Source organism: Oncorhynchus keta, chromosome 10, assembly GCF_023373465.1.
Source record: "Oncorhynchus keta strain PuntledgeMale-10-30-2019 chromosome 10, Oket_V2, whole genome shotgun sequence".
Lineage (NCBI taxonomy): Eukaryota > Metazoa > Chordata > Actinopteri > Salmoniformes > Salmonidae > Oncorhynchus > Oncorhynchus keta.
The window spans coordinates 62,790,369-62,906,041 of NC_068430.1; the positions used below are offsets into that span (position 1 = coordinate 62,790,369).

Sequence of the window (115,673 nt, forward strand, 5' to 3'; positions counted from 1 at the left end):
AAATACAATGCTATTTCTCTGTAAACAAATTAACAACAGACTTTCAGTATGCTTATAGACAAGGGCACTCAACATGTACTACACTGACACAAATGACTGATGATTGGTGGAAGGAAGTTGATAAAAAGAAGATTGTGAGAGGTGTACTGTTAGATTTCAGTGCAGCCTTTGATATTATTGACCATAACCTGTTGTTGAAAAAACTTAAGTGCTATGGCTTTTCAACCTCTGCCATATCATGGATTCAAAGCTATCTATCTAATAGAACTCAAAGGGTTTCCTTTAATGGAAGTGTCTCTAATGTCAAACATGTAAAGTGTGGTGTACCGCAGGGCAGCTCTCTAGGCCCTTTACTCTTTTCTATTTTTACCAATGATCTGCCACTGGCATTAAACAAAGCATGTGTGTCCATGTCTGCTGATGATTCAACCATATACGCATCAGAAACCACAGCTAATGAAGTCACTGAAGCCATTAACAAAGAGTTGCAGTCTGTTTTGGAATGGGTGGCCAGTAATAAACTAGTCCTGAACATCTCTAAAACTAAGAGCATTGTATTTGGTACAAATAATTCCTTAAGTTCTTGACCTCAGCTGAATCTGGTAATGAATGGTGTGGCTGTTGAGCAAGTTGAGGAGACTAAATTACTCGACGTTACCTTAGATTGTAAACTGTCATGGTCAAAACATATAGATTCAATGGTTGCAAAGAGTAGGAGAGTTCTAGCCGTAATAAAGAGATGCTCTGCTTTTTTGACACCACACTCCAAAAAGCAAGTCCTGCAGGCTCTAGTTTTGTCTAATCTTGATTATTGTCCAGTCGTGTGGTCCAGTGCTGCAAGGAAAGACTTAGTTAAGCTGCAGCTGGCCCAGAACAGAGTGGCACGTTTTGCTCTTAATTGTAATATGAGGGCTAATATTAATACTATGCATGGCAGTCTCTGTTAGCTAAGAGTTGAGGAGAGACTGACTGCATCACTTCTTCTTTTTTATAAGAAACATTAATGTGTTGAAAATCCCAAATTGTTTGCATAGTCAACTTACACACAGCTTTGACACACACACTTATCCCACCAGACATGCCCCCAGGGGTCTTTTTATAGTCCCCAAATCCAGAACAAATTCAAGAAAACGTACAGTATTATATAGAGCCCTTATTGCATGGAACTTCCTTCCATCTCATATTGCTAAAATAAACAGCAAACCTGGTTTCAAAAAACATATAAAGCAACACATAGCGGCACAACACCTCTCCCTTATTTGACCTAGATAGTTTGTGTGTATTCATTGATATGTAGGCTAAATGTGCCTTCTTAAAAATGTATGTAGTTCTGTCCTTGAGCTGTTCTTGTCTAATGATTTTCTGTATTATATCATTCTGTATTATGTTTCCTGTTTTTTGTGGACCCCAGTAAGAGTAGCTGCTGCTTTTGCAACAGCTAATGTGGATCGTAATAAAATATCAAAATGCCAAAACCGGTGCACCTGGCACCTACTACCATACCCTGTTCAAAGGCACTTAAATATTTAGTCTTGCCTATTCACCCTTTGAATGGCACACATACGCAATCCATGTCTCAATTGTCTCAAGGCTTAAAAACCCTTCTTTAACCTCTCTGAACCACCCATACCGGATCCGGGATAATTGTCATCAGCAACGCTGAATAGCATAGCGCCACAGTCAAATAATATTACTAGAAAATATTCATATTCATGAAATCACAAGTGCAATATTGCAAAACACAGCTTAGTCTTTTGTTAATCCACCTGTCGTCTCAGATTTTGAAATTATGCTTTACAGCGAAAGCAATACAAGCTTTTGTATAAGTTTATCGATCGCTCGACAAATCAATAAGTACACTTAGCATCAGGCAACTTGGTCACGAAAATCAGAAAAGCAATCAAATGAGTCATTTACCTTTGATGATCTTCAGATGTTTTCACTCACGAGACTCCCAGTTAGACAACAAATGTTCCTTTTGTTCCATAAAGATATTTTTTATATCCAAATACCTCCGTTAGTTTGGTGCGTTATGCCCAGGAATCCACCGGAAAGAGTGGTCATGACAACGCAGACAAAAATTCCAAATTATATCCATAATGTCCACATAAACATGTCAAATGTTTTTTATAATCAATCGTCAGGTTCTCTTTCAAATATCTATTCGATAATATATCAACCGGGACAGTTGGCTTTTCATTAGGACCGGGAGTAACAATGGCCGCCTTTCTCTTTTGCGCACAACTCACTCTGAGAGCCCCCACCGATCCACTTACGCAATGTGGTCGTTCACGCTCATTCTTCAAAATAAAAGCCTTAAACTATGTCTGAAGACTGTTGACACCTTGAGGAAGCCATAGGAAAAGGAATATGGTTGATACCCCTTTAAATGGAGCAATGGGAGGCTATGGAACATGGAGTTTTCAAAATAGAAGCCACTTCCTGGTTTGATTTTTCTCAGGGTTTCGCCTGCAATATCAGTTCTGTTATACTCACAGTCAATATCTTGACAGTTTTGGAAACTTTAGAGTGTTGTCTATCCCAAGCTGTCAATTATATGCATATTCTAGCATCTGGTCCTGAGAAATAGGCCGTTTACTTTGGGAACATTATTTTCCCAAACATAAAAATAGTGTCCCCTAGCTTCAAGAGGCACTTGGCACCTACTACCATACCCTGTTCAAAGGCACTTAAAAATATTTAGTCTTGCCCGTTCACCCTTTGAATGGCACACATACTCAATCCATGTCTCAATTGTCTCAAGGCTTAAAAACCCTTATTTAACCTGCCTCCTCACCTTCATCTACACTGATTAAAGTTCATTTAAAAAGTGATCATATCCTTCATCTGAATTCCCCTGGTCAGTCTGTCATGGAAAGAGCAGGTGTTCCTAATATTTTGTACACTCGATGTATATACCCAATGTATGTCCATGTATTTACAAAATTAACACTAGATGGCACAACTTACTCAGTGTGGGTCTGCCATCTGGGTTCACACATGGAGCCCATGAATCATGTACTTACTGTATGTGCATTTCATTGCACCTCAACAGATCCTGTTCAGTCCAAGAAATGTGACCACGCCATGTGCCAAAACTTTTGGGGTTATAACAATTAAGGGTTGGTTTCTATTGGAAAAGCACACCAATCAGGCATTGCACAGATATATGGACACAGGATAGATAGACAAACAGACAAATCTTTAATCTTACTTGCCCTCTCCACTATTCACTCTTGTAATGATCTTATTTGATACACTAACACTATAACTGCTACCCACGCCCACCCTTTTTCTCCTCACATCACATTGTCTATGGCCTCTGGTCCCACAGTGACCTGGAAACCAGCCGTGTCATCTTTGCCACGCTCAGAGAAAGTATCCGATTACACTAGCACCTGGCTGGTAGAGAGAGATGGAAAGATAAGGAGAAAGAGGAGGGACGTAGAAGAGAAAAAAAAGAAAGAAAAAAAGATTGAGAGAGCTGTGAAAAAACATATGGATGAAAAGAGATATTAGTGAGATATTCCCAACATTTGACCTTATATGGCATATATAGCCCTTTGGTTCTTTATCAAATAAAATTGAATACATTTTCTGAGAATTCTGTAAATACTATCATTGTACATGTAGTGATGATATTGCTGTCATAGGTTGTGATGCTTTTACTGTTATTGCTAGGTAATAGGAATACTGTGTATTCCACTTACTGCATTGCTTGACACATTTCATAATGCAAATGCCTACAGACTGCCTTGTTCTTGTCTGGTAAAATGTAGTATTGGGAACATTATTGTAACCTTCCTACCCAACAATGAAATGAGTGATAGAGGGAAAACAAAAGGTATTGGAAATACAGGTACAGATAATCAAACCTAAGTCTTCTTCAGTTCAAGTACGATACAGAGACTTATTCACACACCACAGCCAACCATGACTCAGCTATCATCAGCTACATATTAAAGCTCCAACCCACACACACACCCGTATGGAAAGGTTATTGAGAGGGCAGGCATTGATTCATTGGCAATGACAATGCAGAAACCGACGCTTGCGCTTATGTATTGTCTCAGCTTGTCATATCCCACCCCTATTCACTCAACTGTTTCATTTGAGAGTGGACTGCAGTGGTGAATTCACTTATTTCACCTCATTTTACATATGCTGTCATTATATACATGTACAGCTATTATCTATGTACTCAAGCACAAGCATAACGTATTTATCCTGGTTTCTCTCTCTCCCTTTCTCTCTCTCTCTCAAATGCACACATATGCACACATATGCACACACACGTGCACAAGCACACACACACACACACACACACACACACACACACACACACACACACACACACACACACACACACACACACACACACACACACACACACACACACACACACACACACACACACACACACACACACACACACACACACACACACACACACACACACACACACACAGCAGAGTATTACTATAATTGTGAAGACTTTTTGGGGACCAACCAACAGTTGAGTTCCATTCCAAATTCAACTTTTCCTTTACCCTTTACCCTAACCTTTACCCTAACCCTGAACATTTACCCTAACCCTAGCTCCTTACCCTAAACATAACCCCTAACACTAAACCAAATTTTTACCCCAATTCTAATCCTAACCCTAAACCTAACCCCTAAGCCTAAAATAACCTTTTTCCCAAATGCGTCTTCCAAGTTTGTGGTATTTAAAACATTATGTAAACATATCAGTGTTCATGGTTACAGTCTCCATGACTGCATAACAACAGCTTACAGGTCAGGCATACAATCATTTAGTGGTTTGGAAATGTAATATTTGCCAGTATTAGGACAGCATTCGCTGCACCCTATGCTCCTACTGAACTCTTAAGAACCAAATGCAGTGCTGTTGCTATGTTGATGTGTGTTTCATTGCTGAAGGAAAAAAATGGCCCTCAGGTTTTCGGCAGTATGGTGAGAAGAGCTCTTTGAAAATGTGGGACAAATTCCAGATATTGAAGCAGGAATACATCTGTGCAAAGACAAGCAAGCAAGAGTGAAGAAGACCTACCATTTTCCCCCAATGAAATGCAGAGGCAAACCAAGAAATTGTGAACTAAGAGGTTATTTAAAAGTCACTGTATGGAGGAGTCCTGTCTTGCAGAAGAGGGATTATTTGAGTATTTCTCTCTCTCTCTCTCTCTCTCTCTCTCTCTCTCTCTCTCTCTCTCTCTCTCTCTCTCTCTCTCTCTCTCTCTCTCTCTCTCTCTCTCTCTCTCTCTCTCTCTCTCTCTCTCTCTCTCTCTCTCTCACACACAACACACACACACACACACACACACACACACACACACACACACACACACACACACACACACACACACAGATTTTCTAGGGGTTAAGGTTAGGTTTAGGGATAGCGTTAGCGTTAGGGTGAGGTGTTAGGGAAATTGGATTTGGAAAGTGACTGAACTGTGTGTCCCCACAAGGTTAGTTGTACAAGACTGTGTGTGTGCGTGTGTGCGTGTGCGTGTGCGTGCAGTGTGGTATTTCCAGTAGACTAGGCTACAACTACAAGGCCCATGGTACGTTTCGACGCGTCTCATGACGTAACTTCATGTGAGCACGAGCAGACTGGAGCAAAGACGCGATTGTAAAGATTACTCACTCTAGTATTGTCCTACACCGAGTCCGTTTACCAGCACATTAGAGCGAAAATAGTTGGACAGCATATAACAACGTTATAAACATTAATATATTAGCAGGTGAATGTAAAAATGACTCGACAATTCGGTGTTTAGGTCAGCACGGACAGAATCGCTTTCCTTTCATCCTTCCTTTTTTTCAACTGGAGCATTCAAATTGGATTTCGAGCGAATATCGGGAAAGTCCAGATGATGCTGTCGGATTATCATTAGGTAAGGCGAGTTTGAAACACATACAATGTGATTTATTTTATGTAGCTGACGTGTTGTTTTACTGCAATTTGCTTGGCTACCCAGGGGAAAGTTATTGTCATCATCAGCACAATATAAAATTGTAGCCTAACGTTAATTGTTGCACACCTTTTACACGTTTTTTTCTGTTGTCGACTATTAACGTTACCAGTAGTAGGCCTAGCCTACAACGTATCACTTTTTACTTTCAAGTTAGTCTATTCATGGCACAGAAACCAAACAATGACAACATTTTCCAGCAGTAAGAAAACCCTAAAATGAGGTTGGTTTATAGCCCATTGTCATCATTCACACATGGAAAACCAAGTAGCCTACCTAACGTTACCCATTTAACTATTAAGAGATAGGTAGGGTATGTGTAATGAAATGTCTACGGCACTTTTGAAGTATGTATATTACGTTGGTTGTGCACAATGAAGGGTCTCTCTTTCCCTCGTGTGGTTGACAAGCAGGTTTGGCCCGCACAGAGAAAGCCCAGCTGGGGGCTATTGTTCCCACAACATAAACTGATTTGCATGCATCATCTTGCTCGAGCATCTGGCCTCGTGATTCCCTCTTTTGTTCCCCCAAATTCGGGCTCGTTTGCTCAACTGTCCAGTCATATTCATTGCTGTCCCTATCATAATAGAGCTGTGTTTGTGTGTAGCATATACTGTCTTTACTTCGGAATACCCTTTGACCCTTCTCTATATAAGGTTAGGCTTATTTGAAGAGAAACTGGCTTCGATTCAAACTGTCATCTGAGTATGGTAGGGCTGTTAGTAGCCAACTGTCTATACTTTGACATTCCATTTGCCCCTCCAGTCTATTATAAGCACAGTTGATTCATGATTGTGCTGTCTTAGAAAACTGGCTTTGCATCATCATACTGTCGTCTGACTATATTCCTCAGTAGTGGACTACATCATCTGTGGATGCTTGGGAGAGTTTAAAAATAACACCATCATATCACTCTCACCAGAGTTTCCATTCCTGAAATGGGCTGGATCCGTTTCCTTTATTTAATCAGGCCTGTCTCCCTACTCGACTCCAACCTCCCAGATAAGATGCTTTTCCGACTCACCCCTGGTATGTCAACAGGTTGTGCTGGGATCAGTTAGGCAAGTCCATTTGTTTGGGGCGAAAAGCCCTAAGGATGGGTGTGTGTTTCATGCCTTGATTCGGGAAGAAAAACAAACGTGGGGTCACCGAAGGTTGCTGAGGCTGAACATGGATGGAGCGTTCAGAGCCTGCCGTTTGTGAGGATCACGTTTGGTTCTGTGACTCGGAAGTCGCTAAAGGGTAGAGAAACACAATTAGTTAACATCAACCCTGGGGCACATACTAAAAACATGTAACTTATGGTTTATTACACATAGCCACAAAGTTACTAAGTAATTCATAGGCTGTATCATGTTAACAACAGCAACATTGGGTGTGCCATGACCAACATTTAGGCCTATGTTTGTGTAGTGTTGTGCAAGCATGGCTTATAACTGTATTTTAGCCTACATTCCCTGTCAATGGCCCTTACATGCTCACCATTCTCATGACATTGGTTCATGTTTAGGTTGGAACTTGTGTGACTGATCTATTTTGAACAGAGAGTGAATGAATAGACAAAACATTAAACAACTCGCCACCTAGCCTGTAAATCTTTCTAACTTAGAGATCTGCCTCTGTGGTAAAGTCAATTAATGAAAGTACTTAGAGATCTGCCTCTGTGGTAAAGTCAATTAATGAAAGTACTTGGAGATCTGCCTCTGTGGTAAAGTCAATTAATGAAAGTACTTAGAGATCTGCCTCTGTGGTAAAGTCAATTAATGAAAGTACTTGGAGATCTGCCTCTGTGGTAAAGTCAATTAATGAAAGTACTTGGAGATCTGCCTCTGTGGTAAAGTCAATTAATGAAAGTACTTGGAGATCTGCCTCTGTGGTAAAGTCAATTAATGAAAGTACTTGGAGATCTGCCTCTGTGGTAAAGTCAATTAATGAAAGTAATTCCTGGAAAGATCCCTTTCTTCCCTTTTTCTTGACTGGACAGAAAGACATAAAGGCTATTTTAATTGGTCCTATCCAGTCCTCTCCTCTCCACATTCCTTTTTCTGCTTACGCCCCTCCTTCATTCCTCTCCTGTTATCAAGATCGACTTGATGTGTTTGAAAGGTCCAATCATGGGCACCTACAAGCCACCGCCTCTTATCTCTCGCAGGATTGCATCCAAAAGGGCACTCTATTCCCTATGTAGTGCACCACTTTTGATCTGTGTCCAAAATGGCACCCTATTCCCTATGTAGTGCACTACTTTTGACCTGGGGCCCATTAGTGCAGGTCAAAAGTAGTACACTATATAGCGAATAGGATGCCATTTGGGATGCATATTAATTTTCTTGTTCTCCATGAACTTGGAAAATGGACAGGTTGCCTACCTGGCTGATTTTGCTTCAACGCTGTAGGGGAAACACATTTGCTTGGGAACTTTTGTTTTGCCCATGATTACCTCCCTACTTAATATCATGTTTACATACCCTACATTACTCATCTCATATGTATATGTATATACTGTACTCTATATCATCTACTGCATCTTTATGTAATACATGTATCACTAGCCACTTTAAACTATGCCACTTTGTTTACATACCCTACATTACTCATCTCATATGTATATACTGTACTCGATACCATCTACTGCATCTTGCCTATGCCGTTCTGTACCATCACTCATTCATATATCTTTATGTACATATTCTTTATCCCTTTACACTTGTGTGTATAAGGTAGTAGTTTTGGAATTGTTATGTTAGATTACTCGTTGGTTATTACTGCATTGTCGGAACTAGAAGCACAAGCATTTCGCTACACTCGCATTAACATCTGCTAACCATGTGTATGTGACAAATACATTTGATTTGATTAGATTTTTCACCATTCTTCTGACTGATGGTTGGAGAATGGGGAAAAACAAATAAAAGTGATAACTTTCTGTCCTGAATTTGTATGATAGTATAATGACATGTGTTCTCTGTGGCATTGCTGCTCATAAACAAATGGACGTTATCCTTACCTATAGCTAAATCGGTACCTTGTATGAGGATGACACCAGTAGTTGACAGATGTAGCCTAGCTTTTTTAGTTTGAATTTCAGAAGACCATCTTCACTCTCTGAGGAAGATGCATTCTAGGCACAACACGGTATACTTATTTTTTTTTAAACAATTATTTATTTGCCTTTCAGGGTAGTCTGTGTTTTACTTCAATGAATAATTCAGTGTTTGAAATGTAAACTGCCACCCTACATCTGCTACCTCAAAAGTCATACTCCTGAGGTTATGTCGCCGTTGGACTCCATTTTAAACTGACATGATGACATCTCCCTTACCCCCCATTGTTAATGACGTTAATAAAGAAGAATAAACTTTGACTGTATTCAATTATTTGGAAATTCTCTCTCTCTCTCTCTCTCTCTCTCTCTCTCTCTCTCTCTCTCTCTCTCTCTCTCTCTCTCTCTCTCTCTCTCTCTCTCTCTCTCTCTCTCTCCTTCTCTCTCTATCTAAGCCAGCCATAAGCTTATTAGCCTGCAGTCTAACCCTTTTTATGAGGTGCCATGTTTGGATCAGACTTTGTCCTTCCCTTGATAATCTCCTTATAGAGATGGGTGCCTATGAAATGGCCACCTACAGCCAAAAGCAACCCTCTTTATTGGATTGTGGAAAATGTCACCTATGACCTCTGTAAACAGGGTTACGTTAAAGTCCTAAAAGTCTTGTTAGGCTGACACAGTATGTACTAGGTATTTTGTAATCAAACATCATAACAATGACAAAAATAGGACAAAATACATTAAATGTAAGTACCTGACGATAGACACGGAAGCACAGGACAACATGTGCAGAACAACAGTATGTTGATGGCTGTAGTTTCGTGATTCGTCTGTTAGCATGGAAATAACTCTGAATTAGCAGGAGGCTAATGCGAGCGTTACATCTCGCCTGCTAGAAAACTTTTATATATATATACTAGAGGTCGACCGATTATGATTTTCCGATACCGATTATTGGAGGACCAAACAAAGCCGATGCCGATTAATCAGCCCATTATTATATATATATTTGTAATAATGACAATTACAACAATACTGAATGAACTTTTATTTTAACTTAATATAATACATCAATAAAATCTATTTAGTCTCAAGTAAATAATGAAACATGTTCGATTTGGTTTAAATAATGCAAAAACAAAGTGTTGGAGAAGAAAGTAAAAGTGCAATATGTGCTATGTAAAAAAGCTAATGTTTAAGTTCCTTGCTCAGAACAAGAGAACATATGAAAGCTGGTGGTTCCTTTTAACATGAGTCTTCAATATTCCAAGGTAAGAAGTTTTAGGTTGTAGTTATTATAGCACTGTTTCTCTATATAACATTTGTATTTCATATACCTTTGACTATTGGATGTTCTAATAGGTACTTTAGTATTGCCAGCCTAATCTCGGGAGTTGATAGGCTTGAAGTCATAAACAGCGCAAGAGCTACTGGCAAACGCAGTAAAGTGCTGTTTGAATGAAAGCTTACGAGCCTGCTGCTGCCTACCACCACCCAGTCAGACTGCTCTCTCAAATCATAGACTTAATTATAGTATAATAACACACAGAAATGCGAGCCGTAGGTCATTAATATGGTCAAATCCGGAAACTATCATTTAGAAAACAAAACATTTATTCTTTCAGTGAAATACGGAACCGTTCGGTATTTTATCGAATGGGTGGCATCCATAAGTCTAAATATTTCTGTCACATTGCACAACCTTAAATGCTATGTCATAATTAAAATTCTGGCAAATTAGTTCGCAACGAGCCAGGCGGCCCAAACTGTTGCATATACCCTGACGCTGCGTGTGATGAACGCAAGAGAAGTGACACAATTTCCCTTGTTTAATATTGCCTGCTAACATGAATTTCTTTTAACTAAATATGCAGGTTAAAAAAATATACTTCTGTGTATTGATTTTAAGAAAGGCATTGATTTTTATGGTTAGGTACATTCGTGCAACGATTGTGCTTTTTTCGCAAATGCGCTTTTGTTAAATCATCCCCCGTTTGGCGAAGTTGTCTGTCTTTGTTAGGAAGAAATGGTCTTCACACAGTTCGCAACGAGCCAGGCGGCCCAAACTGCTGCATATACCCTGACTCTGTTGCACAGAACGCAAGAGAAGTGACACAATTTCCCTAGTTAAAAGGAATTCATGTTAGCTGGCGATATTAAACTAGGGAAATTGTGTCACTTCTCTTGCGTGACACTAAATATGCAGGTTTAAAAATATATACTTGTGTATTGATTTTAAGAAAGGCGTAGATGTTTATGGTTAGGTACACATTGGTGCAACGACAGTGCTTTTTTCGCAAAAGCACTTGTTAAATCACCCATTTGGCGAAGTAGGCTGTGATTCAATGATAAATTAGCAGGCACCGCATCAATTATATGCAACGCAGGACAGCGAGATGAACTAGTAATATCATCAACCATGTGTAGTTAACTACTGATTATGTTAAGATTGATTGTTTTTTATAAGATACGTTTAATGCTAGCTAGCACCTTACCTTGGCTCCTTGCTGCACTCGCATAACAGGTAGTCAGCCTGCCACACAGTCTCCTTGTGGAGTGCAATGTAATCGGCCATGATCGGTGTCCAAAAATGCGGATTACCGATTGTTATGAAAACTTGAAATCGGCCCTAATTAATCGGCCATTCTGGTTAATCGGTCGACCACTAAAATATATACATTGTAAATATGAAAATAGAATATAGTAGAATTTAATTCACGATCTCCCGCTATCTGCAAGCATGACCAATGGCATATAATCTTATTGTTATGTAAATTAAACCAACCAATAGGAATACATAAACATTGAATGCATATACCGTATTACATTTGCTACAATAAGGAAATCATTAACAATTTCCAACGTTTTTTCTTAACAGACCATATTTTATTTAGTGTGGTATTAGTCATCTATTTAACATCAACATTATTGAACAATTGTGCATTGTTTTAACAACACACCTAAAATCTACAAATAAGCACGTTAGCTAGGGCTGTGATGTAGTGGTCCTTCTGTGGCTCAGTTGGTAGAGCATGGCGCTTGTAATGCCAGGGTAGTGGGTTCGATTCCCGGGACCACCCATACGTAGAATGTATGCACACATGACTGTAAGTCGCTTTGGATAAAAGCGTCAGCTAAATGGCATATATTATTATTATATTATTATGCCTATGGTATTTTGAGTAAGGATGAATACTCATGCAAATGGCCACGGTTATTTCAGAATTGTGATTTTTGTATGAACAAAATTGAGCTTGTAATGCATCATAATGCGTCTTTGGAAATGAGCTACGACATCTAATAAATACTACACAGCTTTGGTGACACCCCTGTCTCAAAAAGGAATGGTTTTCACCACTTGGAAGTGGAAGTGAAGCTTCTCCCCATGACCGTGCTGTTCTGCTCGTAAAATGATCACCAACTTAGCCTAAGTCATGTAAAGAAAAATGCTATTGGGTAAACTATATCTACTTGAATATAAAGTTGAATTGCCCTTCTCCTAAAATTAATGTATTAGGCTGATTATCACAATTCTTTTTATGAGTTCACTGTTGTCCATAATTGTTGGTTGCACGATTACACAATAATTGTGCCAGCTCTAACGTTAGCTGGGTTTAAACTCCTGTCTTTACTCCTTTAACCTCCCTGCTTCTCCTGGGTGAAAAGCACAATACAGTACTGATTACATCATTCGGTTTCTCAAAGCTAATCAAGGCTTCGCAGAATTAGCTACAGCACTTGTTGATGTGCAGTTAGTATTCTTTATTGTCATATAATGCCTCACTCTATGTACTACCACCAAGCACAGAAGCTGTTTCGCGTTTTCTCTGTGTGAAGCCAGTCTGACACCAAATCGTGCCCCCCGACTCCCTGTCGTGCGGTTAAAAACGATTCACCGCCCAGTCAGACCGGAGGCTGTTACTTCTGTCACCAGAGGAATGAAAGGGGTGCAACAACAGTGTCCTTGTTACTGCAGAGGAGTGAAATCACTTTAAAAGTCGTCCTCCTTGTCTTGGGAGAGGGTGGTTCTCTGTGCTATTGCTGCAAAGCTCCTCCATTATCTAGTTACAGGCCAGTGAATGGGCCTCTGTCCTCTGCAGTTAACTGGCTTTATTCATGGAATATAGAAATGTGACTGAATTGCAGGGTGTTTCTTCTCAAGAAGACTTGGCATCAGCTCTCATTTATCTGCTAACCTGTTGGGACCTTAAGAATACATCTTGTCAGAGATGTGTGTGTTCTCCGTCTTTCAAAATGATATCGAAAACCTACTCTAATGGAGTCTTTGTAGGGTGCAAAGGTGTGTGAATGTTCCCAGTTCCGGCTGACTAAGAGTAGTATAGTCGCTGCAACACACAATTTGTAGGCTGATGTGATCTACCTACAGAGCCAGCTGAGCTATGCCTCATTGCCTTGGTGGTAGATACATTATATAGAATTAATTAAAATGTATGTTTTTGCGGGATATTCAAAATGCCTATACCGCAAGAATCAAGGTTTTGTTATTTAAAAAAATGTTATATGTGTTTATGTCCGCTGGTTCTCATGTATTTTTGGTCTCCTTCGCTCCTCTGTTCTGTGTGCACCTTCCCATTTAAACCAGAGATTTGTATATAATGAGGAGATGCACGTCTCCACCCTTAAAATGGGAGTTGTTGTTCCAAAGGTGGGAAGGCAGTCGACAAGCTTAGGTCCAAAATAAGACCAAAGAAACTAGAGGTCGACCGATTATGATTTTTCATCGCCGATACCGATACCAATTATTGGAGAACCAAAAAAAGCTGATACCAATTTATCGGCCAATTTAAAAAAAAAACGTATTTGCAATAATGACAATTACAACAATACTGAATGATTGTTCCCAGTTCCGGCTGGAACTATAAAATCTATTTAGCCTCAAATAAATAATGAAACATGTTCAATTTGGTTTAAATAATGCAAAAACAAAGTGTTGGAGAAGAAAGTAAAAGTGCAATATGTGCCATGTAAGAAAGCTAATGTTTAAGTTCCTTGCTCAGAACATGTGAAAGCTGGTGGTTCCTTTTAACATGAGTCTTCAATATTCCCAGGTAAGAAGTTTTAGGTTGTAGTTATTATAGGAATATTTCTCTCTATACCATTTGTATTTCATTAACCTTTGACTATTGGATGTTCTTATAGGCACTTTAGTATTGCCAGTGTAACAGTATAGCTTCTGTCCCTCTCCTCACTCCTACCTGGGCTCGAACCAGGAACACAATGACAACAGCCACCCTCAAAGCAGCGTTACCCATGCAGAGCAAGGTAAACAACCACTCCAAGTCTCAGAGCGAGTGACATTTGAAACGCTATTAGCACGTACCCCGCTAACTAGCTAGCCATTTCACATCGGTTACACCAGCCTAATCTCGGGAGTTGATAGGCTTGAAGTCATAAACAGCGCAATGCTTGACGCACAATGAAGAGCTGCTGGCAAAACACACGAAAGTGCTGTTTGAATGAATGTTTACACACCTGCTACTGCCTACCACCGCTCAGTCAGATACTTAGATACTTGTATGCTTGTATGCTCAGTCAGATTATATGCAACGCAGGACACACTAGATAATATCTAGTAACATCATCAACCATAACTCGTGATTATGAGGGGCGGCAGGGTAGCCTAGTGGTTAGAGTGTTGGACTAGTAACCGGAAGGTTGTGAGTTCAAACCCCTGATCTGTCGTTCTGCCCCTGAACAGGAAATTAATCCACTGTTCCTAAGCCATCATTGAAAATAAGAATTTGTTCTTAACTGACTTGCCTGGTTAAGTAAAAATGATTGATTGTTTTTTTATAAGATAAGTTTAATGCAAGCTAGCAATTTACCTTGGCTTACTGCATTTGCGTAACAGGCAGTCTCCTTGTGGAGTGCAACGAGAGAGAGGCAGGTCGTTATTGCGTTGGACTAGTTAACTGTAAGGTTGCAAGATTGGATCCTCCGAGCTGACAAGGTGACAAGTCGTTCTGGCCCTGAACGAGGCAGTTAACCCACCGTTCCTAGGCCGTCATTGAAAATAAGAATGTGTTCTTAACTGACTTGCCTATTTAAATAAAGGTATACATTATGTTCTTTTTTTCTTTCTTTTTAAATCGGCAAATCGGCGCCCAAAAATATTGATTTCCAATTGTTATGAAAACTTGAAATCGGCCCTAATTAATCGGCCATTAATGAAATGTCTAAGTGGAAATTACAAACTTTAGAAGTGTCACGACTTCCGCCAAAGTCGGTTACTCTCCTTGTTCGGGCGGCGTACGGCGGTCGACGTCACCGGTCTTCTAGCCATCGCCGATCCACCTTTCATTTTCCATTTGTTTTGTCTTGTTTTCCCACACACCTGGTTTACATTCCCTCATTACTTGTCATGTATTTAACCCTCGGTTCCCCCCATGTCTGTGTGTGAAATTGTTTGTTGTAAAGTGTTTGTGCACTCTGACTGGTTCGCGACGGGTTATTTTGTACCCATATTTTGTTGTTCTGGGTGCCGTTGGTTTTGCATATTAAACTGCTCTGGTTATTACCCAGTTTCTGCTCTCCTGCGCATGACTTCCCTGCAGCCAGTCACGCACCTCTTACAGAATTTCACACCCGAATATGGAGTCGGCAGGACCATGTGCCCCTGTTATAGGGGTCGAGGAGCGCGTCCGGGAGCACGCGGCGATGCTCCACCATCTCGGCGCCGCCATGGACCGCGTCGTCCAAACCATGGACCACCGTGAGAGACAGGGAGTTCCTCCAGCGCCTTCAACAGCACAGCCGGGGTCTCCACTACTCGGCCCCCCTGCACCCATTCCCAGTGGGATTCGTTTCGCCCTTCCCCAGGAGTACGATGGGACGGCTGCACGCCGCCAGGGTTTCCTGTTGCAGCTGGATCTCTACCTGGAAACCGTCCACCCGGCTCCTTCAGGCCATGAGAAGGTGTCCGCCCTCATCTCGTGCCTCTCGGGGAAAGCCCTGGAGTGGGCCAATGCCGTGTGTGGAGAGGGAGATGGCACTCTTCGACCACTCGCCCGAGGGTAGAGCGTGGCAGCTGGACGCGGACATTGAGCAGGCGTTAGGTGCAGAGCCTGCTCCCCTCCAGTGTCCCGCTGGGCGTCTGTACCTTCCGTCTGCTGTCCGTTACCGACTGATCTATTGGGCCCACACATCACCCTCCTCTGGTCATCCAGGCATTGGTCGGACTGTGCTCTGTCTCAGTGGGAAGTACTGGTGGCCCATTTTGGCTGCGGACGTGAGGGTTTATGTTTCCTCCTGCTCGGTGTGCACCCAGTGTAAGGCTCCTAGGCACCTGCCCAGAGGTAAGCTACACCCCTTACCCGTTCCACAATGGCCTTGGTCGCACCTGTCACTTTTAGGGTCTGGAGGGCGTTCATGGAACGTCTGGGGGTCTCGATCAGCCTTACCTTGGGTTTTCACCCCTAGAGTAACAGGCAGGTGGAGAGAGTTAACCAGGATGTGGGTAGGTTTCTAAAGTCTTATTGTCTGCTTTTTTGATGAAATTGAGAGATAGCTAATCGTGGGCACAGGATTGGCGGTTTATGACTTATAATTGGGACGGGTTAGGTGGGCGTGGCTGAGGGAGTGGCAGTTGGTACGATGGGCTGCATTTTACAACAAAATCTGCTAAATTAATTGTTTGGGAATTTTAAATTCTCCCTGACAAACAAGTGCTCACCCAGAGGCAGCGTTTCTGGTGGGTGGAGACTTTAACTTGGGGAGACTTAAAACCGTCCTACTTCACTTCTACCAACAAGTCTCCTGCGCCACTAGGCTCAATAACTCTAGACCACTTTTGTTCTACCTACAGAAATGCATACAAGGCCCTCCCTCGTCCTCTCTTTGGCAAATGTAACCATGACTCAATTCTCCTGCTTCCTGTTTACTAACAAAAGCTCAAACAGGAAGTACCAATGATGTGCTCAATACGGAAATGGTTGGATGAAGCAGACGAGAGGGTACAAGACTGCAGACAATAATGGATCGCAAAGGGAAACCCAGCCATGAATTGCCCAGTGATGCAGAACTCCCGAACGGGTTAAATGCCTTTTATGCTCCAATTTGCATACCACCCCAACAGGTCCTCAAATGACGCAATCTTAATTGCACTTCACACTGCCCTCTCCCACCTGGACAAGAGGGGAAATAACTATGTGAAAATGCTGTTTATAGACTACAGCTCAGCGTTCAACACCATAGTCCCCTCCAAGCTCATCAACAAGCTAGGGACCCTGGGTCTAAAAAAAACCTCCCTCTGCAACTGGATCCTGGACTTCCTGGTGGGCCGGCCCCAGATGGTGAGGGTATGCAACAACATCTCCGCAATGCTGACCCTTAATACGGGGGTCCCTCTGGGCTGTGTGCTTAGTCCCCTCCTGTACTCCTTGTTCACCCACAACTGCATGGCCATGCATGACTCCTACACCATCATCAAGTTTGCTGATGACACAAAGCTGGTAGGCATGATCACCGATGTTGATGAGTCAAGTTCCTTGACTTTCAAGTTCCTTGGTGTCCACATCACTAAGGACCTAACATGGTCCACACACACCCACACAGTTGTGAAGAGGGCATGGCAGTGCCTCTTCCCCCACAGCAGGCTGAAAAGATTTGGCATGGGCCCTCGGAGCCTCAAAATTTTATACAGCTGCACCATCCTTGTTTTTGAAAGAAAAGCACATTTCTTGTCCCTTAAAATAACATCACAATGATCAGAAATAGAGTGTAGACCCTGTTAATGTTGTAAATTATTATTGTAGCTGGAAACGGCTGATTTTTTATGGAATAAAGAGGCCCATTACCAGAAAGTATCACTCCTGTGTTACAGTGGCACATGTTAGCTATTCCAAGTTTATGATTTTAAAAGGCTAATTGATCACTAGAAAACCATTTTGCAATTATGTTCGCACAGCTGAAAACTGTTGTCCTAATTAAATCTGCAATAACACTGTCCTTCTGTAGATTTTAGACTTTAGATTCTTGTTCTGAGAAACTGAAGATCTCATACAACGCTGTGTGCTACTCCCTTCACAGAAAAGTGCAAACTGGCTCTAACAAGAATAGAAAGAGAAGTGGAAGTCCCCGGTGCATAACTGAGCAAGAGGACAAGTACATTAGAGTGTCTAGTTTGAAAAACAGATGCCTCACAAGTGGAGGTCGACCGATTAATTCGGGCCGATTTCAAGTTTTCATAACAATCGGAAATTGGTATTTTTGAACACCGATTTGGCAGATTTCATCTTTATTTAACTAGGCAAGTCAGTTAAGAACACATTCTTATTTTCAATGACGGCCTAGGAACGGTGGGTTAACTGCCTCATTCAGGTGCAGAACAACAGATTTTTACCTTGTCAGTTCGGGGGACTCAATCTTGCAACCTTACAGTTAACTAGTCCAACACTCTAACCACCTGCCTCTCATTGCACTCCAAGAGGAGACTGCCTGTTATGCGAATGCAGTAAGCCAAGGTAAGTTGCTAGCTAGCATTAAACTTCTCTTATGAAAAACAATTAAACTTCTCTTATGAAAAACAATCAATCAATCATAATCACTAGTTAACTACACATGGTTGATGATATTACTAGTTTATCTAGCGTGTCCTGCATTGCATGTAATCGATGCGGTGCGTATCGTTGCTCCAAGGTGTACCTAACCATAAACATCAATGCCTTTCTTAAAATCAATACACAGAAGTATATATTTTTAAACCTGCATATTTAGCTAAAAGAAATCCAGGTAAACAGGCAATATTAACCAGGTGAAATTGTGTCACTTCTCTTGCGTTCATTGCATGCAGAGTCAGGGTATATGCAACAGTTTTGGCCACCTAATTTGCCAGAATTTTGCGTAATTATGACATAACATTGAAGGTTGTGCAATGTAACAGGAATATTTAGACTTAGGGATGCCACCCGTTAGATAAAATACGGAACGGTTCTGTATTTCACTGAAAGAATAAACGTTTTGTTATCGAAATGATAGTTTCCGGATTCGACCATATTAGTTATAATTAAGTCTATGATTTTATATTTGATAGAGCAGTCTGACTGAGCGATGGTAGGCAGCAGCAGGCTCGTAAGCATTCATTCAAACATCACTTTCGTGCGTTTTGCCAACAGCTCTTCCCTGTGCTTCAAGCATTGCGCTGTTTATGACTTCAAGCCTATCAACTCCTGAGATTAGGCTGGTGTAACCGATGTGAAATGGCTAGCTAGTTAGCGTGGTGCACGCTAATAGCGTTTCAAACGTCACTCGCTCTGAGACTTGGAGTAGTTGTTCCCCTTGCTCTGCGTGGGTAATGCTGCTTTGAGGGTGGCTGTTGTCGATGTGTTCCTGGTTCGAGCCCAGGTAGGGGCGAGGAAAGGGACAGAAGCTATACTGTTACACTGGCAATACTAAAGTGCCTATAAGAACATCCAATAGTCAAAGGTATATGAAATACAAATGGAATAGAGAGAAATAGTCCTATAAATACTATAACTACAACCTAAAACCTCTTACCTTGGAATATTGAAGTCTCATGTTAAGATTTCATATGTTCTCATGTTCTGAGCAAGGAACTTAAACGTTAGCTTTTTTACATGGCACATATTGCACTTTTACTTTCTCCTCCAACACTTTGTTTTTGCATTATTTAAACCAAATTGAACATACTTCATTATTTATTTGAGGCTAAATTGATTTTTATTGATGTATTATATTAGGTTAAAATAAGTGTTCATTCAGTATTGTTATAATTGTCATTTTTACAACTAAAAAAATCGAAGGAGACTGCATTATGCCTGGGAAGAAAACACTTCAAACTTTCCATTGGCTAAACCATTGGCTCAAACATTTTTTTTAAATGTTTAATTTATTTACATTTTACCCCCTTTTTCTCCCCAATTTCATAGTATCCAATTATTAGTAGTTACTACCTTGTCTCATCGCTACAACTCCCGTACGGGCTCGGGAGAGACGAAGGTCAAAAGTCATGCGTCCTATGAAACACAACCGCACTGCTTCTTAACACAGTGCGCATCCAAACCGGAAGCCAGCCGCACCAATGTGTCGAGGAAACACCGTGCACCTAGCGACCTGGTTAGCACGCACTGCACCCGGCCCACCACAGGAGTCACTAGTGCGCAATGAGACGAGGATAACCCTACCGGCCAAACCCTCCCTAATCCGGATGACGCTAGGCCAATTGTGCGTCGCCCCACGGACCTCCCAGTTACATCCGGCTGCGACAGAGCCTGGGTGCAAATCCAGAGTCTCTGGTGGCACAGCTAGTGCTGCAATGCAGTGCCCTAGACCACTGCGCCACCTGGGAGGCCCTTGGCTCACACATTTTGACTATATTAGCCCACACAGCTACAAGGATGCTCTTTCATGCTAAGGACCTCATATTGAGGCTTGTAGAGACCTCAACTGATGCATATAACAATCTTAAAAGTATCTACTTTGGTTAAAGTTAAATGGAACCTTTATTTAACTGGGCAAGTCAGTTACGAACCTATTCTTATTTACAATGACAGCCTACCCTGGCCAAACCCAGACGACACAGGGCAAATTGTGTGCTGCCCTATGGGACTCCCAATCACGGCCAAATATGATACTGCCTGGAATTGAACCAGGGGCTGTAATGACAACTCTTGCACTGAGATACAGTACCTTAGACCTCTGCGCTACTCGGGAGCCCATGAGGCTTGTTTAGATACAGTTGAAGTCGGAAGTTTACATACACCTTAGCCAAATACATTTAAACTTAGTATTTCACAATTCCTGACAATTAATCTTAGTAAGAAATCCCAGTTTTAGGGCAGTTAGGATCACCACTTTATTTTAAGAATGTGAAATGTCAGAATAATAGTAGAGAGAATTATTTATTTCAGCTTTTATTTCTTTATTGTAGTAATGAGTACTAGTGTGTTTTAGCTGTGGAGTGATTGTGTGTGTTTGTGTACATATATGTCCCTGTGGTCCACCGCTACTGAGAGCTGAGTGGATTGGACATGGGGGCTGTGGGAGTGTATGGTCAGGGTCAGCGTGTCGAGTAAGGGTCAGAAGACTATCAACACTGTCGGGGGGAGCCGTCAAGCTCAGATCAGTCCCTGGAGCAGAAACTGACCTACTCTCTATCCGTACGCCTCATGTACAAAAGGTTACCAAAGGTTGAGAGCATCAACTAACATAAGGGACGACAGTCAACTCTGATAACTGATAAATGTAATGGCTTGGGACAGTTGTGGCAGTTTGCACTAAACCGGAACACGCAGTTAGTTATCAGAGGCAATTAAAAATTATGCAATTGAATTGGGACTAGGAGCTATATTGCACTTTTTAAACAATTGATCTAATGTGCACTTATCAGGAGTTGACTGTGGTGCGGGATGACACCATTGAATTTTCCATTTCGAATTTGTGAGTTAATTTTCAGCTAAAGTTGTTGGATGTCAGACGTATAAACAAATTGTGTGACTCCACTCTTGCTTATAAGATGCTTACAAGATAAGCTCCTGCTATGCCATGCACACAGCATAAAGAGAGCCAGCCAAGGTCAACATTGATAACTATGGCCCGCGGTAGTCGGCTGAAAATTGAAGGGTGTGACATATGTCTGGTCTCATTAGCTTTGTTTGCACCCCACTAAGTCCCCTGTCGTTGCGATGCTAAGAGCCTGCTCTCTGAACCCTCCCTGCAGTAGCAGCAAAGCTGCAGATTAGTGCCGAGCCTGTCTAGCTGTGGGGAGTTGAGCTTTTTACTCGCCGCCTGATGGATTTGTGTGACCGGTCACTTTAGAGTTCTGCTGCACTATGTAACTGAAGCTAACATGCTTTCTGAAGTATTACTATTATTGTATTAGTCTGTTTCTTCAGCTGCAAGCCTTAGGAAAGTTACTAGCAAGCAAAGCCAGGATAGCAGTTTACCTGTTGCGTTCGATATGCGCCACAGGTCACAGAGTGAGTAATCAATGTGGTTTATCATTGGAGACTCATCAATCTTGGTTGTTGCCTCTGTTTGTTTGTTTAGTCTATCTCTCTCTCTCTCTCTTACTGACTATTATCCACCTGTGGTACCTGTAATACGCCCTTCGATAATCTCAAAGTGAGTGTGAGTAATCTACGTGTTGTGGTGTATCATATGCTTTGGAGAGACAGCAATCTCGGTTGTTGCGTCTGTTGATTGTTTAGTCTCGCTCACAGTCTCGTATTGACTAATATACGTCTGCTGTTCTAGACGCACCTGGGATGTCTGTTGTGTCTGCTCTGACTCACTGTTTGATCCTGACTAAATGTCTCGTCTGCTGTTTTTTTTATTTGTCTGCAGGTTGAGTGTGGTGTAGTGAGAGGCGGGATGACCAGACACTGAGGAAAAAGGAGCAGACACTGAGGAAAAAGGAGACAGAGGAGTGAGTGTTCACCGTGGGAGAGCTCCTCATCACTCTCCCCCCCTGACAGCTGCACCAATGTTTTCTCCCGACCAGGAAAACATCTCCACCACCCCAGCCTCCACCAAAGTGCCAGTCAAATACGGAGAGCTCATTGTTCTGGGGTAAGAGGAGGCTTAATTGCATTTTGTTGCTTATGTACAGTAGGGTTATCCTATTCTGATATTAGTGGGGGGGTGGGCAGGCAAGTGCAAGTGTTGGTTCAGGGATGTATTTATTATTTTTTGGGTGGTGGGGGTTGAGGTGAGAGGTTATTATTTATGATACTCTTTGAAGAGGTAGGATTTCAGGTGCTTTCGGGAAGATGTGCAGGGACTCTGCTGTCCTAGCTTCAAGGTGAAGCTGGTTCCACCATTGGGGTGCCAGGACAGGAGTGGGAGGGCCAAGAGACCAAAGTAGGCAGAACTGAGTGCTTGGTTGGGGTGTAGGGTATGATCATAGCCTGAAGGTATGGAGGGGCAGTTCCTCTTGCTGCTCCATAGGCAAGTACCATGATCTAGTATTGCAAGTACCATGGTCATTGGCCTTGTTATCACAGGTGCAGCGTAATGCTTGGGTTTCTATCTCCAACAGTGAAGTACTAATGCCTACATAACAATGCAAAACATTACAAAAGTAAAAAATTAAGAAATTAAGAAATCAATGGAACGGAGTCAAATGTGGTTTCCATATGTGTGATGTGTTTGGTACCGTTCCATTGATTCCATTCCAGCTATTACAATGAGCATGTCCTCCTATATCTCCTCCCACCAGCCTCCACTATATATATACTGTATATACACAGTGCATTCGGAAAGTATTCAGACCCCTTTCCTTTTTCCACATTTTGTTACGTTACAGCGTTATTCTAAAATAGATTAAATATATTTTTTCTCATCAATCGCATTCAGACCCTTTGCTATTAGACTCAAAATTGAGCTCAGTTCCATCCTGTTTCCATTGATCATCCTTGAGATGTTTCTAAAACTTGATTGTAGTAAATTTAATTGATTGGAAATTATTCGGAAAGGCTGTCTATATAAGGTCCCACAGCTGACAGTGCATGCCAGAGCAAAAACAAAACCATGAGGTTGAAGGAATTGTCCGTCGATCTCCGAGATAGGATTGTGTCGAGGCACAGATCTGGGGAAGGGTACCAAAAAATGTCAGCAGCATTGACGTTCCCCAAGAACACGGTGGCCATCATTCTTAAATGGAAGAAGTTTGGAACAACCAAGACTCTTCCTAGAGCTGGCCACCTGGCCGAACTGAGCAATCGGGGGAGAATGGCCTTGGTCAGGGAGGTGACCAAGAAACAGTTTCTCTGTGGAGATGGGAGAACCTTTCAGAGGGACAGTGGTAGAGTGGCCAGACGGGAAAAAATCCTTGATGAAAACTTGCTCCAGAGCACTCAGACTGGGGGCGAAGGTTCACCTTCCAGCAGGACAATGACCCTAAGCACACAAGGGGTTAGAAAACTTTCCAAATGCACTGTGTGTGTATATATATATTAACCCTTTCACACGTACCATCACACGGGTGTGATCGTTCTACAGTGGTCCCTGAAGCGTACGATCACACCCGTGTGTTTAGAACACTCATTTAGAATGCTCGTTTAGAACGGCAGTTTCGAATGACGCAACAATCAGCGTTTGAGCTGGCCACACTTTTTTTCAGAAACTATTTACACAAACACAGTCCTTACAAAGTTATGTCCAGAATGTCAGCAGTTTATTTTTGGATGCATTGTTCAGATATTCACAGAAGTAAATATAGCATAACACAATCATCCTAACCGGAAAAATGTAGGCTACATTTGTCCTAGCGCTGAGGAAAGATTGACCCAGCACAAGCAGTCATATTTTCTAACTCTCGGCTGACGTAAACTACCATATGAATTAGCTAATAGCAATTACTGTATATAATTAATCACATCACGGGTGAGCGAGCTCACCATTGATCGAAATGACTCTAGGTAAAACACTTTATAGAAATCGAAAGTAATCCGACGATTAGTTTCAGCCCGCAGCCATGCATTTTTTTCCTCGCAGAAACCGAAGATAATAAGAGAAGAGGAGATGAGTTTGGTCTGTTTGTAGTATGCATGTTGAAAGGGTGTGTCATCTACCGTCGTTCACATCCCACCATTAATTTCCGGAAGTCCTCAAAAAATTAGTGAACTCTTACTCACCTCATTTTGTTATAACATCTTTGGTCAAACAGACATGAATCCCAGAATGCATTGTATGTCAACAAACATGGCTACACAGCTGGAATTAGCTTAGCTCATCATAATCAGTACAACCTTCAAAAAGGTATTTTACACACATAATATGTGCCCATTACAATCTGTGCAAGAATCGGAATGCATGATTTGTCACCTAGAATTGAAAACATGTGAATAAAATCGTAAATACACAAATAATTACCACACAAAACATTTTCTGATAGTGATTTATTGATACAAGTAGCGCGTGCCGGCAGTCAACCACGTAACCTCCCACTCTGCGCCATTCAGTGTTCTTGCAGCCATGATACTATGCCTTAGAGATGGGGGTGGAAATGCAGTTGTTGTTCAGTCACTGCATGGATATTAAATATGGGTTATGCATATTCAGTTTTTTGTCCTCTAGTAAAACAAGTTGTTGAACCAACTACCAGTACGGCAATAAAAAAGATTAATATTACATATTGGCATATGTGTTTTCTTGCTGTGTTTTCATCCAGTACAACTGTTAAGGAGTGTACGTTAGCATACAAAAGCTGTCCTCATTTTTCAGCTCCAAAGATGTCCAGCTCCAGTTATGATATTGGCAAATAATGTTTCTGGTTTCTGAAAGTACAGAATAAAGAGGAATTATTCATTAGAATACAATATAAGGATATAGCAATAAAACAATACTACAAAGAAGTAACATAATAAACACTGCTATAAAAAAATAGTTTATTGCATTGACAAAATCACAGATTTGAGTTATAACAGTAAGAAACTAACTTTTGAGCTCCACAAGGGGGCAAAGGCAGGGCAGAACAGAGCTATGCTGAATAGACCAAATAAACAAACCATGGTCATATTTTTTATTTATTTAACTAGGCAAGTAATTTAAGAACAAATTATTATTTACAATGATGGCCTACACCGGCCAAACTCGGACAACGCTGGGCCAATTGTGCACTGCACTATGGGACTCCCAATCACAGCCAGTTGTGATACAGCCTGGATTTGAACCAGGGTGTCTGTAGTGCCATAGACCGCTGCGCCACTTGGAAGTCATAAGGCCAGGGTAGCTTCAAAATACAACACAAGCTAATAGTTTTCTGACGCAACTAGCATCGTTTTACAGAGCTAATAGAATAATGTAGCTAGGTAAGCATGATTGACAATAACACCATAAAGGTTATAACATGTGTAACGTTACCTCACGTGTCCGCAGTTATAAGGAATATATTGTGATCTACAGCTACAGCAGAAACGGCATAGGGAAACTATTATTATAACTATTATAACGTAATAAGGCACTTACTTTGATGGAAACGCAGCCTGGATTTGAACCAGGGAGTCTGTAGTGACACCTCTAGTACGGATGTGCTGTGCCTTTGACCGCTGCACCACTTGAGAGTCATAAGGCCATGGTAGCTTCAAAATGCAACACAAGATAATACTTCTCTGACGCATTTAGCTAGGTAAGCACGATTGATTATAACACCATAAAGGTTATAAAATGAGTAACGTTACCTCACGTGTCCGCGGTGATAAAGAATATACAGAAATATATTATGCTCCATACATACAGTACGCTACAATAGAAATGTGGAATAGAAAATGTGAACACGTGTGCAGATCCTGTTCTGACGGGAGATGAGCAAATGTCTGCAGACGTGAACTGCACAAACAATTGGGAAGTGCTTGGGGAATTTTGTCCGTTTCAGAAATGTCCCAAAAATGTAATCATCCGCAAAAGTAAAAATGACTATTTTTATGTGAATGAATGAGGAGGCGGAACACACCTAAATTCAAACTGTTTTTAGAAAATAAAAACTTGTTTGAAAATCATTTGAAATTGAAGTTAAAACAACCTATTAATATAAACAGGCTGCGTGCTTTAGCTTGAGGGCAGCGCGGATCAAATGTACTGTTACGTATCAATCACATTCTGGAATGGAGAGAACATTCTTACATCACGTGCATAAAAAAAATCACGCTGGGGCGACCGTTAGAGATATTTGGAACTCACGCATGAAAGGGTTAAATATATTTATTTAAAAAATATAAATAAACTTTCAAATGTCTCTCCTGTGAAGACTTGCGACATACACCTAGTTTCCTGAAATGAGTCACATATGGGGAAACTCCTTCAAGACTGTTGGAAAAGCATTCCTCGTGAAGCTGGTTGAGAGAATGCCAAGAGTGTGCAAAGCTGTCATCAAGGCAAAGGGTGGCTACTTTGAAGAATCGCAAATATAAAATATATGATTCCACATGTGTTATTTCATCGTTTTGATGTCTTCACTATTATTCTACAATGTAGAAAATAGTAAAAATAAATAAAAACCCAGGTACTGTATGTATATATATATATATATAGGCCCTAGTTAGCAGCCTATTTTTCTGTTGTTCCTTGTGATTTTTGACTCGTTAATATCGTATCTCACCCCGCTATATTAGGTTTCCCTTCTTCATTGGATAATCAGACCTAGATGTGCGCCTCCGAAAGATCTGACTATCCCCTTCTAAGCGTATTTAGACAGGCGGCCTATATTAATATAATCATGTCTCTGACCTCTCTCATAATTCTATTATTATATTTCGCCTTCCAATTTACGTTTTTCTGCCTACGTCTTCTGACCCTATTATACGTTTTAGGTCTCACCATTAGCTAGTTTAAATTGGCAGTGGCAACAGATGCCCAGGGTCATTATGGACCCTGCTTCATTGTTGAATTTACAACTAATTCCTGTCTTCCATTTGCATAGAATACTTGGTTCCCTTTAAACCATTTTTCTCCACACAAAATTCTAAAGACAGATCACCAGATATAAACTCCTTCAGATATTTTAGCATCTAACACCCAGAAATCATTAAAATAATTTAATGCAATCATACAGATATTATCCCCTATATCCGTGAATATAAAAATATTTTTTGCAGCTGAAGTTTCAATGTTGGTAGGATCTCGTCACCGTTTCTGTCGCATACTAGTTCGCCACCGGCCTGTAAAGAACCCTCTGAATGGGGCCAGGTCTTTAATCTATTGATATTTCATTTGCCAGTGCACGGTTTCGGTGTCTCCATGGAACGACAGAAAAAGTTATTGAGATCCGGCTTCCGAAAGGACCAAACTATCAAGAGAATTTTCAATCCCAATGATAATAACTAACAATACATAAGCTTTGACCAATTCCCGAGATTTGTAAGACCCTGGGTTTAATAAAAATTAGGCAAAGACTCAGCTTATGCAAAAGGTTCGTACAGTTAATTCATGAGAGCGCTCTGAAGTCCATAATACAAAGACATCCATTGTAATACTCCGGGTGTCGTGGGTGTGGAGTCAAACGCAGGAGACAGAGAGTACAATGCTGTGCTCTTTAATTGCACCAACGCACCACAGGGTGCTCACAATAATAACGGCCCCAAAACACAGGGAATGAAAAATGACTACTGAAAAATGCACGACCAGGAACTAACAGGTTCCTCTACTACAGAGCCGAAGGTTACAATGAATAATCCCGCACAACAACAAGGCGGGCCGGGCCGGCTGTCTAATAAAGACAAACTAATCATCACAAACAGGTGATACCAATAAACATACAAGGAGGGGGAGGAAAAACAATCAGTGGCAGCTAATAGGCCGGTGACGACGGCCGCCGAGCGCCACCCGACCGGGAAGGGAAACCACCCTCGGTCGGACTCGTGACATCCATTTTATAACTCATACGCACATACATACACACGAACAGTAGATGAGTTGTATCTTTCCCCATAGTTCTCACCACTGTTTATCACTACCAAGCCGACAGTTCCATTCCCCCGAGATTAGACGAACCTTGAAAGGACTCCCTGTCCTATCGTAAGTTTCTCCGAGTTCTAGTCAGGTCAGGTCATACACAGTTGAATTGTTCTCGGTATCTCCTCAGTCACACACATTCACACGTCTCTACCGAACCTTATTGGACTTACGTTTAGTACTTTAATTATTCATTATGCATTCTACATAAACTAATAATCACTAATAGTTAAGTCTCAGGGTGGAATTCTTTAATCATTACCTTTAAGCATATAAATTCCCTTATCAAGCCGTCATACCGCTCAGGAAGGAGAAGCCTTCTGTCTCCTAGAGATGAAGATACTTTGTTGTGAAAAGTACAAATCAATCCCAGAACAACAGCCTTGTGAAGATGCTGCAGGAAACAGGTACAAAAGTATCTATATCCACAGTAAAACGAGTCCTATGTTGACATAACCTGAAAGGCCGCTCAGCAAGGAAGAAGCCACTGCTCCAAAACCGCCATAAAAAAGCCAGACTACAGTTTGCAACTGCACATGGGGACAAAGATCGTACTTTGTGGAGAAATGTCCTCTGGTCTGATGAAACAAAAAAAAATAACTGTTTGGCATTATGACCATCTTTATGTTTGGAGGAAAAAGGTGGAGGCTTGCAAGCTGAAGAACACCATCCCAACTGTGAAGCACGGGTTGGCATCATCATGTTGTGGGGGTGCTTTGCTGCAGGAGGGACTGGTGCACTTCACAGAATACATGGCATCATGAGGCAGGACAATTATGTGAATATATTGAAGCAACACCTCAAGACACAAGTCAGGAAGTTAAAGCTTGGTCGCAAATGGGTTTTGCAAATATACATTGGCCCTAAGCATACTTCCAACGTTGTGGCAAAATGACTTAAGGACAACAAAGTCAAGGTATTAAAGCTCTGACTTCAATCCTATAGAAAATTTGTGGGCAGAACTGAAAAACCGTGTGCGAGCAAGGAGGCCTACAAACCTGACTCAGTTACACTAGCTCTGTCAAGAGGAATGGGCCAAATTTCACCCAACTTATTGTGGAAGCTTGTGGAAGGCTACCCGAAACATTTGACTAAAGATAAACAATTTAAAGGCAATGCTACCAAATACTAATTGAGTGTATTTAAACTTCTGACCCACTGGGAATGTGATGTAAGAAATAAAAGCTGAACTAAATAATTCTCTGTACTATTATTCTGACATTTCACATTCTTAAAATAAAGTGGTGATCCTAACTGACCTAAGACAGGGCATTTTTACTAGGATTAAATGTCAGAAATGGTGAAAAACTGAGTTTAAAGGTGTTTGGATATTGTATGTAAACTTCCGACTTCAACTGTACCAAGAGAGTTTTCATCTGTATTTTTTATACCACCAAAGAACGATGCTGGTACTAAGACCACACTCAATGAGCTGTATACCACCATAAGCAAACAGGACCATGTACATCCAGAGATGCTCCTCCTAGTGGCCGGGGACTTTAATGCAGGGAAACTTAAAACCGTTTTACCTAATTTCCACCAGCATGTTAAATGTGCAACCAGAGGGAAAAAAACTCTAGACCACCTTTACTCCACACACAGAGATGCGTACAAAGCTCTCCCTCGCCCTCCATTTGGCAAATCTGACCATAATTATATCCTCCTGATTCCTACTTACAAGCAGAAATTGAAGCAGGAAGCACCAGTGACTCGGTCAATCAAAAACTGGTCAGATGAAGCAGATGCTAAACTACAGGACAGTTATGCTAACACAGACTGGAATATGTTCCGGGATTCTTCCGATGGCATTGAGGAGTACACCACATCAGTCACTGGCTTCATCAATAAGTGCTTCGATGACGTCGTCCCCACAGTGACTGTGCATACATACCCCAACCAGAAGCCATGGATTACAGGCAACATCTGCACTGAGCTAAAGGGCAGTGTTGCCGCTTTCATGGAGTGGGTCTCTAACCCGGAAGCATATAAGGCAAATGGACAATACAGGACTAAGATCAAATTGTACTACTCCGGCTCCGATGCTTGTCAGATGTGGCAGGGCTTGCAAACTATTACAGACTACAAAGGGAAGCACAGCCAAGAGCTGCCCAGTGACACGAGCCTACCAGACAAGCTAAATTAATTCTATGCTCGCTTCGAGGCAAGTAACACTGAAACATGCATGAGAGCATCAGCTGTTCCGGACGACTGTGTGATCACGCTCTCCTCAGCCGATGTGTGTAAGACCTTTAAATAGGTCAACATTCACAGACGGATTACCAGGACGTGTACTCCGACCATGCGCTGACCAACTGGCAAGTGTCTTCACTGATATTTTCAACATCTCCCTGTCTGAGTCTGTAATACCAACATGTTTCAAGCAAACCACCATAGTTCCTGTGCCCAAGAACACTAAGGTAACCTGCCTAAATCACTACCGACCCGTGGCACTCACGTAAGGTAGCCATGAAGTGCTTTGAAAGGCTGGTCGTGGCACACATCAACACAATTATCCCAGAAACCCTGACCCACTCCAATTTTCATACCGCTGCAACAGATCCTCAGATGATGCAATCTCTATTGCATTCCACACTGCCCTTTCCCACCTGGACAAAAGGAACACCTATGTGAGAATGCTATTCATTGACTACAGCTCAGCGTTCAACACCATAGTGCCCTCAAAGCACACCCCTAAGCTAAGGACCCTGGGACTAAACACCTCCATCTGCAACTGGATCCTGGACTTCCTGACGTGCCACCCCCAGGTTGTAAGGGTTGGTAACAACACATCCACACGCTGCTCCTCAACACAGGGCCCCTCAGGGGTGTGCGCTCAGTCCCCTCCTGTACTCCCTGTTCAGTCATGACTGCACGGCAGCAATGAGACAGCCTATAGGGAGGAGGTCATACCTGGCTGTGTGGTGCCAGGACAACAACCTCTCCCTCAATGTGATCAAGACTAAAGACATGATTGTGGACTACAGGAAAAGGAGGACCGATCACGCCCCCATTCTCATTGACCGGGCTGTAGTGGAGCAGGTTGAGAGCTTCAAGTTCCTTTGTGTCCACATCACCAATAAACTAACATGGTCCAAGCAAAATAAATGGGATGGTGTATCGCTGCAGAATGCTGTGGTAGCCATGCTGGTTAAGTGTGTCTTGAATTCTAAATAAATCACAGACAGTGTCACCAGCAAAGTACCCCCAGACCATCACACCTCCTCCTCCGAGCTTCACAGTGGGAACCACACATGCGGAGATCATCCGTTCCCCTAATCTTTGTCTCACAAAGACACAGTGGTTGTAACCAAAAATCGCACATTTGGACTCATCAGACCAAATTACAGATTTCCACCGGTCTAATGTCCATTGCTCGTGTTTCTTGTTCCAAGCAAGTCTCTTCTTATTATTGGTGTTCTTTGGTAGCGGTTTCTTTGCAGCATTTTGACCATTAAGGCCTGGTTCATGCAGTCTCCTCTGAACAGTTGATGTTGAGATGTGTCTTGAACTCTGTGAAGCACAGGTCACTGACCATCTCGAATCCCACCGTACCTTCTCCACTGTGCAATCTGGTTTCCGAGCCGGTCATGGGTGCACCTCAGCCACGCTCAAGGTACTAACCGATATCATCGACCTTGCCAAGGCTTTCGACTCTGTCAATCACCATATTCTTATCGGCAGACTCAGTAGCCTCGGTTTTTCTGATGACTGCCATGCCTGGTTCACCAACTACTTTGCAGACAGAGTTCAGTGTGTCAAATCGGAGGGCATGCTGTCCGGTCCTCTGGCAGTCTCTATGGGGGTGCCACAGGGTTCAATTCTCGGGCCGACTCTTTTCTCTGTATATATCAATGATGTTGCTCTTGCTGGGCGATTCCCTGATCCACCTCTACGCAGACGACACCATTCTATATACTTCTGGCCCGTCCTTGGACACTGTGCTATCTAACCTCCAAACGAGCTTCAATGCCATACAACACTCCTTCCGTGGCCTCCAACTGCTCTTAAACGCTAGTAAAACCAAATGCATGCTTTTCAACCGTTCGCTGCCTGCACCCGCACGCTTGACTAGCATCACCACCCTGGATGGTTCCTACCTTGAATATGTCAACATCTATAAGTACCTAGGTGTCTGGCTAGACTGTAACTCATATCAAACATCTCCAATCGAAAATCAAATCTAGAGTCGGCTTTCTATTCCGCAACAAAGCCTCCTTCACTCACGCCGCCAAACTTACCCTAGTAAAACATACTATCCTACCGATCCTTGACTTTGGCGATGTCATCTACAAAATAGCTTCCAACACTCTACTCAGCAAACTGGATGCAGTTTATCACAGTGCCATCCGTTTTGTCACTAAAGCACCTTATACCACCCACCACTGCGACTTGTATGCTCTAGTCGGCTGGCCCTCGCTACATATTCGTCGCCAGACCCACTGGCTCCAGGTCATCTACAAGTACATGCTAGGTAAAGCTCCGCCTTATCTCAGTTCACTGGTCACGATGGCAACACCCACCCGTAGCACGCGCTCCAGCAGGTGTATCTCACTGATCATCCCTAAAGCCAACACCTAATTTGGCCGCCTTTCGTTCCAGTTCTCTGCTGCCTGTGACTGGAACGAATTGCAAAAATCTCTGAAGTTGGAGACTTTCATCCCCTTCACCAACTTCAAACATCTGCTATCTGAGCAGCTAACTGATCGCTGCAGCTGTACATAGTCTATTGGTAAATAGCCCACCCATTTTTACCTACCTCATCCCCATACTGTTTTTATTTATTTACTTTTCTGCTCTTTTGCACACCAATATCTCTACCTGTACATGACCATCTGATCATTTATCACTCCAGTGTTAATCTGCAAAATTGTAATTATTCGCCGACCTCCTCATGCCTTTTGCACACAATGTATATAGACTCTCTTTTTTTCCTACTGTGTTATTGACTTGTTAATTGTTTACTCCATGTGTAACTCTGTGTTGTCTGTTCACACTGCTATGCTTTATCTTGGCCAGGTCGCAGTTGCAAATGAGAACTTGTTCTCAACTAGCCTACCTGGTTAAATAAAGGTGAAATAAAAATACAAATAAAATACATTTATTTGGGCTGCAATCTGAGGTGCAGTTAACTCTAATTAACTTATCCTCTGCAACAGAGCAAACTCTGGGTCTTCCTTTCCTGTGGCGGACTTCTTTGTGTGGTCCTTCTGTGGCTCAGTTGGTAGAGCATGGCGCTTGTAACGCCAGGGTAGTGGGTTCGATCCCCGGGACCACCCATACGTAGAATGTATGCACACATGACTGTAAGTCGCTTTGGATAAAAGCGTCTGCTAAATGGCATATATTATTATTCATGAGATCCAGTTTCATCATTGATGGTTTTTGCGACTGCACTTGAAGAAACTTTACATTTTCCGGATTGACTGACCTTCATGTCTTAAAGTAGTGATGGACTGTCGTTTCTCTTTGCTTATTTGAGCTGTTCTTGCCATAATATGGACTTGGTCTTTTTCCAGATAGGTACTCTCTTTTGTATACCTTGTCACAACACAACTGATTGGCTCAAACGCATTAAGAAGGAAAGAAATTCCACATTAACTTTAAACAAGGCACACCTGTTAATTTAAATGCATTCCAGGTGACTACCTCATGGAACTGTTTGAGATAATACCAAGAGTGTGCAACGCTGTCATCAAGGCAAAGGGTGGCTACTTTGAAGAATCTCAAACATAAAATATATTTTGATTTGTTTAAACACTTTTTTGGTTACCACATGATTGCAAATGTGTTTTTTCATAGTTTTGGTGTTAGGTGTTATTTCAGAGTTTTTACAAAAAAACTCTTGACTGTTAACTCTAATGAACTTTTGACTGATACTATATAAACTGAGCAAAACGAGAAACGTTCTCTCACTGTCAACTGCGTTTATTGTCAGCAAACTTAACATCTGTAAATATTTGTATGAACATAACAAGATTCAACAACTGAGACATAAACTGAACAAGTTCCACAGACATGTGACGAACAGAAATGTAACAATGTGTCCCTGAACAAAGGGGTAACAGTCAGTATCTGGTGTGGCCACCAGCTGCATTAAGTACTGTAGTGCATCTCCTCTTCATGGACTGCAACAGATTTGCCAGTTCTTGCTGTGAGATGTTTATCCCACTCTTCCACCAAGGTGCCTGCACGTTCCCAGACATTTCTGGGGGCAATGGCCCTAGCCCTCACCCTCCGATCCAAGAGGTCCCAGACGTACTCAATGGGATTGAGATACGAGATCCGGGTTCTTCGCTGGCCATGGCAGAACACTGACATTCCTGTCTTGCAGGAAATAACGCAAACAATGAGCAGTATGGCTGGTGGCATTGTCATGCTGGAGGGTCATGTCAGGATGAGCCTGCAGGAAGGGTACTACATGAGGGAGGAGGATGTCTTCCCTGTAACTCACAGCATTGAGATTGCCTGTAATGACAACAAGCTCAGTCCGATGATGCTGTGACCCACTGCCCCAGACAATGACAGACACTCCACCTCCAAATCGATCCCGCTCCAGAATACAGGCCTCGGTGTAACACTCTTTCTTTCGACGATAAACGTTAATCCGACCATTACCCCTGGTGAGACAAAACCTTGACACATCAGTGAATAGCACTTTTTGCCAGTCCTGTCTGGTCCAGCGATTGTGGGTTTGTGCTCATAGGCGACGTTGTGATGTCTGGTGAGGACCTGCCATACCACAATCCCTCAATCCAGTCTCTCTCAGCCTATTGCGGACAGTCTGGGCACTGATGGAGGGATTGTGCTTTCCTGGTGTAACTCGGGCAGTTGTTGTTGATATCCTGTACTTGTCCCGCAGGTGTGATGTTCAGATGTACCGATCCTGTGCAGGTGTTGTTACACGTGGTCTGCCACTGTGACGACGATCAGCTTTCCATCCTGTCTCCCTGTAGCGCTGTCATAGACGTCTCACAGTACGGACATTGCAATTTATTGCCCTGGCCACATCTGCAGTCTTCATGCCTCCTTGCAGCATGCCTGAGGTACAGTCACACAGATGAGCAGGGACCCTGAGCATCTTTCTTTTGGTGTTTTTCAGAGTCAGTAGAAAGGCCTCTTTAGTGTCCTAAGATTTAATAACTGTGACCTTAATTGCCTACCATCTGTAAACTGTTAGTGTCTTAACGACCGTTCCACAGGTGCATGTTCATTAATTGTTTATGGTTCATTGAACAAGCATGGGAAACAGTGTTTAAACCCTTTACAATGAAGATCTGTGAAGTTATTTGGATTTTTACTAATTGTCTTTGAAGGACAGCGTCCTGAAACAGGGACGTTTCTTTTTTTGCAGCGTTTACATTTTAAACATCACACACAGCCTACATTTGAGTACATACACACAAAATATCAAGGTCAAATAGGGGAGAGGCATAGTGTGGTAATGTGTTGCCATTTATGTTTTTTTGCAAACAGGATGCATGTTTTGGAATATTTTTATTCTGTACAGGCTTCCTTCTTTTCACTCTGTAAATTAGCTTAGTATGTGGAGTAACTGCAATGTTGTTGATCCATCCTCAGTTTTCTCCTATCACAACAATTAAACTCTGTTACTATTCTATTTTATTTTACTATTTTGTGGTCCTTCTGTAGCTCAGTTGGTAGAGCATGGCGCTTGTAACGCCAGGGTAGTGGGTTCAATCCCCGGGACCACCCATACATAGAATGTATGCACACATGACTGTAAGTCGCTTTGGATAAAAGCGTCTGCTAAATGGCATATATTATTATATTTATATATTAAAGTCAGAATTGGACTCATTTCCTTCCTCTCTGGCAACTGAGTTAGGAAGGACGCCTTTACCTTCGTAGTGACTGGGTGTATTGATACACCAACCAAAGTGTCATTTATAATCATGCTCAAAGGGATATTCAATGTCTGCTTCGACCCCCCTCCCCCCTATCTACTCCATGGTCTTTGTCGTTGAATATGTGTTTGAAGTTCACTATTCCACTGAGGGACCTTACAGATGTGTTGTGTGGAGTACAGAAATTAGGTCATTCAAAAATAATTTTAAACACTATAATTGCACACAGAGTGAGTCCATGCAACTTATTATGTGACTTGTTAACCTTTTTCTTTTTTTACTTCGTTATGTATTTAGGTTTGCCATAAAAAAAAGTGTGAGTAGTTATTGACACAAGACATTTCAACTTTTCATTTTTTATTAATTTGTAAAAATGTCTAAAAACACAATTCGACTTTGACATTATGGTGCATTGTGTGTAGACCAGTAATAAAAATAACACAACAAAATGTGGAAAAAGTCAAGTGATGTGAATACTTTCTGAAGTCACTGTACATGTTGCGTATTGTTGCGTATTGGCAACTGTGGTATGCTACAACTGTGCTACGTGGAGGTTCTTTGAAATAAATGCAAGTCAGCACTTATGCTCTAAATGTGAACCACATTGTTCCAACTTCCAACAGACACAATGGTACATGTTCATTTACAATATTTGAACTGGGCAGTTTTGTTTCTTTTTGAAAGGGGGAGCAGGGTGGTTCTATCTAAATCCAATTAAATGTACACTGCAACTTAGCCACAGTGAGGGTAAACAAAGAGCTGCTGGCTTCCTGAATGTAAGCCATTTTTTTGGACAAAGGAGAATGTAGCCTATGTGGCGCGGAGAGGGAGGATGTGAGCTGAGTTGTTGGTGGTTGTTGTGACTTCGAAAGTATTCTGTCACGTTCACGTTGTATTCAGCAGTAGAACGGTCTGAAAAGAAACCATGTTCAACTGACAATTAGTTGGTCATAGACTACTTTCTTATCGCAGTTCCGAGTAGTTAACAAAAGCATTGGTTGTCTCAGTTAAAAACTGGATGTAATGCTACCAGTTAAGACGTGAAATTAGATAATACAGTCTTAATACTTCAGCTTGTCCAGGAAAAGTAGGTAGCTGCAACAGGAAAGCCCTCATTTCCCAATGAAATCTTTGCACAGCAGATGCTGGCAGGGGTAAGTGACCAAAAGATAACCTCATAGCTTAGCTCCTCTGATTGGACCAAAGAGGATTGGGCCTTGTTTTAATGGAGATCTGACTGCAACAAACCCAACGCTGGAGTGTGACCTTATTCCACCAAGGAATAACAGTAGACAGTTGACCCCTCTCAGTGGTCACTTTATTTTAGAAGTTGATCAAATGACTTCATTACATTTACATTTTAGTCATTTAGCAAACACTTCTATCCAGAGTGACATACAGCAGCAATTAGAGTTAGGTGCCTTGCTCAAGGGCACATCTATAGTTTTCATTAATTTCCCTTTTAAATGGGTTTACAGTGGTTAAACTATTTGTTTGATTTGTGTAAAGAATCTTCGTTAGCATAGTCTTATTTTGCATAGTCTTATTTTCACATATTAAAATAAAAATGTACACTATGTGGCCAAACGTATGTGGACACCTGCTCGTCGAACATCTCATTCCAAAATCATGGTCATTAATATGGAGTTGGTCCCCCCTGCAATAACAACATCCACTCTTCTGGGAAGGCCTTCCACTAGATGTTGGAACATTGCTGAGGGGATATGCTTGCATTCAGCCAAAAGAGCATTAATGAGGTTGGGCACTGATGTTGGGCGATTAGGCCTGGCTCACAGTCGACATTCCAATTCATCCCAAAGGTATTTGATGGGGTTGAGGTCACGGCTCTGTGGAGGTCAGTCAAGATCTTCCACACCGATCTGGTCAAACCATTTCTGTATGGACCTCAATTTGTGCACGGGGGCATTGTCATGGTGAAACAGGAAAGGGCCTTCCCCAAACTATTGCCACAAAGTTGGAAGCACAGAATCGTCTAGAATGTCATTGTATGCTGTAATGTTAAGATTTCCCTTCATTGGAACTAAGGGGCCTAGACCAAACCATGAAAATCAGCCACAGAACATTATTCCTCCTCCACCAAACTTTACAATTGGTATATGCATTTGGGCAGGTAGCGTTATCATGGCATCAGCCAAACCCAGATTCATCCGTCGGACTGCCAGGCATGCCAGAGAATGCGTTTCCACTGCTCCAGAGTCCAATGGCGGAGAGATTTACACCACTCTCGTCGACGCTTGGCATTGCGTATGGTGATCATGGGCTTGTGTGCGGCTGTTCGGCCATGGAAACCAATCAATCAATCAAATGTATTTGTAAAGCCCTTTTTACATCAGCCGATGTCACAAAGTGATATACAGAAACCCAGCCTAATACCCCAAACAGCAAACAATGCAGATGTAGAAGCAGGGTAGCTAGGAAAAACTCCCTAGAAAGGCAGGAACCTAGGAAGAAATCTAGAGAGGAACCAGGCTCTGAGGGGTGGCCAGTCCTCTTCTGGCTGTGCCGGGTGGAGATTATAACAGGACATGGTCAAGATGTTCAAACGTTCATAGATGACCAACAGGGTCAAATAATAATAATTTGCAGTGGTTGTAGGTCAGCACCTCAGGAGGTCAGCACCTCAGGAGTAAATGTCAGTTGGCTTTTCATAGCCGATCATTCAGAGTTAGAGACAGCAGGTGCGGTAGAGAGAGAGAGTTGAAAACAGCAGGTCCGGGACAAGGTAGCACGTCCGGTGAACAGGTCAGGGTTCCATAGCCGCAGGCAGAACAGTTGAAACTGGAGCAGCAGCATGGCCAGGTGGACTGGGGATAGCAAGGAGTCTTCAGGCCAGGTAGTCCTGAGGCATGGTCCTAGGGCTCAGGTCCTCCGAGAGAAAGAGAGAAAGAGATAGAGAGAGCATACTTCGATAGGCTGACCATTCCATAAAAATTGAGCTCTATAGGAGAATGCCCTGCCTCCAGCTGTTTGCTTAGAAATTCTAAGGACAATAAGGAGGCCTGCATCTTGTGACCGTAGTGTACATGTAGGTATGTACGGCAGGACCAGATCGGAGAAATAGGTAGGAGCAAGCCCATGTCATGTCATGAAGCTCCCAACGAACAGTTATTGTGCTGACGTTGCTTCCAGAGGTAGTTTGGAACTCTGTAGTGAGTGTTGCAACCGAGGACAGATGTTTTTTACACGCTACGTGCTTCAGCATTTGGCGGCCCCGTTCTGTGAGCTTGTGTGGCCTACCACTTTGCGGTTGAGCCATTACTCCAAGACGTTTCCACTTCCCAATAACAGCACTCACAGTTGATCGGCGCTTCTCTAGTGGGGCAGAAATGTTATGAACTGACTTGTTGGAAAGGGGGCATCCTAAGACGGTGCCATGTTGAAAGTCACTGAGCTCTTCAGTAAGGCCATTCCACTGCCAATGTTTTTCTATGGAGATTTCATAGCTGTGTGCTCGAATTTATACATAATGTATAAATATATATATATATATATTACATACGTATTCAGACCTTTTACTCAGTAATTTGTTGAAGCACCTTTGGCAGCGATTACAGCCTTGAGTCTTCATGGCTATGATGCTACAAGCTTGGCACATCTGTATATGGGGAGTTTCTCACATTCTTTGCAGATCCTCTCAAGCTCTGTCAGGTTGGATTGGGTGCGTCACTGAACAGCTATGTTCAGGTCTCTTCAGAGATGTTTGATCGGGTTCAAGTCCGGGGTCTAGCTGGGCCACTCAAGAACATTCAGAGACTAGGGTCGTTATCCTGTTGGAGGGGAACCTTCGCCCCAGTCTGATGTCCTGAGCAATCTGGAGCAGGTATTCTTGAAGGATCTCTCAGTAATTTGCTCCGTTCATCTATCCCTCCATCCTGAATAGTCTCACAGTCCCTGCCACTGAAAAACATCCCCACAGCATGATGCTGCCACCACCATGCTTCACCGTCGGGATTGTGCCAGTTTTCCTCCAGACGTGATGCTTGGCTTTCAGGCCAAAGAGTTCAATCTTGGTTTCATCAGACCAGAAAATCTTGTTTGTCTGAGAGTCTTCAGGTGCCCATTGGTAAACACCAAGCGGGTTGTCATGTGCATTTTTTTTCTTGTCTGGCCACTCTACCATAAAAGCCTGATTGGTGGAGTACTGCAGAGATCGTTGTCCTTCTGGAAGATTCTCCCATCTCCACACAGAAACTCTGGAGCCATGTCAGAGTGATCATTGGGTTCTTGGTCACCTCCCTGAACAAGGCCCTTCTCCCTCGATTGCTCAGTTTGGCCGGACGGCCAGCTCTAGGAAGAGACTTGGTGGTTCCAAACTTCTTTCATTTAAGAATGATGGAGGCCACTGTGTTCTTGGGGACCTTCAATACTGCAGACATTTTTTGTTACCCTTCCCCAGATCTGTGCCTCGACACAATCCTGTCTTGGAGCTCTACGGACAATTCCTTTGACCTCATGCCTTAGTTTTTGCTTTGACATGCACTGTCAACTGTGAGACCTTATATAGATAGGTGTGTGCCTTTCAAAATCATGTCCAATCAAGTGAATTTACCACAAATGGACTCCAATTAAGTTGTAGAAACATCTCAAGGATGATCATTGGAAACAGGATGCACCTGAGCTCAATTTCGAGTCTCATTGTAAAGGGTCTGAATACTTATGTAAATTGGGTATTTCGTTTTTTTATTTTGAATACATTTGCTAACATTTCTGAAAAACTGTTTTTTAGAACAAGGCTGAAATGTAACAAAATGTGGAACAAGTCAAGGGGTCTGAATTCTTTCCGAATGCACTATATACAGTGGGGCAAAAAAGTATTTAGTCAGCCACCAATTGTGCAAGTTCTCCCACTTAAAAAGATGAGAGAGGCCTGTAATTTTCATCATAGGTACACATTTATTTGCTAATTATGGTGGAAAATAAGTATTTGGTCAATAACAAAAGTTTATCTCAATACTTTGTTATATACCCTTTGTTGGCAATAACAGAGGTCAAACGTTTTCTGTAAGTCTTCACAAGGTTTTCACACACTGTTGCTGGTATTTTGGCCCATTCCTCCATGCAGATCTCCTCTAGAGCAGTGATGTTTTGGGGCTGTTGCAGGGCAACACTGACTTTCAACTCCCTCCAAAGATTTTCTATGGGGTTGAGGTCTGGAGACTGGCTAGGCCACTCCAGGACCTTGAAATGCTTCTTACGAAGCCACTCCTTCGTTGCCCGGGCGGTGTGTTTGGGATCATTGTCATGCTGAAAGACCCAGCCATGATTCGTCTTCAATGCCCTTGCTGATGGAAGGAGGTTTTCACTCAAAATCTCACGATACATGGCCCCATTCATTCTTTCCTTTACATGGATCAGTCGTCCTGGTCCCTTTGCAGAAAAACAGCCTCAAAGCATGATGTTTCCACCCCCATGCTTCACAGTAGGTATGGTGTTCTTTGGATGCAACTCAGCATTCTTTGTCCTCCAAACACGACGAGTTGTGTTTTTACCAAAAAGTTATATTTTGGTTTCATCTGACCATATGACATTCTCCCAATCTTCTTCTGGATCATCCAAATGCTCTCTAGCAAACTTCAGACGGGCCTGGACATGTACTGGCTTAAGCAGGAGGACACGTCTGGCACTACAGGATTTGAGTCCCTGGCGGTGTAGTGTGTTACTGACGGTAGGCTTTGTTACTTTGGTCACAGCTCTCTGCAGGTCATTCACTAGGTCCCCCCGTGTGGTTCTGGGATTTTTGCTCACCGTTCTTGTGATCATTTTGACCCCACGGGGTGAGATCTTGCGTGGAGCCACCATAATTTGCAAATAAATTCATTAAAAATCCTACAATGTGATTTTCTGGATTTCTTTCCTCATTTTGTCTGTCATAGTTGAAGTGTACCTATGATGAAAATTACAGGTCTCTCTCATCTTTTTAAGTGGGAGAACTTGCACAATTGGTGGCTGACTAAATACGTTTTGCCCCACTGTATACCCTATATGATGAAACAAACAATCAACAGCTTCTTTTGTACTGTAACTTTTCCCACATTTGGTACCTTTTCCCACATTTGATGGTAAGTGCCATAGCCAACTGCTCTTCAATGTCCTATGGTATGATACAAAATTAATACAGAGAAGTGTTTGCTAAAGTACGAAACAGACTGGAACCCCAGGCTAGGATACCACTGCCGGGATGTTTTGATTAAAATGGTACATTGATATGGGGTGTGTTCTTGTCTACACAGGTACAATGGCTCCCTACCCAACGGAGACAGGGGGAGGCGGAAAAGCCGCTTTGCACTGTGCCGGAGACCCAAGGCCAGCGGGGTGAAACCCAGTACAGTACACGTGGCGTGTACACCTCAGGCAGCCAAGGTAGGAGCTGGGAAACAGTCATACTGTATGCTTGAATTTAAGACTTATTTCTGTAATCGTAGAAACTCTCTTAAATAATGTAATGTATACTTGATATAAACAATACGATAGTGACGGCATTGTCTCTTGTTGCACTAATACACAATCTTCTCTCTATAATAGGCATTATATCTCCACTCAGAACCGGGGCGCCTGAAGTAAATGTAATTGGTAATGACATCATCCTGCTACTCCTAACATCAAAATTTTCCCTCCTGCAGGCCATCAGCAACAAGGACCAGCACAGTATCTCCTACACTCTGTCCCGGGCCCAGACGGTGGTGGTGGAGTACACTCATGACAGCAATACAGACATGTTCCAGGTGAGTGTGTCCCCAGTGTGTCCTCACTGCTCAAGTCAAGCCTGGTCCCAGATCTGTTGTGCTGTCTTGCCAACTCACATGGTCGACTGTGTGATCACGCTCGCCGTAGCCGATATGAGTAAGACCTTTGAACAGGTTAACATTCACAAGGCCGCAGAGCCAGACGGATTACCAGGAAGCATACGTAGAGCATGCGCTGACCAGCTGGCAAGTGTCTTCACTGACATTTTCAACCTCTCCCTGACCCTGTCTGTAACACCTACATGTTTCAAGCAGACCACCATAGTCTCTGTGCCCAAGAACGCCAAGGTAACCTGTCTAAATGACTATCACACAGTCACAGTAACAGTCACACCTGTAGACATGAAATGCTCTAAAAGGCTAGCGTTCATTAGCTAGGTTGAATAGGGAAAATTTGAGTATCACATAGTAGCCGAAACCTATCGATGTTACATTGAACTGGGTGAATGTAATATGAATGACAGTCATCCAATATGCTGTAATAGAAATAAGGCCATGTTCATAATTGTTTTAATCATCCTCCCTCATCTTGAATGTCACCGACTGCCACTGCTGTACATCCTGTATAGATGGTACCGATTTGACGAATGACATTGTGGCTTCTCGAAGCTGATTCAGCAGGCAGTTAAGCAGTGAGACCTCATGGGGCTCGGGTGCACCCTGTCATTCCTTTCTGATAAGACCACATCACCCTTTCTCGCTCTCTCTCTTTCTCTTACATCACTCTTCAATGTTCTCTCTTTCTCTCTCTCTCTCTCTCTTACTCTCTCTCTCTTTCTCCCCCCTCTCACCTTCTCTATCCATCACACACACTCTCTCTCACACACACACACACACACACACACACACACACACACACACACACACACACACACACACACACACACACACACACACACACACACACACACACACACACACACACACACACACACACACACACTCTCTCTCTCTCTCTCTCTCTCTCTCTCTCTCTCTCTCTCTCTCTCTCTCTTTTACATATCTTTAACTCTCTCTTTTATGTCCCTGTTGTCTCCTGCATGAGTTTCCCTAAGTAGAGAATAATTGTTCCGTTCACACACCCAAGGAACAAATATCATAGTGATGACAATAAGAAGCCGTGTCTTTCTTCACATGCATAGAAAGTCTAAACACACACACACACAGAGACCCTTATCCCGACTGTCTCCACTCATAGTGATTTACAGGCGTGAACAGTCTGACGGTGGCCAGCCTGCTGTTACTCCATTAATTCTGCATGACATCGATGACAGCCTCAGCTAACATAAATCTGAAAATGTTTCCCTTTCTTTCTTACATTAATCTGCCACCTGTCTTTTCTCTCAATCTCATAGTCCAGGTCCTGATCTGATCTACATGTACTTTAGCCAACTCTAACTAATGAATGAAAACGATAGAAGGCTTGGCTAACAGGCTGTTGCCTCTTAGTAAAAACACTAATGGTTGAGAGACCAAATAAAAAGGAGGCAAGGAAAGGAAGCCTTTTGAGTTCTGAGACACAAATCTGGGATTCCTTAAACTAATCTAAATAAAGAACTGAATCAGTTTAGTTACTACAGTGGGGCAAAAAAAAGTATTTAGTCAGCCACCAATTGTGCAAGTTCTCCCACTTAAAAAGATGAGAGAGGCCTGTAATTTTTATCATAGGTACACTTCAACTATGACAGACAAAATGAGAGAAAAAATCCAGAAAATCACATTGTAGGATTTTTAATGAATTTATTTGCAAATTAAGGTGGAAAATAATTATTTGGTCAATAACAAAAGTTTATCTCAATACTGTTATATACCCTTTGTTGGCAATGACAGAGGTCAAACGTTTTTCTGTAAGTCTTCACAAGGTTTTCACACACTGTTGCTGGTATTTTGGCCCATTCCTCCATGCAGATCTCCTCTAGAGCAGTGATGTTTTGGGGCTGTTGCTGGGCAACACGGACTTTCAACTCCCTCCAAATATGTTCTATGGTGTTGAGATCTGGAGACTGGCTAGGCCACTCCAGGACCTTGAAATGCTTCTTACGAAGCCACTCCTTCGTTGCCCGGGCGGTGTGTTTGGGATCATTGCGATGCTGAAAGACCCAGCCACGTTTCATCTTCAATGCCCTTGCTGATGGTAGGCTTTGTTACTTGGTCCCAGCACTCTGCAGGTCATTCACTAGGTCTTGTGATCATTTTGACCCCACGGGGTGAGATCTTGCATGGAGCCCCAGATCGAGGGAGATTATCAGTGGTCTTGTATGTCTTCCATTTCCTAATAATTGCTCCCACAGTTGATTTCTTCAAACCAAGCTGCTTACCTATTGCAAATTCAGTCTTCCCAGCCTGGTGTCCTTTGACAGCTCTTTGGTCTTGGCCATAGTGGAGTTTGGAGTGTGACTGTTTGAGGTTGTGGACAGGTGTCTTTTATACTGATAACAAGTTCAAACAGGTGCCATTAATACAGGTAACGAGTGGAGGACAGAGGAGCCTCTTAAAGAGGAAGTTACAGGTCTGTGAGAGCCAGAAATCTTGCTTGTTTGTAGGTGACCAAATACCTATTTTCCACCATAATTTGCAAATAAATTCATTAACTATCCTACAATATGATTTTCTGGATTTTTTTTCTCATTTTGTCTGTCATAGTGTACCTATGATGAAAATTACAGGGCTCTCTCATCTTTTTAAGTGGGAGAACTTGCACAATTGGTGGCTGACTAAATACTTTTTTGCCCCACTGAATATTTGCCTCTCTAAAAGCTTTTTTTTTTGCAAGAACATTACTAAAGCTAAATGGAATATACACTCTGATAACTCATATACCTCTTTTCACTTCCATCCCAGATTGGGCGTTCAACAGAGAGCCCCATAGACTTTGTGGTGACAGACACGGTGCCTGGCAGCCAGCAGAGCCACGGAGGGGAGGGCCAGACCCAGACCCAGTCTATCCAGAGCACCATCTCGCGCTTCGCCTGCCGCATCATCTGCCAGCGGAGCCCTCCGTACACCGCTCGCATCTATGCCGCCGGCTTCGACTCCTCCAAGAACATCTTCCTGGGGGTGAGTTGGTGATTGTGATGAAAACAAAATAGCTGCCATATAATTAGGATAGAAATACTACTAATGTGACATACTGTTTCTCTTTAAGCATTTGCATTTAGCATTCATGATGCAATGACGTTTATAAGCCATAATACAACCTTGAAATAACTATGAACTATTAGAACTAAAAAGTATTGCACACATATCTCTGAAACTCTCCTTTTCTACTTTCTATCCCTTCTTTCCCCCAGGAGAAGGCAGCCAAGTGGAGGACACAGGACGGACAGATGGACGGGCTGACCACTAATGGCGTGCTGGTGATGCACCCTCGCCACGGCTTCACGCAGGACTCCAAGCCGGGCGTGTGGAGAGAGATATCTGTCTGTGGCAAAGTCTTCACCCTCAGAGAGACCCGCTCCGCCCAGCAACGGGGCAAGATGGTGGGTAGCTAGTAGATACATACATAGACACAAGCATGCACACAAGCACAAAACGTACACACCAGATGTGTGCGCACACATGAAGTAACAAGCCCTAACATGTGTAGATGTGAGTACTTGCAGAAACATAACATGTTCAAACACACACACACACACACACTCCTGTGCAGCCTCATTGAGTGAGTCTACTCCCTGTAAGCCATGCCTTGCCATTGTTTTCCAGGGACATTGTTTTAAGTAGATGTTTCTGAAGCATTAATACTGCACTAATTGAATGGAAGCTGCCAGTTAATATCCCCAGTTCTCACTCTAACTTGGAACAATTGACTCTTGAACAATTTTTCAGAACCTAGACTCTTACCGTCCTCCAAAATGTTTTTGTTGGGTAACTTCATTAAGCCATTTTACCACAGTTCTGATATGAGCAGATGGGACATCTAAACAAATTCACGAGTTATCTCAGTTGTACAGAACAGTCTGGTTGGATGGGCTTTAGCTGTTTGAGGTCTCTGTTTCTCATACACAGAAATCAGCATCTGATTTATTGTGTGATAGGTCTGTTATGTCACCGATAATAACCTCCACTGGAAAACCCTGACTCTATACTTTTAAGTTCCATCCCCTTCTCCCAGAGACCACACAGTCAGTTTGGAAGATTTCAGTAAATCAGAGGAATTCTCATAGGAATCTCACACTCCTAACCTCGCCTTCATTTTGGGAGGAATGACTGAGAGTCTGAGACATGCTGTTATTATGATTATGATGTGGTTTGGCCTTTAGACTTTAAAACTGAGGCATGAGAACGGCCAGGGAAGGGGGGAGGAAATGCCGAGAGCTGATAAGGGAGAAAGAGAGGAAGGGATGCTGGTTCAATGGGTTTAGTCACAGCAGGTCTGCACCTTATCTGAAACAAAAGCAAGACCTCTTTGATCTATTATTGAGGTACATACCGAAGGCCAATAATACAGGACAATGCTCAATATAATACTGAGCTATACTTATAGTATCTCTCCCCAGTAAAAAAGAAATGAAAAGCACTTCATTAAGTTCTTAATGGAGAACCCAAGATCTTCACCCCACAGCTATAAAATGTGGCATCGCAGGTTGCCGTCTACAGGACCTTTGACACATTTAATCAAGGCAGACTGCAGAGCAACACCATGTGGAGCATGTGTTTGTATTGTGTTTGTTAATATCTTGCCATCTGTTTGCTAATATATCTGTGTGTCTTGCAGGTGGAGAGCGAGAGCCAGGAACTGGTGGACGGCTCGCTGATCGACCTGTGCGGTGCCACCCTCCTGTGGCGCACGGCCGAGGGCCTCTCGCGCACGCCCACCGTGAAGCACCTGGAGGCCCTGCGGCAGGAGCTGAATGCTGGGCGGCCCCAGTGCCCCGTGGGTTTCAACACCCTGGCCTTCCCCAGCCTCCGCCGCAAGGAGATCCTGGATGAGAAGCAGCCGTGGGCCTACCTCCGATGCGGCCATGTGCACGGCTACCACGCCTGGGGAGGCCAAGGACGGGAGCCCGAGGATGAGGTCGTGGAGGTGGGCCGGGAGAGGGAGTGCCCCATGTGCCGAACCAGAGGGCCCTATGTACCGTTATGGCTGGGGTGTGAGGCGGGGTTTTACCTGGATGCAGCACCGCCCACACACGCCTTTAGTCCGTGCGGTCATGTGTGCTCGGAGAAGACGGCGGCGTTCTGGAGCCAGATCCCGCTGCCACACGGCACGCACACCTTCCACGCCGCTTGTCCATTCTGCGTGCATCAACTGGCCGGCGAGAGCGGCTACCTCAGACTCATCTTCCAAGGGCCCCTGGACTAGATAATGGACAGTGGTCTCCTCCCAAACCCCAACTAACGCTTCACAACTACCAGGGTTGTGATCATTAGGGCACACAACCGAAAACATCTTAAAACATTTTGCAACAGAAAATTAACATTTGAGTTTCTTATTGGACAAATCCAGGTAGTCCCTCACTGTTTCAGACAGATTCTTTCTGTTTGGTGCTCTAATGAACATGACCCATGGCCATGTGATAACCAAGTGAATGGTGGAAAAACAGCTAAAGGACTATTAAACATTTCTTAACTTAAATATTTTGGAGAGCTACGGAATACTTTTTTTGCTTCTCCTCATTTCAAGTGACCTTTTTTCTAGCAGTGCTGTTTTCGATACTATAATTATATTTTCATGTTAACATTGAAAAAGCGCTACAGTATATGCTAACACAGCAAACTCTTCCACAGGTGCAGATTTGTAATGTTCTGATGCAAAATCCATTGTGAGGATGTGTGGTGTGGCTTGATGTTTATAGCCATTTCTTTTTCTATCTGAAAGGCAATTGTAGCAGAAACAAGCATACTTTGTAATGCTAGCTACTGTTTTGGAAGTGACCTCCTTTTTCTTAGACATGAAGACCCATGTTGTTAAACTAGGCCTAGTCAAATTAATATTTGGCGATTGTGTAAAAAAAAAGTGCTTATGACCTTATACCTTTTTTACCATGAATCCCAACATGTACCCTATCTTTATGTTATCAATCACCACATCAACAGGTATAAGGTGGTATAAGAAGTGGAAGAAGTACATAATAAAAAACAATATCACTTTTCTCTTTGTGTACCCTTCTGTACAAGGACTGGAGAAACAGATCTATAAATTGACTAGTGGAAACTTGTCGACATTGACACTTATCTGAGTGTCCAGAATGTGTTCAAGCAAGCAAGTGATCCATTTTTGTTCAATTGAAGTGTGGCCCTAAACACATTGACTTTTCAGATGGTATGAAAATTTTACCCTCTCATCTTCCATGTGTACCTGCATTCAGTGTGTATATAATATTTATGTTTATGTTTGTGTGTATGTTAATGTCCCCGTGTTTCGTCTTCTGATCTTAATTTACACAGTGATTTGTACTCCCAATTTTAGTAATGTGTGAGAGCTTATTTTCTTTCGTTCAACCAACTTATATTCAAGTTTTACCAATTTGTTCTGCTTTATATCCTCTTGATTGCCTGATGCCTTCATACAGGATGTTGAGTATTATTTCTGCAAAGAGGGTTGCTGTTGCAGACAACCATTTTTTTTTTTACCAACTGGAAACAATAAAAGTTAAAAGCTTTGAAATTGTTCACATTTGTTTGAGTGCTCTCTTTTTTTCCAATCCACTGTTGGAATCCAAGATCATCAATAGATACTGGACAGAACTCATGTATACTGGATATTTGGTGTATTTAGCTCAAATAAACAAGATATGCAATAACATTCACCCTATTATACACAGTATTCATTTGGATTGACTAGCTATACTAGCTAGTTCACATAAAATTACCCTTTTCCACTTATGAGAATGTGAAAATTGTCAGTTGTGAGCAGTAGGTAGGGGATGGGCAACTACATTTGTATTTTTTTTAGGAATTAATTCGGGTTCTCAACCTACTGTTGAGAGTTGGAATAATAGAATACACAAGGTGCTATTTCGAAATGTGTTTGTGCATCAGCAGTCACTCAATTAGCCCATGTCAGCTAAAAGGTTTTCGATTGGTAAATTAGTCTAGTGGCCAGCTATAATTCGGGGTGGGGCCCGTTGATCATCAGTTATCATATTAAAAACTGAAAACATTTGCATTCATCCTATGGCAAAATGTGTAGAATTGCAAGAAATAATATGTAAAACTGCACATTTTTCTCTCATGACAAAATGAGTAAAATTGCATGAAATTAATTTATGACATTTTTGGTATCTCTTCACTCCCATATGAGGGGGGCACTGAAATGTTTTGCTCAGAAGGTGGGGAGGGGGGAGTATGGATGTGGGTACGCAGACCCACTGCAGCCCCTCATGATAATTCCCGTCTTTTTGTGGCCGCCCACGCCAATCAAAGTTGCCCATCCTGCAGTGAAGCGGGTGGTATGCTGTGATGAAAGTGACTGCATGGTTATGGTCGAAAGAACTCGAAGAAGATTGTTCGCGCAGTGCATTATGGTGACTGTACCGGCGGTTTACTTGCTGTTTTCGCCTGGTTCGTCTAATGTTATAGCGTGATGGCGGAAAGAATAATCAATAACTAATGTGTTTCTAACAACAGGTACCAGACATAGCGCACCTTCTTTTGGTTTGTCTACTCTTCAAAAAAGCTCAGCGATCATGTATTTATGTGGACTGGTTCCGTCTCTGTTTGGCTGTCAAATAGCTAACATTTTGCTAGCTTCGATTATCAGTCTACGTGTAACCAGTTGGTCTCTTCAGGCTGCTGCAGTCGTGGGTAGCTACTCGAATATCGATGCTCGAAGAGTAAATCGTATATCGTCTGTAAAGAGCAATTAGAAAAAATGGTCAATGACAGTTAATGTTGCCGGATGACGGGGAAATTCGAATGAGGACGGCGGTGTTTCACAGTTCGCTACAGTAGCTAGGTAACTTGGCTAACTAGAGTTGTCGTTCTATCTTGTTCCCCACCTGAGATCGTTAACGTTAAGAAGCTGCAGTTGTCTAGCAGTGTGGTGAGCCAAACGCCTCTCTACTATCTAGCTATTTAAAAAGTGAAACAACTAACGCGAATTAGATTGTCAGTTAAAACGGTCATCTAATCCCAGCTAGTTAAAAAAAAGGACATCATTATCATCCCTGGTGGTGTTGAAATATTATCTGATTCGCAGCGATAGCTTACTATATTTTCATGACATTTTGCATTGTACAGTTCTGATTCATATAGCCCTCAGCTAGCGAATTTACTTTCATTGTAGCTGTCAATTTAACCGTTAGTTAGCAAGCTACATGCATTAACATTTGACGTTGTTGATATAGGCAGCTACGATGTCATTGCCCAATGACGTGTTCAGTGTGTGGTGATTCACGTGACGTTGGTGTAAATCAGTCATATGAAGACTTAATATGTCTGCTATAAATCATTTATTTTCTTATTTCACCATGCATTCGATATTGTATGTTACTGAAACGGACAACAATACATATCCATATTGATTGTAGCCTAAAGGTACCTGCCCACCTTTCACCCTAATCTTTTCAACAGACTGATTAGACAACGGAGGAGCTTTGCTCCTGTAGGCAGTTTATCATGGTCTCAGTTGCTGACACAACTGTTTTCTAGTGTGATTATATTGGTTAACCTATAGGCCCTGTTCTAGGTACCCTCTACTTTAATCACCAATGGTGAATTACTTTGAATTTGATCATTCAGTTTAGGTAGGATGGGGCTAGTTATGCAGACAAAGCAATAACTGAATCAATACACAGAGGAAGTGAGTCAAAAGGCATTACTTTTCTCACTGTTTGGATTATAGCCTAACACCTGCTCAACTGCACCTCTGAGCCACAATTGTCTGAGCGACAATACATCTGCAGCATCTGCACTTTCACTTCTGCTTCACACTAGTGACTTGTGACAACAACTGAAGGTCATTGCAGTGCACAGAAAAATGGGCTGACATTTGAATGGATTGACTGAATTGATTGACTATTGACACAAGTGTTCCACTGTATCCTTCCTCTCTCAACATTTAGTTTTCTATGGCCCTATTTCCAATGCCCTTGGACTAAGAACTGTGAAGATGGTCCAGTTTAGGGTTTATATCGTGTTACCGCAAACATGAATGTTTAGGCTATGTCTTTGTTTTGTATTGATACTCTCTGACTCAGTGCTATGTTTGCTAACTCAGCTAGCCTCTGTGGAGAGGTGCACCAATGCCATGGCCTCCAGCCACAGCTCCTCCCCAGTGCCTCATCCCAGCAGTGGTGGCAGCGAGGGAATCTTCCGGAAGGACGGGGACCCTTCCTCACGACACTACAGGCCCATCCACTCCCTGCCCGACGTCTGCCCCAAGGAGCCCACGGGTAAAGAACTAGCCTACATTTATGGTTGCCAACAGTCTTACAAGATGAATATCTATAAAGGTTCATCTTGTGTCACTGTGGATCAGCTATATGCTGACTGTAGTCCTATTTTTCTACCCCTCTCCCAAAGTATGCTCTTGTACACTCTCCCTCATGGATTTAAAATTAATGGATTGGTGTAAGGAGCTCCCTCCAGCCATTCTTGCACCAATCCAAAGCTTTTAAATGCATGAGCGGATGTGAACGAGTGCACACTTCTTGGTGAAGGGTAGAAAAATTGGTAGCCTCAAATGAGAGCGCAGCGTTGAGGATGGTGGGTCAGGCTACAGAATTGGAGCGCAACCATGGAATGCATCTCAAGATGCATCGAACGTTTCATTACTGCTGAAGGTTTCCACTGACTACATTTCCCACGTGCCTTTGCAGGCGAGGCAGCCCGGGTGCTGTGCGAGGGCCCGTCGGTGGTGGCCGACCAGCACAGGTGGACGGTGTACAACTCCAAGGTGAACCTCCCGGCCGCGCTGAATGACCCTCGACTGGCCAAGAGGGAGTCTGACTTCTTCACCAAAACCTGGGGCCTGGACTTTGCCGAGACAGAAGTCATGCCCTCCTTTTTCCTCCCCAACATCACAAAGGAACACTTTGGCCCCTACCTGCAGGAAACAGCTCAGGTAACGAATACACCCTGCTGCCCCTGTCATTCAGTGTGAATTATTCAGTAGATTGGACTGAAGTAGAGGCCACTGCCTGGCCTGGGTAGCGTTCATTAGGGCATGCAACAGAGAACATTTAAAAACATGTTGCAATGGAAAATAAAATGTGCATTTCTTATTGGGCAAGTCCAAATAGTCCCTTCCAGTTTGTCTGTTTGGTGCCTGATGAACACAGTCCAGGTGTCAAATCCTCTTTCTTTTGTTTGGTTATTACCTTGAAACTGCCCTGTGCAATGTAATGAACATAGCATTTTAAGCTATTTCTAAGACTTTGTACTCTTCCCTTTACTCATGGTCGAAATAGCACAAACAAAATGCATCCACTATAATTAAACGGTATACGCTATTAGGCCTAAACTAAATCATGTATGTGTTTCTCTGTAGAGGGAGAAAATCCATGAGCGATGCAAGAGTATCTGTTCCAACAAGGATGAGCTGGATGCTGTCTCCAGCATCACAAACAACCACGGTATGCGATATGAAACAGCTCTGCACCTGGCACCTACAGTATCTATTCTGGGCCTCCTGTTATTAGTTTTGTCAAATATCACATTTCCTTTGTGTTTTAAGTGAGTTGATCCAACTAATGTGCTTTTTCACTTTCTGTTCTTCGTAGACAAATCAAGAACAGAGTTGGAGCAGGTGCCCAAGGTAATTACTTCCTCTTGTTTTGTGTTGTAACCATGTGAGTTGTGGGGATTTCTAGAGCCCTATTGAACCGCTTTGTCCCCTTGATTTGACTGTATGCTCTCATGATTGTCAAACGTTTATACCATTAACTTTTTAAAATAATATATTGTTTAATTATATTAATATCTCCCTAGAGCAGCACACATACTTTTTGTTTCTGGATTCCAAAATTAACATCTGGCTTAAACAGATCTTCATGAAGCCTGACTTTGCGCTAGACGACCCAACGACCTTGAACGCGGTCCTACCATGGTCCCACTTCAACAGCGCTGGCGGGAAGAGCAGCAGGGACATGGCATCGTCACGGTTACTACAGGAAAAGGTGAGCTGATGGAAAATTGTCATGCCCTGTGTTGTTTCATTGTGTCACCGTCATGTTTCCTGTTGTTGGCTTCTCCCTCTCTTTCTCAGCTGAGCCACTACCTCGACGTGGTGGAGGTGAGCATCGCGCGGCAGATCTCCCTGCGCTCCGAGGCCTTCTTCCACGCCATGTCCTCCCAGCACGAGCTCCAGGACCGCCTCACCGAAACCGCCCACGCCGTGGCAGTCCTCCGGGGCCGCGCGGCCACAATCGAACGCATCATGTGCGAAGGCCCGCTGCGGGCACTGCGGCAAGCGCTGACGCGCTCCAACTGCGCTCGGCTGCACAACAAGCTGAAGCTGATGGCGGCGGTGCATCAGAGCCAGCCCACTGTGCAGCTGCTGCTCTCCACCTCGGAGTTCGTTGGGGCCCTGGAGCTCATCGCCACCACCAAGGAGGTGCTGCAGCTGGAGCTGCAGGGGATACACAGCTTCAGGTGGGGGTGGTGGAGACGAGTGGGGGATGTTTGTGTTACGTACTCAGATCTATCTGTCACGGCGGTGACACTCGTCTGATTTTAAAATGCGCCAAACACTCATATGAGACAATCGTACATCAAATGATAGTAAGCAGCAGTCCACGCCAACTATTTATTGTGAGTAAGCTTTTATGGTGGCAGAAATACAGCGTGGTGGCAGAACTGTATCACGCCGAAAGTTTAAAATACACACCACTTCTCGTCAGAATGCTTGTCAGAGTTTCGTGTCAATATACGTCTTTTTAAACATGAGTCCCAGCCCACAGTTAAACATAGTGAAATACTCTGTGTATTTTAGAGTGTCGCCTTGTGATGCGTCTCTCTGTCTCTGTCTCTGTCTCTCTCTCTGTCTGTCCCCCCCAGACACCTGGGCTCGCAGCTGTGTGAGATGGAGAAGCTGATAGACAAGATGATGGTGGGAGACTTTAGCATGTACTCCAGGAGTGACCTCAACAGGAGTCTGGAGGACGACGGACAGGTCATGGAGAAGGTCTGTACCGTTGAGATAAAATATAAACAAATGTTTATATTGAATTCTGAGGTCGTTTTTATATTTAACTCATTCGTTCTCAAATGATTTACCTGGCTACACAAAGGTTTTAAATGCACTAAATCTGCTGTCAGAAGACTGGAGGGGGGGAAATGTGTGAAAAAATAAGGTTGAGGTTGAGTTCAACCGTAAATGTTGAGAAGGTGTAGTTGGAGCACCAAACTGAGGTTGTTTTTTGTCAGATGCAATACAAACGTCCAGTCTCAATAAAGGTGGGTCTGACTCTTCCGTTTGCTACTTGGAATCTAGTGAATTAAAATGGCACATTTTGGGGCAATCTCGAGATTGTTCAGATCAGAGGAAAACATCAACCTAATTTACATTTCAGTAGCACAATTGCCAATTGCCTTTTGTTATGTGTATGGAAAACTTTGAATGACTGAAGGAGATCTTAATTATCTCCATTACGTGGAAATCGTTTGGTTAATTGGTTTGAAATATGAATCTTTGTTTATTAGTTTATTGTAATTTAATTGATGAATTGGTCTCTTATCATAATTGACATCTTGAAGTGAAGAATACTCTGATTGGCGTTATTGGGTTTTATAGTATTGCTCACTCTCTGTCTGTCTGTCTCTCGTGTGTGTGTGTGTGTGTGTGTGGGGGGATACAGGACAGGCTGGAGTCTCTGGTGTTTGGCTTGCTGAGGCAGCGGAAGCTGGATTTTCTGGACATCTACAGCGACGAGGTGATCCTAGCAGCCAAAGGCATCGTCACGCAGGTAAAAGACCAGACACAAAGTATCAGAACAGACTATCTTCATGATCATAAACATTTATGGTGAAATTCGAAAAAGGGCTTTGCCATATTAAGAGTATTTCCCAAAACCTCTCCTCTAGCACCCCCTCCCAGTTCCACTTTGTTGGTCTATTCCTGAACTAGCACACCTGTATCAAACGAGAAATGCATTTTGATTTAGTAAAACCGATATACAAAGTAACATACTCTTATCCCGCAGTCTGTTGTCGACTCGGTGTCGCAGATTGAAGAAATTGACACTGACATCGTCACGAAGTGAGTAGTACAGCTAGCTATACATTGCACATTGAGCTGAAGGTAATATCTCCCGAATGCACTGGAGGTGTTGTCAAAGTATGGCCTGGTGTTCTGAGAATCCTTCCTCAACAAAGGAAAGGAAGCTCACCCAGTTGTTTATGGTTGTCTTAACAACAACAATGAGTTAAACTGCATTAATCTGACATCCTGCTATTGAAAGCAGTGCTTGGAGTATGACACGAGGGCTGTGAAAACAATGTGTGTGTGGAAATCTAATTGAGGGCGTAACATTAGATTATCAGATTGAAACGTATTGTTTAGGACAGGGCTCTTCAACGGGCGGCCCGCTGACCAAATTCTGCCTTCAGATCATTTGATTTGGCCACTCAAGTTTTCTTTTTTGTTGCATAAATAGAGACATACAGAGCCTTCGGAAAGTATTCAGAACCATTGACTTATTCCACATTTTGTTACGTTACAGACTTGTTCTAAAATGTATTAAATAAATCCAAATCCCTCGCAATCTACACACAATACCCCATAATGACAAAGCAAAAACAGGTTTTTAGACATTTTTGAAAATGTATTTAAAAAATTCAACATACCTTATATACATTAGTTATCAGACACTTTATGAGACTCAATTGTGCTCAGGTGTTCTTGTTTCTATTGATCATCCTTGAGATGTTTCTATAACTTGATTGGAGTCCACCTGTGGTAAATTCAATAGATTGGACATGATTTGGAAAGGTAGACACCTGTCTACATAAAGGTTCCATATTTGAAGACTCTTCCCAGAGCTGGCTGCTCGGCCAAACTGAGCAATCGGGGGAGACGGGTCACGGTCAAGAAGGTGAACAAGAACCCGATGGTCACTCTGACAGAGGTCCAGTTCCTCTGTGGAGATGGGAGGACCTTCCAGAAGGACAACCATCTTGCAGCACTCCACCAATCAGTTCTTTATGATTGAGTGGCCAGACGGAAGCCACTCCTCAGTAAAAGGCACATGACCGCCCGCTTGGAGTTTGCCAAAGGGCACCTAAAGACTCTCAGACCATGAGAAACAAGATGGTCTGATGAAACCAAGATTCAACCTTGTGACCTGAATGCCAAGCATCACATCTGGAGGAAACCTGGCACCCTCCATACAGTGAAGCATGGTTGGTGGTAGCATCATGCTGTGGGGATGTTTTTCAGCCGCAGGGACTGGGAGACCAGTCAGGCCCAAGGGAAAGGATCAAAGTACAGAGATCCTTGATGGAAAACCTAGCTTCGTGAGTCTCAATGTCCTTGAGTGGCCGAGCCTAAGCCAGTTACCGATCAAACATCTCTGGAGAGACCTGAAAATAGCTGTGCAGCAACACTTTCCATCCAACCTGACAGAGCTTGAGAGGATCTGCAGAGAAGAATGGGAGAAACTCCACAAATACAGGTGTGCCAAGCTTGTAGCATCATACCCAAGAAGACTCGAGGCTGTAATCCATGCCGACGTACTGAGTAAAGGGTCTGAATACTTATGTAAATGTGATTTAAGTTTATTTTTAATACATTTGCAAAAATGTCTAAACAAGTTTTGGCTTTGTTATTATGGGGTATTGTGTGGAGATTGATGAGGAAGAACAACAATTCAATACATTTTAGAATAAGGGTGTAATGTATTTAAAGTCAAGGGTTCTGAATACATTCCGAATGTACTGTGTTTATGTGTGCATGCACTCAGCACAAATATTAATACAACATGTAAAGTGTTGGTCCCATGTTTCATGAGCTGAAATTAAAGATCCCAGAATTGTTCCATACGCACATAAAGCTTATTTCTCTCAAATTTAGTGCACAAATTTGTTTACATCCGTGTTAGTGATTATTTCTCCTTTGCCAAGATAATCCATTCACCTGACCGGTGTGGCATATTAAGAAGCTGGACAGACAAGTGTAGGGGGCCAGATGTGACTGAATTTTTGCGGGTGGGGAGAGAGGGTGGAGGAGGATGCTTGCCTTGAAGTGCTGGGCATCTTGTTATGACATGGATTATAAATGCTAGTTGGAACATCCCATAATTATCACGTTTCACATTTTATTTATTAACTACAGGAAGGTAAGACGTATTTTTTATTCTGCTGCTCTGCACACAGAAGCTCGCTAGCTAGAACTAGTCCAACGTTAAGCCAACTGTCGGAAGTTCAGTTAAAGTTAAAGTTCCTCCATAGAAGCCACTCCTCCATAGGTGTAATTCTGTGGGCCTAATTCTTCTGTAATTAGACATATCTCCCTAATTTCTTAATCACGCTTCGAACGTCAGTAGGCTACAGTAGAATATGCTTCAGAGATGAGAGGGGTATGTAGCCTACACACACACTGGCAAATATTTTCAGCTGGCAGGCTGACCCTGGAATACGTTTCTTATTGACAGCGAGGGCTTTGCATAGGTGCTTTGTTGGACTAAGAATGTTTTTTAAATTTTTTAATCATTAAAAAATATATTTTAATTTTTTACATTTATTTTGGTGAAAAATATTTGAATTGTTGACAACGCTATTAGGCAACATAAATTGGTTAAATCACATTTCATGACCCATGGGGTCAATTCATCAATATTCAGACAGTTGTGTATAAAATAATGCCTATAATAATACAAACTGCCCTGTCTTATCTCAGTGTTGTCTGAACATGTGGGAAACATGGTGAAAAAACCTGGCTCATTTAGAAATGTAAGAGAACCATTTTGAGGGACATGGCACTATACACCACCTGAACGCATTCATTTAAATGTAATTGAGTATTTATGTTTGGACATAAAAAATTACCATAATTTGACATCAGTCCTCATTTAACAATGCTTACCTACCTCTGAAAGCCATTGAAGCAGACCTAAAATAAATAAAAATATATTGTTCACATGAGTAAAAATGCTATGCATTGCTGGTGTGACCCTCCTGGTAGAGCTCTGTTATTTTCAAAATAAACATTAAGCTGGCACAGAAAAGCAAAAAATTATTGCAAGTTCTTATTTGAGTTGTTAGTAATAGGAATTGAAGGTTAATAAAAATAAATACAAATCCTAGATGTTTTTCAACAGAGTTAAAGGGTTCTTTCTGTTGCAAAACATTTTAATATGGTTTGCACTAATGAATACAACCCTGCTTTCTGGTTGGTCAGGCTGGCAGACCAGATGCGTCTGATGACCTTTCCCCAGTGGTTTGAGCTGCTGAAGTCCGTCTTTGAGAACTTCATTCTCTTCCTGAAGAGGATCAAGGTGAGGATCACACTTTATTAAAACACAATCCCGGTCAGATTTAATCAAAATGGGATTTATGGAATTGTCTTCTTGCTGAATAGAAGACTTTAAGTGTTTTTTTTCTTTGGCGTTTTTCGTTGTTGTACAAACCAGCTGTTTTAAAGTGCATTATTTGACTGGCCCATTTGTAGTACATGATTAATACCTTTGTGTAGGACTCTGTTGATGATCTGTGCCTTTCATTTATCTTGTGTAGTTAGCAATGTTGGTGTCAATTCAGTAAGCTTTTCAGTAAGGAAAATGTCTAATTGGATTTGAAATTTGTTTACTTTCTGAATTGCCTGGAATTTAAATGGGAGTGACCAAAACCCTGGTAGTTAGTTCCTCTGCCCTATAAGTTTGTCCTTATGCTGTGCCCCACAGGTGACACTCAGTGTGGTGAGGAATGTCGTGCTGGAGGCGCTGGACAGCAACCAGAAGAGCCGTCTGCTGGAGCGGGCTGCAGCAGGGGGCCTGACTGAGGCCCCAGGAACCCCTCTCAACCAGGAGGAAGCAGAACTGGCCTACCTCACGCACGAGGGCCTGTTCATCAGCGACGCTCTCAATGATGCCCAGCTGCACCTGGGGGCAAGCACAGGCCAGGAGCAGAGCTCCACCGTGGGGCCCAGGCAGGCCCTATCACGTGTGGATGGTTGTGGTAGTGACTCCGCCTCAGGGACCACCGAGTCGTCCACCAGCAGGGAACACGCTTTCCAGCCAGGAGGGGCCGCCATCTCGTGAGTCACTCACCACCTTCACCAACCACAAACGTACTGTTAACACTACTGAGTCAGGTTAACACTACTGAGTCAGGATATACTGTGCTGTTCTGGCCTGGTTATTATTCCACCAAAGTAAAGTTTAGGTTGGCACGGCAGTGTGAAAAAGATTCAATACATGCTGCACATCTGTATACACTCAGGAAATCAAAGTAACTGTCCACAGTGTTTTCTGATTTTTATCAAATATGATCTATTATTAATTACAATATACGTGAAATAGTTTTCCTTCCAAAATGTTTTATGCTAAAAAGCAGCTTTTCTGTGTTTGAATGGTGTGAACTTACCCCAACAAAAGAATACAGGGTTATTCTGGATCAAAAAAGGGGCTTAAGTGGTGGCAGGGGGCGCTGTCGGTCCGTTAGCGAGAACATTTTAGAGGCCCCCCAATTCTACATGTTCTCGAGGCTCCATGGGAGAATATTTTCCTGCAATTCTATACACTTCTGTGGTTAACCCTAGAGTCGATGTCCGCTCCCCTTTGGAAATCAAGTTGGCATAATAAAAAAAATCCCCATTTAAAAAAAAATAAGATCTCTGTTTTAAGCTAGATATATCCACCGCATCCTCTGATGTCGGCCATCTGCGGTGGAAGGTGGCCCGAGCTACAGCAGTGTTTGTTAGACCAGGAGACATCCCGAAAATCGGTCTTCTCACAGAAACTACTATTATGACCCCTCTATATAGAGACTCAAAAAACTCTGCTTTGCTCTGTGACGCCCACAAGCGTCACGGGACTGGTCTGAAGTCAGTACTGCCGATCTGCCACCTTCCCGTCTGTAGCATCCGAACAGTTTGGGCAACAACATTAATATAACCCCTCTGTGGAAAGGTGGGTCTCTCTAGGACACCTCACAAGACTTGTCTGAAAGGTAGCCCAGTACCAGTTCAAACAAATGATGTATATTAGGTACAGCACCCTGTTCACGAAAATGGATCGCTCCTACAGACAGTGAGTCACGTGGCCGTCGCTTGCTATATTAAGCAAATAACTTTTTTTTATACTTTATTTCGTATTGTCTACTACTGAGTGTCCCTTAAGTGCCATCTGTATTCTGTTCAATAGAATTACAAAAACAAAAGTGTCGTTCTAGTAATTGCATTTCTATGCTGCCTGTCCGGCTGCAGGTCCAGTGAGGACCTGATGCCCAGTGATCTGGAGCTGGGCCGCGTGGCCAATAACATCCAGGAGCTGCTCTACACCGCCTCAGACGTCAGCCACGACCGCTGTGTCAAAGTCCTCATGGCCAGAGCCAAGGTAGCTAGCTCGTTTAACGCATGACAGGATAAACAACACGCAGCATGACCAATGCACTCTCAGCTGGCTTATGTGTGACTTTCCATTGATGTTCTGAAGTGACAAAGTAAAATGGTAATAACTCCAACCCTAGTAGTATTTCATGTTTGTAACCTTGAAAAAATCCCTTTCTCTCTCCGTCAGGATGGCTCCCTGGAGCGTCTGAGCTCGGCAGAGTTTGTGTTTCTGTCCCAGGCGGTGGAAGGCTTTGTGAGGGACACAGAGAAGCTGTGCTGCAGGCGCAGTGTGTCCCTAAGGGGGGCGCTACAGAGCCAGGCCAACCGCTTTGTCCACCGCTTCCACGAGGAGCGTAAGACCAAGCTCAGGTATTAAGACTGGAGAGTACAGACACACACACACTTCTAAATAGGGATTAGAGGTGCAATACTTCAGGAATTTAAACCGTCTATCCTAACTGTGCGTGTGGGTTCTCTCCAGTCTGCTGCTGGACAATGAGCGGTGGAAGCAGGCAGAGGTTCCTGCAGAATTCCAGGACCTGGTTAACTCCATAGCAGATGGCAGGATCACACTACCTGAACGCAAACCCCAAGGTATACCATTTGAGCACAAAATGAGCACCCGCCACCTGCGGGTAGATTTAGATTTTGTCTGGTTAGAATGTCTATTTCACCAGGCAGGTGGTCAATTTGCAGGGCTCTACAGTGCGAGTATTACTTTCGAGAATAAAGAGTCAAAGGTCAAGTGTGAGCACAGTTGGTGTTAGAAAAATGCTGCAGTAGTTGTTTTCAAAGTATTTCTGCTGTTTTGTTTCATAGCTGCTAATCGCTCAAATAAATAGGAATCCTATGTCCCACCTCGCAGTAACACAGCCTGGCAGGGGAGCTAGGAAAACTGAGTGATGTGCTGATAGATTCATTTTGGAGGCACAGGCTTAAAAGTTGGTCCAATTTACTCGAAAGACTGCAATGTAAAACTTTTTCATGTTTTTTGGTTATTTATATTGCGAGGTTGTTTTTCAAATATAGTTTGAGTCTGTGGCTTCAACTGGTAGCAAAGAGACAGATCCCAAATCTCGGAGACACGAGACCACTCGAGTGGCTCAGTTACCACGGTAACCTCCCACCCTTAAAGGGGCAGCTGAACATTTTCTGGTATTTTGGTCAAGACTCAGGTCACAAAAAAGAAATGAAATTCAGCAATATACCACATTACTTCTTACTAATATGTCTTCTTTTAGAAACATTACAAAGGTCATCTGTTTTTTGGTGTTTATGTAATTATGACAAAAATATTTTGGTTAAAGACCTGAGTGGCTGGTAGATATTTTCATCTACCTGCCACAGTGGCTGGTGGACTAAAGTGAATGTTATGCCCTGAATACCATGCTTACCATCGTCTGTCACTGGCTCTGCACCACTGTCAGTCCAGGTTCCTGATGGTCAGTCCCCAAAAAATATTTGTCTGTCCCCAGACTGACTGAGTTTATTTTCTGTCTTCTCCTCAATACCAGGCACAGAAGAAAGGAAACCAAGTGATTATTTGCACATTGATGGCCAGAAATATGCTGTTGTTGGGTAGGTAACTACAATAAATGCTCATTTCCACTCCCACATTCAAAACGTAAGGCTTTCAGGACAAATTATGATAAGACCCTTGTTGACTGGTGACCTCTGTCCTCCTCATCAGCACGGTGTTACTACTGATCCGGATCTTCCTGGAGTACTGTCAGTGTGTCAACGACATCCCTTCCATCTCCACGGACATGCTCACTCGCCTCTCAGACCTACTCAAGGTAACAACCCCCCCCGTGTGTGGCAACAGTCTAGAATAATAGTCTGAGTGTTGGCTACATTCACCTGGCAAGCATCCCACTAACAAACTGCCATCGTGTAGTAATGAATGGTCCCTGACACCCCCCTCCCCCCTTTGACAGCACTTCAACTCACGGAGCTGCCAGCTGGTCCTGGGGGCAGGAGCACTACAAGTGGTGGGACTCAAGACCATCACCACTAAAAACCTGGGTGTGTACCAGGGCATGTGAGCGGAGTGCGATTCCCGCCGCTCCAGTAGCGCTCCGTTCACAATCTCAGGGCATGCCCGGCCCAGCATGCATCTGTAGTCTGCTTGTGTGCTGCCATCTATAGCCCCTTGCTTTAGCTACTGCCATGGAGTTCGCTAAATCTTTTCATAAATAAACTGATAAAACGCACAGCCGCTAAATAAAGGTGACTTAGAAAGATGAGGACCAAGAGCAAGAGAGGGAGTGTTCACAACTAAAGAATCATTGTGGAATCTGAAGAGACACGCATCCCAAAAGCATGATGGTGTACTTACTACATGCACATGCTAAAAGAAAGGAACGAGGTGGGTAGATGACTACGGAAAGTATTCGGACCCCTTGACCTTTTTCCACATTTTCTTACGTTACAGCCTTCAACTAAAATGGATTTCAATTATTTGTTTTCCCTCACAAGACCTCATAATGACAAAGTGAAAACCAATTTTGGGGGGGAGAATTCTTGCAAATGTATTACAAATTTAAAACATACCTTATTTACATAATTATTCAGACCCTTAGCTTTGAGACTCAAATTGAGCTCCGGTGCATCTTGTTTCCAATGATCATCCTTGAGATGTTTCTACAACTTGATTGGACATGATTTGGGAAGGCACACACCTGACTATATAAGGTCCCACAGTGTATCTCAGAGCAAAAACCAAACTCTGAGACAGGACTGTGTCGAGGCACAGATCTGGGGAAAGGTACCAAGTCTCAATGTCCTTAAGTGGCCCAGCCAGAGCCCGGACTTGAACCTGATCGAACATCTCTGGAGACCTGAAAATACCTGTGCAGCGACGCTCCCCATTCAATCTGACAGAGCTTGAGAGGATCTGCAGAGAAGAATGGGAGAAACTCCCCAAATACAGGTGTCCCAAGCTTGTAGCGTCGTACCCAAGAAGACTCCAGGCTCTAATTGCTGCCAAAGGTGCTTCAACAAAGTACTTAGTAAAGGGTCTGAATACTGTAAATGTGATTTTATTTATTTATTTAAATACATTTGCTAAAATATCTGAAAAAAATATTCAATCAATTTTAGAAAAGGGCTGTAAAGTAACAAAATGTGGAAAAGGTCAATGGGTTCTGAATTCTTAGACGAAAGCACTGCAAGTGTGTCCATTGTAGCAAAGTGTTTCTAAACTAAAAATCAGGTCTCTTAAAAGTAGTATTCATTTTTGTTCTGTTACCTATATAATAGGCCGTAATTGATTTTGGCCCAATAGACCTGGCATATTCCCATGTTCCAGGCGCTTTCTGTTCGGATAGGGTTATTTTGGATAGGGTTATTTTGCCTATAAACCTTTAGGCCTGCCTATAGAAAAAAACAACTGCATCTCTGCCCAGCCTAGCAATAGTGGCCAAAGGGGTGTTTAGCATCCCCAGTGGCTCTGCAAGAGAAGAGAATGTCTGCTACCTGCTGACAGGCTCCTTCACATGAACCTGAATCCACAGACTGGCCAAACTCCTGTTTTTTAAAATTTATTCAAAGGCACTGTCATTTTTCATTTACTTCGAATTAAATAAAAAATTAAGTCACCGCTTATTTGCGCAACTTATAGACTATAATCATTTAATACAGCAAAATGTTTACGTGCTGAGCGCTTTATGTCCCTACCAGCCAATTATGTCGCACTCGTAAATGCTTCAAAGTATTTCTTTGTGGGCTATAGCCTTGACATAATATAAATAATTGTCACAACCTGTCTGGCTCCTGGCCTATTTAGTGTTAAAATGCTGTTTAATATGACATGTAGCCTATTTGAAATGACATGCACTTCTTTTATTCAAATACTTTTCATTCAAATCATATGGCTTAGTTTCAATTCTTCAAAACCAAATGGTAGGTCCAGGTAGTCACAATAATAGATGATGTTGGTTAAATAGGGATTTTAATGAATGGAGCGAATTAGGAACGGCAGTTTAACCTGTGGGCGCAGAGCGGTGTTTCGTGGAGCGGTTGGAAAGAACTCAATGAGCGGGATTTCCAACCGCTCAACTCCGCTCACATACTCTGCTTTGTACCACTTGGTCGTGTCCAATAAGACAAGCGCAATTTCATTTTCCATTTTAAATTGTCTATGGTGTTTTCCCTACTGAACACAACCTGGTGCTTTGCTATGAACCGTAGGCTTTGCCCCACCACGGGGTTACCACCACATTTAGTGTGTGTGTGTGGAAATAACCATAGTGTGTCTTTCCTCAGCCCTGGCCTCTCGCTGTCTTCAGCTGGTGGTTCACTACATTCCCGTCATCAGGGCCCACTTTGAGACCAAGCTGGCGCCCAAGCAGTACAGCGTCCTCAGGCACTTTGACCACATCACTAAGGTGAGCACTGACATCCACAGACCTGCACGCATGAGGACAGTACTCTAGTTCAGGGATTCACTTGTACACCGTGAGTGACACGATGTGCAGGCCTCAAGTTAATACCCCCCTCCTGTTTTGGGCCAGGACTACAACGATCACATAGCAGAGATCTCCGCTAAATTGATGGCGATCATGGACAGCTTGTTTGAGAAGGTGCTGTCTAAGGTGAGTTCTACAGGTCTGAACCGCTCTCAAACTCTCCCCGTCTAACCTGCAACACCACTTTATGAAGATAGCTGTAGCCAGTGTCAATCAGTGTATCAACATATGTGAATATCTACTTGGTCTCCTGCCAGTATGAAGTCAAGGCCCCCATGCCCTCGGCCTGCTTTCGCAACGTGTGTAAACAAATGGCCAAAATGCACGAAGCCCTTTACGAGCTCCTACCTGAGGAACAGGCACAGGTAACATATGGCAATAATACCACAGATCTTATTCAATTACTTCTAATTATTCCAATTTGTCATTCTGAATAATACAATGTACTACGTAACTACGGTACCTTATACTGCTATTATAACATACTGGGCACGTTCCAGGTTGTCTTCATTGCAGTCGCAACTGACTAGACATGTTGAGTTGAGGGTAACACTTTTTTTTTCTCTCTCTTTCCTCCGGGCCTTAGATGTTGTTCCTGAGGATCAATGCAAGCTTTAAAATGCACCTTAAAAGGCAGCTGGCCCGTCTCGGCGTGCACCACGACGGTGGACCTCAACATGGGTGGGTGTTTCTCTGATTCTGTGGTGGTTGAGAGAGATCTGCTTGATGATCTTGATTAACCATACTAAACAGAATGCTCAATGGAGAATCTCTAGTGAAAGTGATTTTGGTCCAGAACTTTGCTTAATGTGTCTGATAAAACAGCTTCTTGTCACTAAAGGACAATGTACTTTACAATTGCAATGGACTTGTTGAATGATGACTTGAAAGCACTTCTCTGATTTCTCACCCCACTCCAGGCTGGTGACGGTGGATGTGGCATTTTACACTGAGAACGTTCAATCACTGAGGGCCCTTGAAAAGCTGGACTTGAACATGGCTGAGATCTGGGAGCAGAAGAGGTGATGATGGGGGAGGGAGTAATCGTCCTACCTACAGTGTGACGCCATGTTAACTCTCCCTGGAGGGAAGGGAGAAACTAACTCTAATCAGGTTGTTGTTGTAAAGAGACTGTACCTGCTTCACCTTCCAGCAGCCAGCCTGCCCAGGGATCTCACTGAAGCCACCAACTGTCTGGGTACAGAAAGAGAGAGGACGTCTGGTAGTGGTGGTGCTTCCTCAAGGGAGAAACTGCCCCAGGCAGCAGCGCTGTGGGACCAAACCCTGTAAGCGGCCATGATGTAGAACAGGCTACGTAACATGGTACCCTACTTAGTGTACCACTAGCACAATATATAGGGAATAGGGTGCCATTTCGGACACCGACATGGGCTTTGTTTTAAAGCGCAGCTCTGAGATACGAGAGACTTTTAGGACACAACTAACTGCTGCCTGTCACCTCATCACACTGTGCAATTCAACTATAGACTTTGATTGGCCTGAAATGTCGACAGAACATGTCACTACTGGAGAAGTTTTTTTTTTGTTCAGGTTGAAAGCATATGGTTTATCTCACATCCCTCAACGAATAACAAAGCCACTCTGACGGATTCAGACCTGTGTTTAAGCTAAATGGTCATGTAAGTTGACCACTGGTCTTTCATTGACTGAACATTTGATGTCTTCTCAATTTGCACTGAATACAGCATTCCCATTCATGGCACTTATTTAACATTTTACTGTGCAATTTCTCTCCAAAAAAATTACTGAGCATTGCTAGTTAGTTAAATTGCTTGTCTACCGACAGACATTATGCACAATTGTTCCCCTCTCGTAATGACCGAGCTAAGTCATTCTATATAAGGCATCTTCCAACAAGGCTACATGAAATGGGCAGTAAACGCCACTGCATCAGTCGTGTGACAGTTCTATCCAGCGTTCTCACCTGTTGTATTGCATGAGCGAACATTGGTTTCTGGAGTCAAGCTCGAACCAAAACAGTCTTATTACCCAGTTCTATTAACTGCCTGTCTGCACAGTGAACGTTACACCTCATCCAATGGTATATAAGAAGCAGTCTACTTCAAAAGTGCCTACTTTTGATAACTATCAAAGACAGACAATAGTATACTGTTTGAGTGCCTGTGGATGTCTGTCTGTTGGGCCCTCATTGCTGCTCTGGTTGTGATGGGTTATGAAGTGTGGCAAACTGAAAATCTGACCGCATGCCTGAGCATTTTGTCTTGAATCCCAGGAAACTGAATAAAACATGGGACAATATAGAAGCATTTCCACTTTGTCTGTGAGGAAGCTGCTAGACTTGATGCACCCATTACAAAAGAACCATTAGACCAGGGCTCTCCGACCCTGTTCCTGGAGAGCTACCCACCTGTAGGTTTTTGCTCCAACTAGATAATTATTAGAAATGGGTGCGCTAGTTTAGGGTTGTAGTGGACTGCAATAGACGTACACTTGAGGGCCGCACCTTTGATTTTCTAGTTTTAAAATCAAGAGACTGACACGTTGAATCCATACTGTACTTTATTCAGGTTAGTTCAGAATTTGCAACAGAGGCTGTTTCCACAGGCAGCCCAATTCTGATCTCTTTTGTCAAATAATTGGGGGAAAATTCAGTTGTGCTGCTTGTGTAAACACAGCCTTAGAACCCTCTAACAGCTTTCGTATCCAACGGAAGCCTTGTGTTTGCATGGTATGCTGAACCACAACACTCATTAGGAGGACCATCCTATCCGTTTTAAGCTGATTTAAAATTACCCTGATTGCGGTAGTCTATCTGAAATGGTGGATCACATAACTGTGGAACGGCACCCTGTGTCTTTCTTGCTCTGCAACAGTCCTAGGTATAGTTTGTTCTTGGCCTTGAGTCTCGTCTGTGTCCTGAAGGCCTTTAGTGGTCGAGGATGCGCAGGTTGCCAGATACAATCTTGTTTTCCAGCACCGCTCCGGCAGGAATATCAATCCTATCTCCGTGATTGGCAATAATGATGACAGTTCCCTGTGGAATGGATAGTGAGGGGGTGTAGACAAATGTAACACACAAAACATCAACAGTTAGAGATGTCAAGCAAAACTAGCCCAGTATCAATTTTCTATATTCCAAGTAAATACTATGCAATAGGAATGAGGTACCATTTCGGGTATGAAGCCTTTACCTTGAGAGAGACGTTCTTTCCAAAGGTGACGTCCCCTGAAACTGTCAGGTGATCCAGTTCTAGCATGTCTGGGATGCTCTCAAACCTCATCAGGAAGTCATGGACCTACAACCAGAACAGGTCACTTCTACTGTCAAGAACCTATTCAAACCATGAAATATGAATGACTACCTCCTTCAAAGACCCACACAAATATATATAAAATCAAAATGTCTGCCATAATGACTCGACAAAATGCATTGAAATCTACATTTTGGTTCCATTACCTTGGTGAAAGAGCTGCCCAGCTTGACGTGTGGCGTGGAGGGGAACTCCCTCTTCTTGCTCATGGTGAGCGAGCCGGCATCCAGGCTGTAGAGGTTTGACATGACCAGCAGCAGGTCCGACGAGGTCTTGACGGGAAGGAAGCGGCTACGGGGCACGTTGACACCTAGGGCGTTGTCGAAGGCCTTGATCGCGGCGCCCACCGCTGTTTCTAACTGGATCACGTTCAGACCACCGTCCAGCGTCTGGGGAGGAGGTAGTTGAAGGGTAATTGGTGCTAACGTTCAGTGAGTTTGTGGCGGCTATTACAAAGTGATGCAAATCTAATCGTAGTTGAGTCACTCGAGGCCATGGTTGACTGCCATCTGAAAAATATTAATTCATATAAAATGGGATGGTTAAGAGAATTTCAAAGGAAACCCTAAAACACATGGCTACGAACTAAACCCACTGTAGATACAGATACCAGAATATTAAGGCTCTCCTTTCATCCGTCCTCTCACCTTGGGGTTGACGATGATCTCCATGTCCATGGCGTTCTGCTCGTGCAGCCTCTTAATGGCGGCCAGGGAGATCCACAGGTTGTTGGTGTTGAAGATCTTGAACTTGGTGACCGACTTGAACTCGTCCACGTGGGCTTTGGGCACCTGGGCAATCTCCAGCAGACGCAGCTTGTCGTCGTACTGGATCAGCGTGCCACCCTGCGGAGGAGATTGAGAGGCGTGGCAGAAACCATGAGCAGTCAGGAAATGATAGGCTGTATGCCATTTTACATTGCGGTACAATACGGATCATACAATTGTAGGGAAGTCACTTTCATCATGATCTTTTCATCCTCTACCATTGTTGCTTTATCACTTAACGGTCTTAAATCTTTAGCCCCAAGGTCCCCAAATACTGCCGAGGTGAGGACTCTGACATTCAGCGACAGTAACAATTTAATGAACCACCAGGGAGAAAAGAGAACCAGCAGTACCCCTTGCCTGCTTCTAGCTAGCACACAAACCTCTGCTCACCTTGACGTCTGCGCGGGTCTTGTCCGTCACCTCCATGATGAACTCGCAGCGCTTGTCTTTGGGCTGCGTCATCAGGTGGTTGAGGATGAACAGGTCCACGGTGGCACCCAGGTTGTCTATGTTGGACACGAAGATGTACTCCTTGCCCGCGGCGATCAGCTGGTCCAGCAGGCCGGAGTTGTAAAAGCTGGCGTAGATGTCTCCGTGGCCGGGCGGGTACCAGGCGTCTGCGTGGTCGCCGTGCATTCCCAGGTCCTTAGCCACAGGCAGCAGGGACTCCTTGTTGATCCTCGGGTATCTAGAGCGGCAGGAGGAGAGTTTTAATGTTATTTACCTTTATCTATACAGGTAAGTCAATGAGAACTGATTCTTATTTACAATGACAACCTGTCAAGTGAGGTAGAGGTGAGAAGAGAGGGAAATGGAGAGTGGAAGAGCGATGGATGGGTGTAAAAAGGAGAGGATGTTCAGGAAAGAGTTAAGGAGGATTGTAATAGAACAGGATCATGTCCAGTACAGAGAAAATGGAATGTACCTGAACTTGTCCAAGAGCAACGCTCATTAGGATTTTACATTGCAAAAACGCTTTAAAACAGTGTGCCCTGCTGAACACAACCCATGTGTATATTTCTGTAGGCGCGGACGTCTGTGTGTGTGTTACCTGCTCTGGTTGAACGTGTGGATGTGCACCCGGTGGTGTGTGTACTTCTGCAGGATCTTCTTAGTGTCCTCGTCTGTGTTGAAGGAGTTCATGAGAACCAGAGGCACGTCCACGTTGAATGTCTTGTTTAAGTGCTGAGAGGGAGAGGCATTTTTACAACTGGAGTTTGTCATTCCGTCATAAATGATGTTGAATGTAGAAATAGGAATATCTAGTACTACAATAACTAGCTCTAGTCAACATTCTGGCTCATACTGAATATTCTGATATCTTTTAAGTGTTATGTTCACTCGGACCAAAAACAATGGTACAGTACAGTATCCTTTACCTCTATTTGATGGACAGTGAGGTCCAGGAAGGTGTTCTCATTGCGGACACTGATGACACTCTTGGGGCCCTTGCAGCCCATGCTGGTGCCAAGGCCTCCGTTGAGCTTGACCACCACCAGCTTGTTGAGGCTGGCCGCCACGCTGTCCGGCAGCACCTGGGCCTTGATCTTGTCATAGGGGTGGATCTGCAACAGAAAGGGAAAGAAGTACAGGTCAGAGGTCAGATACTAGGAGTAGCCTGAAGATGTATAATAATAATAATAAATGCCATTTAGCAGACGCTTTTATCCAAAGCGACTTACAGTCATGTGTGCATACATTCTACGTATGGGTGGTCCCGGGAATCGAACCCACTACCCTGGCGTTACAAGCGCCATGCTCTACCAACTGAGCTACAGAACCACCACTTGCCCACTTGCCCAGAAATGTATAGCTGTTTAAACGCAGACTGGCAATGTTGAGAACACTTCAGTGCAGGCCACACGTTCCTCCATTAACAAAGTAGTGAGTAAGTTACACATAAATGACAGAAATTGATGGATTCTATTAAACAATGGGGAGGGTCCCGATATCAGTTTAGGCTACAGGAATTTGTTGCGGTTTGGTCGTTGTCAATATAATAATTCACCTGTCCAACGGGTTAACCACAGAGAAGACTGAACTTGCCGACTGCTCAGTTCACTTGCCACAGGCAACCTTTTATATCAATCCCTGTGAAAGTGATCCTTGATGTTGGATCTTCAGTTCAGCAGTTAACAGCTTGGGGGCAGTATTGAAGTTGCTCAAGGTAGGGTGAGGGGGGGGTGGAGTGCTCTGTTTTTGGAGGGTTGGAGAGGAGGAGGGAGCTGGCATCACTCCAAACTCCTATTACACAACAGTGCTACTCAGTGAAGCCATGGCAACAGCTGTCAAAACCCAGAGCGGTGGAGCTAAAGTACATCCTCACACAGAGACTGAGGGAAGAACATAACACCCCTGCAGAAAATGCCTACATCAAGGTACAGCGATAGCCTACATAATTGAAAAGGGCAAACTGTTAATATGGTATGTTTTACCGTGAGCTGAATACAGTAAGCTGGATGGGGTATAGTCAGACTTTGTGGGTATAATTAACCATTTGAATGTCCTTTCCTGTACTTCCAGTCATTTAGAATACTTCCCAGGGGACAAGGAACAGGCCCTCTGGCCTTTACTGGCCCCGCTGTTGGCAAATGGAAAAATTACACGTCCTTTTTGTCCTCTTGTGTTGTACAAGGAGTAAATATAGTGTGTGTGTGTGTGTGTGTGTGTGTGTGTGTCACACTCAAGACCTCAACTTCTACGCAATCCGTTACACTGCCTTCAACACACATACAGACACACCTCCTTACTTTACCTCCCTCCCATCACCATCCTCCTCACATGCATAGACAGACAAAGGAGGGTGCGAGGACACCTCCTGCTCAACGTTTCAACACACTTCCTGCACCGTCGGAGGGAGGCTACCCTTTCAGAGTTGGCATGGTAACAGGCAGCCAGGCCTCATCCTCTTCCTTACTGCTCACACCTTCATGGGACGAACCATTGAGACGAGAGTGTGACCATGAAGGAATTCAAACCATGAAGGAATCCTCACAGTATATTGACAATGTCTTCCCACAGATACACCCACAATAGGCCATTTCAAAGCTATCCTATAATTTGATATCCCAATGCTATGGGCAGTGTTCTCCAGGACCAGACAGATTAGGAGAAAGCCTAGTCCTGTACTAAAACAAAAGGCTTACATTCCGGGAAACGTGCCCTATAGGCTACAGAGGAGGCAGGCTATGCACTTCTCTCAACAAACCCCATTTATTGTTTCACAGTGTGTACTGTATTCAGTGTGTATGGACTATTGGAAAATACACAAAGCAACGTGTAAGACACTTGTTAGGTGGTAGAGGGTTCAAGACCCTTTTATAGTTCAACCACTAGGCTGACAACTAGGCCACAACTATGGCCCCTTTTAAATGAATAGGAGTCTGGAGAGCCGGGTCATTCTACTTCCCTCAAGACATACAGGCTAAAATAATCTTCAATAAGGATTCTTAAATAGCTGACCTTTAGCTGCAAAAAATATATATTTTAAACAACATTTAGGCTAAATCTTCATGTTGGTCACCATTTTGACATGACCAAAGACTGGCCCAAGCTCTACAATATCCAAGATCTCACAACTCTCATGTCAGAAAGTCAAATCAAGATTAAATATCATTAAATGCCATTTTACAACCTATGTGTTGTGATAATTGCGTTGTTTGCTCTATAACCTGTTAGTTCATATTCCTTGCGAACGTGATACAGAAGTATGTGGACATTCAAATTAGTGGATTTGGCTATTTCAGACACATCTGTTGCTGACAGTTGTATAGAAATCGAGCACAGGGGCACAATGTATGAATTTATGGTTGGATCAGAATCGGCGTTATAATCATTGGCCAGTACGGAGAATTAAGTCAAGTCCAAATCTACCATCCATGGCTAATTTACACTGAACAGAAATATAAAAACGCAACATGTAAAGTGTTGGTCTCATGTTTAATGAGCTGAAATAAAACCTTACACATTTTCCATATGCACAAAATGCTTCTGTCAAATTTTGTGGACAAATTTGTTTACATTCCTGTTAGTGATCATTTAACCTTTGCCAAGATAATCCATCCACCTGACAGGTGTGGCATATCAAGAAGCTGATTAAACAGCATAATCATTGCACAAAAGAAAAGGCCACTCTAAAATGTGCAGTTGTGTCACAACAAAATGGCACAGATCTCTCCAGTATTGAGGGAGTGTGTAATTGGCATGCTGATTGCAGGAATGTCCACCAGAGCATTTGCCAGGGAATTTAATGTTAATTAATCAACCATAAGCCACCTCCAACATCATTTTAGAGAATTTGGCAGTACGTCCAACCAGCCTCACAACTGCAGACCACATATAATCATGCCAGCCCAAGATCTCCACATCCGGCTTCTTCACCTGCAGGATCGTCTGAGACCAGCCAGATGATCCTGAGGAGTATTTCTGTCTGTAATAAAGCCCTTTTGTGGTGAAAAACACATTCTGATTGACAGGTCCTGCCTCCCAAAGTGGGTGAGCCTATGCCCTCCCAGGCCCACCCATGGTTGTGCCCCTGCCCATTCATGTAAAATCCATAGATTAGGGCCCAATTTATTTATAATTCTTTATATGAACTGTAACTCAGTAAAATTGTGGCACGTTGCGTTTATTTTTGTTCAGTATAGAATTTTAGCTAACAACAAAGAGATGCAACAATTCAAGTTGTTTCTGCCAATGACATATTGCTCTTGATGTGATTGGAATGAAGCAAGTTCCAAACGGACTTCCCTTGACACTCTTTTTGGTGCGCCAAGACCATTCACAGTTGAGTTCGCTGATTGGCTATTATTTTTATAGTTTTGTTTTGTTTTTTAATCAAGGGAGGCCAAATGCTCGCTGGCTTCGCTTGCATTCAATGCTTCGGGCAGCAACAATGTCATACTCTTTTTGACCAGACAGCATCGGATAGATAGATGGTCTACACAGAGACAGAGGGGCATTGTTTTGCTCGCTCGGATGCTTTTTCTGGTGAGATACATTTCAGACTCTTGCGAATTGAAGAACATTTTGGTAAAACATTTTGGTGCGCCTGGCTTCCCTTGGCATCCATGAATACGTGCCACTGGGGAAGATACCAGTATTGCGATATTCTTTCCATGGCAAACATTAAAACACAACAGAAAAAACACTTTGGCCCTTTAAAACCTGCTGTATGTAGAATATTGTGTGTTATAGCTTGAAAAATAAATACTTGTGACTCTGGAGGACAATATAATGTTTGATTCCAACATTAGGGCCGTTTTCCTAAAAAATTTAAATATGCTTTTTGTTTTGTTTCCTTGCCACGATACTGCTATCGTCCCAGGCCCTAATCAAGATATCTCAAGAGTATCAAAAGATCAAGAGAGAAGTAACCAAATGGTTTTCTAATTACTAATTCCATCACCATGAACATTTTGCTCTCGAAGACATACCAATTTTTCTTACCTTATGGGGGATCCTTCGCAACACACAATAGTCTCTCATGGCTCTGTTGGAGTCAAGACCACACAGCGTCTGAAGGTGTGGGTTCACCATCGTCAGTCATAACCCAGCACAATAAGATGCGTTTACCAAAGTCTGGGCTATTGAGGTGAAGTGCCATTACTCTCAACAACAAAAAGAGGTTACTTTCATTGTGAGTTACGTAGTTCCCTTTACAAAGACAAAACCAAAACCAACCACCATTAATTGAAACTGAATTTTAGAAAATGTGATGAGCAAGGCTTCCTGTGTGGTCTTTCAAGAGAATTTCAGTCGCTCAAACTCATAAGGGTTGAGATAATCCATGGGTTTTCTGGGGATCTAACAGAGTTTATTCATGAACCAAATGTGGTTTGGGCCAAAGTAATACAGTCCAATCTGGCAACAGACTGGACTAGATTTAGATAAGTGAAACAGCACTTATTTATAAGGAAAAGAAAGAGTTTTACTAGAGTGAAACAGAAAAGAACCAGAATAATCTCTTTAGAATGTGGAAAACTATCAAATCAAGAGTGTACAGGTTGATGGTACAATGTCTGAAATGCTTCCTATAAATATTGTAGTGCCACAAGGTTCCATACTTGGGCCGTTATTATTCACTAGGCTACTCAAAATGTAGGGTTCATTCCATGCACTTAGCTAGCCGACAAAGCATTAGAACAACTAAATATTGAGAATGCAAACTCGAGGTGCATTTTCAGGCTTCCTAGCAGCCATGGACTTCAAACAGTCATCTCTGCAAAACAAGCAATATTGACCTAAGAGCAAAAGCTTTGCGTTTTGCAGATACTGTGTGTCCTTGGCGATGAAGCGATTACATAACTGGGAGGGAATGGAGAATCTGGTAGAAAAGCAGACGGTATCTATCGGGACCTGTGTCTATGTCACAAGTGGGGAACGAGTCCAGATCCGGTTTCAAGTTCCTTACTCCTACCTAGCCTTATGGTCGTGACCATGAACCACGTCCCAAAACAAGACGGTCTTAAGACGGTCCTAGAGTGAGGTTGCTAGAGCAGATAAGCCTACACACCCACGAGGTGGGTTCGGGGCAGGGTAAGCCAAATATCACCCCAGGCCAGAATCCTGCTCCCTCAAGGCTGTGCTTTGGAATGCTGGAGAGGTCAGGCTATTTATAAGGTAACCTATGAGCTGGGGGTTATTTCAGGAAGGTGGGGTGTCAGGCTCTCAGAGATACTGAAATGTCACCCAGGTGATAAATAGCTGGCTGGCTTTGGCCCATAGCTACACACTCTGTTCTTGGATCTGGTTACCTCGTTTCAGTTATGTTGGTGCGGGGTGCTTGTTTCCATACCTTACTACGTACTCATTATAATCTGTGGGCTTCACGAGCTTGGGAATGTAGACTCACAAACAAGCGTGTGCATCTATATACCAACTGGATGCAGCCTTTCTGCATGTGGCCTAAGTGTTCCATGGGTCAGTGGTTCCAGCCCAGGTCTCCCTGAAACGCCCCCCTCCTTCCTTTAACGGAGTCTACCTCCTGTCACCGCAGGCGCACTCTCTTGACCAGCACTACTCAAAACGCTATGTTCTTCAACATTTAGACTCGGGGGGGAAAAGCCCATGCCCCAGTGACCCTTAAGCTGTAACACTCCCTCTCTGACTGGAGCCTCACATGTTCCAGTCAGCTGGGAGAGGATGGGGACGTAGACCATGTGGAGGGCTTGGTGTTCTGGCGCCTGGCTCCCGTCCCAGTGGAGGAAACCCAACACTGGGCTTTCTGTCCCAGACTCTCCCCTGGTATGCTGCAGGACGACAGGACCACAACATTCTGCTCCCATAGAGCCAGTGTCACATGACAGCCACTACAGCTCTCATGTTCAGTTCAAAGGGGCCGCATCTATCTGCTCAGATGTTCATTGTAGAAGAGGGCTTTGGCCTACAGATCTAATCTCACCCAACATACACAGAGATGCTACACTCAAAACAGTGTTTCTGAGACCCTAGTTTGTGGACTAGCACTAAATATGCAACAAAGACTTTATTCAAAATAAAATAAACTACAGGTCAGATAATCCCTTTTTGTACAAGAGGGTCTACACCTGCAGAAACAATGGATTTCCAATGGTAAGGAAGGGAACCATTTTTAGACACAGGCTGATCTGTATGACAATGTTATTTGCACAAGAAATGACAAGACGAATGCCTGAGCTTTAAAACCATGGTTAAAACCAAACTACTCACCAGATCCTCTGGGGGCTTGTGGATCTTGTCCCATTTCACAGAGGGTCCTTTCACCTGGAGGAATCTGTGGAAGAGGTTCTTAAAACCCTCAAAGTCCTTTTTGGAAATCTGAAATAGAAAGTGCCAAGGATCAGACTCTGCATGGACGCAAATGATCAAGATCCACATTATTGATACATTATAGCATCCAATTCACACGCAGAACATAGCTTGATAAAAATACTGACACGATTGAAATCATAACATTACTAAAGCCTAAATCAGTGTCTCCCAAACCTCTAGTAACTTTAGCCATCTCCACTTAATTGATGTATTCCAGAACCAGCACACCTGATTCAACTAATAAAGGGCTTGATTTTGGGGGGGGTAATTAGTTATTTTTTTACACTCATATAGCAGTCAACACAAATCCATGAGCATACCAAATATGAATGGATATGAGCAACCTTTTTCATTTACAAAAATCTAAACCAATAATGTCCTGTGGTCTTGAAGAGAATAATTAATCAACGAGCAGAAATATAGGATTGGTAAACTAGACTTTGGTAGTCAGTTTGTTTTGGCTGTAGGTGTTCCTGCCCGTCACTGTGATTCAGTCAGGGGTTAGCCAGTCTAGAAATTGAGATTTTAGGAGGCTGACGGCGAAGTCAGTGTAGAGTTGTGTCCGTCTTTCATGAAGCCGGGTTAGGGACAGGGTCTGAAGTGCCTCAGTATAACTGGATTATCCTCCTAGGATGGTGCGGCATACCCTCTTCTGAATACGCTCCAGGTCACCAGACTGGGCCTGGTTCAGTGAGCTGTGTCAAGCCGGAGCGCAATATTCCAGGGTGGGGCGTCTGTAGTCGGTCTAAATGCAAACCAGGTCTTTCTGTGGCACATGGAACCTTTTAAGGCGGCGAAGGACAAAACGTCTTCTGTTGCTCTTGGTTACCATAGTAGCAAACTGCTTGCCCCATTGTAAGTCTTTCTGTACCATTAGCTCTAAAAAAGTGTTCACACTATCACACACTTTGAGCTCCTGGCCCTCGATCCAGAAAGGGTATGGGACCAGATTTAGATCGTCAACATATTTCCACCTACTTTCGACATCCCGGGCTGTGCTGTCAATGGCTGAAAGGAAGATGAGAGGACCCAGAAGAGTTCCTTGAGCCACATCTCCTGTCAGCCTGATAATTAGTAAAACATTTGAGTCAGGTGTGCTTGTACTGGAATAGAGTACCACAGTACGAGTCATAAAACCTAATGGTCAAACAGGGACATGGTGTTATTAACCGTGTAAATCTCTAGGACAAGGTGACTTTATCAATATATTTGCCTGTATTTACCCCCCAAAAGTGAAACGCTAATTAGCTGCCAATTTGGCTATCATAAAGAACTACCAATGACATGATCTGGACGAGACTGCCGAATCGAGGCAAGGGTAAGAATCTCTGGATGAAGTATCTAATGTTAGCAATGAATAAATTGGCTACATTTCTTTAAAAACGGACAATTCTGTGAAATGTCTTGTGCAAGTTTTGAATTGATACAATAACTGTTAGCAAAGGTGTCAGCTAGAGATGACGTGCAGGAGCTTGCAGGGATTTGAAGTTTTGCATGATGTCTACTTTGGTGCAAATTATCATTTTTGATTTTGGGAGGGTAAATCCTACTACACCGGCTCTGACGCTCGTCGGATGTGGCAGTGCTTGAAAACTATTACGGACTACAAAGGGAAACCCAGACGCGAGCTGCCCAGTGAAGCAACCCTACCAGACGAGCTAAATGCCTTTAATGCTCGCTTCGAGGCAAGCAACACGGCAGCATGCACGAGAGCACAAGCTGTTCCGACGACTGTGTGATAACACTCTCGGTAGCCGATGTGAGCAAGACCTTAAAACAGGTCAACATTCACAATGCCGCGGGGCCAGACTGATTACAAGGACGTGTACTCAAAGCATGCACGGACCAACTGGCAAGTGTCTTCACTGACATTTTCAACCTCTCCCTGACTGAGTCTGTAATACCTACATGTTTCAAGCAGACCACCATAGTCCCTGTGCCCAAGGAAGCAAAGGTAACCTGCATAAATGATTACTGCCCCGTAGCACTCACATCGGTAGCCATGACGTGCTTTGAAAGGCTGGTCATGGCTCACATCAACAAAATCCTCCCCGGATACACTAGACCCACTCCAATTCTCATACTGTCCCAACAGATCCACAGATGACGCAATCTCAAATCACACTCCACACTGCCCTTTCCCACCTGGACAAAAGGAACACCTATGTGAGAATGCTGTTCTTTAACTAAAGCTCAGCGTTCCACACCATAGTGACAATGAAGCTCATCACTAAGCTAAGGACCCTGGGACTAAACACCTCCCTCTGCAACTGGATCCTGGACTTCCTGACGGGCCACCCCCCCCCCAGGTGGAAATGGGTAGGCAACAACACGTCTGCCACGCTAATCCTCAACACTGGGGCCCCTGAGAGGTGTGTACTTAGTCCCCTACTGTACTCCCTGTTCACCCACGACTGCGTGGCCTAACACGGCTCCAACACCATCATTAAGTTTGCTGATGACACAACAGGGTTAGTAGGCCTGATCACCGACAACGATGAGACAGCCTATAGGGAGGAGGTCAGAGACCTGGCAGTGTGGTGCCAGGACAACAACCTCTCCCTCAAAGTGAGCAAGACAAAGGAGTTGATCATGGACTACAGGAAAAGGCGGCCGAAGAGGCCCCCCATTAACATCAACGGGGTTGTAATGGAGCTGGTTGAGAGTTTCAGGTTCCTTGGTGTCCACATCACCAACAAACTATCATCTCCACTCAGGAGCCTGAAAAGATTTGCCATGGGTCCCCAAAGTTTTACAGCTGCACCGTCAAGGGCATCCTGACTGGTTGCATCACCGCCCCTGATATGGCAACTGCTTGGCATCTGACCGTAAGGCGCGACAGAGGGTAGTGCATACGGCCCAGTACATCACTGGGGCCAAGCTTCCTGCCACCCAGTTCCTATATAATAGGCAGTGTCAGAGGAAAGCCCCAAACAATTGTCAGAGACTCCAGTCACCCAAGTCATACACTGTTTTCTCTGCTACCGCTCGGCAAGCGGACCCCTTTTTCAGCAAGCGGACCCCTTTTTCAATTTTTGCCTAAAAATACATACCCAAATCTAACTGCCTGTAGCTCAGGACCTGAAGCAAGGATATGCATATTTTTGATACCCTTTGAAAGGTAACACTTTGAAGTTTGTCGAAATGTGAAAGGAATGTAGGAGAGTAACACATTAGATCTGGTAAAAGATAATATAAAGAAAATAAAAACAACTTTTTTTTTACCATCATCTTTGAAATGCAAAAGAAAGGCCAATATATGAATCGAGGCATAATTTAGATTGTGGCCACTAGATGGCAGCAGTGTATGTGCAACATTTTAGAGGTTTAGACTGATCCAATGAACCATTGCATTTATGTTCAAACTTTTGTATCAAGATGTGCCTAATTGGTTTATTGATAACTTTCAGTTCATAACTGTGCACTCTCCTCAAACAATCGCATGGTATTATTTCACTGTTATATCTACTGTAAATTGGACAGTGAAGTTAGCTTAAATTCTTGTTAATCTTTCTGCCAATATCAGATGTGTCTATGTCCTGAGAAATGTTCTTGTTACTTACAACCTCATGCTAATCGCATTAGCCTACGTTAGCTCAACCATCCCGCGGGAGACCCACTGATCCTGTATATGTTCACAGCATCTACCCCCAAGCAATAAGATTGCTGAACAATTAATAAAATGGCCACCGGACTATTTACATTGACACCCCCGCCTCACCAATCCAATAATAACATACACAGTTAAATACTTTTTGATGTGTCATATAGGCTACATCTGAACTCAATATTTGTATTACAAATGATGGGCATCATTATTTCTCTAGTCTGTTGATGCAGTCTGTTTGGTGAAGCGTAGACTTTCATCATTTCCTGCCCACTCCCTATAATCAAAGCATTCTGCCCGCAACCCTCCTTTTTGACCTTTGCTTAATGGCTTTCATGTACGTTACAGTTCAGTGTGTTCTAAATGCCCCCATTGGTATAATCATTAGAACTCCCACCTAGCCCATCTCACTGTTCGTTCCTAAACCCTCCGGTCTCCTCAGTGGGTTTTAATGGCCTTTTCTCCCCCCTCCGCAGTCTAACTTTAATGTGTTGTGTTTGAAGTGAAACGAGGAGCAGAGTAAAAAATGAACCACTTACTATACAGAGCGAGAATGCTTATCTTGTAAGCTTTTGCCATCGTGCCAATGCTTTAGTTAGCAGTAGCAATGCTAACTGCATACAAACTGTTTGCTAAGCAGGGAGAATTGTCTTTCCAGTTTCTGGTCATATGAGTTGTGCACTGTGCTTGTTGGATGGCATGGTAATAGCTGATGCTTTTGTAAGGTGAGGGCTCAGTGGTGATGAAAAGTGACAATGATTTATGTGGGAATGTATGGCCTACATCATATAGAGAAGGGGTTTAAAAGCAAGCCTGCTGGGGCTTAAAGTAAACAAGGGAGAAAAGAGTGGGGAGGTGAAAAGATGGGGAGAGGAGCAGAAAGAGGTAGAAAGAGCGAGTCCATGTTGTGAAATCATGAAGTGTGTGCATCTGTGTTTGACCCATTGAGAGAGACGCAGGTCATTCACCATCCTGTTGCCCTGCTGGACTGAGTTCTGGGAGGGTAAGACATTTCCTCACTCCTCCAAAACAACCACCCTAGATACACAAACATGCACCAGGTACTCTCGCTCCAAACTCCTAAACCCCAGGCCCACCTCCTGTTCAGCCCCCTTGGCTGTGGTCAGCAGCTTCTCCAGCTCTTTGTGCATGGAGGTCTCATGCTGAAGCCGCAGCTTCTCCTGAAACTCTGCCATCCCGGCTTTGCTGAGATCTGCCGGAGAAAGGAGAGAGAAAAAAAAAGCAACAGAGGAGGTATTTCATCATTCAGTCTGCTTGAACAATTCAAAACAATCAAATAGTATGAGGCCAAAGGGGAGAGAGAGAAAAAAAAGGACTTTGTTCATTCTGCAGGAACCATTCAAAACTATCAAAGACAGAAAATGGTCAGTTTAAAGATCAGTCAAAACCTTCTTGAAACAACTGCATGCCCGTGTTCTAACGAGCAAGGCAGCTTGTAGTCATTCATAAGCACATTATTTTACAATAAGTGAAATGGAACATGGTTACATATGATGCCATGCAAATGTCTACCCACATGCTGGCTTATTGGATCTATTTCAATGGACATCTAGCATTTTCTTCCTATGTCCATTATACCATGAACAAGTCAAGCCTATTGGGTCAATATTATCCATATGTAAGTAATTTAGCAGACGTGCTTGTCCAGAGCGACTTACAGGAGCAATGAGGGTTGCTCAAGGGCACAAACAGATTTTTCACCAAGTATGCTCGGGGATTCGAACCAGCAACCTTTTGGTTACGTTCCTAACCAATGATAGCCTACCTGCCCCTCCATTATTGAACCAGTCAACTGTGGTTCATTCACCCTCTGTTCAACACAGGATGTATTATGTTAAGAAAATAATATAAAAATAGCAGCAACCCAGTTCTGGTTACAATTGACATGCAATTGTTACAATTGACATTTTCACTCAAGATGAAAATATCCCCCACTAAGAGATTGGTTGCCTAATTTGGCAATTTCCAATATTGCATAATACTGATGTGGTGAAATCTATAGCCTCAGTAGCCTAAATTCAAGATGGCATCAGAAGAATTAGATAGGTAAAAAGAATGCAATGCCTTTCAAAAAGTGAAAATAATTCCAAACTAAGAGAAGACAAAAAGTGACTTACAGATTCATGGACAATAACTGTTTAAGAGCCATCAATAGCAGACAGGTACAGAAAACATACCTTCAAAAACAGACATCTTTGGACGTATGACAAAATATGTGCCAAGGAAGTTTATCCAAACAAGATCCCCAAAGTCTAGGCTATGGTCTTCAGTAATTTGCCAGAAAATATTACAATAAAAGATAAACGTCAATGACTTGACACCAGATACCAGTGACAGCCGCTCGCGCTTGAGAAAATATGAACTGCAGTCTCAATAAACAACGTACCAATCCATCAGTAAACCAGACACCACTCATCAGTTCAGATGTACTGTTCTCAGCTCTCCCACCTCTCTAGGGTTTCCACTAGATAGCACAGTCACAAAAGTATAAATGGGCTACGTGGTCGAAATTTCTGGAGAAAAAAAAAGGTTTTTCTTTTTGGTGTTAATTTAAGGATAGACATAAGGTTAGCAGTGTGGTTGAGGTTAGGTTTAAAATAGTATTTTAATAGAAATAGGCGGGGTTTTGGACTTTGTTGATATGGTAGTTAGTGACAAACCCTCTTAGCATGGAACAATCGCTAAATGTCTCACTAACGGAACTAAGTTACACGCATAACGTTATTTGATAAGTGCTTGCCAGCTGATATGTCCGATGAATGTATATGTAGGCTACAGTGCCTACATGTAAACCTTTAGCACAGCAGGCAGCCGAGAGAGTTGGGAATTAATATGTAGTTAATGTATTATGGAACACGCATCGCTGGTCGTATCCATACGTCACATTCGTGGGCAAAATATGTGACGTTAGATTTGCCCACATTTCCCCATAACGCAGTTCCTTGAATAGCATCATAGCCCTTCTATAGCATGGTTGGTCCTACCCCGCCGTTGATAAGCGGCTGTTTAGCACTCTGGCGTACGGTTCATACATTATTTGTATTGATTAATTTGACCCTGGGTTGACTTTAGCCACACGATGCGCTATCTTGGTTACATGCCACTGTACATTTGGAGACGAAGAGGCAGGGGCAGGTTAGCCATACTGCAGCAGCGGTAGCAACTAAGATATCCATGCCAGCAGCCAATTGTTTCGTTTATAAGGCTCTAGTAGTGCATTTACATCACACGCAACATGTTTCAAACGTAATTCATTGCATTGGCTACCCACCTGACGATAATTATTTTGATATCAATCCACCAAAGAACTCCAAGGTGCTTGGCTACTTTAGCGAGCTGGATTTCGGCCTGTGAAACAAGTGACAAATTAACACTTTAAAAGGTACATTTTCACTGTCCTGAGGAGTATATTTATTTTGACAGGCTTCTTGCAACGCCAAAATAAAACCGGAAATGTCGAAGATGGCTTCTTGCCAGGGCAAACGATTGGTGAGTTAGTGGCCAATCAAAACATGCGAAAATCCGCTTACCCAATCAGAATCTTGTTCACGAGGGTGGACCTGAGCTCTTCCAACTTTTATTTTTATAACAAAGGCTCTCCATCAAAAATAAAAAGCATAAATAAAATAAAATAATTTACGAATTACCTAATGACTTTCAGATGGCAACTCTGCTGACTAATCTGAGTATTAGTCAATAATGACTTTGTTCAGTAGATAGCCTAAACCACCTTCTTCTCACCTATTTTTCCTTTTAATAGCCTTTTTTCCCCAAACATTTTTGAGCCTTAATCCACCCCTCCAAAGAGTCCCCAAACACACCCCAAACCTCAGTGGAGGCCTTCTGCTTTTCTTCTTTTTTTTTTAATCCAGGCTGTATCACAACAGTCCCTTAGGTCGATGTACAATTGCCCCAGTGTCGTCCTGGTTTGGCCGGTGTTGGCTGTCATTGAAAAAATAATTTGTTCTTAACTGACTTGCCTAGTTAAATTAAGGTTAAATCAAATGAAAATACTATACAATAATGTATTTTTGTAATTTTATGTGATCTCTTCAAATAGTTCCCAAAAGCTTAGCCTATATAGTCTTTGATCACCTTCTGGAATTTGTTAACAAATATTGGACATTCAATGAAAGATGGACATCAATGACTTGAGACTAGACACCAGTGAAAGCCGTAATGCGCTGTGTTGTTAAAGGAACACTAAATATTATAAAATGTTTTAAATAATTCACATGTAATTGTAATTTAATAGGATCTCTATGTGAGAGACTGTGTCCATCTTCTCCTTGGAGTGTATGAGTCTTCCGGACCCCCCTCTGCCTGCATAGCACAGCTCACCAAACAGTAGACTTCGAGTTCAGACCCTGGCCGCTGTGTAGTTTGTTAGGCACTGCAAAATGAGCAAACAGTGGCTTCCACCTGGTGGACCAGGATGGTTGATTAAATGACTGATTCCTGTTTCATGATAGGTTCTCAGATGGTTGATTAAATGACTGATTCCTGTTTCATGATAGGTTCTCAGATGGTTGATTAAATGACTGATTCCTGTTTCATGATAGGTTCTCAGATGGTTGATTAAATGACTGATTCCTGTTTCATGATAGGTTCTCAGATGGTTGATTAAATGACTGATTCCTGTTTCATGATAGGTTCTCAGATGGTTGATTAAATGACTGATTCCTGTTTCATGATAGGTTCTCAGATGGTTGTAAAAAAACAACTTTTCATTCATGCAACTGCTATTTTTGAAACATTGATAACTCATGGTAAGAAATCATTGGGTAACAGGGAAATTACAATATCCTACAAATCTTAGGCTTTTCACCATTAGGATCTTGTTAATATGGTTAAACTACCATTTGATCCATTTGAAAGGGGTCCTCGAGTAGTATAACCATGTCAACATTGCCACCATGTGGTCAAGCGTTTCATTGCAAAGGGCGATGAACCTCACCATCTTTGACCTCACCAACATGTATTGATTGTATTTTGTCTGACAAGATAATTAACTTCAGAAAAAAAAAGTTACTCAACATTTCACATACCATGATATAAACTACCTTATTTATAGAAATTCTTCTATTTCCAAGTAAACTTCAATATTAACTTACATTTACATTACATTTAAGTCATTTAGCAGACGCTCTTATCCAGAGCGACTTACAAATTGGTGCATTCACCTTATGACATCCAGTGGAACAGCCACTTTACAATAGTGCATCTAAATCTTTTAGGGGGGTGAGAAGGATTACTTATCCTATCCTAGGTATTCCTTAACTGAAAAATAACATAAAACTCTAGATTTAGAGATATATATTATTTTTCTTCTCCCCAATGTTGTGGTATCCCATTGGTAGTAGTTAGTCTTGTCTCATCGCTGCAACTACCGTACGGACTCGGGAGAGGCGTAGGTCGAGAGCCATGCGTCCTCCGGCTGCGACAGAGCCTGGACTCGAACCCAGAATCTCTAGTGGCACAGCAATAAAAGACCACTGCGCCACTCGGGAGGCCCAGATTTATAGATATTTAGTCAAATAACCAACCACAATCCACAGAATGAGCTATCAGTTGTACCTGTTTTTATTGTTGGATAACGTGTGAGTACAGTAGAGCTTATTGTGCGTTATCATCTACCCAAAGGACAATCCTCCAGTGTCTTCTGACAAAGGCCAACGTTTAGATAGCTTTCTTTTTATTACAGGTTTATTATTAATAACCGTTACCTTAAAGAGATGAACAGAGTGAAACACACACATACATGAGAGGTACACACACTCGCCAAATGTGCAGCGGGACTCGAGTGGGGTTATTGGTCACAGACGTGAGTCAGGAGGGTTCTGGGGGTCTTCTAAGTGCTGTTGTTGTGGCGGTGTGCCAGTAGGTGGCACCGCGAGTCACTGGCTCAGGAAGGACAGGGCCGTGTCTCGCTCCTCCACCAGCTCGGCAGCTGTGGCGTCCATCTTGGCGCGGGAGAAGTCGTTGATGGGCAGACCGTCATGGATATTCCACGACTTGTTCTGTAGAGAGAATATAGGTGAGAATCAAACAGAGGGGGCTCTTTAGCACATCTCATCTAGTCCAGGATCACAACTACAGTACCCATTTGCTCTGCGTCACACAGTTTTCTCATCATTTTCCAATAGCAAATTAATGTGACAGGTCTGTGTACACTGCTGACTTGCTATAGGCCTATGTTGGTCTAACCTAAACTCTGAAAAGCTGATGTTGGGTAACAATGACTTTCAATAACCACCCATCGGTAAATAATATGTTCTATTAATACACCTTGCCAGGGTTGATTAATGATGCCCATAGAGATGCAAGACAGCCCATCTCCTATGTATACAATGGCCTCTTCTGTGACAGAACGAGCAGAGCCATTGAGGGCTATGAGTGACTCATTTTGGCAATTCGTAAATAAACTGTGGCACAAGAGGCCTCTATCCATCTCTATGGTTATGCCTTACCTTGATATGAACAGGGAATGAGTAAATGAGGTCTTCGGGGATTCCGTAGGAGTTTCCACCAGCGTACACACCCATAGACATGAATTCACCCTGAAAATAACAACAGAACAAACAGTCAGGCCAGGGACACAGCTTCACAAACAAACAAAAACACAAATTCACAGGTTTTACAGAAATCCAGGGAACGTTTGCAGAATCATGCAACCCTATGATATTATTTTTCCACTTAAGAGTACAGCCAATTCAAATTAATTTGCCTGAGATAACCAATCAAAATGCTTTGAATGTTTGTGGATTCCATAAAATAATGAGCAGTCATGGATCTCTGTTCCGAGAAATCTCTTTTCAAAATATAAACATTTGAGCAATGTTAGTTGTTTAGCGTTAAATGTTTTATGGAGTTTGGAGGGGGGTTGCTGCATATCCTTGATCCTTGCTGCAGATCCATTCCACCCCGCCTCCCAAACACACGACTTACATCGAGGGTGCCGAACCACCAGTCCCTCATGTGGTCACAGATGGCCTTGGCGGCAGACATGGCACTGGACAGCTTCCTGGCCTTGATGACGGCAGCACCACGCAGCTGCACCGTCTGCAGGAGAGGGAGAGGAGAGGAAGAGAGGGAAAGAAGGGGATTTAGGACTGCTTCATTACAACACGGGACTAAAGAGATTAATAGATTCAGTAAAAATGATTGTATTCAGATAAGAGATTATTAAAAGATGAGATATGGGGTCCAAAATGACACCCACAACCTACGCTCGCTTTTCCATGTGAAGATATTCATTCAGGTAAGGATCACACATTTATAATACCTATGAGCTATGCATACACAACATAGGTGCAAATAGCTACTCATATATGTGTATAACTACATTCATAAAGCATTATTTTAAGGATCACACTTGTTTTTTCTTAAAACTGCATTGTTGGTTAAGGGCTTGTAAGTAAGCATTTCACTGTAATGTCTACCTACGCCTGTTGCATTCGGCGCATGTGACAAATACAATTTGATTATGAGCAGTGCTTCAAGCGATGTGTGCAGATTTGGGGTGGAATTGTTTACTTTTTCATAAAAGCATGAAAATTGGTACATTTGTACAGTTTGAGGCCCTGAACATTTTCATAAACAAAGCCATACATTATTATTTTTTATTTGTTTTAAATGGCAGAATAATGCCTTTTGAAGCAAATTGTTAGAATGCCCTATAGTACATTTCTTATGGGAAACTGTGTCAAAATGGGTTAGCTCAGAAGAGCCAAAACATGAGTTCACTTACAGAGATGAAGTCTCCCTTGAGCCAGCTGTCGTCCTTCACGGCACCGTACGCCTCCACCTCCTTGCCATGCACGTTGACCATGGCGTGGTGCACGTCGGGGTACTGGGTGGATGAGTGGTTGCCCCAGATGATGACGTTCTTGACTGCATCGGCGGGCACGCCGCAACGCATCGCCACCTAGAGGATGACAGGCTGTGATGCAATTCATGGGATTTTTGACCATATTGGTATACCCATTCAATTGTTTCAGATCTAAATTCCAAATTGACTTTTACACCTTTTGCACTTCCAGAGATAAGATGATTTACTAGGTTTAAGCAATATAGTACAAATTCTAACTAGCCAATCATATTGCTCACACTTAATCCTCTCAGATATCCAGAAGTACATAGGGTATAGGGATCCATTTGGGATTGGACATTACATCAAGTGCCTAGAGGCTAGGAACTAGTGGCTTTTTCCAGATGGAGCCTCTTGGCTTTGGCCTACCTGGGAACGGGCCCTGTTGTGGTCTAGACGGGTCAGGCAGGAGAAGTTCTCCTTGGGGATGGAGGGGGCAGACTTGGAGGCAATCAGACAGTTGGTATTAGCAGGGTTTCCCACCACCAAGACCTGAGAGAGAGAAACATCAAAGAGTCATCACGCACTCAAACTACAGACTCAGGAACAGCTCAATTTCAGAGTAGGAAACAAGAATAGGATATGTCCTATTTTAAGTCCTCATCTCCATTTGTGCCATTGCATGTGACTATTTATACATCTAAAAGCATACACTTGGTTTATGAAAGCAGAAAGAGTAGCAGAGGCCTGCCGAGTGGTGCTGCAATCTAAGGCACTGTAGTGCTTGAGGCGTCACTACAGCACCGGGTTCGATACGCGACCGGGAGACCCGAGGCGACGCATAATTGGCCCAGCGTCGTCCGGGTTAAGGGAGGGTTTGGCCGGCCGGCATGTCCTTGTCCCATTGCGCTCTAGCGACTCCTGGCGCATGCACACTGACACGTTCGCCAGTTGTACGCCGTTTCGTCCGACACAGTGGTGTGGCTGGCTTCTGGGTTAAGCGAACAGTGTGTCAAGAAGCAGTGCGTCTTGACAGGGTTGTGTTTCGGAGGACGCATGGCTCTTGACCTTCGCCTCTCCCGAGTCCATACAGGAGTTGCAGCGATGGGACAACACTGTAACTACCAATTGGATATCACGAAATTGGAGAGGAAAAGGGGTACAAAGTTTTAAAAATTAAAAATTAAGTGTGTATATATATATACAAAATAAAAAATATATTTTTTAAAAAAGAGTAGCAGTGCAACTGAGAAACCTGAGTCATGACTAAAGGAAATACTGACACTTTCTAAATGGCCTATAAAAATCAACATAAAGATAGATGTCACACACAGAATACATCCCCTTTAAATGAAGGTCTAAGGATTAGCTTGATTTAAAGGGATTTCTGTGTGTACGTGAGTGTTATGGCTGCCAGTGCCAATCCTAGAAAGATAACATCTCCCGCCATTGTGGCCCTGAGCAAGGCACTCAACCCCTAAACTGCTCACCGGGGTCACTGCACTGCTTCTGCCTAATGTGGGTACTTGTGTGTGCGTATATATAGGAGGGATTGGGTAAAGTAGAATCCACATTTCCATCTGGTATGGATTAATAAAGTACTCTTCCTCTAAAAACACACCTACTTTAGAGGACAGGCATCCAGTTCTTATGTAGCTATATAGAAACCTGCCTATTCTTATTCACACGCATTCCTGGATCAGAAGTAGTTGACCATAGAAGACGTGAGGCTTTGTTTGTCACACTTACGTCTAGTTATTGCTGCAAACCCGCAGTGGCCAAAGGCCCCCCTCGTGACATCAGCATGGAGTAGTTTCCATCCCTGGCTTTGGAACCCAGCCCATTAAGATGGGAACTTGCGCCTATACCATAGAAGTAGAAGGCTGTCCAATAAAACTGGCCCGTTTGAAAATGCGAAAAGGTCAAATTATAGTCTGATTTGTCAAAAGGTTTGTATGAATTTAAAGGAAGGAAAGTTGTCAAATCTGTAGTGGTTCATTTCAAAATGTCCTAGAACTGGAGGTATTACATTAAGTCTTTAACATACATCTCACAAAAATGTTACATCAGTGGCGCAGTGGTCTAGGGCACTGCATCGCAGCGCTAGCTGTGCCACCAGAGACTCTGGGTTCGCGCCCAGGCTCTGTCGCAGCCGGCCGCAATCGGGATGTCCGTGGGGCGACACACAATTGGCCTAGCGTCGGGTTAGGGAGGGTTTGGCCGGTAGGGATATCCTTGTCTCATCGCGCATTAGCGACTCCTGTGGCGGGCCGGGCACAGTGCTCGCTAACCAGGTCGCCAGGTTTCCTCCGACACATTGGTGCGGCTGGCTTCCGGGTTGGATGTGCGCAGTGTTAAGAAGCAGTGTGGCTTGGTTGGGTTGTGTTTCTGAGGACGTATGGCTCTCGACCTTCGTCTCTCCCGAGCCCGTACGGGAGTTGTAGTGATGAGACAAGATAATAACCACTAACAATTGGATACCACGAAATTGGGGAGAAAAGGGTGTTAAAAATTAAATATATATTTTTTACATCAGTACAAGCAAATGATGAACCTTTCCCCAAAACACCCTTTTTTCACCCCACAACCTGGCTTTCGCCGTACTATTGTGCCTTCATGACCCTTGATTATCGTTAGCAATGAGAGCTATCTCTTTGGCACGGGGTGTTTCCCTCCCCCCCCCTCTCTCTAGCCAGGCTGCTGGGCCTGAAACATGCCGAGTCATAGACACACAGAGGGACAGTTACCCGGACGGTCTTCTTGGCGTACTTCTCCAGGGCGGCACCCTGGGTCTTAAAGATGGCCACGTTGGCCTTCAGGAGGTCCTTTCTCTCCATGCCCTCCTTCCTGGGCATAGAGCCAACCAAGATGGCGGCATCCAGATCCTTGAAGCCCACTTCCACCTTGTCGGTGGGGATGACCTCTGGGGGGGGTTGTTAGTTACCATGGATATTGTGCTGGATAGAGTGGATGTAGTTAACGTTTGGTGTTAGACACATTTGTAGAGAGATGCATGTTTGTATTGGATTTGTATTGGATTTAGCAATACAATACTAATTATGATGATGCGTTAAAAAAAACATTTCTATAAGCATAGAATGTCTGCCAAAGTTAGTAAAATAGTACTGCCATTTCAGGACCATCTGGGTGTACATGAATGCAAGATAAGGACAAAGTTTCTGTGTGGAAAATGACTTTAGGTAATTTCCACAGTGGCTCCACCTGGCTGAAAAAAATTGTCTATTTTCTTGAAACACTGCCAAATGGTCTGAATTCATAGATAATGTTTGGTCTCTGGCCACTAGTGAAAAACTCATTCCCCGTTTTATCAGGATGAACTTCAGTCAGGGCTCACTGGTGCAAGAAACATCTTGTACCCCGCCTCCCCTATTGTTGCCCCACCACTCTCAGGATTGGCTGGAATTTTCTATAGGGCTTTGGGAAACGACTAATAGGAGGCCTCCTTTCTGATACTCCTTCCCACAGCAGTCTGTTGTGGACCAAACAGAAGTACAATCCATACACACGCAACGCATTTTAAATAGGTTTCAGATGGGGGAGGACACAGAATGAAAAGCATGCCTATGTATAATGGGTGCATATGTTCTCAGAGCCAGCCCAGGCAGAATAGAAAAGCATAGCTCACCCCTGAGGAGTGGGAGAGCACAGTCCTGCAGCTCCATCACAACCCCATCCAGAACTGGCAACATGGGAGGGATGTCCAGCAGGACCAAGATGATGGGCTAGAACAGAAACCAATGCAAAGAGGGAACTGCATTCACCACAGCCAACAATATGAGATCTGCCCCTCCCGACCTGGTCAAAAATGCACATCCCATGTATAATTCACACGTGCTTATGTAACGCCATCATTATAGCCAACATGTTATAACATCCATCTGTCTCCTGTGCTCTCGCTCGAGGCCAAAGATGATTTGAAAGAGAGAGCGAGAGCAGATAGAAGTAGGCCGTGTTACCTGGTCCTTGCCGAAGACATCTCCCTTGGCGATGCTGTACAGCAGAGAGTAGGCGATCTGTCCAGCAGCGCCAGTCACCAGCACACGGATTGGGTCGGCCTGCAAAACAACACACAAACCCCATACTCATTCTGTGCAATCTTCCAACACAGCAGTAATGACCTACATAGCAGGGATAAGCAAATGAAAGCGGCAGTAATCGCATCTGACTGCTATGTTGATTAAAATGACAAAACTCAGTGTTGACAGATGGAAACGCACTTTGCATTAGCCCATAAAGTGCATTTAATGCCGTTTTCCTGATATAAATGTTAACTGTTGTTTGAAAGAGCAAATATTAAGAACTATATGTAGGCTATTGTGTATGGCTTTTACATTTTACCCAAATTATATTCCCACATACAGGCGTTCCTGGTAACGCATGCCGAATCTTACGTAAAATACCTATCCAGGTGTTGTATCAGCTAACCACATCATATGTTATAGCAAATCGGTAAGTGGATGACGCAAAGGATGCAACCATTGGTTGATGCACGCAATGCCCATATGTTGGTCAGGTTCCCCTGCTCAGAAGTTGCATGCATCAACCAATGGTTGCGTGCCACATCATCGACTGTCATTGACTGACAGATTGCTATAACAGACGTAGTTAGCGGATACATAAAATACACATCTACACATCCAGGCGTTGTAAGACCTGGCATGCGTCAGCAACGCCTGGGTAGAGGAACGCGTCCAATAGCTTCAAAATGGGCGACTTAAGCTGTTCTTGATATCCATTGTCATCAAGAAATGAATGAATGAATGAATGACGATAATGATGCAATTTATACTAATGCCACGCGCGAAAGTCTGTTAGTGTAACAATGTAGCCATAACGACTAAGAAGAGAAGGCACCGCGGCTACATTGTTACTAGGGTGAAAAAACGGAAACCATTTCCTAATCAGGCACTTTATCTTCTTCATTTCGCAATTGTAGTCTAGAGACTATTAAAAAAATCCAACATCCATTTCTTCTCACTGCACAAGATGGCTGGTTGGCCATCTTTCTGAATAACGTTATCAAACGACTTCAGAAAGAAATGGTGAACGTTGGCCAGAAATCTAATCAGACTCATTTTGGATCAAACATTAGATTAACCGATGATGCTAGCTCCCGGCTTCAATGACAAGCGGATACAAAACCCAATTTAATCATCAGCAATGACAAGCATCTATTTTCCTAACAAGCTAACACTTTCGATGCATCATTAATATAACAGTTAGCACTAACTGACAGCAACAAAATAAACATACATCTTACCATATTCACTTGAGATAGATGATCTAGTTAAGCCTGCAAACACTGTTCTCCCGCTAGGACTAGACAGAAGGGTCACCTCTGCGCTTGTATTGAAATAAAACGGTGGCGCACTCTATTCCTGTCCTGGGATCTGTAGTTGAATATTGACTGATGCTGGTCTTTTTACCAGCCCAAGTCACGAAAAGGAACACATTCCCCATGAAGAACTGCTGCAGCCCGAGCTCGTTGTTATCGTAGGTCACGCCCATATAACCTTATATGGACCATACATCTAAAAAACCTGTGTATGAGCGGCGTTCAAATATCTCCTTTTACTAATACCAAGGGGTTGAAAATGTACCCAATTGCCATACTTGAGTAAAAGTAAAGATACCTTAATAGAAAATGACTCAAGTAAAAGTGAAAGTCACCCAGTAAAATACTACTTGAGTAAACGTCTATAAGTATTTGACTTTAAATATACTTAAGTATCAAAAGTAATGTAATTTCAAAAATATACTTAGGTATCAAAAGTACAAGTGAAAGTATAAATAATTTCAAATTCCTTATATTAGGCAAACTCGGCGGCACGATTTTTCAAATGTTTTTATTTTTATTTTACGGATAGTCAGGGGCACATTTCAATACTCAGACATAATTTACAAATTAAGCATTTGTGTTTAGTGAATCCGCCAGATCAGGTGAAGTACGGGTGACCAGGGATGTTATTGGACCAGTGAGTGAATTGGACCATTTTCTTGTCCTGTTAACATTTAAAATGTAACGAGTACTTTTGGGTGTCAGGGAAAATGTATGGAGTAAAAAGTACATTATTTTCTTTAGGAATGTAGTCAAAAGTATAAATAGTACAGAACCCCCAAATAACGACTTAAGTAGTACTTACGTACTTTACACCACTGCTAATACCTTGCTTCTTGCTTCTTTTAGCCGCACATTTTGTATAACTTTTTAATAAATTAACAAACGTTCATCACTCCTCTAAAAGGACTGGATCGACAGTATCCTAGGGATTTTCTGTACACAGTTATTTGCAGTTCTCACTGTACTCTAATCAATGAATGAAGGAGGGTGGCATAGTATTTGCACTGGGCCAAGCTTTTTTAAATCTATTTTTAAGAAAACACACATTTTAATCTATACACTTCATTAATCAGATATATACATTAGAGTTGTATTGGGTTGTTTTGAGTGGATTTTTGGGAGCCTATACCAAGTTGAATTCAGCAAATGAATTGTCCCTAAGTAGGCCTATACCCTGATATCAATCTATGTTTGGTTTTACAAATGCATCACACCTACATTACAGCACACAGCATTTTTCTATAAAGATTGAGCATACCAACCGGATTAATGTTCAGCAAATCAAAAACATGGTTTATAAATGATCTATTAATGGCTTAGAATTCAAGTTAATAAGAGTGACTATTACATGATGAACAAGCAACGATTCATTCAAACACCCAACAAAAGCCTGATTAGACTGAGTTAAAGGTTTGTTCGGTGACTTACTACCAAGGAACTATTAATGGTCATTGTCTGTAAGATGGAGACACTTCTCTTTCATTGCCTCATTGCTTCATGACCACCATAAGTGAAAGTGCTGGAGAATATTTGTCCATATTGGTTTAAGTTGAAAACCACGTCCTCTCCCAGCCTTACGACCTGCATCTTTATTTAGTAGGTGGGTAAAATCAAATCGGTCATAAGCCAACAGGTAGCCTAATTCAAACAGAAAATATGATTCATCCTCAAGTAGTAAGTATAACGTCCGCCTAACTTTTTCTAATAGAAGACTATTGGAACAAGACGTCCGTCTGTAGCCTCCACTGGGGTCAAGAGTGGGGTCAAGTACAGTGATGTGGCTCTGGTAGACTAGTCACAAGCTGCTTGGCAATAGAACAGACTAAGGTGGCACTATCTTCACAACTGATGAGGAGGCATATTAGCTTTTTTTTCTTTGGTGGGGGTAAGAACAAGGTTAGGTTTAGTATATATGCCATTTAGCAGACGCTTTTATCCAAAGCGACTTACAGTCATGTGTGCATACATTCTACGTATGGGTGGTCCCGGGAAACGAACCCACTACCCTGGCGTTACAAGCGCCATGCTCTACCAACTGAGCTACAGAAGGGATTAGTGAATACAATTTAGTTGAGAAGCACCATAATTCCATCCTTTCTGGCAGGTCCCTCTGGAGATACATTCAGAGGTTTCAAAAGAACCCGTTTCAAGAACTAAGCCTGTTGACTTGTAACTATAATTAATGTCCACTCTATTACATCAAGCAACCAGGACACTGACACGCAGCCTAGTATTTTCCACAGCAGATATAACATTTCACTTAGTTACCTAATATTATTTACCTTTATTTAAGTTGTATTAGTCGTATATACAGGATACACACGGTATGCACTCCAACAAAACACTGCATGGCTAAAAATGTGATTACTGTTATGCAAACAGATATAAAAAACGAATTATAAACTGGATGGTTACAGCTCTGAATGCTGATTGGCTGGCAGCCGTGGTATATCAGACCACGTTGGTCTGCTTGCTCTAATTACGCTGATAAACAGTTTATAATAGCAATAAGACACCCATGGGGGTTTGTGGTATATGGCCAATATACCACGGCTAAGGGATGCATGCAGGCACTCGTGTTGCGTCAAACAAAGAAGCAGCCCTTTGCCGTAGTATATCGCCATATAGCACAGCCACTCGTGCTTTATAGCTTAATTAGATCGTTTTCATTATGACTGTGGGAACTGGGCCATTAATGTTACATAATCGCTGGGTGAAAATAGTTGACTTCCCTATGGAGGCAGCGCCTGTCTGATGCACTGGGTGGCAAGGAGCTATCCATGTTGTAATCTGCAATGAACACCCGCTCGCGTTCTTTTGTTTTTCTATACCTTGTCAGGTCGACGATTCGATCTTGCAACCTTTCGGTTAGTCAAACCACTAGGCTACCTGCCACCCTTTACCAAACCTGCGTAGTGGAAGCAGTGAATGAATGGATGATGATGGGGTCACACAGACAGGACAGTCCAGCCACAGAGAGAACTAATATGGATCTGAATAAACCAATGTTTCACTACGCTACCCAATAAGATTAGGTTGGTAAGAGCTTATCGTGGTAATTCAACAAGACATGTGCTATATGGAGGAGAGTCAATGTCAAATTTGCAACTGTAGTTTATTCAAAGGTAGCCTTAATATTACGTTTGAGAGCCCCCTTTGTATGCTGTTGCGGTTCAAGGAGAAGCCTCTTACCTCCGACGATGCCGCCCGCACCACTATGTACATCGCTGACAACAATGTCAACATGGTGAACCCGGGTCCGTCCCCTCGCTACAGTATGTCCGCCCGTCTGTCTTTGCGAGTCCAGCTGAAAATAGTTCAGGGCGAGATTGTCGGGGAGATAAGGACATAGAGAGCGTTGCAGCAACCTCAGGGAAACGCGAGCCCCGAGGACGAGAAACGCGCTCCGCTATGCAGTTATACTCGGATCCGCTATCTATCAGTCTCACCCGGGAGTCACTCTCTCTCGCACTACAGTCTAGTTCGCTAATAAGCTTAAGTGGACTAAAATAGATTGCCTGCGCCGTAATCTTTGCCCATTAATGATCACTGTTGCATAAAGTGTAGCCTATCCTAATGATCAAGTCTGGGGTGAGAGGGGGGTTTGGTTGATGACATCACTAGCCTACAATTGAGAACCGCATAGGTGTGGTGTGTTTTGGGGGTCACATAAGGACACCATCATGTACATATGCAGCAGGAGTATGCATTTCTTTCTGCTGCTATGACCTATATGCTAGCCTATGCCTCTGCTGGCCTGTAGACTATATTGCATGTACAGATGAAGTCGGAAGTTTACACACACTTAGGTTGGAGTCATTAACACTCGTTGTTCAACCACTCCACTGATTTCTTGTTAACAAACTATAGTTTTGGCAAGTTGGTTAGGTCATCTACTTTGAGCAGGACACAAGTCATTTTTCCAACAATTGTTTACAGACAGATTATTTCACTTATAATGAACTGTGTCACAAGTTTCAGTGGGTCAGACGTTTACATACACTAAGTTGACTGTGCTTTTAAACAGCTTGGAAAATTCCAGAAAATGATGTCATGGCTTTAGAAGCTGCTGATAGGCTAATTGACGTCATTTGAGTCAATTGGAGGTGTACCTGTGGATGCATTTCAAGGCCTACCTTCAAACTCAGTGCCTCTTTGCTTGACATCATGGGAAAAATCAAAAGAAACCAGTCAAATACCTCAGAATAAAATTGTATACCTCCACAAGTCTGGTTCATCCTTGGGAGCAATTTCCAAACGCCTCAAGGTACCATGTTCATCTGTACAATAGTACACAAGTATAAACACCATGGGACCACGCAGCCGTCATGCCGTTCAGGAAGGAGACGCGTTCTGTCTCCTAGAGATGAACATACTTTGGTGTGAAAAGTGCAAATCAATCCCAGAACAGCAGCAAAGGACCTTGTGAAGATGCTGGAGGAAACGGGTACAAAAGTATCTATGTCGATTGTTTTGATGGTTACACAGTGGAGGATGCTGAGGGGAGGACGGCTTGTAATGACTATACCAGACTGCTGTTTTCCTCTTCATGTGCTGTTATTTGGGCCCCAGCCTGTATTTTAATGTTGAAGAAGGGTATGTCACTCACGATATTGTGGAGATAGTTAATGACAAAATAAACAGACACCTTTATGATGTCACCAAAACACATACTTTACTCTGCATTATTATGAATAATAGTAGAGAGAATAGTTTATTTCAGCTTTTATTTCTTTCATCACATTCCCAGTGGGTCATAAGTGTACACGCACTCAATTAGTATTTGGTAGCATTGCCTTGAAATTGTTTAACATGGGTCAAACGTTTCAGGTAGCCTTCCACAAGCTTCCCACAATAAGGTGGGTGGAGCGGAATCAGTGGAATGGTATCAAATACATCAAACACATAGTTTCCATGTGTTTGATCCCATTCCATTTGCGCCCTTCCAGCCATTATTACAAGCCGTCCTGTGTTTGATGTGTTTTGATACCATTCCACTGATTCCGCTCCAGCCATTACCATGAGCAATTCCTCCCCAATTAAGGTGCAACCAGCCTCCGGTGGTTACAGATGAAAGAAGGTGTCATGACGCCAGTGGTCTATTCAGAAAGGTGCAATGAGACAAAATGTTGAGATAGTGTTAGTTTCAAGAAAGCTCAACAAGTTGATGGTTCAGTTCTTATACTGTACCAGCAGAGGTCACCACTTGCATGAGAAAAGTGATAGGCTGTGCTCAGAAATGAGGGCCAGTATGGAAAGTGCTGCTATTGCCACTACTTCTTCATTCACAATAACTTTACCACTGGTAAATCTAGAACAGTTTAAGTCCTATCCTACGTACATAGGCGTACATGCCTTGACACTGGGCAGAAGCGTATTGGATTGTGTGTAATTCACATTTACAATTTTTCATCCATATGTGACAGATCCGACATAACACATAGATTCCTTGACACTTGGACAGTAGATCAAAAGGGATACTGTAAAATGAAGATACCTCTACTTGTGTTTACGACAAACTAGGCACGACATTGATGGTCATACAGAGGAGAGGAGCTGTAGTCGTCGTGACCTCTTCAGCTTGCCTTTACATGTAGGGTCTGACTGAATCCACTAGGCCTCAATGACTGTGACTCTTTCGACAGGGAGGTGAGTTTTTTTCATTCCTCTCTAAAGTCATCATCTACCACAGACAATGCATGACTAAGCAGCCTTGAGTAGTTTGCTCAGCAGGTTTCAACCTGCCATGCCTCAGTCAGTGTGTGTGTGTGTGTGTGTGTGTGTGTGTGTGTGTGTGTGTGTGTGTGTGTGTGTGTGTGTGTGTGTGTGTGTGTGTGTGTGTGTGTGTGTGTGTGTGTGTGTGTGTGTGTAATACGTTACACATTCCGGATTGAAACAGGCACACACACATACACGTAAACACACAATCACGCGCAGACACACATGCACAAACACAGATGTACGCACACACACACAGTCACGCACAGAAACACACGTGTGCATACACACATGCACAAACACATTATGCACGGGCACACACACAGGGGCACACACACTTCTCCATTCACTCAGCAGTGACATGGAAATATTAATCACAAATAGTTTTTAATAAGACGTTCTTTCCTCTCTGGCCCCCTTCTCAAGTGTTGATGTGCCTACAAAGCGCCATTCCCGATGACTGACACCTAAATGCCTGGCTGTGTAGCGGCGATAGAGGCATGGCCTAGCTTTTTTACCACAGCTCTCATGACCACACAATGTCTACCAGCTCAAACCTGGCTTCCCTTGTCAGTCACAGAGACAAGCCTGAGGAGAGGGATGACTGACCCACCACAGCTGCGTCTTCGCCCACTTTGACAGAGAGAGAGACAAAGTAGTTTGCGAATAACAATTTCCTGTTGCCTTCCATCCACAGTAATTACGGCACTAGTGAAAAAGTCTCTCAGCACTGAGGTTAAGCTGACAGAACTGGGAGAGGAATGTACGGAATGCCGTTTTCTGACCAACCGGTGAGCTTTGATATTAGCCTAGCCTTCATCGCTCGCCATTTGAACTTATATGGACTCAACATTGTCGTTTTCAACCCAATCCAAACAACGACTTTTTTTAGGGCACTACTGGCGTCAAGTGCAGTCTTTCGACGGTTGTTTGTTATGTCTTCTGTGTCTGCTCTGTGGGGATTATAAATATTTGCAGGCCTTAAAACGCCACAACAATACAAGAAAAGGTTTGAAAGACAACAAAAGAGTGGGGGCGATTGGATCTCAGTTCCATGTTTGTGTAGACTATGAAAACAGAGGGCATTGTGGGAATTTCACCTGACATGCAGTTGAACCCAGAGTCGGTGATCTCACCTGCTATGGTCGTGTTATCTCCATCCCATCCCCCATCTCTGAGTGACTAAAAGAAAGTAGTTCCTGAAGGCCGGCAACAAGGACAGGTTAGCCAGTGTCTACCGCCGCCTCTTCTTTGACCCCTACGAACCCAACACTGATCCGCTATTTCGGTGCCTCCCCTGATAGTCGCACCACGCCTTCAGTATCTCTCATGCAACATGGAGGCCGGCTTTGTTTTGTTCTGAGACTGATTCCATGAGGTGACTGCAGTCAATGACCAATCGCTGATCGCTCTAACAGTCGATCCATATCTCGGTGAGAGTAACATACAGCACAGAAACATTCCGAGAGGGATTTAAGGGATTGGAGCGAGAAACTAATCTAAACCAAGGATTAAAAGTGTGGGGCCATTCAGATCGGACTGATAGGGAAGCCTCACAACCAAACAGATACGGTCGGCATCAGTCCCGTCTTTTTGACTGGTGTTGTTGCTCAACTGCTGTTCTGTATTGCATGTGATGATGACTGACGACTGTGGGGAGATCCATTGGTGCGTGTTTGATGGCGCGTAGGCCCCCATCCAATGCTCCAAAAGCATTAGTCACTTGGCGCTTGTCATTGGAAACCCAGAGAACGCACCTATTGGCTCTTCTCCCACCGAGCTGGCAACCTGTCACTCGATTTCTGAACATGTCCCCGTGCCAACGCTTGGCAACCATATCGGATAATTAAGAGTGGTCACGCCCCACAACCCCCCCAAACCCAACCCTCGCCTCCTTGGCAACAGTATCCTCTCAGTCAGTCGCCTCATCTTCTTCTTTTCCTCTTTGCCAATCACACTCATTTCCCCATCTGCCTGGAACGCTGCTGATAGAAAGTGCCCTGAAGTGCTGGTTCCCAGCCAAGGTGGTTGTTGTCTATAGTGTATGATGGCTATAAGGTTTGGATTTGAGCAAGGGATGGGGAGCAAGGCAGATTCTACCTTCTAGACCAAGGTTTTTCTCTCCAGAGAGCGTCTTTGACAGACAAGCTATGTTCTCTGAGATGAATGGAACAATGTGAAGAATTTGGGCTCTGTCCACCCCGATCAGTTCGCCGTGTTAGCTGGGGCGTGAGGATCGTTGGATAAACCTGTGAGTCAGTTAAGGCCACTGCTTAACCCTTGAGAATGGATTCAATGGCCCCGTGATGGAACACATAATCATCAATGGAAAAGTACTTTTTAGTTTCTCTCACCTTTGAAATAGTCGACCAATCTGAAACTGTAACAACATATGAGTCCTATCGATTCACTGTGGTGAAGTATTGCTATGCATGTACACACAGAGCCTTCAGAAAGTATTCATACCCCTTGACTTATTCCACATTTTGTTGTGTTACAGCCTGAAGTCAACATTTTTTCTCTCACCCATCTACACAAAATACCCCATAATGACAAAGTGAAAACGTGTGTTTTCGAAATGTTTGCGCATTTATTGAAAATGAAATACATAAATATCTCATTTACATAAGAATTCACACCCCCTGAGTCAATACATGTTAGAATCACCATTTGATATTGATCATAGCTGTGAGTCTTTCTGGGTACATTTCTAAGAGCTTTGCGCACTTGGACTGTTTTTTATTTATTTATTTCACCTTTATTTAACCAGGTAGGCAAGTTGAGAACAAGTTCTCATTTACAATTGCGACCTGGCCAAGATAAAGCAAAGCAGTTCGACAGATACAACGACACAGAGTTACACATGGAGTAAAACAAACATACAGTCAATAATACAGTATAAACAAGTCTATATACAATGAGCAAATGAGGTGAGAAGGGAGGCAAAGACAAAAAAGGCCATGGTGGCAAAGTAAATACAATATAGCAAGTAAAACACTGGAATGGTAAACTGTACACAGAACAAAAATATAAATGCAACATGCAACAAGATTTTACTGAGTTACAGTTCACATAAGGAAATCAGTCTATTGAAATACATGAATTAACATGACTGGGAATACAGATACCTTAAAAAGAAAGTAGGGGTGTGGATCAGAGAACCCGTCAGTATCTGGTGTGACCACCATTTGCCTCATGCAGCGTGACACATCTCCATTGCATAGAGTTGATCAGGCTGTTGATTGTGGCCTGTGGAATGTTGTCCCACTCCTCTTCAATGGCTGTGCGAAGTTGCTGGATATTGGCGAGAACTGGAACACGTTTCCGTACACATCGATCCAGAGCATCCCAAACATGCTCAATAGGTGACATGTCTGGTCATGTAGGTAATGGAAGAACTGGGCCATTTTCAGCTTCCAGGAATTGTGTATTGAAAAATTAGGTGACGGCGGCAGATAAATGGCACGACAACGGGCCTCAGGATTTGTCACGTTCATCTCTGCACATTAAAATTGCCATCAATAAAATGCAATTGTGCTCGTTGTCTGTAGTTTATGCCTGTCCATACCAAAACCCCACCGCCACAATGAGGAACTCAGCAAACTGCTCGCCCGCACAGCGCCAAGCATACCCATAACATACCCATAACATACCCATAACATACCCATAACATACCCATAAGAGTGGTTCTCAGTGATGTGTTGAGTTGATTTGCTCCAAACATAATGCTTTATATTCAGGAAATAAAGTTAAGTTCTTAGCCCCATTTTTTTTGCAGTTTTACTTTAGTGCCTTATTGCAAACAGGATGCATAGTTTTATTCTGTACAGGCTTCCTTCTTTTCACTCTGTCATTTAGGATAGTACTATGGAGTAACTACAATGTTGTTGATCCATCCTCAGTTTTCTCCTATTACAGCCGTTAAGATCTGTAACTGTTTTAAAGTCACCATTGGCCTCATGGTGAAATCCCTGAGCGGTTTCCTTCCTCTCCGGCAACTGAGTTAGGAAGGACGCCTGTATCTTTGTACTGACTGGGTGTATTGATACACCATCCAAAGTGTAATTAATAACTTCACCATGCCCAAAGGGATATTCAATATCTGCTTTTTATATTTGTACCCATCTACCAATAGGTGCCCTTCTCTGCGAGGCATTGGAAAACCTCCCTGGTCTTTGTGGTTGAATCTGTACTTTAAATTCACTACTCGACTGAGGGACCTTACAGATAATTGTATGACTCAAGACATTTCAGCTTTTCATTTTTTAAATTGATTTGTAAGCATTTCTTAAAACATAATTCCACTTTGACATTATGGGGTATTGTGTGTAGGCCAGTGACACAACATCTCAATTGAATCCATGTTAAATTCAGGCTGTAACACAACAAAATGTGGAAAAAGTAAAGGGGGTGTGAATACTTCGTGAAGGCACTGTAATTAAGGATGATTAAACCATTATTTAGTCAATGGTCTGTAATAACACATGTTTAAACCATTACTAAGTTTGTAATTCAGCATGAATAAAGCATTACTTAGCCAATACATAACAATTAGATTTGGCCTTAGGCATTATTAACAGCCTCTAATAATAACTAGACTTATAATATAATAACTAGAAACATAATTAAAGACCCAGTGCAGTAAAATACGTGATTTTCCTATATTTGAATATATTCCCACACTATGACATTGGAATAATTCTGTTAAATTGTGAAAATTATAGTAATGCCCTTATTTGAAAAGATCTCCTGAAATTTCTGCCTGTTTTGGTGGAATAGAGTTTTGGCCTGCTTGGTGACATCACCAGGCGATAAATTAGTTAATAGACCAATAAGAAAGAGAGTTCCAAACCTCTCTGCCAATAACAGCTAGTTTTTAGTTTTATCCTTTCCCACTCCTAGCAGTCCTAGAGAAATTGCTCTTTGCTAAGAAGCTTTTTTAGTTTATTTTTGAGCATTTTCATTTAAAACAGTCACAGTAAAGTACTTCAATTTGACCAAGAAATTACTTGATTGAGATTGAATTGAGATAAAACGGCTGCATTTGGCCTCTGAGACCCTCAACCCACACTCCAATTCTGATTACATTGTTTCACAAATTAGAATAATCACACACAAAAAACATAAAACATCTCAGTTTACTCTGTAGCCACTTATCCCAGGACAGGGTTTTGTGCTCGTCTTGTTTTTTTCTCTTTCACCTAGTCTCACTAATCCTCTCCCGTGTCACCTTCTCATATTTGCATGACTGGCTTCCTCACCTTTCTCCGTGGGTGAACTTTTCAACTCTTGACCTGTCCTAAGGGACAACAGCAGTCAGATGGGGTGGAGGATTTGTTCTCAGTGACCTTTTAAGACGGCTGGCGGTCTCTCATGCCTACGCCGCTATGTCACCTCATGCCGATCTGTTGAAGAGCCCTGCGGCCATGTTGAAAGTAGACTGGGGTCTGACCGTGTGAGTGACGGACAGACTGACACACGTGCACGCACTCTCACGCATCAGCACCAATCAACCTCACTCACCTCCTTGACCTGTGGTTTATGTTAGTTTCTGTTGTATTCATTGTGATGAATCTGAGGACATATCACAGACATGTGCAGGTATGCAGGCACGCCTGTGCACAGTAATGTATTACTTACAGCTCACCTTAGTTTGTGATCTTTAATCTAACACACACACACACACACACACACACACACACACACACACACACACACACACACACACACACACACACACACACACACACACACACACACACACACACACACACGCACGCACGCACACACACACACGCACGCACGCACACACGCACGCACACACACACACACACACACACACACACACACACACACACACACACACACACACACACACACACACACACACACACTTTCTCTTTCTATCTCTCTTTGTCTCTCTCCCTTGCCATGTGTGATTATGAACGTGTCCGCCCTGAGCCCTGGCGCCACTCTGTCCCTGTCCCCTCCTCAATGGGAGCGCGTGACTGTCTCCTCTGGAGAGCATTGTGTCCCCCCTGCACCTCCTCAGCTTTTACTCTCTCTCCTTTATGTCGCCTTTCTTCTCCTCTCTCAATGAGCGGCTACCCTGAGGGCTCATACAAAAAAAGTGGGGGAAGAGAAGGTAGAGAGAGAGAGAGAGGACAAAAAAAATACAACAGAGAGAATGCAAGAAAGTATGATAACTTGGAATTAGAATGCAAATTGGGGTTAGATGCCAGCTTTTTTCTCTGCACTCTTAGAAAAAAAGGGTTATCTAGAACCTAAAAGGATTATCTAGAACCTAAAAGGGTTATCTAGAACCTAAAAGGCTTATCTAGAACGTAAAAGGGTTCTTCGGCTGTCCCCGTAGAAGATCCTTTTTTGGTTCCAGGTAAAACCATTTTGGCTCCAGGCAGAACGCTTTTGGGTTCAAGTAGAACCGTTTCCACAGAGGGTTCTACATGGAACCAAAAAGGGTTCTCCTATGGGGACAGCTGAAAAACCCTTTTTTCGAAGAGTTCGCCATAGACTAAAAGTATAGCATATGGCTTTGCAGAGCACAGCACATTTGTCTCTGGCCGGGTCAATTTAAATGATCATATAAATTATGTCAAGTCAATCAACACCTATGTTGATGAAACTACAGGCATTATACTCTAAAGAACACAGTGATACAGCATTCTACCTATCCACCTGGGCTAGGTGTGAAGGCCAACTAGACCAAAGGGCACATTCACAGACACTTGTGCAGGTCAACGTTTTGAATTGAATGAGTTTTGTCACCTGTCGACTTCTCTGCACGACATATTTGTTTGCTGTGATCTTGGAGAGAATACTCTGCTTGGGGCTGTATGGAGACAGTAATTAAAATGGTGTTGTGACGAGAGTGGCAGTTTGGTACTCTGTGTCTCTTGAAGACCTGGGCGGGAAATAGTTGTATTTTGTAGTTTATTTGAAAATAAGAACTTTTCAAATACTGAAGGTAGTCAAACATAGTTTATATAGAGTCTCAACTAACAAGCAACTACACTATATATGCTGTAGTATGTGGACACCCCTTCAAATTAGTGGATTTCACTATTTCAGCCACACCTGTTGCTGACAGGTGTATAATCAAACATTGGCAGTAGAATGGCCTTACTGAAGAAATCAGTGACTTTCAACGTGGCACCGCCATAGGTCACAGTCACAAGTCAGTTTGTCAAATTTCTGCCCTGATTGGGCTGCCCCGGGCAACTGTAAGGGATGTTATTGTGAAGTCGAAATGTCTAGGAGCAACAACAGCTCAGCCCCGAAGTGGTAGGCCACACAAACTTTCAGAACGGGACAGTCGAGTGCTGAAGGGCGTAGCGCATAAAAATGTCTGTCCTCTGTTGCAACACTCACTACCAAGTTCCAAACTGCCACAGGAAAGCAACGTCAGCACAATAACTGTTCCTCGGTAGCTTCATGAAATGGGTTTCCATGGCCGAGCAGCCGCACACAAGGATAAGATCCCCATGCGCAATGCCAAGAGTTGGCTGGGGTGGTGTGAAGCTCACCAACATTGGACTCTGGAGCAGTGGAAAAGCGTTCTCTGGAGTGATGAATCACGCTTCACCATCTGGCAGCCTGACGGACAAATCTGGGTTTGGTGGATGCCAGGAGAATGCTACCAGCCAGAATGCATAGTGCCAACTGTAAAGTTTGGTGGAGGATAATCATTCTTCCAACATTGTGGCAACAGTTTGGAGAACGCCCTTTCCTGTTTCAGCATGGCAATGCCCCCGTGTTGAATGGAAGCAAGTCCCTGCAACAATGTTCCAACAGCAGGTGTCCATATACCTTTGGTCATATAGTGTATTTTCTTTGATATTGAAATACAGGGCTCAGGAACAAACCAAAAAATATATTATTAGTATTTTGAATACCTCTCAGAAAACCAAATCATATTAATATTTATTTCAATGTATGCAAGTTATTTGACCCTAAAAAAAAAAAAAAAAAAGCATTGTATTTGATGGCTGCCAACTATTTGATGAAGAACCCAAAAATACAACAGCTAGTTGAATTAGTTTAAATATATGATCATAAACACATGGTTTGGATGGCTCTTAGATATGAATCTTAATATAGCCTATAGCCTTGAATGAAATACTGTATATGAGGGACATGGAATCACTTCAACATTAGAGTAGACCGCTTTTGAAGCTTGAAAATGACTAACAAACACATTTTCATAATGAGTGAGACATATGGTAATACAGTAACTCTTGACATCAAGTTCTTATACATGTGGTGTAACTTTGTGATTATTACAATAGCAACATTGTTGTTACTAGGACTTGGGAAATGGTTTTATAATTGCATAATAATGGAGTTACTATGCAGTCACTATTCCTCTTGTGTACAGTAGTTACAGAAACTCTCAGCTCAATTGCTATGCAATTCAAATGTAATTACCTACATATCATGTAACAACATGCTAACAAAACGTCGTTCCAAAAGTACTTACAGTTTTATTACACAGGCATAAGAACAATTTAATGTTGTCTCACTGAGAATGCTAACAGTTACAAAATATGGCTATTAAGTGTTGAAAGGAAACTAAATATCCCAAAACTTCCTTCTTGAACAAACTACAGCCAAGGTAGATGGAAAATCCTGTTAGTTTGTATTCTGGGTAAAATATACCTTTAAAGATGGTATGGTGTGTGTTTAAACAAGAACCCTCAGATGGACAAATAGGTTAGAAGTTGTTTTAGCATCCAACTTAGCTTTGAATTACTCTCCAGTATTTTCCGGTATCATAAAATGAATTGCAGCTTTCGATATTTTCAGTGGCATATTAAACATTTTATAGTTGAATGTGCCCTTGCCGGCTAGCCTGGTCCCAGATCTGTTTGTGCCATTGGTGTGACATTGACAAGAGGAGTTGGCAAGACATCACAAACAGATCTGGGACCAGGCTAAGTGTTCCCTACTTCTGACATGATGTAGTGTCATAATAGAAACAACGTTGCACACCTGCTTTGTCTTCCCCAGTCCCCTATTCACCAGTCCATGTCCCAGTGGGCTCCACCTTACTCTCCTCTCAGGAGGCTTGTCTGTGTAAATGGGGAGGCACACAGTTGGTTCCTAACCTAGTACAGCAGTCATTTCACCAAAAGATCTCATGACACTTTCAATTTGACGTCATTTATCCTGGCAAGTGACATACGCAGTACTGAGCTATTATTACACAGCAACAGCAGAAATGACATGTTGAATATATTCTTGATATAGGCTGAATATGAATATTCCTGCAACCCTCATTAAGGCAATATGTCAATCATTTGTATATCCCCCTTAAAAAATCTTCACCGAAGAGGAGCTGAATGACGAGAGACAACATTGGAGCCAAGCTTCCAATATCATTGGGGTCCGGGTAATTGTCCCATGATGTACGGCCATTGATTCATTACATGGAGGAGTAGTGACTAGAAGAAAAGCCAGACAGGTCAAAGATGTCAAATAAGAGAAAATAAAGCAGCCAGAAGTGTGGTGATTCATAGCTACCACTAGAGGGATTTCCTGGCACTCACAACGGCTCTAAACGGGTCCCACAGCCCAGAACAGGTGGCCCATCAGTCTCAATCCAATCCAATCAAATCAAATTTATTTATATAGCCCTTCGTACATCAGCTGATATCTCAAAGTGCTGTACAGAAACCCAGCCTAAAACCCCAAACAGCAAGCAATGCATGTGTAGAAGCACGGTGGCTAGGAAAAACTCCCTAGAAAGGCCAAAACCTAGGAAGAAACCTAGAGAGGAACCAGGCTATGTGGGGTGGCCAGTCCTCTTCTGGCTGTGCCGGGTGGAGATTATAACAGAACATGGCCAAGATGTTAAAATGTTCATAAATGACCAGCATGGTCGAATAATAATAAGGCAGAACAGTTGAAACTGGAGCAGCAGCACGGCCAGGTGGACTGGGGACAGCAAGGAGTCATCATGTCAGGTAGTCCTGGGGCATGGTCCTAGGGTTCAGGTCCTCCGAGAGAGAGAAAGAAAGAGAGAAGGAGAGAATTAGAGAACGCACACTTAGATTCACACAGGACACCGAATAGGACAGGAGAAGTACTCCAGATATAACAAACTGACCCTAGCCCCCGACACATAAACTACTGCAGCATAAATACTGGAGGCTGAGCCAGGAGGGGTCAGGAGACACCGTGCACCCATCCGAGGACACCCCCGGACAGGGCCAAACAGGAAGGATATAACCCCACCCACTTTGCCAAAGCACAGCCCCCACACCACTAGAGGGATATCTTAAACCACCAACTTACCATCCTGAGACAAGGCTGAGTATAGCCCACAAAGATCTCCGCCATGGCACAACCCAAGGGGGGGGCGCCAACCCAGACAGGATGACCACATCAGTGAATCAACCCACTCAGGTAACGCACCCCTTCCAGGGACGGCATGAGAGAGCCCCAGTAAGCCAGTGACTCAGCCCCTGTAATAGGGTTAGAGGCAGAGAATCCCAGTGGAAAGAGGGGAACCGGCCAGGCAGAGACAGCAAGGGTGGTTCGTTGCTCCAGAGCCTTTCCGTTCACCTTCCCACTCCTGGGCCAGACTACACTCAATCATATGACCCACTGAAGAGATGAGTCTTCAGTAAAGACTTAAAGGTTGAGACCGAGTTTGCGTCTCTGACATGGGTAGGCAGACCGTTCCATAAAAATGGAGCTCTATAGGAGAAAGCCCTGCCTCCAGCTGTTTGCTTAGAAATTCTAAGGACAATTAGGAGGCCTGCGTCTTGTGACCGTAGCGTACGTGTAGGTATGTACGGCAGGACCAATGACCCGCTATTCCGCACCTATCCCTAACAATACAACACCAGTTTAGCATAGCTTCGCCAAGCCTAGCATCACATGCTTATATGGCACATGAATAGGCTACATGAATATTATGTGTGAACTATGCTACGCTATACGTAGCTTAGACAATGCAATATTATGTCAACAAGAGAGCCCTCTTTTGAACACGCACACACACCATTACACACAGACACACACTGTCACGTAAGTGAGGAGACTGGGCAATGGCGATGGCACACGCACCCCCACACATACACACCACACCTCATCCGCTTGCCCTCCTTTACAACACAGAGTTCTCTATTGTCCTTGTTGTTCTCCAGTCTCAGGGTAATCTCAGTCATACTTCCTGCCCCGCGGTCCAACACCTTTTCTCAACCTGGCTGTGCCAGACAACCAGTCGGCCATTCTGCCTTCTTCAGTGGCTCTGATAATAACCTTACTAGCATACGACTTAGAAATGAGGCAATGTATCGGGCACGCGTACTAACTGGTATGCTAGTGTGGACATTGGAACGAGGCTTGCGTGTACTTCCATTCACTTACTTGAATTGCTTCAAGCACATCAACCACGTCAACTGTCAAACCTCGCCAGTGAGTGAAAGGGAAAGGGGGGGATACCTAGTCAGTTGTACAACTAAATGCATTCAACTGAAAGGTGTCTTCCCCATTTAACCCAAACCCTCTGAATCAGGGAGGTGCGGGGGGAGCTGTCGATTGTAGCTACTGGAGGAAACTCTGTTCTGCAGCCGAACAATGATGATATTGGACGTAGGCTTTGTTGCTTAAAGAGGACATACAACACTATATTATATGTTTCTCTATATGGGAAGCAGTGACAATCTCTCCTATTCCACACATCCAGGGTTATGGGGGGGCCAAATAGGCAGGTCCTCGCCTCTCTCCTCTCTCTATACATCCACTCAGCAGTGTTACGATGACAGACGGAGAGATGGCGCGCAGGTGAAGGGCGGGGTCAAGCCTGTCTCATGAAGCTTATCGAGGTGAAGGACACTCTCCTTCATCAGACTGTGGTCTATACATCACATCACATCACATATACGGATCATTTACATCCACATACATACGCTCGACTTGGGCCATTGTCATTCAAGAGAAAACGCGTGAAGATGACTAAATTAACCCTGTTTAATAGGCAAACCGATAGATATCTATATACACAGGCTTGACCTGGGCTGTTCCCATTTAAGAGAGAGAGATATGAAGAAATTAACACCTTGCGATCAATCCACATATATTCATATACAGTGCCTTGCAAAATAATTCAGACCCCTTGGATTTCTTCACATTGTATTGTGTTACAACGTGGGATTCAAATTGAGTTAATTGTCAACAATTTACACACAAAGAAAAAATGTTATTGATATAACATTTACTAACAAAAATATAGTTGTTGCAATAAGAATTCAGCCCCTTTGTTTAGACAGGCCAAAATGAGTTGAGGAGTAAAATTAGGCGTAACAAATCACATAAAAAGTTACAGCATTTTTAAATGACTAAACCCTTCATCAGTTCCACACGCCACTAAAGTAATACTGCAAAAAAAACATGGCAAATAAATACACTTTTTGGCCAAATGCAAAGCCCTGTGTTCGGGGAAAATCCACTGAGCAACTGGCTCCTTATTTTCAAGCATGGTGGTGGCTGCATCATGGTATGAGTACGCTTGACATCGGAAAATACTGGGGGGCTTTTCAGGGGGGCTACGCACAGGCAAAACGCTACAGGAAAACCTGGTTCAGTCTGCTTTACACCACACTTGGAGAGGAATTCACCTTTGAGTAGGACAATAACCTAAAACGCAAAGCCAAATCTACACTGGAGTAACTTACCAAGAAGACGGTGAATGTTTTAATGTGGCCAAGATACAATTTTGACTTAAAAACTATGGCAAGAGTTGAAAATTGCTATCTAACCATAATCCCCAACACCTTGGCAGAGCTTGAAGAATACTGAAAAGAATAATAGGCAAATATTGCACAATCCAGTTGTGCAAAGCTCTTTGCGACTTACCCAAGAAGACTCACAGCTGTAATCGCTGTCAAATGTGTTTCTAACATGTGTAGACTCAGGGAGCTGACTACATTTTGCTTAGTTTTTATTCATCTTTAAAAAATGTTAGCATTTTTCTTCCACTTTGACATTAGAAATATTTTGTGTAGATTGTTGACAAAAAGATTACAATTAAATACATCTTAATCCCACGTCATGAAACGTGAAGAAATCCAAGGGGTCTGAAGACTTTTGCAAGGCACTGACCTGGGCCTTTCCCGTTGAACAGAAGAGGCAAACGAGGCCAGATGAAGAAATGAGCCCTGTTTAATAGAAGGGGTGGTGAGGGGAGATCTCATAGACTCACCGACTCATCCTACTGATGAATACATAAAGGCATAAAGGCGGCGTAGGAGCGAGCGGATCCTTAACGTCCCATCAGACGTTTTGGGCACTATTGCTGGGTGCTGTCAGGTCTTTGTTGTTCCACCAGACAGAGGGAATATGAAAGCAATCTGTCCTGTAGTGAAGCTGGCTCCAGAAGCCGGGCCCTGATAAGGGGACCCCCTGGCCTCCCGCTAGTGTTTGGTCCAGCGGGCTAAGCTCAGCCCCTTCTCTAATCCCCTAAAGAAAAAGTGCTTTGATTATTTGCTGACCAATAAATCCAAACTGGGTTAGAGGTGTTGGGAGTTGGGAGTCGGCAGTCAGAATAAGAAAGGGAGTCTTGATTGGCTCGTTTATTGGGAAGTTTATCGGGTTTTGCGATCAGGTCCGAGTGGCGGCTAATGTGAGTGGAATCTGGGTTTGAGGTGTCCGTCCATTGTGCTTTTCATTCTTTGTTTCCATTCTTTCCTCTCGACTCTTTATTTCCTTTTTATTGGCGTAAAACAATTACTTCTGAATGGAACCACTTTGAAAGGGGCTAATCTTTGATTGCGGAGAGGTGGGGTTCTAAAGGTGCTGAAAATGTCACTCGGGTTCTAGTGGCGGCACTACACAAACCCGACAGGTACACACACAAACTGATAGAGGCCATACATACCCCATTGCCCAAATCTCATACCCACTAATTACGGGTCACCAAAAAAAAACACACACACACAATGCAAATTACCACATAGGTTCGGGCGAGATATCACTGTGTCTTTAAATCTATGCAAAAATATGCACAGCCCAAGCCGAGGAGGAGAAAGAGGAAAAATAATAAGATATGAAAAGTTGGGTAGAGCAAAAGAAGGGAAATGTATATATTTTGGCAGCATTCTGGCTGTACAGTTTATTTAGCCTGTCTGGAGTGCGCTGTGGATTTATTACAGTCTGTCACCTTCTTCGTTCCCTTCAGGAACATTAAAGTCCCCGTCCCCTCATCTCCCTCCTAATTAAAGTGTTTGTTGTCACACTCGGATCCGACGGTGTGAAATCAAGTTAGCAGTTTATGTAAAGAGCCGTGGCGAAATATCAAACACTTTGTTCATCAGAAAGACAGGGACTTCAATCACTCCTGAGCTCCATATATATGTTCCTATTGTTGAGTTTGCTATCTGCATGCTAAGCCAATTTTCTACTTAAGTCTCCCGGCTTTTAAAAAATGTTATTTAGTTTCCCTATGTGGTCTTAATTCTTACCCCTCACTGATAGCAGCAGAACCATGGCAGACAGTGAAAATATAGGCCCAATTATAGAGAAATTTAAATTCCAAATCATTCTTGGGTGGAATACATAATAATGTTCATAAAAAAGAATAGGTGGGGTGCATTTTGGGGTCCAATGGTCCTTAGCGCCAAGGCCCAAACCCACTCCCACGGGACCAGCACAGTGATGGGTTTAATACTCAAACTCAAGAACTAACCGACAAAGAAAACGAAAAATTAGGGAAAGAAATGGAATTCATCAATTTAGTCATGATTAAATGTGGGGAGTTTCGATCAATTCAGGACCGTTTGGTCATCATACATATTCATGGAATCCTTTTAAATACTTTTGTGCATGCATGAAACAACCAGGCAGGCACACGTAAGTTGCAACCAGCAAAATAGATTCTATTTGGGTTAACATAGGCTATTGATATCACTAAGTACTGATATCAACATCCTGAGTGTATGATAGCCAGTTGGCGCATCCTGTGAAGATGAATAGCCACCACCACCAAAGTGCAAGACCCAGGCATCCAGACGGAGGGCCCAGGCCAGCTGCAGCTGGCAACCCCGAGACGGAGCAGCGTTTCTGGGGCAGGTGTGTCTCGACGTGGGCCCTGGGCCTCCAGTCGGTGTCAGGGGCCAAAGGGTAGGAGACCTGGCAGAGGTCTGGCTCTCTGTGGCTCTCTGTCAGCACCCTGCCACCTGGCCCAATAACCCCCCTTCAACCCCTCCCCCCTCCCAGGGGCAACAGGATCTGGTCCAGGGGGATAACAGAACAGAGAGGAGAAAGAGAATCCAATTCCTTATC

The 115,673-nt window shown here is 43.1% G+C and overlaps 4 protein-coding genes across 10 annotated transcripts; 2 read left to right on the forward strand and 2 right to left on the reverse strand.

Moving 5' to 3' along the window:
• The first annotated feature begins 5,625 nt into the window (after positions 1–5,625).
• LOC118389168 (E3 ubiquitin-protein ligase pellino homolog 1) lies at positions 5,626–49,708 on the forward strand. Its single transcript, XM_035778981.1, has 7 exons — positions 5,626–5,918; positions 22,363–22,587; positions 42,584–42,713; positions 42,974–43,075; positions 45,938–46,153; positions 46,387–46,575; positions 47,811–49,708. Exons 2-7 carry the CDS (start codon positions 22,502–22,504, stop codon positions 48,396–48,398), a joined length of 1,311 nt encoding a protein of 436 aa, XP_035634874.1. The 5' UTR covers positions 5,626–5,918; positions 22,363–22,501; the 3' UTR covers positions 48,399–49,708.
• Positions 49,709–50,390: 682 nt separating this feature from the next.
• LOC118389170 (vacuolar protein sorting-associated protein 54-like) lies at positions 50,391–67,784 on the forward strand. 4 transcript variants are annotated; one of them, XM_052527483.1, is made up of 24 exons: positions 50,394–50,665; positions 52,257–52,431; positions 52,858–53,102; positions 53,529–53,613; positions 53,761–53,795; positions 54,025–54,156; positions 54,246–54,631; positions 55,037–55,163; positions 55,406–55,435; positions 55,837–55,944; positions 56,182–56,237; positions 59,376–59,472; positions 59,878–60,230; positions 61,401–61,530; positions 61,714–61,895; positions 62,008–62,120; positions 63,041–63,104; positions 63,217–63,322; positions 63,464–63,551; positions 65,793–65,914; positions 66,041–66,121; positions 66,253–66,360; positions 66,582–66,676; positions 66,916–67,784. In XM_052527483.1, exons 2-24 carry the CDS (start codon positions 52,287–52,289, stop codon positions 67,019–67,021), a joined length of 2,994 nt encoding a protein of 997 aa, XP_052383443.1. In that variant the 5' UTR covers positions 50,394–50,665; positions 52,257–52,286; the 3' UTR covers positions 67,022–67,784. The 4 variants fall into 4 exon arrangements, 3 of the variants coding, with proteins under 3 accessions (XP_052383443.1, XP_052383445.1, XP_052383444.1); XM_052527484.1 differs by lacking the exon at positions 50,394–50,665 and adding an exon at positions 50,695–50,993; XM_052527485.1 differs by lacking the exon at positions 55,406–55,435 and having other exon boundaries at positions 50,396–50,665.
• Positions 67,785–68,523: 739 nt separating this feature from the next.
• LOC118389169 (UTP--glucose-1-phosphate uridylyltransferase-like) lies at positions 68,524–84,924 on the reverse strand. 3 transcript variants are annotated; one of them, XM_035778983.2, is made up of 10 exons: positions 84,749–84,924; positions 82,554–82,669; positions 77,748–77,855; positions 71,438–71,623; positions 71,110–71,243; positions 70,449–70,746; positions 69,936–70,133; positions 69,435–69,677; positions 69,169–69,273; positions 68,524–69,011 (listed from the first exon to the last, which is right to left on the reverse strand). In XM_035778983.2, the coding sequence occupies exons 2-10, from the start codon at positions 82,650–82,652 to the stop codon at positions 68,904–68,906; spliced, it is 1,479 nt and encodes a 492-aa protein (XP_035634876.1). In that variant the 5' UTR covers positions 82,653–82,669; positions 84,749–84,924; the 3' UTR covers positions 68,524–68,903. The 3 variants fall into 3 exon arrangements, with proteins under 3 accessions (XP_035634876.1, XP_035634877.1, XP_035634875.1); XM_035778984.2 differs by lacking the exon at positions 84,749–84,924 and adding an exon at positions 83,864–83,982; XM_035778982.2 differs by lacking the exon at positions 84,749–84,924 and adding an exon at positions 83,655–83,847.
• Positions 84,925–87,037: 2,113 nt separating this feature from the next.
• LOC118389171 (malate dehydrogenase, cytoplasmic-like) lies at positions 87,038–98,210 on the reverse strand. 2 transcript variants are annotated; one of them, XM_035778986.1, is made up of 9 exons: positions 97,842–98,210; positions 93,265–93,363; positions 92,934–93,030; positions 92,035–92,210; positions 89,717–89,839; positions 89,228–89,404; positions 88,426–88,539; positions 87,948–88,037; positions 87,038–87,497 (listed from the first exon to the last, which is right to left on the reverse strand). In XM_035778986.1, exons 1-9 carry the CDS (start codon positions 97,893–97,895, stop codon positions 87,375–87,377), a joined length of 1,053 nt encoding a protein of 350 aa, XP_035634879.1. In that variant the 5' UTR covers positions 97,896–98,210; the 3' UTR covers positions 87,038–87,374. The 2 variants fall into 2 exon arrangements, with proteins under 2 accessions (XP_035634879.1, XP_035634881.1); XM_035778988.2 differs by lacking the exon at positions 97,842–98,210 and adding an exon at positions 94,569–94,735.
• Between the last annotated feature and the right edge of the window lie 17,463 nt (positions 98,211–115,673).

Coding starts and splice junctions, on each gene's coding strand:
- LOC118389170 (XM_052527483.1), top strand. CDS start 52,287: ATGGCCTCCAGCCACAGCTCCTCCCCAGTGCCTCATCCCAGCAGTGGT. Junction 61,531..61,713: donor TCCTCATGGCCAGAGCCAAG/GTAGCTAGCTCG, acceptor TCTCTCCGTCAG/GATGGCTCCCTGGAGCGTCT. Junction 63,323..63,463: donor GCCTCTCAGACCTACTCAAG/GTAACAACCCCC, acceptor CCCCTTTGACAG/CACTTCAACTCACGGAGCTG.
- LOC118389171 (XM_035778986.1), bottom strand. CDS start 97,895: ATGTTGACATTGTTGTCAGCGATGTACATAGTGGTGCGGGCGGCATCG. Junction 93,031..93,264: donor ATGTCTTCGGCAAGGACCAG/GTAACACGGCCT, acceptor TTTCTGTTCTAG/CCCATCATCTTGGTCCTGCT. Junction 89,405..89,716: donor ACAACAGGGCCCGTTCCCAG/GTAGGCCAAAGC, acceptor GTCATCCTCTAG/GTGGCGATGCGTTGCGGCGT.
- LOC118389168 (XM_035778981.1), top strand. CDS start 22,502: ATGTTTTCTCCCGACCAGGAAAACATCTCCACCACCCCAGCCTCCACC. Junction 46,154..46,386: donor CCAAGAACATCTTCCTGGGG/GTGAGTTGGTGA, acceptor TCTTTCCCCCAG/GAGAAGGCAGCCAAGTGGAG. Junction 46,576..47,810: donor CCCAGCAACGGGGCAAGATG/GTGGGTAGCTAG, acceptor TGTGTCTTGCAG/GTGGAGAGCGAGAGCCAGGA.
- LOC118389169 (XM_035778982.2), bottom strand. Junction 70,134..70,448: donor AGACCCGCGCAGACGTCAAG/GTGAGCAGAGGT, acceptor TCTCCTCCGCAG/GGTGGCACGCTGATCCAGTA. Junction 69,678..69,935: donor AGATCATCGTCAACCCCAAG/GTGAGAGGACGG, acceptor CCTCCTCCCCAG/ACGCTGGACGGTGGTCTGAA.